The sequence below is a fragment of the Tamandua tetradactyla genome, chromosome 4, assembly GCF_023851605.1.
Source record: "Tamandua tetradactyla isolate mTamTet1 chromosome 4, mTamTet1.pri, whole genome shotgun sequence".
Taxonomy (NCBI): Eukaryota; Metazoa; Chordata; class Mammalia; order Pilosa; family Myrmecophagidae; genus Tamandua; species Tamandua tetradactyla.
In genome coordinates this window covers 158,771,547-158,915,725 of record NC_135330.1, presented here as the reverse complement: position 1 = coordinate 158,915,725, position 144,179 = coordinate 158,771,547, and the positions used below count along the sequence as shown (strand labels likewise).

Here is a 144,179-nt window from a genome sequence, read left to right as displayed (position 1 = left end):
GAGAGCTCCAGAGCTGAATGTTAGGGATTTAACACAACACTGAGATCTTGGCAGATAAATGTACCTTTACTCATAAGTGTTTCAACTCACACACAGTTTTAAATTCCCTTGTTCTATGGCATTACCATTCTGTGCTGAGTTGTATTTAAAGGGCAGCTGCATTAGTTTCCAAGGTGAGGACACATGACTAGGAAGCCAATTTAACAGAAGAAAGTAAAAGCATTTTTACCTTCCTGAGAAAATTAGCCGTTCAGGGATAAATACTCTAATTTGTTCTTTCAACCTAGCTTTATGGGTAATTCCCAGTCACTTTTGAACACCTTTTTGATTTTTCCCTTGACTATTTCTCTTTGCCATTTTATTTTTCCCATTCTTTATTCCAAATTCATCTACACAAAATAATAGTGCAGTAAATCGTTTATCATTCTAATTTTTGCACACTGCTATACACAATATTTATTTCTAATCTTACTTATGCATTTTCCGCTTTTTTTACAATGCTAACTTTAATATAAAACCAAAACATGCATTGTAAATATAAGCTTTATTCTCATGCATATGAACATTTTATTTTCAAGACTCGTTTCAAAAGTGTATGTTTTCAAGACTAGAAAATGTGTTAGAAAGCTAGAAAGTACAAATATATAGTCTTTTAATTACTTTGTCTTCCATATATGTAACATCAATATGAAAATGAATGTCACTCTAACTTGGGGAATTCATTCCTCTAAATTCTCCTTAATCAATAGCTATAGCTCCTGATGCAAACAATAAACAAAAACAAAAACACAACTGAAGGGGCTTAAGTTTATTTATTTTGTAGAATATTTTTCGATATTAGATCATTTCAGCATATTCAACACTAAGAGATGTGAATTTGCATTTTATTTTATTAACAACATTTTGTTTTCTTTCAAATTCTAGAAGTTTTTTCTGATTTTTGCTTTTGCCAAAATTGCCGTTATTATTTTTAATTAATAAGTTCCTTTTGTCACAGGAGTTTTCTTGCCTCACTGAACTTTACATAGTCTTCAAACACTATTATTTAACATCTCAGAGAATGCTTAGAAGTTCTTCAGGAACTTCTCACTTCTAAAATGAAAGTAGGAAGTAGACAGGTAAATTTACAAATTCTGGAGTTGCAGGCTAACATCAACCTTAGTATTTCTCCTTTAATCTGTTTTATACATGGGACATTGGTGCTAGTTTTCACTTGAAAAAGTGGGAAATGACTAAAGATAGTTGGGAACCACTTTTCTAAGACATCCTTTGAATTTGAATATTATTTTTCTACTTAACATAATGGAGATCTCAAATATTAATCAAAATATCTTGATTAATTTCCTCATTGTTCACAAAGTATTAAAGTATTTAAAAGTATTTCACTTTTAAAGAAAGTGCCTATACATACACAATTTTTAAAATACATATAAAATATATATATTTTATATATTTATATATAAAATTCTAATTCAGACATAAATATGTCAAACAAGTATGCAATTTGTTCATACAATTCAAGCTTGGCCATATAAATTAGCTAAGACTGCATTTATAATTTAAAATATCTACCTTTGATTTAGTTGGCTAAATTGATTCATGATTACCTAGATAGATATATTCTCCAGCTAAAAATGAGTGAGAAAAAACTTGCTACTTCCTGAATTATGAAAGAAATAAAAAATCTATGCATCTTTGCAAGAGCTGGCCTTGGAAAATCACCTTTTAGATGGATCATAACATATGGAAATGGTGCAAATGCTTTGGCTGCATCCCAAAAACATCACAAGAAAACATTGTTATGAGAACAGTGTTAACTGTGAAGCACAATTTATTGAATGAAAGGTTTCTATAATTATTAAATAGTATGACTTGACAAGCCTTGCAACATACAATTGGGTTAACAGATAGGCAAATACATTATATCACTTTTTATTACATGAATAGTTTCTTGTATATTTCCTTTGGTGTCCCCACATTCAAAAGTCCCCAGGAATCAAAACTTTCCTTTACAGAAGGTATGCCTTTTAGGTATTGTCATCCTTCCTATAATTGTTGTTTCAAAGTTTTGAGGCCTATAATCTCCATCTCAAGTAGAAAAGTTTTCAAAAAGCTGTGTCAATTTGTTTGAGTTTTAATTTGGACTGGGTTAAAGAAGAAAAAGGCATTGTTGGTGGCCAACTTTGCATTCATTTTCCCCACTCTTTCTCTTTCTTAATAGCATCTCAAGTCTGTTCTAGTTCTCACTCTCATTCAGGGAAAGCTAGCCCTATCTCAAGCCCTAAAATGCAAGTTCTGGTTATTATAAGCAAATTAGAAGGTTTTGCTCTCCTTGCTAGATATTGTTTTAACCCTGACCCTGTGTGATTTAATTCTAGCCAATAGGATAATGGGAGAAGAGATTCATGAGAAAGAGGCAATCCCATTTCTCTGTGCATCTCCAGGGACTCTTGTATGTGTCTTGTGAAAATAAGAGGATGTACCTTGAGGAAAATGCTCTTACACAGGGTTTGGTAATGTAAAGAGTAGAGAACCTTAGGTGATAGCAAATATTTTTTAGCAACCAACTATTTCAACTTAAAAGAGACTTTATATTTAGACTTGATTAAGAAAGATAATTTTACTCATTGTTATACTGTTGAGCTGGAGTTTTTGCATTATTAGGCATCTTCTAATGTAAAATATATGTGATGGGACACAGGATAAAAAGCATGAACCATACTAGCGGACCTTGAGAGTTACACTGGCCCATTCTTAAGCAGCATGCATTCATTGGGCTTGGGGAGACACATGAGATGTATAACATGACATGCATATTAGTATCATAAATGACAATCACCCTGTGGGTGACCACCTTCCTGAGGTCAAGGAGCAAGAGAATCAGTAGGAATGGATGGAGTTTATATATTTTAAATGGCTATTATTTGCGAGGTATTGCTCTAGGTATGCTTGGCGTATAATTTGCTTGACATATTGTTAGAGCTAACACAGATGACACCATAGGGGCTTGGGTGAGAGAGTATAAACAATAGACAAGTGACATGCCAAAAGGCCTGATGGGAAGTTCTTAAAGAGACCCAGGGTCAAAGCATATTATATGTTGAATTAAAGGAATTGACAGTGGAGGAAAGGGATGACAAATGTGATGTGCTTGAAAATTAATTCTGGCTTGTGCTTTGCTTTCAGTCATGTTTTATATGCAATTATGTGTTGGTAGAAATTCAGATTCTCAAGTATCAGGAAGGTTCATGTCCTGATTTGATTGTCTAAGCAGTAATAACTATATATATATAGGGTTGGATCTTTCCTTTTAGAATTATTGCTCATTTTAAGTCATTTTGAACAAACACCAAGAAAATATAAGCATATACATATAAAAACACATGCACACACATGCACATACACTCATTAAAATCCCCAGTATGCATTGCCATCAGGTCTATCTCTAATACTTGATCTCTAAAATAGAGACAGGGGACAGGAAGGCTGTACAGCATCTCTCTACATTCCTTTAAACCAGTAGATTTTTTTTCTGTTCAGGGGATGAAGCATATGACACCCATCTAAGTTGTGGCTTAATTGAACTCTATTTATTATGTTTTCATTGGAAATACTTTCATGTCTGAGAAACTGTTGACTATTAGACTTCGTTTTCAAGGATGCTATGTTTTACCTATTTCCATATTCTACAAAAAAGATAAATGTAGAACTTATTCAGATGCCATTTTAAACCCAAAACTCTAGATCTGTTTATTACTTAAATAGAGATGGTGTGAACTTAATTTTTATAGAGCAGTAAGAGTTGAGAGAGAAGGAGAAACTAAAGTTGCTGGAAAGATGATAATTGAAAAAGTGTTGTCAAAGAGGAAAGAATCAGCTTGAAAAGTAACAAGTACACTTCATATGGCAGGAATAATAAGACAGTGGATCAATGTAAAGAAAGAGATTTAAAGGAGGAAAAGGTAGCAGATTGGCTAGTTTCTGCTTGCTCACATTCTCAGAAAAATGGAAATCAAGGTATCCTGTCTTGAGAAAAAGGAAGGTGGAATATTAAGCTTGGGAAAAAGTAAAATTGCTCTGTGTGAAATAAGTTATGAGATCAACAGAAGGAAAGCACAAAGGCTACAACAGATGAATGAAAAAATAGATGAAGTTAGTCAGGAACAACCTGTCTTGGCCAGATTAAAAATGCTCATTAATCTTCTCTAGAAAATTAGAAAATAAACTGTGGGGTGATCCAGTGCTATATGCTGGGAAGATGGAAAGGTCAGGGAAGGCGATTTCAATTTGGAAAAAAAGAGTACTTTGATTATTGCTTGGAAATATCGTCAATTCTAAAAGTCAGCTTATTTTAGTACTGAGGAGACAGCAATTTGAGCACGTAGCTTTTTTGAGAGCATAATGTAAAAAGAAATAGTAGCAAATTTGAGGAGATATTATAGGGGACTTGTGACAAAAGCAACTTGTCTTCTATACTTGGAATTTTTTATCATCTTTTACAATATGTGAACCTTGTATGGTCCATGCTCTCTCATCATAATCACTGTGATACACATTATCAGAATACTACTGGTTTCATGTCTTTAGTTTCTCATGAATCCCAACCTTTAACTTTGGTCACATTTATTAATTTCAAAATTTCAGCATTTTGGTTTTCTATGATTTCTAAGTAGAAATAGCAACTACTTATACTAATTGCACAAACAACTTAATGTGATAGACTAAATGTCATTTCTTAATGAATTTTGAGATTTTAATAAAATCGGAGTGTCTAGATGAAACTTTATCTATAAGAACACTCTGGAGAGCTAACAAAAGCAAAAACCTATATTTACAATTCCAATTACAGGAAGCAAATCATTTTTATAATTCCAAACCTGTTTGGGGGAAAAAAGCAGTCTGCTCAAGATCTGATTTGCTAACAAAAATTCCTTGTATTTATATAGTTCTTTGTACGATTTTAACTGCTTAATTTGCGCAATCTTAATTGAAACTCAATAAACTCTTAGAAGTTAGGAAAAGCTGCTAATATAAATTCAGTGCAGTCATTATTTTATCCAGAAATGTTTTGACTAAAGAAAACCAAAACCAAATCTATGCATTTATTTCTTTGTATCCATTTAGTAACAATGTCTCTAACCACAACTCAGTTCCTTTTCTTCTGTGATGATTTCCACCGAATGCATCACAGTACGTTCAGGATATATTATTCTGTCATAACACATCCAATATTTCTGTTTTTTTTTAAAGAGTTATGCAGCTTGAATACTGGTTTGCAGGCTCTGAAAATTGAAAAGCAAACTGCATACAATTTTTTACCTTACATAATTCTAGCTTGCATCTCTCACCTCTTTAAGGAGAGTGCTAGGCTAGAATAAAACAAGAACCATTAATCACAGTAGCACAGTTAAGGCCTAGAACATTTTTTTCCAGAGAACTTATTTGGGTCATCCTAACTAATCTCTTCTTAGCATTAGAAGTAGTGATTTTGCTTGTGATAACTAATGGAACATTTTTCCTACACTGTATTCTAAGCAGTGTCCCAGTTCTGTACTATTCTTAGCAATTCAGACTTTTTGAAAGGCACTATGCCAACTCAAATGCAAACATTCTTGCCTGATAAACTAGACCTGCAACATTATTTGTCTCATACCGTCCCCAAAATCTTTAGATCAGTAACATTTTGCTATGAGTTTATTTTCTCTTTCAATCTAAATATACCTGTGCTTTTGATAAATACACCTAGAACTTTTCTTCCAAATGTATGACGGTAATTAAATGCAAAATTCAGAGGAGAAAACAAATTCTTCTTTACCAGTTTCTTTTAAAACTATCCAATTAATTCTATCTACAGATGTACCTGTATCATGTGACCTACTCCAATCATTGAATGAAAATCAGTGGAAGGCACTTGGCAAAGGATGGATTTTTAAACCAGACATACCTGAACCCTAATCCTGAATTAGCCACTACTTCTGGAGCTATGTGTCTTAATTCTGTGAACATCAGTTTTTTTCAATTGAAAACAAACCAAAAAGCAAAAATAGCAATTCTTATCTCTATAAGGTTGTTGTAAGGATTAAGCATGATGAATGTATTCAGCTTGCATTAGTAACATTTTTGAAATGAAAATATTAATATAACTTTCAAAATGTTACTTTAAAGATAATTGTATAAGTAATTCAGCCTTGCCTTGGTTTTCTATGCTGCACAACAAAGTACAACTCACTGGTGTGGAGCAACATTTATTATATTCCATTTTCTATAGGTTAGGCTTTTGGTGTGGCTAAACTGGGTTCTCTATTCAAGATTACAAAAGGCTGAATTCAAAGGGTAGGTTGTGCTGAGTGGTCTTATCTGTAGGACTGATCAGGGAAAAGTCTGCTTCCCAGCTCTTTCAGAGTATTGGATGAATTCATTTCCCAATGGTTATAGTATACACAGAAGCATCTTTTTCAAAAACAGTGAGGGAGAGAGAATATTTCTGCTGTGCCAAGTCTAACTGTAGGCCAGAACTAGACTTGCTTTTTAAAGGAGCATCTGATTAGTTCAGACTCACCCAGGACAATCTCTCTTTTAATTTACTCAGTCAACCTGATTAGGGAATTTAATTACATCTACAAATCCCTTCATTTTTGCTATGTTCTAATGATTAGAAGTAATCCATAGGTTCTACTCATATTCTAAGAGAGAGAATTATAGTGGACTATGTCAATGGGGTATGTGCACAGCAACACCTATTAGAAAATAAACGTGTGTATTGTAAATAGCAAAAGCAAAGATAAGCAAAAGTAAGAAAGGAGAGAAGCAGATGAAGAAATGGGAATTTTTTAAATCCCTCTCCTTTCCCTAATGCTTTATCTGCATACATATCACTGAGGGTGGGGGAAGGCTCAGAACAGTAACTCGAATTGCAGAGGCAGTGCGTAGTTAAAGCTTAAAGTACTCTCTCAAAACACATTGTGATATGTGTCCTGTCAGAGTTTTATGTGAAGTACTGTGCTATTTCTAGCAAGTTAATTCAAAGCATTTTGGAGTAATCTACCATATACAATAACCTAAGTCAAACATTCAGAGGAAGGAAAATGAAGAATTTTGCAATACTTGCATTTGAACTCAAAGTTCGGGGTACCTAACGGCCTCACTGTCATTGATGAAAAATTAAGCCTTTAAAAAACTCTTCTGAAGACTAAATTGTATGCAAAATAGCAGCACTGGAGAACTTTCTCTTAACACAGTAACAGTTTGAATGGAATTTATGTTTTCATTATAAATAAACCTGTTCATTTTAGAATATTTGATATTTTCAATAACTATTTTTCAAATTTGTTTGAAAATATTAAATATAAATATTTTTAAAATTATAAGAAGAATAAAAATCCAAGCATATTCCAATCACTCAATGATGAAAAAAGTTTTGATATTTTCACTTTTTTTTGTAGTTTTGGTGGTAAGTTTGTTTGCTTAATCTTATAAAATATAAGATTAAATTTTATAAAGGCATTCTATTTACATTGATAATATAAACATTTTAATGATGCCAAAAAGCATTTATTAAATCTTTGTTCTAGTTAAGTGTGCTGACATGTGCCAGACTGAGAAAGATTAATTGGCCATCAGAGATGACTCTTCTAGAAATACAAAATATGATTATAAACATCTAGAACATGTATAACAAACTAATAAATTAAATAACTAACACGTTTTGCCATAAATTTTGGATTTTTATGATTGTTTCCTTCCTTTAAATAACTGATAAACAAATGTTTTATCTAAATTATTTTTCATATTGAAGATTATTACGTAGGATAAATATCAAGAGGTAGAATTACTTGGTCAAATATACATTTGAATGTCTTTGCAGCTCTATTGTGTTTCCCAAATACTTCTAAAGGCTTGCTCATATAATGCTTATTTAATCAATTCCATTCATTACTAGCACTGGAGAGTCTAAAAATAAATATGCTGAATTTATATTAATAACATTTCTCTTTTTCACTCTATTCCTATCTCACAATCGGGCTCTTCCCCACTTTTAGAAGCTCCTTGTTGTCCTGAACTCCCAAGTAGGAAGTTATTTATTAAAGTTTTACCTGATAGAATCATGAGTGATAAGACAAGAGGGCAGAGACAACCTTTTACAGAAAGTAAGGTGGCAATCTTTTTAACCTTTTTTACAAATACTATGGCCTTTTGTTGGGGATCATAAAAATAAACAATATAGTAGTTAAGCCACCCCATTGTGAAGAATCTATCATACCAGCCCTGTCACATGAAAACAGGCCAACAAAATCTCCACCATGGCACAAATTATATGGGAAAAAATTCTCATTTTCCTAATAAATCCAAAAGAGGAAAAGTTCATGACATTCTATTACTTTGAGATGTGTTTTGATTGATAGGGACCAAAATAAAACCTAATATTGTTATATTGTCTTCTAAGGAAATCAACAATTTAGTATATTCAAATGAATTGTATTCAAAATGCTATTCTGTCTACTGACAGAAGAGAAAATAAATTCCACATATTAGTTTGGTTTTCTATTCCATGAATACAACGACACTGGGAATTATATGAGCTATACACCAGTTTTCTGATGCTTATGCTAAAAAAATGTTCATCTGTCATCCATCATATCGTACTGGATAACTACAAGCAAAAAAGATACAGTTTCACCCAATATCTCACTGGGCTAAAATAAATACTCTAAAAATATACAAATTTGCTTCTATGCCCAATCATAATTCTGTTTGATAGATAAAGACATTGCAACTATAAGACATGTCAAGAGCAGAGATCACGGTTCAGATGTTTCCAGGAGTCAACATAGCTAAACACAGAGACCTGCATCTAAAAACTCTTTTTTGTTGGGTTATTCCCACTACATACAGAATGCTCTAAAATGTTCTGTTAAAGAGAAGCAAACTAAAAAATTCTTCTGTGTTCTCATATTAACCACTCAGCTTTTGCTCTTTTCTCTCTTCCTCTACATATCTAAATTTCTTGAATGCCTTGACTCCATACAAAGTCTGTAACTCTTATCATGTATTCAAGCCCATTATGGTTTGGTCCCTTTTCTATCATGTCACTGAACCTGCTTGTGAAGACATTAATGACTTCCATGTCCCCAAATCCAAAGACAAAGATGATATTGCCTAACTTCTGTGGTAGAAGAAGTTGCCGTCCCTTCACTTCCTTTGCACAAACTCATGTGTTAGCTTCCATGGCACCACAGTCATATCTCCTCCCATTCCTTTAACTGATCCTCTCTGTATCCTTTGATTCTCCTTCTATAACTGAAGTCTAAATGTTGGAATATTCCATGTGTAAACCTTCTCTTTTGTCTCTACTCATTCTCGATAGATAAAATCATCAAAGATTACTCAAATTTATTTATAAATCCATTTCAAACTAGTTCTTGTAACTACAAATTTCTATAGACAGCTTTCTGATTAAATGTTGGCCAAGCTGTGTGCTAAGTCCCCACAGCTGAACGAGTGTTTCATCAATAGACACACAATCTAAGTTTTTCCAATCAGAGTGACTCCTAGGACTTTTGCAGAGAATATGAAGAGGAGATTTTCTTTACTGTGGTTAAATTTGATAGGATGTAGATTCAGAACTGTGAAATCCCAAGGCATATAAATTTTTAAATAATGCAAGTGTCAAATTGAGCAGAAAAGGAAAATTACAACATTTATTAGGGTGCAATACTTGAGTCTCTAAATAAAGTCAGACCTTAATCCAACTCTATTCCTGGATTTTTTTTTTTTTTTTTAGTTATGTAAGCTAATACATTCTTTTCCTTAATAAACCCATTTAAATTGAGTTTCTGTCAGATGCAAGAAAAGTTTTCTAATAAGGCATGGCTTTGCCTGGTTTAATGAGGCTGGTTTTGTTTTCTTTGCCATAATCAGGGCACACTGACCTTTAAAAGCCTTCAATCTGGGAGGAGGGTGGCTGAGTTCAATGACCCTGAGCCTCTAGAAGAAAGGATCTAAGATTATTGTAGACCTAGAAAATGAGTCTCCACCCTCTTGTTAGATTATGCACTTGAACCTACAGAGATATATTGATGCATTTTTGAACTTGAGAGGTTATCCTTAAATTGAAAGTCTAGGATGCTCATGCCTCACTGAACAGTCTCTTAGTACTAGGGCTGTATAATGATTACCCCTTCCCATGTGTTAACGCAGGCAAGAAAACTATTTGTAATTCAAAGCAGCAGCAGTTGGAGATGAGCAGCTGGTGGCACCTGGCAAACCTGGGATGTGAATTCAATAATAACAAGGGACAGATACAAGAAAAAAAAAATATATATATATATATATGTTGCAAGTTTTTGTTGTTTGGAAGTTTTTCATATAGTGGTTTAGGCAAGGAGTAAACTATATCCTGTTTTAAATTAGAAGCTACAAATTATCTTTCATACTAAGAAGTAGAAGCAGTGATACATTCATTTTATTTTTTGCTGAGTCATATAAGCTGGATACCAAAAAGCTAACTTGGGTCTCTGGGCATTAGTTTGCCTTCCATCTTAAGATCTGAAAGGGAATTTCAAACAAAACTTGGTCATCGGAGAGGAGAGACAAGGAGAATTTCAGGCCAACACTAGCCCTGAACATGATGCTCCATGCTCAAACTAATTAGAGAGGGGAAAAAGCAATTACTGTGGCTCTTGAGATAAGATTGTTCGTCAGTCCATTCCGATGAAGAGGAGATCACTGTTTTTGAATAATGGATACAGAAACCTTATTTTAAAGCATCTGCTTTCTGTTTTTATAAAAATTAAAAGAACATAAAATAAAAAGTAAATGAACATGAAAAGGCAATAAGTTAGTATTAAAAGGGAGGTAGATAAGACAGTACAAGATTGTACAAAAACTATCATTCTAATAAAAAATTTAAAAATGAATTTTATATAGATGAGAACAGAAATGAGAATGAAGAAAATGTACTGAGTTATGAGGTCAATCTTAAAATGTTTTCCCTCTGCAGAAGAAAATGAGAAAGGGCTTTAAAAAATATGAACTTTCATGAGATTGATATGCAACAGAGAATCTGGAAGTCTGAACTTCTACTTACTAACAACAGAAAAATTTTAAACCAAAGTGATGCATAGGGACTACCTGAAACACAAATGGAAAGTGCTTTTCTTTTAAATACATGTGAGGAAATTTTAATAAAAGAGGTGGGCTGACTGACATAGAAACACAATTATTATTGCTTTTTATTAAAATAAAGGAAAAACTCTGTAGACCAAGGCTTCTCTACAATAATACTAGAAGTAAAGAATGTCCCTATTGTTTACCGAGTATTTGGGGAAAAGCTTTGTGAGTCACTTGTATTTTCTAACAAATTTTCTTCTCAAGTTGTTCATTTCCAAAGATAACCAGAAAAAATAATCAGATATTCAAGGTTCTGAAATTATAACCAAATTCTTGTTCTTTCCGAAAAAAATTTTATAGTCGTTTTAAAGTCATCTGGTATTGATTAAAAATCAGTAATGCACAGTTGTGTCTTTATTAGCCTGACATTCTGTTTAAAAAATAGAATAGAAAAATTTTGGTATTGGACGGTAGTGATGGTAGCACGACATTAAAGACAAAGTTAACAACATTGAATTATATATACGAATGTGACTAAAATGTGAAACTTTAGGTTGTGTATGTCTTACTAGAATAATTTATTTAATTAAAATTTTAAAAAGCACGTAGGACTGTACAACACCACCAGTGAACATTAAACCATGGACTACAACTAGTAGTAGAATTATAAAAATATTCTTTTGTCAGTTGTAACAAATACACCACCTAAGCTGTTAATAAAAGGCGGTATATGGGAACTTTGTTTCTTAGATATGATTTTTTTTGAGTTCTCTAACAAAAAAAGTTAGGCTTAATGTTGAATCCTTAAAGAATGTAAATATTGTGTTAACCCTTACCGCAAGGGTTAAAATACGATTCCAGTGCAGCATCATGTATAATTTACTTTTAAAGATTTCTCTGATCGTCCACAACAGTGAGTTTTCACACCTGAATTGTACCCTCACATGATGTTTTTTCTTTATGACTTGTGACATAACTTTTTATTTCCTAGGAAATTGAAAAAACAAAATTTAATAAAAGTAAATTAAAGGTAAACTTTCTAAAATTTTAGATTTGTAATTGGAATTATTTTAGGCAAATATGCATACTTCAAATACAAATCGATGATTAATTTGACCTGCAATTGCTTAACGAAGTTGAACTTTAACATAGAAGTTGTTAGTAAATGGATAAATGCTTGCTCAAATTATATTTTTATAATTTGTCAAGGTTTAATGAAAATAGCTAGCTGATCTAGGGGTTTTGTTCTCATTGGTCGAGTTGAGATCAGTACTTTTAGATCATTAATCTATGTTAGTTTTTACTGGGTGTTATGTAGTTAATGCTGCACATTTTACTAAAATATCCACCAGGTGACCTAATTGTTATGATTTATTCTTGGATTGAAACTAAGCACTGCTAATTGCATTATATTCATTATCTTTTGACTTCAGTATTATAGGTCTAACTAGCTTATGATTATTTTTCTTCTATAATTAATGAAATGAAATAAGAGTTCAGATTAATTTGAAAAGGTTGTAAAATAATAAATACTAGAGTTATTACACTGGGCCAATCATTTAACCCCTCAGACTAACTTATTTTCCATCTATAAATTATGTTTATTAAGATAGTGGATTTTGTCTGTATATAATATTAAAGTTTTTATGAAATTGCTTTATGGAACAATATGTTGTTATTATTACAATGACATGAAATTTCTTGATTGCTATGGTAAATTTAAAAAATGAGATTGTAGATCAAAGTCTAGTTCTGTAAATTCTGAAAGATTAGATGGCATAACTCTTCTGTTATCACTGGAAGAAAAGAGATTGAGATTAGTTTTGTTGACATTCTTAATGTACAGCTTAATAATGTAGAGCAAGAGTCAACACATTTAAAATATAAAAACAAAACATTCTTAGCTTGTTTATCATATTAAATCAAGCAAAGTGGTGAAGGGTGGATATGGCCTATGGACCGTGGTTTACTGACCCCTGTAATAGAATGCAATTTTCTACATTTTAAAACTTAGTGTCTCAAATATTCTTTTGAAAATCATAATATTGATTCTTATATTTCTTTAGAAATCATTCTTCTGCATTTACTTGATTGGCATATGACAAAAATGCTACTAGTTTTACATGATGAATAAACATGAAAATAAGAGGGATTATAAATTTTGTGCACTTTGTAATCCATTAAATTTTTCATAAAGAAAGTAAGTGTTGTATCACAGGACCTGAATTTCCTTTTTTTTGGAGACATCCCCAATTTAAAAGATTATCATAGAATAGATTTTAACAAGATAGGGTTTGATTTCTGGAAGTCTTTCCAAAAGTTAAGTAAAGGAAGTAATGAATATTTAACAATATATCTGCTTATAACAGTAATATTTTACCATTCTCCAATGTGAAAAACAATTTTGCCACTGTAATTTTAATAGCCATGTATTTTTGTCAGTGAGTTATGATCCATGCAGCTATAGTAATTAAACCTATCAGATGCAATAACTGTTGCTGACATTCTTACAAGGAAACTTAGAAAGTAGTTCCCTGATAAACTAAAATGTTAAATAGAATATTTCTAAGAGAAATTTTTATCTCCCTGTGTTGAGATTTGAGTTTTATCATGACAAGCATTTTTTAAGATAGACCTAACAGTCTTGTTTGATATAAGAATATCTCCCATGCAAACATATGGCAGTTTAAAGATTTCTTGTTTTTTATTACCATATAATGGTAATATAAAGAGTCGATTGCCATTGACTCTTGGCACGTTCAGTTTCTGTTTTAGAATAAAACTCTTCACTGAGGGTACCTTATCTAGGGAAGTAATACAAGACTATTCCACATACAGGGGTGGTTCTACTAGACTGGAAATCTGATTCAAGGAGTTACTCCTATCGATTGGCCAGTAGTCCATGGAGTGACCTGAATTGAAAAAGTTTTAAGATGTTAGGGAAATAGTAGCTATCTAAGCCAATATTACCTGCTTCTAAGGCCTTGAGACTATGACATATGAAAGAGATCGGTATTCTGTAGTCCAGGCCCCACGTGAGACACCACAGATGCAAAGATTGAGTATAATTGCTAATTAACCAATTCATTAGGGAAATGGCTATCAGGTGCCTATGATGTCTTAGACACTGTTCTGGATGTGTATGAGACTTCTATGACTCCAACAACCATCTCTGCAGAGAAACTGATATTCTAGCATTGACTGGGGCTCTAAACCTCTTAGCATGGTATAAGTAATTACGGTGTTAAGTGAATTTGGCTTGCTTTCTTCCTGTCTTCAACTATTCAGTCCATTTGGGGATATGAAACTTCTTCCTATTGCTACTCTTTTCTTTGATTTTCCTTGACTGCTAATGCCTCCAACTGTATAGACATCCTAAAGTAAAATTCCTACCTCCCTATTCCTTTACTAGTTAGTGATCATAGTGTCCTGATAGTGATGAAAGATGTATGATTTCCATGACATAAAGGGAATTTTCTAAATGGTATTGCTTTAACATCTTCCATTTAAAACTGAGCGAAGGAGGGAGAACAGATGGCAAATTTGTCTTTGAATATCAAATATTATCCATCCTAAAATATCAATTAGGATAACTGATCACCGAGACATGAATACAGGGAATTAATATTTTATTACTATAAGTATGATGCCAAGAAAGGAAAATGACTGATCCAAAATAATGATGTTCCTCATTATTCATAATTCGGATTTAGGAGCAAATAAGTCAAAGAGTTTATCTCCTCCCTCCTTTATTAACAACTTTCATCTTGATGAAGCAATGAGCATGAGACACTTCTGATGAGATGAGGCACCCTAGAGGATTAATTCTCATTTATATGTTGAGAATCTGTTGGCACACATCTTGTTTATTTGGATAAAATAGGGTGAACAGTTTTTGTCCATGAAATACTGAATATTTGCACGCAAAACATTCATACTATAGTCCAAGATGGTTCATCCTTTCACACTTTTACCGTCATAAATATACCAATTGAAGAAACCTCGGTTGTGAATGTTTTTTTTTTTTTTTTTTTTTTTTTATTATGGCACTGAGTGGAGAGGAAGAGAAATAAAAAGACCTCTCTTCTTTTTCTTTAATGTGTGGGGAAAATAAGATTTTCAGAATAATGGATGGCTGGAGGCAAGGTATATTGCTCAGAAACCTCTGAGTATTAATCCTGTTTTTTCATTCTGGGTGAAAATAGGACTACTGGGTTTGGTTAAAAAAGAAACAGTATAGGCAGTATTGGTAAAAAAAAAAAAAAAAATGCTTTTAGTTCTGTAAGTTATTTGCGTTGAATAGGTGTGTGGGGCAGAATTGAAACTCTATAAATTCCAAGACTGTGGCTTGAGAATCTGCAGTTTAAGTTTTCGCTGGCTGATTTTACCACATGAAACACATGCTCTTGAAAACAAACCACCGTGTTGTGAGTAACTAAAGCATCCATATGAGAGGCCCACATTAAGGAGAACTGAGGTGAATTCCCAAGAGTTCCAGTACAGTTCCAAAGTTCCAGCTCCCTTGCTGAGGACATTTCAGTCTTCCACCCATGCTTGCATTCCAGCCATTATCAAGCAGAGCAGAAAAACTACCCTGCTTCTCACAGAATCATGAGAAAGAATAAATTGTGGTGGTTTTAAGGAGATTCATTTGAGGGCATTACTACAAAATAATTGATCATTGAACCTGAAATTAACACCTGAGTGTAAGATACTGGTATAACAAATTGTCTGTCTGTTTGTCTGTCTATCTATCTATCTATCTATCTATCTATCTATCTATCTATCTATCCAGTCTTTGGGTCATATAGCTGGTAGTTGGAGGCTCAAAGGGAGAAAACTAGAAGAAAACTAGAAAGTAGGTGAGGAAATTCTTATTGGATTAACTTGTACCCCTGTATTTCAGATAATATCTCCTCCTCTATATTTATTTACTATGAAGTGGCACATGATATTTTTCACATTTATATAAAGCATATATAAATAATATATATCAAGGTTTTCTGGTGTCAACAAACAGGATAGAGATCACTAAGTCTAATTTTTGCACATCCTCAATTAACTGATAGTGCCAAATTAGTTTCTGAAGTATTTCTAACCATTTACCCTCCCACCGAAAGTTTCTCCTTGCCTTCATCAACCATTGTATTGTTAGATTTTTATATTTTGCCCATCTCACATCTAGGAAGTTATTCTGCCAGTTTACATTTTATTTCTCATATATATATTCATTTGTAGTTACTGTATATACTGTATATAGTATACGTGTACACATACATGTATATGTGTGAGGATGAGTTTTTGTGTGCATTTTATATATAAATGCATTAGAATAATAAATACTGAATTCAAGAGAATGGCTACCTTTGCTGGAGATGGAGTGTGACTGTTTGAAAATATTATGTACCCCAGAAAAGCCATGTTTTAATCATGATCCAATCTTGCAGGAGCAGCCATTTCTTTTAATCCTGAGTCAATATTGTAGGTTGGAAACTTTTGGTTAGATTATCTCCATGGAGATGTAAGATGTCCAATTTTGGTTATGACCTTTGATTCTATGAAGATGTGATACCACCCACTCCAGGGAGGTTTTGATTCATTTACTGGGATCCTTTAAAAGAGGAAACATTTTGGAGAGAGCCAGAAATGACAGACGCCTCAGAGCTGATGGAAACTTCAGAGGCCAGAGCTGACACAGATGCAGACACATGGAGAACAGAGTCATGGATGTTGGAGATTCTTGGAGCCCACAGACATCACTGTGAGACGTTAAGCAAGCCAGAACCTGGAGAGAGCCAAGGGAAGCCAAGAGATGAAAGCCAAAGAAACAAAGTGAAAAACTCCCACAGGAACAGAGATTGAGAGTAATAGAGCCCAGGAGCAAGGGACCCACAGATGCCAGCCACTGGTGAATACCCAGCTGACAGAGGTGTTCCCGACCCATCGGCCTTCCTTGAATTATGGTATCTTTCCCTGGATGCTTTACTTTGGATGTTTTTATAGTCTTAGAACTGTAAACTTGTAACTTATTAAATTGCAATTTTAAAAAAGCTGTTCCATTTCTGTTATACTGCTCTCCAGCAGCTTTCAAGCTAACACATGGAGGGATATGAATCCTCACTTTGAGAATTCATATATATCAATAATGTTTTTATTTCATTATATTACATATAGGTCTGCATTACCATGTAATTACTAATGTAAAGTGTTCCATCAATGTTATATTTTAATAGCTTGAAATACTTAAAACTTTATTTTTATAAAAGCAGTCCACAGTAATAATGGTAGACACTCTCCCTTGGCCACCTTGCTTATCTATTACCTTGGAAATGTTCAAAACCAGACCTTAGTTTCCCAACCTCTCATGCTGACAGCTGGCATATATATGCCACATAAGCATCTTCTGATGGTATCAGTGTTAGAATTCTTCTGGAGGATTCTAAGAGGTAGTTTCTTTACTGATGGAAGGCGAGGATCATGGAGCCAGTGTTTTTGCTTTCTGGCTTCGTTTCCCCACTTTTTAGCTATGACTACTGTTGTGATGCCTAGAGATAATACAGCCTTCTTGCTATCTGAGGACAAAATCAACATTGTGAGAATTGCAGAGATGAAGTGTTTGCAGTAATATTTTTAACCTGCTGAACTACCCTAGCATCATTAGTCTTAATATTTCTTGTTATTTATAACAAACATTTGCCTAAGTAAAGCCACTGTTAGTTTGGATTTAGGTGAATGCTTTTTAATACAAACTTACAAAATTTTTGGTATAATCATGGGAGTATAAAAAAACAAGTATCAAACGTAATTGTCACCTATATATTTCCCTATGCAGCTTGTCAACGTATGTTTTTTCCTCTTAGGTTGTGTTTCAGTTGCTCTGGCCTCTCTCCTATTTCAATTTTTCTCCAAGAGTCTCCTTATGTAAACTCTGCTCTCCTACAGTGAAATCATATCACACATATTGGATGGCCTACAATGCATTAAGACAGTTACGTAAAAAGTGGCTCAGACTGAGAGAGATAGCCTAAGAGATTAACTGACAACTCTCTGCATGCAGAGAGTTAAGTTAACTTGGGATGGATTTCATCTCTGATGAGCCACTCTCCATAAGCATATGGAACTCTTTGGTGCTATTAGACTCCCTCACATTGATATGCTTGCTCTTTTCCTATATATATCCCCTTTACTCCTGCAGACACATACACCATTTAATCCCCCAATATTTCTTAATGTGAGGTTTACACAGTGAACACATTTTTAGTATCAGCCCTGATATGTAATTCCATTTGGAAATCACTCTTAAAAGTACTTCTTTTCACGTTTTTTTGCATGGTTAGGCACCAGGAATCAAACCTGGGTCTCTGGCATGGCAGGCAAGAACTCTGCCACTGAGCCACAGTGGCCCACCCCTTTCACATTTTTTGATCTACCATAATAAACATTCTAATAGCTGAATGGATACATTATATGATAACATACTATCATCACATTCATATTGAAACAATTATTATGCTGCCATTCAGTTAGTTCTACTGACATACTGGTGACCAGTTATGATCTGGATTAGCTAAAATAAATACAGCAGAACTTCCCTTATATCTGCCAATACACTGAGGCTTAATATAGATATCTACTAACAGACAGCATCAAGATGGGAGATACCATGTAGATCTCTTCCTGCTTTATTTACAGGCTTGACCACTTGGAAAAATAGATCCTTATTCATGGCAATTTCAGTTGTCAGCCAGTGGACTGATCTGAATTTAAATTCTTTTTATTCCACTTGTGCCAACTTAGATTTATTTTCAAGTTCTGCTAACTCTATGTTAAGTGCTTCAGGATTATTTATATCAATTGGCTGCTCACCTTTTTAAAAAATTAGTTTTTTATTTTTATTTTTATTTATTCTTATTTCTTATTTTGAGATATATTCAAACTTAAAGGAAAAATTTCAAAATAATTCAAAAACAATACAAAGCACCCTAAAATGGTCTCTCATCCAGATACGAAATTTTCTGACTTTTGGTATTTTGCGACATTTATTATACCATTCTATGTATGTATGTATGCATCTATCTATCTATCTATCTATCTATCTATCTATCTATCTATCTATCATCTATATATTTGAGAGCAGGTTGCACAGATAATGCTACTCTAACATTGATAATTCCAAGTGTATCCCTGAGAACAAGGACTCTTACTATGCAACTACCTTAAGTACAGCTATCAACTTTAAGAAATTTAATACTGATATAAAGCATATAGTCCAATTTTCTTCAGTTGTTCCAATAATGTCCTTTTTTGCTCTAGGTTGGGATTCTTTTTAAATTTAGCAATATACATACAGCCTAAAATTTCCCCATGTAAGCCCCTTCAGACATTTAATTCACTAGTGATAATTATATTTACAATGATGTGTTACCATGACCATCATCCATTACCAAAATTTTCCCATCATCTCCAGCAGAAATTCTGTATCAATGAAGTTTTAACTCCAAATCTTCTTGAATACTATTACCTTAGGAAACTTTATTCTATACTCAACTCCCCAATTTCATTTATTTTCTGACCTTTTACTTACTATTGCCTCTATGTTTCAGATGATATAATATAATTAATAATATTTAATAAATAATAAATTTATATTAAATTACCTAAAATAGTTAATATTATTTTGATGATGATTTTGATGGTGCTATTCCATATTAACTTAGACAAAGTGTCATATCATTTCTAGTTTTGTTGATGTCATTTCCTCAACTTGGATTAGGATTCCACTACTTTATGCCTGATGGTCATGAATTAGCACTGGCATTTCCCAATGCACATCGCAGATTCTGAACTTTCACCCTGGATTGAATTGATTTCCTTGATCACCTAGTTAGACATGATATAATATTTTTAGCTACTCATTACTTATGTTCGCATTTGCATATTTTCATTATTTCATCATTGTAAATTAGACCAAGAGAAAGAAACCACTCTCTCTGGTTTACTACAAGAATTTGTACATGTTATTATAGATTATTGGAAGGTTTGGAGGATCAGGTTCTAGGCTGGACCTCTTTGAGTAACCACTTCACAAGTAATTATAAGATAGCAACTTCCTTTGAACCTTCCACTAGAGCAAAATCAGCAGCAAGACGCTGCCTTTCATGTCCATAAGGCTTGAGAATGGATATCCAAGGCCAGAGATTAGGTAGTCATAGTAAGATTCTGGAATCACTGGAACTCTTTCTTGACACAAGGAGCTGGAGAATTGACATCGAATGCTGCCGCAGGAGATCTTCAACTCTCCAAGACCTGAAAGCAGCAACAGAGAATTGTGATTCTATCCCACTTCACCCTCCAAATCTCTCAAAACTGCATTGAATTGTGAGGACTTCATTCACATCTGGAACTCTAGCTCCAGAGGCAAATTGTAGTGTTTAATAATCACTCAGAATTGCTGGATGATAGAATCCATTTGAGCCATACAATAAAAATTATCTAATACAGTTATTTATGCTCTTAGAATGTTTTTGCTAAATAAATTATATACAGCAACTCTGAAAATGTCATTTTTCATAAAGTTATTGCTTTCAATTGTCACTTACATCTGACTTCCCTGAATTTATGTTTGTGGTTTCAGGAAGGAGTGCACAGTCTTCCAGGGCCATCAATATGCTCAAATTAGAATGAAATAAGTGTCAGTAATAACCGTGTATGTAGGATGTTGAATAAATGCTGTGGATAAAATAAAATTGAAACGATGGTGATAATTTGAACATACTAGTTAATGTTTGTTTATGTTGCCCTCCTTATCTTATTTTTCCAAAAGTGCCTGTGGAATTCATTATTTCAGGAGATATTTATTCACCCAGTGGTAGAAGGATGCATCCAAAAATTTCTGGAGATGACAATGGATAGCACTGATGTATCATTCAGTGTTCTCCAGAGAACAGAACTAATAGGATACATATATATGGGTGAGGAGGGCGATTTATTTTAAAGAATTGGTTCACATGATTGTAGGGGCTGGTAAAGGTAAATTAGAAACTTGTAGGAAAGGCAGCAGGCTGGAAACTCAGGCAGAATTTTACGTTGCAGTCTTGAGGCAGAATCTCTCCCTCTTTGGGAAATCTCAAGTCTTTATGTTTAAAACCATTAACAGTTGGATGAGACCTAACCACATTTCTGAGAGTACTCTCCTTTTACTAAAAGTTAACTTAATGTAGATGCTAAATGTATCTACAAAATCCTTTCATAGCAACGACTGATCAGTGTTTGGGTATTATAGTCTAGCCAAGTTGACATAAAACTTTTATTTTATGAAATTGAGTTTCTAAATACATTTTTATTCCTGCAGAGATAATCCATTTGAAATTCAAGATGTTTTTGTTTTGCAGGATAGTACTCATTCCATCATAACATTTTTACTTATTTCCAGGAATTTTTAAGACTTTCTCTGAAAAGAGTTGTTGAACAACTTGTTCACACAAGACCTTAGACAACTTCAAATGTAACTGCATAGTCAGTTTTTAAGTCATGAAGCAAAGAGATTGTCAATTCAATCATTGCAAAGTCATAGCTAAAGGCAAGTGATCAAAAATAATAGGATTTCATGAATGTTTTATTCATTTTTGATCAAAATTATTTTATTTCTAAATCATTACATATGTATATTATTTGTAAAATAATAAATGAGCTAATTTGGGTTTCATTGCATATTGCCTTCATATATATTACTTTATTTCTCTTCTTGCAGTATTTAGTACTTTTATATATTCATTCCTACAATTACAACTTATGCAAAAAATTAGACAATGAAAGGAAAAGATGCTGGTAACTACGGATTTGCACAAATGATTGAAGGTTTAATGACTCATAATGACTTAGCAAAGTCATGAGCAGTAATTTAATCAAAAAGTTATTGCTGACAAAACTGTTTGCTCAATTAACTTTCATAATATGCATAAAATCTGTTTGCTTATATATTCTTGAATTGTTATCTTAACCAATACATGCTTTCTTATTGAACTTTTCTGTAATAAGGGAAAAATACAACTTTACTCACTCCAATGTTCTATTTTTAAAATAAGTTCAATTACATTTATATAATGTTGAACTATATTCAATGCAATTTGCAAAACCTCAGTTCAATTAACATTGTCTTTCACACTCATAGTATATTAATTTTGGATATTTTTCACAGTTTTCAAAATATAAAGGCTGTAAACATTAATTTAATAAGGTCCTTTGCTCCAATATATGCATTTCCCTTACAAATGATGGTTAAAAATATTTGGTCTTCTTTTGTACACTTAGTAGTGGATATGTGTTATTTGTCAGCTGCTCATTCATCCATGATTTAGAGGGTGTAGGTAGAAAAGGACACTTATCTTCTTGCTCGGACATTCAGCTGTAAGTGTTCATGGTAAATAGTTCTAGATCTTCATTATTACATTTCTTGAGGACTAAGGCTCTCAACTCATAACCATGTAATACTTTTCATTAGGCATATCAAGAATGTCAGAGTTACTGGTCAAGAGGAAAATGGGCAGCAGTTATATACTGTATTACATGTTAACTGCCCTAGTCTATCTAAGACACCCTAGTATGAATTCAGAAAGCATACAACACTGCCAGACTCACATAAGATAATTAATTTATAATGAGATTATCATCAGCTTGCCTGTGTTCTTCACTGTGTTTTTTAAATTCATTTCCCCCCTTGAAGATATTCAAAAATTGATCTTTATGTTTTCTACACACAAGTAAGCCATGCTAATTATGGAAAATATAGGAAGGAGAAGTGACAGCCGGGGTGGGCCTCATGAAGATTACAGATTTATACCAGCGATGAGATGCTAAAAACATAAAATAAGGGAGTTAATATGCAAAAGGATACATGAATAATAATATCCCAGGAACACCAGATAAAAACAAAATCAAAATTATTTTCCCAAAGGGGGAAAAATCCTTCCTAAAGACAAGTTTATAAAAATTATAAGACCTAGCCATGATCAATTGTTGTAAACATCTACACACATATATAGACACAAAACACACACATTTTCATACAAACTGGAGAATGAAATAGCAATGTAAATTCATTAAGCAATAATTTGAAAGACTCTACAGGATAGATGTGCCTAAATTAAATAAACAATTAAATAAGGCATGGACACAATGAGAAAAGTTACTATACACAAAACAGGAGAAAGAAAAGAACCAAGTAAAACTTTTAAGATAAAACAGTATTTGAAATTAAAAACAAAAGGACTACTTGAAAGATTGTTCAGAAAAAAACTAAACACCATAACTGAAAGGAGTCATAAAAAATTATCCAGAATTTATCAGAAAATGATTTGGAAATAGAAAATTTGAAAGATATCCTCATGGCTAAGAAAGAGATTTCTGCTTCTGAGTAGTAGCAAGGTAGCACAACAGCCCAGATATAACAACTTAATAGAGGTGTATAAATTATAAATAATACATTTTAAGGATTCCAAAGAGCTGTAGAAGCAGAGAAGAGAAAAATTTTCATCCTTAGATTCAGACCAAGCCCAATATTTAGGGAAGGGAATCCTAACAACAAGACTGAGAAGCTGAATTCCAAGAATTAAGGTCTTTTCTGTGGATACTTGACTCTTGCCAGCTGTTTTCTTCATTGGGCCAATTCTAGGTGTGACCTCAGGATAGCTTTTGGCTTAACCAAGGGGCTATTGAGAGAGGGAAGAATCAGAGATGCTTTCGGAATTTTAAAATTACACAGAGAATTTGTTAAATTGCCTGGTTGAGCATTGTTTTTTTTAAACCTATCAGAGAACTGAAAGAGCAAAACAACCAACTTGCTTAAAATCTAAAAGACAAGGAGAGGGGAGACCTGAGAATTTGCTTACCTAGTATCAATGTAAGATCAGTTCAGCTTAACTCATAGGTGAAAAGTGAAGTCATGTGTGGGCTGATGGGCCAATAAAAAACTTTTGTGGTTTACAATATTTTGTACCTAATATTTCATATGCACTTTTGTGTGCGCACACACACAAACACACAAATGCACCCTATGGTTTATATAAATGGTCACAGGTCATCTTCACAGCTTTCTGTGAGACATTTTAATTTTTATCCTAATTGCAAATTGAAACTGTGGGAATTAAGTGAATTGTCTAGGACACAAACTGCTAAGTCAAAAGATTCAAAACCAGGTATGATTACTTAATACTATTAATATTACAGTTACCGTAATGCTGTAGTTACCGTAAAAAGTTAGTGATTGACTGCTGACAATCTGGGAAGTAGGGGAATCAAGGAAACCTATTTAAAATAGGTAGCTATGGAGGCACACTTTTTCCACTGACCCAATATTTAATTTAGTTGTGATTGACTTAACATCTATTTCATAGTCTCTTAAGGCTATTACAATCTTGCCTATGGCTTTCTTTGGGTAGTCTTTCTTATTTGTAGCATGCATTTTCATTATACTTAAAAAAAATTTAATCCTGATAGATGTTTATTTATCAAATAGAATCTGACCAGTTTTTAAAACAAGGGCAGTTTTATTATATTAGCATCCTTGGCAGGCTTTATCAGTACAGAAAACATCTCTCAAAGATTTTTAAAAATGGGGCAAGAAGGGTCAGCATTTAGTACATAAATATGATCTTCCCATACATCATAAAACTTGGATGCAATTTGTATGACTTGAAATATCTTCGTTTAAAAAATATCATGCACAAAAAGGGACTCATCAGTGAGAACAGAAAAGTGGCATTTTTTGTGTTCAGACTACAATTTAAAACACAACTGGCTTTTGATGTTACAATAAGTAAATTACACTTCAAGCTCCAGAGTATGTGGGGAATGAAACCTGATTAAAGTTTAATACAACAATCCCAGTAAGTGTTTGTTTTAATAAAAGTCTCATTGATATTCTCTGATTTGGTCTAATCATCCAAGAAAAAGTAGTTTCCGCTCTTCTTTTGTTCTACATCTTTAATTGAATTGAGTTTCTTTATTCTTGCTGAGACAAAAATTTCAAGCTGGGGCAAAAAATGTGTTCATGCCAACCAAAAGGGTTTGAGGACTGTTTGCAACAATGGTTTTAGATGGGACACCATAAAAACGATGACCTGATCTGCTAGATAGGTGGCTATGATGAAGTCACATTCCACAACAAAGGCTCTTTTTCACATGGAGTATGAAATATTTGACAACTCTAGCTGTCTGCAATTTTGCTCAAAATCCAGATGTATAGGTGGTTCATCAATTACATCAACTTAAGTAGGTTTGCCCTAACAGCTAAAGCTACTTGCTGCAGTTCACCATCAGATAATGTCTGCAACTCTTGGGTTATGCTGTTTCTAACTTGCAGAGGCTCCATTACATCAGTCACAAATTATAGGTAAGTATAAACATATCTTATCTTGTAGTAGCTGGTTAACACTTCCATTTGATTTGGGGTTGATCTTCTGTGGCTTATAACTGACATTTAGAATTGGTACTGCTCCATCAAGTTTAAGTATTCCAGCAAGCATTCTAATAACCATCTTCCTACCTGCATTATTTTCCCCCAGCATCAACATGATTTCAGAATCAGTAAAATTTCCAGCTACAATTGCTAGCAGAGACTCTCCTATCTTTTTGTTCATTCTTGGATATGTATACCTATACATTTTTTTTAACTTCTCCACTTGCTGTCTCAGCCACTTTATTTATTTAGTTAATTTTGCGGGGTTGCATGGTTCAGGAGTTGAATCCAGGTCTCTCGTGACTCAGTCACTTTAAAAACAAATGATGAAGGGCAGGCCACGGTGGCTCAGTGGCAGAGTTCTCACCTGCCATGCCAGAGACCCAGGTTTGATTCCCGGTGCCTGCCCATACAAAAAAAGAAAAAAAAAATGATACATTTCTGAATCTAAGGTATTCTGTTTGGACATAGGTATCCAGAAAATATTTATGCATTCTCTTATGCCAAAAGGTATTGTAACAGTACAATACACACTTGATACACCAAGTAAACAGCAGCTGAAATGAGAAAGATAACTTAATACACTTAGATCATGCTCCACCGCAATGATATATCCACCCGGATTTTTAGCGATCATATAGTAACAGTAGTCTTCATACATCGTGTGACGCCTGGGTAACAAGGCGGTTTATCAAAGATGAAAATAGTTTTCTGTACACAACCTCAGCACAATCAAATTTCTACAACTCTCTGAAAGATCTTCAACTTTTCGTTCTTTTAGATAAGTTAAATCCTGCTGTTGACATACAAGTGCTTGTATCTTTGCTTCATCCATTCTGTCTAAAATAGACTCTACTGTCCCCTTTGCAGCTTTGGGAATTTGGGCCATATACTGAGGTTTAGTAATGGCTTTTAGGTCACCTTCTAGAATCTTGGTAAAGCAATTTTACAAATTCAAATCCTAGGAAGTAAATAAAATTTCTTGCTAATGAGGTGGATCATCATACCTTCCAAGGTTTGATTTTTGCTTCCCTGCTAAAATTTTTAAAGAAGTTGACATTCCAATACTATTGGTTCCAACTAATCCCCAAACTTCACCTGGATGACTGAAAGGTAACCTGTGAAGTTTGAAGGCATTAGCACAATATTGATTTTTTCTCTTTTTTCCAAGTTGTTTGGTAAATTGACAGTTGATAAGATGTCACAGGGACATTTCTTAATACAAATACTGCAACCAATACAGAGTTTCAGAAATCCATGCTATCTTATTCTGGTGTATAACCTCTATGCATAGTTTTCCCAGTGGGACCACAGAGCAACTCTTGCACTCCTGCCAACATTTCTTAGGTTTATATTTATTATGATTGACAATAGCAATTCTCAATAATTTGTCTGCCAAGATTGTAGGTATATAAGAAAATCTAGGCCCTCTGGAGAAAATGATTCCCTTGTGGTGGGTAACTCAGAGGCCAAGTCAGCACTAGCCTTAATACCCCAGCCACACAGCATGTCCTGATGGCCAATGGCAAAAATGGCGCTACCCGGACACTGCTCACCATAGGGATACAATGCTCAAGACTATGATTATACTTTTGTTTTAAGTTTCCTTGATAAGGATACTTGATATTTGTTACCATTCTATTTCACTTATAAAAATTCAGGAATTTTGGTTGAATACATAATGGAGATACTCAGGAATACACACATCATCATGGTAAAATTTCAAATGATGTAAGTTAGATAATATCTTTATTCAAACATCTGACCCAATCACAGCTTTTTCCACAGAAATAATTATTGCAGAAGTTGTTTATGTCTCCTTCTAGATTTTTAAATATAGTAGTGAAATGTTCTTTTGTGTTTTTTTTTTTTAATTTTGAAAACAAACTTTTTTATTTGCAAGAATTTAAAACTTTCCCCTTGGTTCCCGTTTTTAGTTAATTCTCCCAACCTCTGGCAACCACAAATCTGCTTTCTGCCCTATGGTTTTGCCATTTCTAAAACGTCAGGAATGGAGTCATACCATTTGTAACCTTTTGGGTCTATTTCTTTCATTCAATAAAATACTTTTAAGATTCATCCACATCATTTGATGAATCAATAGTTCATTCCTTTATATCACTGAATAGTGTTCTATTGTACGGATGTATCATGATTTGCTTTTCCTTTCCCTGTTGAAGGATATCTTACTGGTTTCCAGTATTTTAGCAATTGTGAATAAAGCTGCTATAAGCATTCATGCACAGATTATGTTCTGTTCTGTTTTGCAGATTTTACTGAGATATATTCTCTTATCATATATTCCATCCAAAGTATAAAATCAATATCTCACAGCATCATCACTTCATTGTGCAATCACCCTCATATTTAGATCATTTTCATTCCTCCAAAATGAAAATTATCAGACACAAAAAAAGAAAACCAAAAACACCGCTTATCCCTTATCTCACCATATTATTGACCCCTAGTATCAGTGTGATACACTGGTTACTGTTGAAAGAATTTTAAGGTATAACTGATAACTATAGTCTGTAGCTTGCAAAAGGTATTTTTCCCCACCTACCATTCTATTATTAACATGTCATACATTTGTACTAGTTCATGCAAGAACTTATATAAATTTGTGGTATTAATCAGTGACACACTTGACTCTAAACAACTCTTTTCAACCAAATTCACCTACAGTACAGCACTATTCCTTATATTCACAATAATGAGCCACCCACATCCCATATCCATTTCCAAACACTGTAAGTTCAACCACATTATACATTCTGAACAGAGTATGCTATCACTCTCCTCTCTCTATCTTCTATTTCTAGGTATCCTTTATTCTGCATTGTCAGACTCTGCACTTACGTATTATAGCTAGTTCATATTAGTGAAATCAAACCATGTCTGTTGTTTTGTGTCTGACTTAGTTCACCCAGCATTATGTCTTCAAGATTCATCCATATTGTCACATGTTTCAGGACCTCATTTCTCCGTACCACTGCAAAATATTCCATCACATGTATATACTACATTGTATTTTGTTTTGACATAGCTTGTGATGGGTTTCAAATTTAATGCATTGTGTTAACAGAATATGATCTGCAAGCTTTTGAATTTTTGAACTTTTTGAGAATTGTGTTATTGTCCAGGTAGGGTTATATATTACCCCTGAAAGCAACTTTCTTCCCTCATTTATTGTGTTCATGTTCTATATACGCTATTACATACAATTTGGTTGATGATGTTGTTGAGATGTTCTATATCTTGCTGATTTTTATCTAGTTGCTTTATTACTTATAATAATGGATATTCTATTTCATCCTTTGTTTTTCAATGTGTGCTTTGTACATTAAAAGCACTTTATGAGAGCTATGCAAATTTATGATTTTTCTTTGTTCTTAAAAATTCACCCATTTATTATACCTAATTGTAATGTAATTATGTTAAAACACTGAATGAAGCTGCATCTGAGCTATAGTTTTTTTTTGTTTGTTTGTTTGTTTGTGTCTTTTATTATTATTATTATTATTATTTTTATTTTTTTCTCTATATTAACATTCTATATCTTTTTCTGTTGCTTTGCTAGTTCTTTTCCTAAATCGATGCAAATGTACTAAGAAATGATGATCATGCATCTTTGTGATGATGTTAAGAATTACTGATTGCATATGTAGAATGGAATGATTTCTAAATGTTGTGTTAATTTCTTTTTTTTCTTTAATTAATAAAAAAAAATTCACCCATTTATTATTATGAAATGTCTCTCCCATATCTCTTACAAGGTAATAAACTTTGTCTTGAAACATATTTTGTTTGATACTAATATAGTCACACCTAATTATTTATACTTACTGTTTTAACGGTACATTGTTTTTCCATCCTTTTACTTTGGAATATTACAATTTCATTTACCTCATTATTATTTGTTCTATATTTTCATATGTTCGTGTGCATCAGTCTGTATATAAGTATATATTTCACACATATATAGTCATCTTGCATCGTTATTATTTTTGCTTTAAACTCTAAATTGTCCAGATGTTCAAGAAACATCTAAAAACAAGTATATATAGTATTTTATTTACAAATAGATTCAACATTTACTGTGTTCGTCTATTTTTCTAAGTCTGAGCTTCTTAATAGTTGTATTTCTCTGCAGTCCCAAAAACTTTATTTAGCTATTTTATTTTGGGCACAGAGAAAAAGACAATACATTCTTGCAGTTTTCATTTATATGAAAATGTCCTTATTTTGTCTTCATTTTGAAAAGCTTATTATTGTATATAGAATTATTGGTTGAGGGTTTTTTTTTTATTTTCTTCAAGCACTTTAAAGATATTCCATTATCACTTGGCTCCCATTGTTGATAAGTCACTATAATATATATTTATGACATTTTCCCCCTTTTGCCTTCCTGATAAAATACTTTTTCATCCATATTTTGTTTTCAGCAGTTTGCACATGATGTGCTGAGAAGAATATGTATGTATTTGTGTATTATACTTGTGTGAATGTATGTATTTCTGTGTTGAATTTATCCTGCTGTACCTTTGCTAAGTATCTTTGATCAGTAACATATTTTATACCAAATTTGTGAAATGTTTGATTGAAATATTTTCACATATATTTTTTCTGTCCAATTGTCTCATTCTTTGTCTGAGACTTTAATTTCGTATATGTTAGGCCATATCTATATTTATATATAAAACTATATATATAATTATATGTTTTCTAAAGTGCTCAGTTCATTTTTTTTCAATTCTCCCTCCCACTCTGTTTTTCAGATTATATAATCTATTGAGAAGCTTCTAATTCACTGACAGTTTCTTGAAGTGTCAATCTGCTGTTATATGCTCAACCAGTGAAATTTGTAATTCAGATATCACGATTTTCAGTTTTAGAATTATAATTTTTACAATAGGTTTTCTGTCTCCATTGAGATATATTTTTTATTCTTTTTAAAAATTTTTTATTGTATAGTATAACATATATAAAAAACAAAAAATTAAAAAGCAATAGTTTTCAAAATACTCTTCAACAAGTAGTTACAAGACAGATCCAAGAGTCTGTCATGGGCTACCATATGATCCTCTCAGATTTTTCCTTCTTGCTGCTTCAGAATATAGGAGGCTAGAGGGCTTAAATATTTTTTATTGCCATCAAAATTGACTTTTCTTCCTTCATTTTTTGTGAATAACATACATACAAAAAAAGCTATAATTTAAATTTATAATTTAATATAAATTTAAAAGCACAGCACCACAATTGGTTGTACAACATATTTCAGATTTTGACATTGGTTACAATTTCACAATTTTAGGTTTTTACCTCTAGCTGGTTTAAAATACTGGAGACTAAGAGAGATATCGATTTAATGATTCAGCAATCATATTCATTTGTTAAAACCTATCTTCTCTGTATAACTCCACCATCACCTTTTGATCTTTCCATCCTTCTCTTTAGGAATGTTTGGGCTACGGTGATTTTAAATTTTTCATATTGGAAGGGTCTGTCACTAACATGAGGTAGGGATATGGAACTATCTGATGTTCTGGAGAGCTAGGCTAGGTTTCAGAGCTTATCTGGACCAGGGACCCATCTGGAGGTTGTAGTTTTCCGAAAAGTTACTCTAGTGCATGGAATGCTTGCGGAATCTTATATATTGCCCTAGGTGTTCTTTAGGATTGGCTGAAATGGTTCTAGTTGGGGGTTGGCACGTTATGATAGGTAGCAAGGTCTAACTGAAGCTTGTGTAAGAGCAACCTCCAGAGGAGCCTCTCAACTCTGTTTGAGCTCCCTCTGCCACTGATAATTTATTAGTTACACTTCTTTTCCCCCTTTGGGTCAGAATGGACTTGTTGATCCCATGGTGCCAGGTCTGGTTTCATTCCTGGGAGTCATCTCTCACGTCGCCAGGGAGACTTTCACCTCTGAATGTCATGTTGCATATAGGGCAGGAGGGCAACAATTTCACTTGCAGAGTTTGGCTTAGAGAGACTGAGGCCACATCTGAATAACAAATGAGGTACTCCAGAAGTAACTCTTAGGCCTGCCTATAGATAGTCTAAGTTCTCTGCTTTGTAAAAAATAAGCTTCACAAGAGTAAGCCTCATGATCTGGGGCATGGTCTATTATTGATGTGGGTGTCCTTGAAGTTTGACACAGTATCAGAGGATTCCCTGATGTTGAAGTTTAATAGTTACACATTCTTCTTCCCATCCCTCAGGGGACTTTGCCAATACTTTCTGATTATCTGCTCAATAAACTCTAAGATGTGTCCAAGCATTCCAATAATCTATACAGGATTAAAAGACCTCTTTCTCATTCTGTGCTCATTGTGTTTCAATTGTTCAAATGAGTTTTATATATATATATATATATATATATATATATATATATATATATATATATATATATATATATATATATATATATATATATATATATGTTGAATTAGATTATGCATTACAGAAAATTTCAGTTCCAGACCAAATAAACCTTTCTTCCATTGGTCTCAAAGAGTATGTGTGGTTCTAAAATATAGACACTGTCTTCCTTACCCCTATGTTCTGAATTACTTTAACCCTAACCTCTTCGGCTTCATTCTTATCTCTAAATATCATGTTATATATCTAAAACAGCCTCTCAAAATCCAGAAATAATCATCACTCTGGACTTAATGAGTCTGCTCTAAGAGCTTACAATCTAGACCCCTATTTTCTTATAAGCATTTTGTAAAGGTGACCATACCATTCTTGTTCTTTTGTTTCTGACTTATTTTGTCTCACCAAATGTTCCACGTGTTCATTCACATCGTTGCATGCCTCACAACTTTGTTCCTTCTTGTAGCAGCACAACCTTTGTTCATAAGTATACACCATCATTCGCCAATCTACTTCTCAGTCAGTGTATCCTTCAGCCACCTGCATTTATCAGGCATCCTGTCGAGGGCCCAAAGTCCACAGTCCATCAACATTCTCAATTTTAGATCATTTCATTGTTCCCAAGAGGAAGAAAACCAATAAACACACCCTTACCAAATAGAAAATCTAAACCTCCTCTTCACTCTTCTCCCTCCCCACATCAGTTACATCTGCTGTTGCTGTGATAGCTCATAGCTGCCACATAGTATGCAATAGCAGTTTTCCTCCTGTACCTTGGACTTAAATACTCTTTGTTCAAGAATCATATCTTTAAAGCAATTCTTGCAAGGACTAATTCATATTTCTAGTGTTAATATGGAACACATAGATCTATACAACCCCTTTCAATCCTGTTCACCTTCAATATGGTAATATTGTAGACCCATTAGAGAACCACCTTCACTCTTATTTATTCCCTTACATTGGAGTTCAATCTCATTTGCTAATGGTTCAGCAATCTCTACCTTCTATGTATCTCTAAGTCCCCTATATTTTTGTATTATAAACCTCTGATTATACCTTTATGCTGGTCATAAAAGTGGAATCGTACAGTATCTATCCTTTTGTGTCTGGTTAATTTCACTTAGCATTATGTCCTCATGTCTCATCAATTGTTCATGTGCTTCAGGACGTCATTTTGTCTTACTGTTGCATAATATTCCGTCCTATGTATATACCATATTTTGTTGATCCACTCATCTGTTGATGGGTATTTGGTTTGTTTCCATCTTTTAGCAATTGTGAATAATGTTGTTATGAACATTGGCGTGCAAATGTCTGTTTGTGTCATTGCTTTCAGCTTTTCTGGGTATATACCAAGTAATGGTATTGCTGAGCCATAGGGCAACTAGATATTCAGTTTTCTAAAGAATCACCAAACAGTCTTCCATAGTGGCTGCTCTATTATACATTCATACCAGCAGTGCATACATGTCCCAGTTGCTCCATATCCTCTCCAACGTTTATAGTTTCTTATAGTTGGCTTAATAGCAGCCATTCTTATAGGCTTCAGGTGGTATCTCATTGTAGTCTTGATCTGCATTTCCCTTATAGCTAATGAAAATAAGTATCTCTTCATGTGTTTATGAGCCATCTGTATTTGCTCTTTAGAAAAATACCTATTCATATCTTTAGCCCATTTTATAATTGGGTTGTTTGTTCTTTTGTTGTTGAGTTGTATGATTTATTTGTATATACAGGATATCAAACCTCTGTCCGGTATACGATTTCCAAATATTTTCTCCCATTGAGTTGGCTGCCTTCTTACCTTTTGGACAAAGTCTTTTGAGGTACAGAAGCATTTGATTTTGAGGAGTTCCCATTTATCTATTTTTTCTTTTGTTGCTTGCGCTTTGGGTGTAAAGTTTAGGAAGCAACTTCCTAGAACTAGGTCTTGAAGATGTTTCCCAACATATTCTTCTAGAAGCTTTATGGTGCTAATTCTTATTTTTAGGTGTTTGATTCATTTTGAGTTAATTTCTGTGTAGGGTGTGAGATGGGGTCTTTTTTCATTCCTTTGTATATTGATATACAGCTCTTCCCTGCCTAATTATTGAAAAGACTATTTTGTCCCAGTTCAGAGCATTTGGGACCCTTGTCAAAAATCAGTTGACCATAGATTTGATGGTCTATTTCTGCACTCTTGATTCAATTCCATTGGTCAATGCTTCTATCTTTGTGCCATTGCCATGCTGTTTTGACCACTGTGGCTTCATAATAGGTTTTAAACTCAGGGAGTGTTAATCCTCCCACTTCTTTTTTTTAGGATGCTTTTAGCTATTCAGGGTCTTTTTCCCTTCCAGATTAATTTGATGGTTAGCTTTTCCAAATCTTCAAAGTAGGTTGTTAGAATTTTGATTTTCTGTGTTGAATCTGCAGATCAATTTTGGGAGAATTAATATCTTTATATTTAGCCTTCCTATCAGTGAGCAGGGAATGTCTTTCCACCTATTTAGATCTCCTTGATTTCTTTTAGCAATGTTATGTAGTTTTCGGTGTACAAGTCCTTTACATCCCTGGTTAAGTTCATTCCTAAGTACTTTATTCTTTTAGTTACTCTTTTAAATGGAATATTGTTTTCCTTAACTGCTTCCTCATCTAGGGCATTGCTTGTGTATAGAAATGTTACTGATTTTTGCACATAATTTTATAACCCGCCACCTTGGTGAATTTGTTTATTAGTTCAAGTAATTTTGCTGTATATTTCTCAGGATCTTCCAAGTATAGAATTATATCATCTGCAAATAATGAGAATTTTACCTCTTCCTTTCCAATTTGGATGCCTTTCATTTCTTTGTCCTGCCTGATTGTTCTAGCTAAAAGTTCCAGCATAATGTTGACTAATAGTAGCAACAGGCATCCTTGTCTTGTTCTTATCTTGGGGGAAAGCTTTCAGTCTCTCTCCATTGAGTATGATGCTATCTATTGGTTTTTCATATACTTCCTTTATCATATTGAGGTAGTTACCTTTGATTTCTATCTTTTTGTGTGTTTTTATCAGAAAAGGATATTGAATTTTGTCGAATGCTTTTTCAACATCAGTTGAGATGATCATGTGATTTTTCCCTTTCAATTTGTTAATGTGCTGTATTACATTAATTGATTTTGTTGCGTTGAACTCATCCTTGCATTCTTGGTATAAACCCCACTTGGTCATGATGTATAATTTTCTTAATGTGTTGTTGGATTCAATTTGCTAACATGTTATTGAGAATTTTTGCATCCATGTTCATTAGGGAGACTGGCCTGTAGTTTTCCTTTCTTACAGCATCTTTATTTGGTTTTGGTATTAAAATGATATTGGGTTCATAAAATGAGTTAGATAGAGTTCCTTTTTCCTCAAGTTTTAGGAAAAGTTTGAGCAGGATTGGTGTTAGTTCTTTTTGGAGTGTTTGATAACATCCCCCTGTGAAGCCATCTGGCCCTGAGCTTTTCTTTGTAGAAAGACTTTTGATGACTGGTTGACACTCTTTGCTTGTGACTGGTTTGTTGAGATCTCTATTTCTTCTTGAGTCAGTGTAGCTGGTTTGTGTCTCTCCAAGAATTTGTCCATTTCATCTAAGTTGTCTAGTTTGTTGGTGTATAGTTGTTCATAGCAACCTCTCATGATTTATTTTATTTCTTCAGGGTCTATGGTAACGCATGCCTTCGCATTTCTGATTTTGTTTATTTGCATCCTCTCTCTTTCTTTTTTTCTTGCCAGTCTTGCTAGTGGGCCATCAATTTGGTTGATTTTTCTCAAAGAACCAACTTTTGGTTTTATTGATTCTTTCTATTGTTCTTTTGTTTTCCCATTCATTTATTTCTGTTTTACTCTTTGTTATTTCTCTTCTTCTACTTACTTTGGGGTTAGTTTGCTATTCTTCTCAAGTTCCTCCAAGTGTGCTGTTAAGTTCTCGATTTTTGCTGTTTGTTGTTTTTTTAATATAGGCATTTAGGGCAATAAATTTCCCTCTCAGCACAGCCTTTGCCACATCCCATAAATTCTGATAAGTTATATACTCATTTTCATTCATCTCCAGATAGCTACTGGTTTCTCTAGCAATTTCTTCTTTGGATGATTGGTTGTTTAAGAGTATGTTATTTAATCTCCACATATTTGTGACTGTTCTTGTTTTTTGGTGATTATTGAGGTCCAACTTCATCCCATTGTGATCAGAGAAAATGCTTTGAATAATTTCATTGTTTTTTAATTTATAAAGACCTGTTTTGTGCCCCAGCATATAACCTATCCTAGAGAATGTTTCAAGAGCACTAGAGAAGAATGTAATATCTTGTGCCTAGGAGTGCAATGACCTATATATGTCTGTTAGGTCTAATTCATTTATCAAGTTATTTAATGTTTCTATTTCCTTGTTTATCTTTTGTCTGGTTGTTCTATCTATAGAGGAGAGTGGTGTACTAAAGTCTCACACTATTGTTGTTGAAGCATCTATTATTGGTTTCCGTTTTGCCAATGTCTGTCTCATGTACTTTGGAGATCCTTGATTGGGAGCATAAACATTTATGATTGTTATATATTCTTGGTGAAATGACCTTTTAATTAGCATACAGTGTCCTTCTTTGTCTCTTATGATGTCTTTACAGTTAAAATGTATTTTGTCCGATATCTGTATAGCTACTCTTGCTTTCTTTTGGTTACAACTTGCGTGGGAAATCTTCTAACATCCTTTCACTTTCGATCTATTTCTATCCTTGTGTCTATGATGTGTCTCTTATAAGCAGCATATAGCTGGATTAAGTTTCTTAATCCGTTCTGCCAATCTGTGTTTTTGCATTGGTAAATTTAGTCCGTAAGCATTCAAAGTTATTACTGAAACGACGTTTCTTGAATTCACCATCTTATCTTTATAATTTTATTTGTCAGATCTATATATTCTTTTCCCTCTTTGTCTTTGTATTCTTTAAATTACCCTTATTGGTACTCTTCAATTTCATGCCCTCTTCCAGACTTTCCTCTCCTGTCTTTTTTTTTTTTTTTCAACAGGCAGAACTCCTTTTAGTATTTCTTATAGGGTTGGTTTCTTGTTGACAAATTCTTTCAGACTTCTTTCTCTGTGAAAACGTTAATCACTCCTTCCATTTTGAAAGACAATTTGGCTGGGTACAGAATTCTTGGCTGGAAGTCTTTCTCTTTCAGGATCTTGAACGTATACCACTGCCTTCTCCCCTCCAGGGTGCTAGTTGATTAGTCTGACTTCAGTCTTATTTGATTTCCTTTGTATGTTGTAGATTGCTTTTCTCTTGCCACTTTCAGAGTTTTCTGCTTCTCTTCAATTGACAGACTGATTAGTATGCTTCTTGGGGAAGGTTTGTTTGGATTTATTTTTTTTGAAGTTCATTGGGCTTCTTTGACTTGTATATTTATGTCTTTTATGAGGGTTGGGAACTTTTCAACCATTATATCCTGAACTGCTCTTCCTAGCCCTTTAATACTCTCTTCTCTTTCTGGGACACCAATAATTCTTTCATTTACGTGCTTTGTTTTGTCTATCATTTCCCTGAAATCCAATTAAAGTTTTTCCATCTTTTTTGCCATTTGCTGTTTTTAGTTTTCTAAGTCAGTTATCCTGTCCACTATATCACTTATTTTTCCTTCTGTCTCTTCAAATCTGGTGTTGTGTGCCTCTATTATGTTTTTTATTTAGTCAACAGAGTCTTAAATCTCTGTGATATCTGTTATTTTTCTATTTATTCTTTCAAATTCCTCTTTATACTCTTCTACTGTCTTCTTGATCTCCTTTATATCATTTGCCATCCCACTTATTTCATTAAGTAGAGTTGTAAGAGCACTTTGATTAGTTATTCCAACATCTGTGTCTCCTCTGGTGTTTTAATTTTTTTATTAGGCACGGCTATATCTGTCTGCATTGTGATATGGTTAGTGATCTTCTGCTGTCTTCATTGCATGTAAATATCTTGATTGATTTACTTTGGGAGTTAATTTATTTCAACAGTCTAAAGCCTTGCATTTGCAGGATGGTTGTACAACAGGGAGCAGGGTACTAGGTGGAGCACTCAGTGTGGTGATTTGTTTCAGGGCAGGTATGGGCACAGGTTGGGGATGTTACCTGATGCTTGTGAATGTGGGGACCCAGTGGCCAGGAAGGATATAGCTGTATAGATGCACTGGTCTGGGGGGCATAACCCTGGTATGCACCGGTCTAAGGCACAGCACACTTTGTGTGCATACATAGAGCTGTGGCAGCAGGTCGACATTATGCCTTCATGAATTGGGGGCTGATGTGACCTGGCTGCACAGGTCAGCACTTTCTTAGAGCTGGGAAATATGGCTGAGAGCTGTGCACATGCGGGGTTCTAGGGCTGCTGTAAAGTATGATTCTCATAGCTAAATGACACGATTGGGGGCTGGCACGCATATATGGACCTAGGAGTGCTGTAAACTGATGCACAGAGCTCAGGGGGTCTGGGTTGAGACTTGCAACACTATAGGCAGGAGGTCAAGGCTAGCCTGGGTATGGTGTTAGTGCCCACAGTCTTTATGCACTGGCAGTGGCCTGCAGGGAACAGGGAGGGGGAGGAAGTGCTCTCAGGGATACAGGAAAGGTGGGTTGGGCTGCCTTTGGGGTGGGGGTGTGGAGCAGGTACCTGTACTGGGAGCTGGTGGGACACCTGGAGGGTGGAGAATGAGAGTATGTGACGGGGTTTGGGTGCGTGGGGTGTGGTGTGAATCACTGATCACAGGGCTGTGCTGGTGAGGGGAGCACAACCAAGGAATGTGGCCTGGCTTACTTCTTAGTCCCTGGCTTCTGTCCGTGCACTCCCACGGGCTCTGTGCCTCCATGCCAGGCTCCAGCTTTCTGCCTCTCAGCTCTGGGCCTCTGCAACCAGGGCTGCCCCAAGTGGTGCAGAAGGCTTTCCCAGGTCAGCCGCACTCCTGAATCACCACCTCAGTTGCCCTCTTCTTCCTTCAATAGCTTTTCGATGGAGCAAGGCTAATCTTGAGCTGCTCTATTCTGACATCTTCCCAGACATCTATTTTTATTCTTAATAATCCTTTTCATTAACACTTCTAAAATCATACAAGTAGTTGCTCTGAAGTCTTTTTCTTTATATTCCATCATCTGGATCATCTCAGTATCTTTTACTTTTTAAAATATTTTCTTGATTATGGGTGTTTGTCCTGTCTAGCAATATTTTATTATTTATCCCATATTAAGGTGCATCTATTTTGTTTTTCTTTTAATTCTAAGGTGAATCTTTTAATAGGGACAAGATAATTTGTTCTATAAGATGACCTTTCTGTGTTTTCAGTGGAGTCTTTGTTTCCAGCTACTATGACAAAAATCACACAATGGGTTGGATTAACAATGGGAATTTATTGGCTTACACTTTCTTAGGCCAGATGGTTTGCTTCACCTTGAGCTCTGCAGCGTTTGGGTTACGAGAAAACTATGGGGTTCCTTGGCTTTCCCAACACATGGCAATGTTCTCTCCTTTCTCGCCTAAGTTCCATTGACTTCAAATTTCCTCTTCTCTGTGCAGCTTTTTTCTGTATAAAGTCTCCAGTAATGAGAATGGGACCCAAATTTAATCAGTTGCTCATACCACAGCTAAAAATAGCTCCTTTAAAAGTTTCTAATCACCATGGGTTTATACTTATAGAAAGATATTAAAATTAAGAACATATTTTTTTTTCTGGGGTATATATTTCAACTTACTGCAAATGGGTTTTAACATATTTCCTTTAAATTAGCTCCTCTCTATTAAATTCCAAATTTAAAATAAATTTTTAGTTCCTTTATCTTTCCAGATGTTGTTTTACACTGATTGGGCTCCTTGCAGTTTAACCTGTACTTGTAAAGTCAACCAAGGAACTGAGAAAGATTTATTAGAATATTTTAGAATCCTCTCCACTGTAAGATTTCCACTCTAATTTCCAAGGTGTGCGTCAGCTTGGATTCCAAATCTTCACTCCTCAAGGCAGTAAGTTTATGACTTGCTGCTTCACTTTAAGCTGTCACTTGTGTCAGGGACTCCAGTGAGTGTGGTTGATGCCATTCCTTCAAAAGCCAAAACTTTTACAGTAAGAAAGTACATCAGGTCACTCTCCAGTGCCTTCAAATAGTTTTTCCTTTTTTTTTTCTTGCTTGATTGGTTGGTACAATTTTGTATTTGTGGGCAGGTTAGTCTAAAGAAAAATATTTTTCCCTTATAAGAACTGATATCTCATTTGATGCCCTGGTAAATGAAACCAAGAATAAATCTTCTGAGGAGCTTCTTGAATGTTTATGCTTTTTAATAAAAAAGAGTCTATTAATGTTGGTGCTGACTTTTCCATTTTATTTTTACCTACATTTTAGACAACATTTCTAGAGTTGGGGGTGATCATTTTGCGATTACAGGACTACAGTGCATGAGGCATTTTTTTTTTTTTTTGTATGCCGTATGGTGGGGTCACATTTCATTATTTTCCGTGTGAGTATCCATCATTGCAGCATCATTTGTTGAATTTTTGTGTTTTTTGTTGTGGCTGTTGCCATTTGTTTTTTTTTTTTTGCTTGTGTGTTTGTGTTTTGGTAAGTGTAAGGACTGGGAATTGAACCCAGGTCTCCTGCATGGCAGGCGAGAATTGTACCACTGAACTACCCTTGTACCTCACAATGCATGGGTTTTAAAAGCTAGTGTGCTAAGGTTGGTAGGAAAGAATGGCAAAAGTAGCATAGGTTTTTGAGATCTTTTTGACATTCCACATTAGTCATTAAATGGTTAACCTCAAATGAACTGTTAAATGATAAAAATGTTCTAATATGTTTTATTTTTATTTATTTTTATGTGGGCAGGCACCGGGAATCAAACCCCGGTCCTCGGGAATGGCAGGCAAGCATTCTTGCCTGCTGAGCCCCCGTAGCCTGCCCTCTAACATGTTTTGAGCCGCAATTTGTTGCTTTTATGGTACTTGCAGTCAAACCATTCCTTATAGATCCAGCGATTCTCTGGCAGAGCTTCACAGGATTTAAAACCCACTGAAGGATTATAACAAAAACACTATATTTATAGTTACACATTAAATAGTATCTAATTTTCTCTTATTTTAAAAATAATGTTTCTATTTATCTCTGTTTCAATTCCACTAGCCCTATAATCGTACTTCTAGATTGCTATCATGTTGTTAAGTTATGGTTCTGAAATCAGAATCCAATTTCTCTTCTTGAGATTATATATATATATATACTAAAAAAATATACATATATATACATATATATATATATATATATATCTCCATCTGCAACATTATACCCTCTTTGCCATGTGACATAACACATTCATAAGTTCCTGCCATAAGGATATGGACATCTTTGGAGGACCAGAACTCCTTCTACAATAGACTGTTATCTATGAAGTCATCGTATTAAATGTCATCGATTAGATTGATTCTCATGGAGAAAATGACAGCAAGTGTGGGTAGAGCAAGAAATAATGTGGATAGGGCATAATGGATTAGAGTGAAAAGTGTTGGACGCTCCAAATTTCTTTAATATGCCTTGGTATTTTACATGAAAAAAATAAATGAAAGCATCATTTGAAAACCTCAGGGGCATATTCATTAATTTCCAAATAAATAGAATGCAAGCCTATGCAGCTTTATAAAGCAGTTAAACAAAAAGACGTGACACTCCCATACATAAAACTATTTCCCCAATAGCACCCAATACATGTGGCTATAACACCATTCAAAAATAATTTTTAATAAAAGTGACCCATTTTAAATGTATCTTTGGGTAAAACTCTTGAAAATATTTGTATAATGATTAAGTTTAATTTTTTTATTATGTTGGGCACTTAATTCTAAGATATTTCATGGAATTATAGATGTTTAGAACTTTAAAAAAAGGCTGTCTGTATATTTTCCTTAATCATTACTTATCTTGCTTTAATTTCCAGCTTGACATACAGCATAATTTTAAATACCAAGGCTTAGAATTGTGGGATTGTAACTTCATGTGTTTATTTTTTGGTATCAAAAATATACTTTATTTTTTTATTTTATTTTAAAGTATATTAAAAATATACTTTATTTTTAAGTGTATTTTTAATTATGTACTATATATTTTGATAAATATATAGTATATAAAATATACTATATATTTTAATGGTATCATTTAAACTCTAATTATGCATGAAATTATATTGGATTTCTTGCTAAATACAAAAGAAGAAATGTTTTCTTGATTCATTCTTTCTTTAGTAAACATGTACTGCTGATACAGTTCATCAACTAAATCTTATAAGAAATAAAATGTATAGAAGGAAAGCACTAATTAGGGAACTGTTCTTGCCCAATTACAAGTGTGAAACTCCCTTTAATTTCAGTCACAAGGAGATGTCTTTCTGCTAAATACCCCTAGGTAAGAATGCAAAAATGTCATTGCCTTTCCAGTTATAAATGCAAACTTTTTTTTTTCCTTCAAATTGTTAGCAAGCTGCATTTATGAATGATATTTTTGAAACAATTTGTTGTAAAACAATGTTTTTCTTCACAAACTGCATCATCTCTTTAGCTGGGTTTTCCATTGAATTTTAGTCGATATTGGCCAAACCTTCACATAAATGTAGCTTATTTGCTTCTTTATATGTTTTATTTCAATGATTATGTTAGAATTGAGTAGTGCAATAGAAACTACACAGGTATTCTCAGTAATTATAAACACTGCAGTGCACTAATTTACTATCTAGTTTACTAAAACTAAGGGATCTCACCATACTGTGGTAAAATGTAAAATCATTCTCAATACTGAAAAATATAACAATGCACACTATTATTCTTGCCATCAGAACAAAAATGAAAAAAGAGAATAAAAATAACTGAAAATAAACATTAACTACTTAGCAATGAATTCTTAAAATAATGTAAAAAAGAAAAATGTTTAATTATTTCAACAGAAACTAATTGTTCATAGTAAGAGAAAAAGTACTTCCAAACAGTAATATAAATTATTCTCTTTATTGAACAATGACTCCAACATATTACATGCTTAAAGATATCATTGTAAATAGTCTACCATGATATTATTCTTGGTTTATGTTGATGTTATTTACAATGTCTTCAAATTTATCTGGAAGATAGAAGGAGCTGGGGTTTAGAGTCTAGCTTTTGGAGTTAATATTCCTTATCAACTATGTTCCAAATATAAGCAATGTTTCATTTTTTTAACCTGATTTTAGTATATCATTGTGTTAACCTACTTAGTACTTAAGGGCAATAAGTTATCCCAATCCTGCCTAACTCACAAATATGTCCTTAACAAATTGGGTATTATCTTTACAAAAGATTTACCCTCCCCCCCAAAAAAAATTTAGTTGAATAAATGATTGGATGGAATTTTTGGTTTCAACTTCAACATGTAAGAGCATAGAAGCTGTCACTATTGTCTTTATAAGAAGACATCGAACAAACCAAAAAATGATTAACTTTCCTTGAACCTATCAGAGAACTGAGCTTTTAGGTTGAACGTCAGGTCAACCATCGACCAGAACTTTGGAGAGGCAGGCAAATCAGTCACTGGCTGAGAACTGCTTCTCTGCAGTAGAAGGTCCTGGAGCCACAAACTGGTAAGAACATCTGCGTGATAATTTTCATAGATTCTTGGAGGCTGAATGTGAACTAACTTGAGAGTAAGCTTTCCGTTAGAAAAACCCTAATTTAAAGGTATTTGTTTTGGAAATCTTACATTTTGGATTACTTTCTTTAATTTAGCTGATTTGTCACATGATAGCAAAGATTAAGAAAAGGTAGAACAGCTGGTTTTTTTTCACTCACGGAAGGGTGATGGCATGATCAATGGTATTAAAACTGGAAAGGGGAAGATAGGAGAGAAGAAAATATTGGGCAGCATTTGTTAACTAACTGAATATGCAGATTAGACCAAGAGACAGTGAAATGAAGGCACTGATTTTTTGTCCTTAACTGTTTCCTGCGAGACATTCTCTCTATAAAGCAATGCTAGTGGATCATAACTCAGATATTTAAATTATGGTATGCTTTGGACTTAATGAGATTAGTCCTGAGGGAAACTCAGGGGATCTTTATGTTGTGACAAAGTGTTCATTAGACATGGTAATGGCTGATTTTAAAGATCATTTTTTTCCCTGAAAAAGAAAAAATATATACAATGTGTTTAAATGGTTGTGCTGATGTTCCATTTGGACTATAATTACTACACAATTGTGAAAAGAAATTGGTCATTTAAAAACTGTAATGGCAACTCTTAATCCAGTAATAACTGCAAATGCACTCCATTACATGTGTAATTGGCAGTAATCTTTATCCAAGCTTGGTCTAGAAAGGCAACAGTTGAAGGACGAAATTCTCATTTCCTATATGTAAAATGTTCCATGAAATAAATAGCAGGATATCTCTAGTTATTGACATATATATTATTTCATAACATTAATATTTACTTATTTAGAAGGTTAACATATGGATTAAACAATCTGAAAAAATAACACAGTTGGTTTAATCAACTTCTTGTCATTTATGTTGAGGTTAAAGTAAAGCATTGTTTCGTGTCTCAGTTTAGTGCAACCATTTTTATTGCACTGTTTTTCCTTTAAGTCAGAGCAAAGTAATGAAGCCTTCATGAATATTAAATTAATTGCCTACCAAAATAGACGAGCTATTACATGTCAGTGTTGCAACCAACTTCATGGACACTTAAGACAATTTCTACAGTGATGGGAAATTACTCTGAGGATAGGAAAATCAGTGAAGAATATTTCTGGTGGCCACCGTTTAATTGTGATTAGACAGTTCCCTCCATTTCTCTAAAACTTGGCAAATTAATAAGGCTATAGAAGATCATGGCACCAATAATTTTGGTAAGAACTATTTTTGGTTTCCTGTATATTTTCAGGTGCTTAAAGGGATATATTTATATCTTCCATTCAGTTTTAAAATTCTTTACATAAATGACGGATTAGTTCCTAAGCCTGTAAATGTATTTTAGACAAGGCTAAAATTTGTTCTGAAAACCATCCCTAAAGGAAGCTCTTCTCTACTTCCGTAGAGACAATAACTGTTATCATTTTGGCACATATCTTTTAAGACCTCTTTCTGAAGTTTTAATAAACACACACACATACAAATGTGTGTATATATATATATGCACATACAAATATACACACTTTAGAAAATATATACCTTTTTTCTACTTTTTCTCTGAACATTACCTGTCATAGATCAATAAAAATACAAAATAATAACCTTAAGAGAAATATGGGCACCTAATACATAGAAAAACTAGTTACAGAGGACATATAAATGGTCAACCCATGTAATAAATGCTCAAACTCAAGACGACACACCTGTTTTCACTGTTACATTAACAAGTTATCAACATGGTTTGGATAATTTCAACTGCTAGTGAATATGATGTTTCTTATACAGAATTGCTAAGATTGCAGCCATTTTGGCAGAAAAATGAAAGTATACACTATATATATATATATATATATATATATATATACATATATACTTTTATGTATTTATTTATGTGCATATACATAAATTCATGTATGTCACATATTCTAGAAACTTCCTTAAATTATGCTCCCCAGAAATATGTGTCTATGTACAAAAAGGGCCTGCATAAGAATAACATTGTGTAAGTTGTAGTGGTCATAATATCAGAAATTAAGAAATAACCTTAATGCCTATGATTAGGAGAATGGCTGAATAAATTCAGATATATGGGTATATTATGAAATAATATGTAGTGATTAATAATAATGACTCATTTCATTAAAAATGATTTTTTTGCATCTGTGATAACATGGATAATATTCAAGTAATATTAGAAGAGGAAAGCATAATAATTTCTTCATATATGGTAATTTGTTACAGGTATGCAAATTTTATTGAGAGATACACATGCTTGGTTCGGTCAAGATTTGGGGGGCAGCTGATGACTGTAGTTGGATATGAGGCTAGATAATGAGGAGTGTGAACTAAATAATAAGGTGCTTAGAGATTTTGTTAAGAATCCTTGGACTCTCTCTCATTCTTTCTTTTTATTTTTACAATGGGTATTCCTAAGAAGTTTTAATCAAGAGAGACATATGATCAGACCGTTTTTTTTTAACGTAAATTTACTATCCATTTTAGAGATGTATCACAAGTGAGAGAGACTACGGTTATAGAAAACAGAAATTTATTGCAAAACTGTATGTGAGAGATGATGAGGATCCAGTACAACTCCTGAAACTTAGTAAATACTGAAAAGGTATGAGTTGGTCCAGTGAATGTCAAAATTACTCTACCTACAATATGCATAGCAATAATAATATAAATCAGTGTATATTTGCAAGGCAAGGCATCAGACAGATTTCAAATCAATTTTAATTACATGATAGAAACTGAACATTCCATATAATACTATGAGTATGAAATGCTAAGTACTTGACAATTTGTTAGTATCTATATCTATTTATATTATCAGGAAATTTAGCATTAGATGTCTGGATCAAGGATGATTATTATTATGACAACAATGACCTCATCAGCTCCCCTTTGCCCCCAGTTCTTTCTCCTTCTGGGATGATGTGAGGAGAGCCAGATGGACGTGTCTACATGTCCAAAGAAATGAACCCCAAAATAAGAATCTGAAAGCTTAATTATATGTTGCCTTCTTCCCTTCTGAGAAGAGATATGCTTAATCCCCCTAACGTAAATAAATTCTCCTGGGGAACAAAAGGGGAATGTCCCTAAGTTCTTATATTTTGGAGAGTAAATAGATGTCTCCAATGGAGGGATACTACAACCACCTTTAGGTTTAAAATCTCTGGAATTTTCTTCCTGGTTCTGGGGAAGATATATTTTATTATCCTTTAAAAAGAAATGGATGGCTCCATATCTAGCACTTTTAAAATGTGGTGAACAGATGGATTTGAGGGAAAGGAGGCATTTGAAGTCATACCAATTTCCTTCTCTCAGAAGCCAGGTACTTACTTCTTGACAGCAGTATTACTACTACCTTAGAAAGTAAGACTTACCCATGTTCTGCCAGTCGATAATTAGCACTGGAAACCTGGTGTCTTGCCATAAAATCCACTTCAAGGAGCTCTGGAGGTATCTTTCATTTTTATGTACTTTATTGGTAAGTCCTTCATTATATTGAAATAGCCTCTTGCAAGTTCTTGTTCTAGAGAGTTTGACCCACAGTTGGGATTCAAGAATGATAAATGATTGGCAATCATTAAAAAAAAAAACCTATGAAAATATTGATTTTATTTTTCTGCCTGTAGCTATTAACTTATGTGCTTAACTTTTATGCTTTGTTATTTAATTTAATGAAATATTAATTTACATTTAAATTTGCTTTTAAATAATTTTGGAAATTTCATTAATTTACTTTTAAAATAAATCTATTACTTCTAAGTAGAAATATCTTTAATAAATGAGAAAATTAAAGTACAATAAAAAAGAAAAGTGCCTTACAGGGCTATTTCCTTAGGATTTAATTTTGGTTTTTGGAACTCTTAGTTCCAAATCCACTATACTTGAAAGATAACAAATGTAATATTTTCACTTGCTTCTGTGTTTATCAATCATCCTATATTATAAAAGACTATAGATGACACAAATGAAAAATCTCTAATGGTGAGTTATGTTATTAGTTGGTGTATTTTCATCATACATCTCTTACAGAATTTATATTTTTATTCCAACTTTTCATAACTTGGTAAGGGTATGTTATCACTATTCACTACTGCTATTCACTAATTGACGTAAGTGAGTTCATACAGGACAGAATACACAAGAGTAAACCAGAATGTGCAGTGTTACAGGAAGCTGATGACTCCTGGAAGATCTAGCTAAACCTAACACATTTCAGTCTCTGAAGAAGCTAGACGTAAGCAGTTAAATGATGCAACACAGGTAAAATTCATGCAGATAGATAGACAGCTTTCTAGAAGTAATTTACTTAGTAGGAGGCAGGACTCCCTTTCCTTTTAGGAATAAAATATTCACAATTTGAAAAATATGATAGGGGGTTTAGTACTTGAGGGCAGGATCTATTCTCATGATAGCCAAATGATAAGGTGAAATATGAATAATCTTTGCAAAATTACCTGCATAGATGAATGGAGTTTTTGGCCTGAGTTCCTTAAATTCTTCTGCTTTAATGTTTGGACTGATCTTAAAATAAGACAACCTTTAAGTCTAGGTGATTCGTTAATGGATTCTATTATGAAGAGCTAAGAATGCGCAGTAGAATCCTAGATATAGGAAATAAGATGGCCTAATAATGAGTTTATGTGACAAGACTGTAACAATCAATGAATAATTGTAAACAATAATGTCAGGGAATTACATATATTTCTCTGCAAAATCTATCAAAAACAAATAGAATGAAACAATAGCTTGATGTTTTCAAATACATTAATTCATTAAGTTAAAATAACCCTCTAGTATATAGCCCTACAGCTGTTTTCCCTGTTCTATCCTATTTCTAATCATATAATAACTACATTTTATCCCATACTTGTAACTTCCAGGCTTATTTAACTAGCTCACTTATTAATATTTTTCTATTTATAAGTTGTTTAATGTTTGATTTCTCCAGTTACCCGAGAGAGGCATTCTTATGTCAAAGTAGATTATGAATGCTTAATACTTTTAATTTTTATGATTTCTTGCATAAAATCAATATTCTAGACCACTTTTTATAATATAAACAATTTAGTTTTTTTTAATTTAAAAATTAAATAAAATGAGGGACCGTATAACACACACAGTGCACCCTACTGTAAACAATGAACTACAGTTAATAGTACAATTATAAAAAAGTTTTTTCATGAATTGTAACAAATATACCAGATGAATGCAGGGTGGTAATAATATATGGGGACTCTGTAATTTAATACAGGATTTTTCTGTAAATCTACAACTTCTCTTATAAAAGAAAATAGTGCAGGCAGTAGTATGGTTCTAAGATCCATATATAAAAAGTAAAATTCTTAAAAATCCTCAGGGATATGAAGACATTCTGCTACTTTAAACTAAGGAAACAAAAATGAGTATGTAATAACCCAAGAAAGAGCATTGACAAAATCCATAGCTAACATGATATTTAGTGGTAAAGACTGAATGTGTTCTCTGTGAAACTTGTAATTAAAGGCAAGATTTACCACTGCTATTCAACATAAAGCTGGCGGTTGTAGACTTCATTCCTTTAGTAGTCTAGAAGCCTATCGAAGTTAGGCTTAACTTCGATAAGCCTAGTTTATCGAAAAAGCCTAGTAAACTTTGCAGATACATGCAAAGTTTCTGACAACAGTGGGCTTGCAAATTATTTGTGATAAGTATTTTAAAGATGATCTTTTTAAAATTTGGGGAATTTTAAACATAAATGTAGGAAAATGTTGTGCTACTTTTTTCTTAAAGTGTCTAAATTATATGGTTAAGTTAAATTCACTCTGTACTGCCAATAAACACTTTCCTATTGCTGCTTTCCATTATTAGTCACTAATAATTTTATTAAGTGTACTTTGTTAGATTTTTATCTATTCATAGATACAATACGTGCACTGGTAATTTTAAAAAATGAGCTATTATTGTACATAATTTTCTTTAACTTGTTTTTTTTAACATTGCAACATATTAAGCACAACTTTCCACATCAGAATATACAATTACCTGATGTTGTGTATTATGTATTTACTTATATTGTTGCTTCTTAATTGATTATAAAAAACAATTTTAGCAAAATAATTTGGGCAAATGTTATAAATATTCTTTATATAAAAATGTTGTCTTTCTCACCTTTTTTGTTTCTATTATTATTCAGAGTGGGTTTTTGCTTCTTAAAAACTGAGATATTTCTACATAATCTATGTATAGCTTCCTTCATAGATCTTTTCCAACTGTAGATGAGTTATCTTTCTTAAATTATCTCTGTATTCAATTTGCCCCTCCTCATAGTTAATGGTTAGATTATCCTAATTATTTTTAAATCATACCTGTCTTCTGACTCACTGCTATGTAAAATCTTATTATTCGATTCCTTTCCACAGCTCCTGCTATTTTGTATCTCTTGAATACTGTTAGCTGTACCTCAACTTTTATATTATCAAGACATGCCATGTTGATTTTCATGTTTATAATTGCAACTGTTTTCTTCCTTCCCTTTTTCTTGGTCATTGGTTGATTCTAAAAATTGTAAATATTTAAGCAGATTTGAGACTAGGTAATTTTTTTTTCCTTGGAACAAAATGATGTTTTGAGAATGCATTTCCTTCTCTGCTTTACCAGGATATGGCAGCACAGTGATATCCGTGCTTCTCCGTGGCGATTGTCCGTATCACTAAAGTCAGATGGCTTCACTTGGGCATCAGCTACTCAAATTGTGTCATGATGCACTTTGCTTCACATTTGAAGCATGGGCTTTTTGTAGAGATTTCTTTTCTTGGGCTTTCTGATTTTTTTTTTTCTTTTTTTTTTTCCATGTAAAAAGTGAATTGTGAATTGACATGCTATTCAAAACTATCCAGTGTTCCACTAATAGCATCAATTGCATGGTAAATACTTCTCTCCCAAGTGATATTTTCCCTAGAATTCCTTGCACTCGTGCTCCAAAATGGACCAGAGATTCTCTAGTCTTCTTTTACTGCCGTCATCCTGAGATGTGCTCTGGGATTAGAATCTCCATTTTCTAAGTCACCTGCTTTCTTTGTTCTTAGACTTCCCCCTTGTTTAACTGCAGGTTTCCTCAAATAATTTCCTCAGCAAGCTGTATGTGAGGAAAGAATCTTAGTAATAGAATGTTTGAACTGTCTTTTGTTTTCCCAGCTAAAAAAAATTTCTGAATATGCTTATTTTTATTGTGTTCAGTTCTAGATTCTAAAACATGTCCCTTCAGATATTTGAAGCACTGGTTCAACATCCTTTAGAATTTCATGATGCTAATAGGAAAGGTGCATCCTTTCTGCTTGCAGCCCCTTTATAGGGGAAAGTATTTATTTCTCCTTCCATAATTTTATGATTTTGTCTTATTTCCATGGTCTTGAAAATTCTCAAGCATGTATCTAAAGGTAGTTCTTTTGCATTTATCAGGTTTACAATTCACAGGTCTTTCAGGGTAAAAACCCATGCATTTCTTAATTTCAGTTAATCTTTCTTCTTCATTGTTTTTTTATTGTTGTTGTTTATGTTACTCCTCCTTACCACAAAATTCTAGTCTATATATCCTATCACTATTTTTTAGAAATTTTCTTAAAATAAACCTATCTTGGATTTCAAGATTCATCCACTATGCTTCTTATATCTCCCAGTTGCTGTACGCTTTTTAACTCCAAATCCAGTTCCCTATCCTACTCTCAGATGATGAACTTGCTTTGCTATTTACTGAATACATTGAAGCCATCAGAAAAAAAAAAATATCCTTCCAGGAAATTCCACCTCCCATTCTACTCATTTACCTGTAGGTATTATTGATTTCTCTTCTTGTACTATTGATGAAGACTCCAAACTGCTAGCAAGGCCATACCTTCATGCATTATCTCCTCCATCCTCTCTTACTCATGGACTGTAGTGAATGTAATTGATTATTACCTGATCCCTCCTCCAAGACTAAAGTACTACTTCCCCAGGCACAGTGGACTTGGTAGCTGACAGCTCTCAGCTGTGACGCTGTCTAGGGTACGACTTCGACTGAGGAGAGCTGCCATGCCCAAGACAAAGGCTCCTTTCCAACAAAGCCAGTATCCAAGAAATTTTCACTGAAGGTCATAAAAATCTGGCCCTGTCACTCCAGTTCAGGACAACTCTTAAAGGCCACTGCAAATCCAGAGTTCCTAATTAGAAGGATCTTGTCTCAAACCCACATCTTCTGTTCCACCACAGGCAGGAATGTCTACATAATTTGTACAAACTGGAAATGCAGATCTCTTTGTTAAACAATTAGGAATTTGAAGATGGTGACAGAAAAGCCTCAAACTAGGAGGGGCTCTTCCTAACAGGAGGCCCTATACACTTGCACAAGTCAACATCCATAAAGCCAACTTTGGGCACACGACTTAATCCTGAGAGCACTCCCCCAAAACACTTATGGTTGAAAATCCATATTTCAATGTCTGCTTCTCAGGAAAACTGGTCTGAAACAGGGATATATCTCCAGTGTTTTTCTTTTTTATTTCCTACACATCAAATATTTCTTCTTTACTGCAGTATTCTCATTAACAGACAAATACTCTTTCTCTCATCTTTAAAAGAAGCAGATGATCTTGGCTTCTAAAGTTTTGAGTGCCATAAAGCTTAATATTGGCTCTCTTGTTCTTTTTTTTATGATTTTTTAAATAATGTTTAATGATTTCTGGCTTTGATTCTACTGTTTTTTTTTTTTTTGTTTTCTTAACATGGGTAGGCACTGGAAATGAACCCGGGTCTCCTGCATGGCAGGCGAGAATTCTGCCACTGAGGCACCGTCGCATCGTACTCTCTTCTTCTTTTTTATTTACATTATTCCTTTCATGAGCATCTTATTCTAAGACTGAAGTAATTTCCGTACTCCAAAGCTCCCTAATTTAAATTTCTAGCTGAGACTTCTTGAATTCTTATTATTTCTCTAATTGATCTATAGATTCTCTTGTTTTTCACAATTAGGTGATCATAACATTTACAAATAATGATAGCTTTTCTTCTTCTCCTTTCTATATTTAAAACTATGATTATTGTTTATTTCTCATGGCACTGATTGAGTCCATAAATAAAATGTTAGGCAGTTTTTGTTATAGTTAATATTCTTGTCTTGTTCCTGATTTCAAAGAAAAGGCATGTAAACTTCCTCCATTAAGGATAATGGATTGCCTTCTATTTCATATAGGATAGTGATGACCTAAACAAAAAAATCTAAGTGAAAGAAAAATAAGCTATAGAATATTATTACCAGATAATATAAATGAAGATAAAATATTAGACAGTCTGAATGTAGTCAAAAGAAATGGTTGAGCATTGCTACAGATTTGATAGAGGATAGAGCTGATAGAATTTGCTGGTGAAACAAATATATGTTGTGGTAGTAAGAGAGGAGCCAAATACAAACTGAAAGACTTTTGCCTTGGGAAATAAAAGATGGACTTATTTACTAATGTAAGAACTGTGAGTTGACTATAATTAAGAGGGAGTTATATTAGGAGCATGGTATTAGAATTTGTATTTTTGAGATGTGAACTATTTTTCTTTGTGTAGATATTGAGCAGGTAACTGGATATATGAGTCTAGCATCTGTTCCATTTGTCCCTTTGACTGATTTTTAGTGTCTGTAGATTCAGAAGTTAGAGATAGAATCTGATGCAACTATTTTTCAAGAAGGAATTCAACCTTGGAAAAAAGGAGAAATGCAGGGAAACTAACAAAGTCAGAAGTCAAAACAAAGCCATAGGAAAGAATATATAGCATTGGTGAAAGGAAGGATAAATAACTCAAAATGTAGCATTCAGAAACAGACAGGATTACAAGCATATGGAGAGATATTCAAATTCAAGAATTAATGACATGCAAATCAGAACTTTGCACCTATTAAAGTGATAGTAACTAGAAATCCAGATAATGCTAAGAGTTGTGAGAAGTGTAACAGAGATATAAAACTTCTGCACGTTGATGCTGACCATATAAAGATATTACAGTCATTCTGAAAAATAATCTGATACAACAGTCATTATAAGTGTACATATTCATTGTTCTCCAGGAAAGCCTTGCACCCATAGTAGAGGAGACATGAGCAAGAATGTGGAAATTTGTAGGCAATGCGGTTGTCTATCATAGAGATGATGTCAGGGCACACCTCTGCCATTGTACCCTTATAATTTTGTACATCTCCGTGTGGGTGGCATTGAAAAGGCTCAATCACAGTCTGACCCAAACCTTAGCAGAATGCCCTTCGATCTTCCCTAGAACCTGAAGATAAGCTGTCTTGTAGATGCTGTTGCAAGCCCTTTTCACATCTGCTTCTTTACCTTGAAAGAAAAGTATCATTTCCTGAGCATAAAGTCACTTAGCTTTAGTCTAGACTTGGATTCCCTACAACTGACCAATTGCTTTTGTCGTCAGTCATCTGGTCCCTCCAGTTCAGTGTCATCCTTGGGAGTGAACTGGCACCATCCTGTTCATGTTTATGACATGTGTGTAAGTGACAAACTATATTAATTGAAGCAATTAAGTAAAAAATAGAAAAATAAACAACAGAATAATATTTTCTTTGATTAAATGTGTATACATAGAGATAAATAGTTGTAAATTATAAAAGGGATATCTAGCATTAATTGTGATAATTCGTACAGTTGTAGAATTTGATTAATTCTACCCTCTGAACCTGAGATCTACCTAGAAAAAAATACAAAACAAAAACAAATAAAAGATGACAAACCAACAATAATTAAACAATTGCTGTCCCTAAGATCAGGGTCCTGAACATAAAATCAATATTGTTTCTAGAAAGAAACTCTTTTGTAATGATTTACTTAAGAAAAATAAATTTCTAGTGCCAGGACATCATACCCCAAAGGGTTCAAGTTCTTAGAACTCAGATATTTTAGTTTCTGGACCCAGTTACTTTTTAGGTAAAGGGACTGGTTTAATTGACCACTTGTATATCCAGTGACCAACTGCTTTTTTGAGGGGAGGCCATTTTTTCTTTTTAAAACCTTGAAATACAATATATGATATGCTACTCTTCAAAATTTTGTGTGCTGCCTTTGCATCTGTTCTACTATGGCTAAGTCAGGTTGATGCTGAGGCAGCATGCAAAATTTTGATAAGTAACATATCAACACTGCCCATTGACCTAGGACCTAAACATCTTTTTATCCTTGAGGCATAAACTTCCCCAAAACTCAAATCCACATCTGCAGCCACTACCCACACCACTCCCACTCTTCACCCCAACCCCAAAGTTGGCCCCAAATGATAAGCTAACCTTCCTCATGGCCATGAAACTCCAGTCCCTCCCCATGTTTGCACACATTTATCTTATTAACCTGGGAAGTCTAATCTCCACCCAAGGACCACACTAAAGACACATGCCCACTAGGCCTTCCTGCACTGTTTGTGTGCTGCCCACTTGCTGGTTGGGACTCTAGAGATGATCCAGCTTCCTGGGAACTCATCATAGCACCCTCTCTCTCTGGAACCTGTGAATACCTATCTTTTCCCACACATTGTTGTCTTGGTCTCCCAATGATTTGAACATGAAATCTAGTGAGACCTAAATTTAAAATCCAACTTAACTAACTTGAAATACATCGTGTTATTTAATTTTCCTTTACCACCAGGTCACTGACCTAAAACCCTTGTTGAAGGAGCCTAGTGTTATTAACTCTTTCAAAGAAAGTTATCCTTGGTTAACTCCAGACTGAATTTATATCTTGAACTATGCTATGAATTAATCTAATTGGTACAGGAAAGGAAAAATGCAAACTTAAGCTACGTAAACAAAATCAACTGGTAGCACACACTTCTACACATTTAATGATTTAAAAGATTTGATTTATTCATGTTTGATCGAGGGAAAGTATAACATAAGAAGACTTCTAACTACTTAAGGAATGAAAGAGTTGTATTTGAGTGCAAGATTTGAGGGATTTGATTTTAAAAGACTAGATTTAAGCTCTGAAGTTGGCATTTACAAGTTGTTTGGATTGGTTTTAATTTGAGCAAGTAGATTTAACCTTCCAGAATTTTAATATCCTCACCTTTGAGAGAAGGATAGAAGGATAATAACACATGAATGGTAGGATAGTTCTGAACCACAAATAAGAAAATGTATATTGGAGGTTTCTTTTGTAAATTTGAATATTTTATACCAATTACATATATGTACATACAATACACTTCTATCTGTACACTTAGAGTAGTGCAATGCTATGAAAATAACACTTTGAAATGTAACACCTATAATTTTATTGAACAAAACTTTGTGATAGGCTAAACAAAGACATATAAACAACATTGGGCAAGTAGCATTTTGTCTTGACACATTTAGGAAATGAGCAAGGGCAAATAGGCAGGAATTACTAGTTTTATTGATTTTCTGTTGTGTTATATTCATTATTTAAATTTTCAGTAAGCCTCTCAAATTCAATTTTTCTTGTCTTCTCATGAAGTTGAGGAAGAAGTTGTAGGATAAATTAGAATGATTCTTTTCAGCCTGAAAAACAAGGCTATTACAAAAGAAGTGTCTATTCAAATTGTATTATAGCATGAAAAGTAAATTCTAGGTTGGCCATTTTGTCAATGCAACTCTGCTGGATTAAAAACTGGCAATCCCTGAAGACATTTCTTTTTTTTTTAAAAGGTCTCTATAATCTGGCTGCTAAGTATATACTTGTGTCTCTCATTCTACTCATCAGTTTATTTTTCTTTTGTATAGATTCATAGAAAACAAAAATAAAAATGTGACTGACCTGACATTTAAACAGATAAATGAAACTTATGGTATGATATGCCATACTAAGCAGTAAAAATAGGAGAAATCAAGCTTTTGTGAGGTAGGGATGTACATGTGGGCATGTACACAGGTGTGCATACTTGTGAACTTAGGCTAAGTGTTTGAGACACACGTTGTCCTCTCCAGAGATCACATGATGCACGTGCAAAACTCCTGGCCCATTCTTAAGGCTAGTAATGCTAGAAATTGGATAGAAGCAGAAATTTCTGCAAAAAAATAATGCAATTTGGTGGGCAAAGGATTAAGATCCAAATGAGAATGAATAAGTGATTAGCAAATGCAATAGAGTCATAGAGAGAGAGTTTTAAAGCACAAAAAATGAGAGGTCAACCAGCAGTTATGGAATCTCAGCTAGGAATCCTAGTACAGTTCACTCAAAACTAAAGTATATTAATTTAGCAAGAGTTTGAAGTATGATTTTTTTGTTTAGATTTTCCTTTCTTTTCATTCCTGTGGTGTGCTACCACAGCTATCAGTATTAAAAGTCTTTAGCAGTCTATAAATGACTTAAAGACTGAAATAGGAATATTTCAGTTTAGATATGCTACCCTTCAGAGGAAGAGAGGAGTGGAATGGCATCTGTCACAGTTTTCTCCTGGACTAGTTTTTAGTAGTCCAGGAATGTGGCCTGTGGAATGAGAGAGTTTAGAGGCAGAACAGTTCTTCTTGAGATACTTCCAGGTACTCTCAGCCAAAACGAATCTTCTAAGTAGGATCTGATGACAGCGCATGCCAAATCTAAGAGGAGGAACTTTCTGCCTCTCTTTGGAACCTCTATAATTCTGCTTCTCAGAACACTCAAGTGAAGGACTCTAGGTTGGCATGGACATAGGCATTCTTATAATACATTGTGACAAAAGTGAAGCTTCTTAAGGAATTGCGTTCAGCTGAAAATGTGTCAAACAAGGGACCTGTGTAGGCAGCAGCCTGGCTTGGGAGAACATGTGAGCATTCCTTGAGAACTCCAGGATTATTTTGAAGTGAAGGCACTGAAGTCCAAATGTATGGTGAGCCCAGCAGATGTGAGTTAGAAGTGTATCAGCTAGGTTTCCAGTTGCTCACCTAAAAATCAAAACAACACTTTATTTGTAATTTTATGTGCTTATAAGTGTTGCTGGTACAAATGTATTACAATAAAATAAATATTGTTTTTCTTCTAAATAAAACTTTTCTAGTATTAGTGGAATGGAATATAACAAAAGAACACAACAATTTATAACATGCTCTAAGATATAAAATTGCAAAGCCTATTCCTTTTCGCTAAACTACCAAGTTTTTAGTTTTAGCTTTTTTTTAACATGTCTTTTAGTATATGTAGAATGATTGTGCATATGGAAAATTATTTTGTCTGTGAATACTTGCTTCTTTTGTGACAAATCTCCCTAATACTCATGCTGCTACATGTTCCAGGTCCAGCTAGCTTTGCTGTAAACTCCAGACCATGCCCCCACTCCACAGCCAACATGTTGCCTACAGAATATTCTCCAGTTTTGAATTTGAGAGCTCTCTCATATCTGTCTTCCCCCACAATACTAATAGTCTATTCAATTATCTTCACCATATTACTTTCAAATCCCAGCCAGTTATATGTGTTTTCTCTTTTTATGTGTTCTATGAAAGTCATGTTAAAAATACTTCACTAATATTCACCTCAGTCTATCTACATAGTAAATTGCAATCAGAATTCAAGTAAAAATATGGCGCAGTTCTGGGCTTAATTTTTTATCTCTCTGTCACCAAATATTGGATATTCTCTAGATGGAAAGTGGCTAGGATAATGTTTGGGCTCATCCCAGGTTGGAATTTTTTTTTTTTTTTTTGTATGCTGTATGGTGGGATTCACATTTCATTCTTTCTCCATGTGAGTATTCCCTATTGCAGCACCATTTGCTGAATTTTTATTTGTTTGGTTTTTCATTTGTTTGTTTGCTTGTTTGTTTGGGAAATCCATGGGCTGGGAATGGAACCCAGGTCTCCCACATGGCAGGCAGGAATTCTACACTGAACTATCCCCACACACCCCCAGTTGAAATGTTATTTTCCCTTCACGTTTACAGTTCTAGATGTTTGAACAGTGTTGTGTATTTCTGGATCCCATGGTGGTGAACATAATAGAGATTACTTCCTGGTATCAGTAATATATTTGTTTTATATATTTAGTTTATATAAACTTATAGAAATTACTGCTCTAATCAAGCAGAACATATATTTGCCATATTATGAAGAATGTGATGACTACTCTCTCTATATTATCAAAATTACCCAAATTAACTCTTAACTCTAGCTATTCCCAAGGTGTCACCACACCTTGACCATTTCTTATTCTCCAATTCATATTTACCCCATCTTCATCCCTAATTGTGCATATGGCTTATCTTTGTAACATTCTAGAGCATGTTCTCCAGCAATCTTAGAATGGTTTGCATTGTACTTAATTGATTTCCTCTTCCAGTTAATATACTTATATTTTTAAAGGTGCTTTGAGTTAAAGAAGGAGTACTACTCCACATCATTGAACCAACCCATATATGAAATGTGTGTGGGTATATGGCCTCACACTATAGTGCCTTTATTAAAGTCTCTGTGCATGGAAAACACTGTGTATGCAAAAAAGCTAAGAAGTGAGGAGGGAGTTATGTGGAATTTATGGATGCTAAGGAAAAGTTGCTGCAGGGAAACTGGCAAATATCTGTTTCTACAATCAATAAATGGAACATATTTTAAAATGGCAAGGAATGTTACAGCTTATGGGTTTATAAAGAGGAGGGGGGAGGATTAGCTAAGCCAATATTAATTTTGCTTTGCATTGTCTCTCTTGTTTTTGATCACATTTTATTAATCATATTTACTAATAATTAAAAAATTATTAGTTTTCAAATTTTTGACTAAATGCTTGGTGTACATTAAAAAAATAAATACTGCAGAAAATAAATGCAAGGATTTAGTTCACTGACTAAGTTTAGATTTTCATCGGGTATTATAGCCTTTGCTCTTCCCAAACTCATTCTTAAAAACAGTACATATATTCTTGAATATTTTATTGCCCACATGATATGGCTATGCCTCTTAATTTTATTAGTTCTTTGGATAAGATCCAAATTTTCAGTGATAAAGATGAAGTTGGAAGTGTTTAATTTTTAATGTAAAAGTAGGTAAGCCAAATATTTATATTGGTATGGATTTCTGTTTTACAATTGCACATTTCTGATGCAATATATTTAGATTACTGATTTGATAAGTGATATTGCTTTTAATTTTTTAATTAAAGAAGTTGTGGATTTACAGAAATAATCATACAGAAAATTAAGAGTCCCCTGGTTCAGTTTCAGGCTGCTACCCAATAGACTGGCACTGACATGCAGGCACCGACTGTTGGCATAAGCATCATCCTGTTCTCTCCAGAGCAGGGCTAGGGAACCATCATGGAATTGCATCTGTCTCCACAGCTCACCAAGTGACGGGATAGGAATGGGTCCAGCAGGGGTACCACAAACTTCTATCTTTTTAAATGGTTTCCTTGATTTTAGCTTTTGTATGCTGTGTGGCAACGGTCATATTTCATGTTTTTCCATGTGAGTATGTGCCCTCTTTGCAGCACCATTTGTGGAATTTTTGTTTCCTTTGTTTTTTGTTGTTTGTTTGTCTGCTTGTTTGTTTGTTTGGGAAGCGCATGGGCTGAGTCTCCCGCATTGCAGGTGAGAACTCTACCATTGAACTGCCCTTGCATCCCTGAGATTCTTGTTTTGACATTGACACATATATTACTTTTAAAACATGAACACAAAAATACTTAGAGTTTATTCATGTTCTTGTCAGTACTGTGGCATTGAAATTATAGCATAAAAGCTATGGAGAAATTCAAGCAACAAGAAACTAAAATGTGGAATTGATTCATTTACTGTTGAAATTGGTAAGATATAATGCATCAATAATAGCTATCAAAATATTACCACCTTTTTTTTGTTTTCTTGTGACTTAACCACATTTATATCTAACTATTATTTAGAAATATATGTATTATATGGGTACATGTAAAATAAAATTACCTAAACAATATATAGAATTGCAATATTTCTGAACAAATGGTGAAAATCACTAACCCTTTACCTGTAATGAATGAGGAGAATATGATAAAAACAAGTGGAGTGCAAAGTTATTTTTCTAATGGCAGTGACCTCTGAGTGTACTAGTTCCTGTGGAGCATATGAGGCGTAGTAAGTGGGAAGAAAGAAATTTGTTTGTAACAATTTATGAGACTCATTTCTTCACACTTTGAACAATGGGAATAAATTGCACTGGCTAAATTCCAAAGAGCAGCAGATTAAAAAGGAGTGTACTAAGAAAAGGCACAAGGGCATTTTAGGTTCTTGCATCATTAATTCCAACAAATTGACATTGTATGCTCCATACTACTGGTAATGTATAACTGACTGCATTGACACTCATATTATAATATTTTTATTGACATTAAGAAATTATTGAAAATAAAAGAACAGTTAAAATGGTATATCTATTTCTGCTATTCTAATGCAACTTAGAATATTGTGAAACCCTCTACATATCAAACTGAATGATAGTGGCGAAGGAGGATGGCATCCAAGACAGTTGTTGAGGAACTGGATTACCGAATATGAATATCCTATAATTTCTGGTTAATTGAAAATATTTCCTAAACATTTACAAAGAATGTCAGTGCAATAATTACACAAGCTTCCTCTTATTTCTTAAAATTTTGAGCCACTGGGTAGTAGCTAAAGGTTAAGGTCTATACTATTCTCTACTCGAAGGATATTTCAAGTTCAAGACTTCTTGATGAAGACCCCATGCAAATGTTTTAACTTAGTGAATCCTGATGATATATCACCCTTATTTTTAAAGATCACTTTTCTAATCTTGTTTTAATTAGTACGCATTCATATTTAGAATATATTTTGTTAACTTCCACAAATTATGTTAACTTTTTTTTTTTTTTGCACAGGTACCTAATACTGTGCTCTTCTTATATTCTTTCCCCCTCTTCTTTTAAAATTAGGGTATAATTAATATACAAAAAGTTCATCATTTTTAGAGTATGCTTCTTCAAATTTTAATAAACACAGTCATGTGACCATATTCAAGATAAGAAAAATTCCATCAACCTCCAAAATTCCCCTGTGCCTGTTCATAGCCAACCTCTTTTCCCCTACCCCCAATTCCTAGAACTAGTGATTTTCTTCTGTTTCCTCTTGTTTCTCTTGTCCATAAAGTCATATAAACAGAATCATATAGTATGTAGCCTTTTGACTCTGGCTATTTTCTTTTAGTTCAATGCTTTTGAGATTTGTGGTATATAATGAACATATAATGCCCCCAAACCCCCAAACATATCTCTTCTCTAATCCCTGCAACCTGAGAATATGTTCTCTTACAAGGCAAAAGAAAATTCTGCAGAGGAATTTAAGATTACTGATCAGTTGACCTTGAAATATTGAGGTCAACTGATCTTCTGCAGTGATGATTTTGATGGCCATTCAAAATAAAAATATCATACCCTCTTGAACGAAATCACATGGGCCCTTAAACGTAGAAAAGGAAGGCAAAAGAGTCAGAGATATATGGTGACTTTTTTTTGTAGCTTCTTAGAGATTTTATATAGAGAGAATTATATCATCTTTACGTAAAGTCATTTGTTTCAATCTGTGTACCTTTTATTTCTTGTTCTTGCATTCTTGCCCCAGTCTGAGGTAGTTTCTTCAGATGCATGCACTTAATCACTCCTTGAGAAAAGACCTTCTGAAAATTTCTGAAGCCCTCTCTCTGTACAAATCTCTCCTTTCTGGTACTCTGCTCTGTGAATTGAGGTCACCTTGACCTCCTATAATCTCCAAATTTATCTGCTCAGCTTGGAGAGACCACTGGCTCTGTTTATCCCACTGCTCCTCTCCAGGCACTAAGCTGGGCATAAGCACAGGTTTCACTAACTTTGTTCTCCCTTTCTCAGGGATCACTACCCTGCACTGCCTTTTATCCAATATCAAAAAAATATTGTTTCACATATTTCCAGTTATTTAGCTATTAAGGATGGATGGCAATATGATCTGCTACTCCATCTTGGACAAAAGCAAAATGTCCTGCCTTTTATTTTTTTGATACTGAGTATGACCAAATTAATTGAAAAGGAAGAATGATTTTTAAAATGTGCCTTCAGGGTGGGCCACGGTGGCCCAGCAGGCAGAGTTCTAGCGTGCCATGTCGAAAACCCAGGTTCAGTTCCTGGTGCCTGCCCATGCCAAAAACAAAACAAAACAAACAAAAAAACATACCTTTATACCCACCACATGCCAGAAGCATCAATGAAATCTATTAGGTAGAGTATTTACAGAGAAAGGAGCATGCTTTTGCAGAAATTAACAGAAAAAACCTTGGATGACTTTATTCTACTTTCACTAAACTCAAGGTGCTTCTTGACACATGAACCTGACTGCTGGTAATTGATTTGAGAATTAATCTTACAGAATGCAGGGAAAGGTTGGAATGAGAGAGACCCAGAAAAGAGGAAAATCCAAAATGAAACCTTACGGAATGGCCATCAAAATCATTCCTGCAGAGGATCAGATATGGGGCATTAAATGACTGACTCCCTTCCCCATTTATTAAGGATTTTTGAGGATTATTACCTCTGTGTTTCATATAGTTTCAAGGGGATAACTGCTGTATTAGGGAGGGTTCTCTAGAGAAACAGCATCAGCAGGAGATATCCACAGATATAAAATTTATAAATATGTCTTACATCACCATGGGAATGCAGAGTCCAAGGTCTTTAGGGCAGGTCACAAGCTGGTAAACTCTGATGAAGTTCTTCAGTGAACTCTCAGGAGAGGTTGGCTGGGCAACCGTGAGTATGTAAGGGTCCAAGGTCTGTAGGGCTGGTTGTGAAGCTGGCAACTCTGGTGAAGGGTCTGGACAAACTTCACAGGAGGGGCTCACCTGCTGAAGCAAGAAAAGAGACTGTCTCTTCTGAATCCTACTTAAAAGCCTTCCAGTGATTAGATTAAGCATCACTCATTGCAGAAAACACACCCCTTAGTTGAATACAAATGCAATCAACTGTGGATGCTGTCAATGTAATCTGAATTAAGTCCATGAAATGAACTCATAGCAACAGACAGGCTAATGCTTCCTGACCAGAAGACCGGGCACCACTACCAGGCCAAGTTGACACATGAACCTGACCACAAAAGTCCAGCCTTACCAACTTGGCAGTTATACACATCACCTTAAACCATATTTAATCTCAAATAGAAAACAGTAACAGATGCATTTTTTCCTTACCTAACAATACTCATCTTTCCTGCTTATAACCAGAAACACATTAAATCTCCCCAGAATAGGGTGCAAGTCCTTGGATAATATTTACTGTTGAACTTGATACCTTACAAATTAAATACTATAACATGAACAAAACAACATTACAGTCCTTGTTTCCGTAACTGATCATGTGGTCGTAGTTCATAGTTATCACCATCTTCTTCTGCAACTCATTCCATGTTCCCTTTACCCTCAGCAAGCACTTCAGCTGGCCATGGTTCTTTGCCTGGTGGGGTGACCCAAACCTTCATTCCTGAAGTTTGAGAGCCATTAGTAGTCCTACCTGGATTGGATTGTTGCAGTTTTCCATAGATTTTAATCACAGGGCATGGGAGTACCAAAAAATGCCCTAGGGGATCTCCTTTATTCCAGGAAAACTCTTCTTTACCTCCATTGTGTAGTTGCAGTCCTATTTCCCCTTGATAGTCAGGGTCAGTCACCCACAGACAGTACAGTAATCCCCTTGTTGGATTGTTGATCCAGGGGCATGAGTAGCCCAAAGTGACCAGGTGGCAGTCTTAGATTCCAGTTCAATGGAATCATTATTGCTTCTCCTGATGGAAGCATTGCCCCTTCTGAAACTAAAACCTGTAGACCAGCAGAGATCAAGGTCACAGGGACAGGAAGCAAAATTTTCCTAGTGGATTGCTGCGGATAATAGTGAGTGGTGCTACTCCCATTTCCACCCCTTGGTTCCTGGTTATGGGAGAAACAGAACTAAATGTTGGACGCTGATTCAGAGTATACACAGCCTCCTGGAGAACATCACCCCAGCCCTGCAAGGTATTGCCACCTAGTTAGCACCTTAATTTAGTTTTCAAAAGGGCATCTCACCATTCAATCAATCCAGCTACCTCTAGATAATGGTAAACATGGTAAGATCAGAGAATTCCATAATCTTGTGCCCATTTTTGCACTTCTTTTGCTGTGAAGTGGGTTCCTTGATGAGAAGCAATGCTGTGTGGAATCCCACGATGATGGATAAGGCATTCTGCAAGTCCGCAGATGGTAGTTTTGGCAGACGCATTGCGTGGAAGGAAAGCAAACCCATATCCGGAGTATATGCCTATTGAGTTAGAACAAATCACTGCCCCTTTCATGATGGGAGTGGTCCAGTGTAATCAACCTGCCACTGTGGCTGGTCACCTCGGGGAATGATGCCATATCAGGGGCTGAGTGTGGGTCTCTGCTGCTGGCAGATTGGGCACTCAGCAGTGGCTGTAGCCAGGTCAGCTTTGGTGAGTGGAAGTCCATGTTGTTGAGTCCGTGCAATATCTCCATCCCTGCCACCATGACCACTTTGTTCATGAGCCCATTGGGCAATGACAGAAGTTGCTGGGGAAAGAGGCTGACTGGTATCCACAGAATGGGTCATCTTATCCACTTAATTATTAAAACCTTCGTCTGCTGAAATCACCCTCTGGTGCTCATTCACAAAATATCTTCATATTTTTAGTCCACTCAGAAAGGTCTATCCACATACCTTTTCCCCTGACTTCTTTGTCACCAATTTTCCAATTGTGCTCTTTCCAAATCAAATACAAAGCAATAAACAGAGTGCTATCTTGGAGCACAACAGCCTCAACCAACAAGGAGAGTACGGAGGAATACACACAACCTATAATTGAACAAAAAGCAATTTCCTTCCATCTTCTCTTTTGCATCAATAAATGTCAAAAGGCAGCAATGCTAGTAATAGAGAATTTTAAAGGATAAAAGTTTCTATTTAATAATTCTCGATGGCTCCAAGTTATTTTTTATGTGCTATGGTATATACAATGATGAATTTGTGCTAAAATGACACTTACAAATGAACAACACAAACAATATATATAAAAATGCCTGCTTTAATTATAAAGTAAACTTCAACATGGAAATTTAAAAGGTGTGAAATAAAAAATGATACCATAAATATGGATCTCAATTTACAGAATACATCAGAAAATTAAACTTGAAAAAGAGAAATAATGCGAAATAAAATGGCCAGTTCAAGGTAGATGACAGAAATTAATAATTAATAAAAATCTACAAAACCTCATTAATGAAAGTAAATATGTATGTATTAATGCTCAAAGGGATGATTAAATATGTCTCACACAAATTTAAAAATAATGCAGGAGTGGGAAAATTAACATACACAAGAGGAGGCCAATGGGTGAAAGTCATATGACCATACTGGATTCTTGGTTATTAACATGTTAAGTTTCAGCCTGGAAAACTGGCAGCCATGATTCCATAGTGATCAAATAATTAATTAAAAAACATGTAGAATAATAATTCTAGTAGTCAAATTATAAAAATAGAAAGGAATATAAAATGAAGTCAATCTCAATATATTGCATTTAATCAATATGCACAAATATCACCACTTCAAAATATAATCAATATTAAGCTGTTTTTTTCATATTGTATTCAAAATCTAGTCTATATTGCATACTTACCACACATTTCAATTTGTACTAGCCACTTTTCAAGTGATTATGTCAGCCAGGGTAAATCTGGACAGTGATGGAGAATGAAAATCTGTCGTTTGGCTCCAAGACTATGTCCTTTTATTTTATTATTGTATTTCTATCAAATAAGGAGCTCATGCCTTCCTTTTGAATTTTACTTGACAGGATCAGCTTTCTTGGGAACTATTCAGGAGTTTAAAAATAGGATTCAATAACCAAACGATCTAAACAGAGCTCAAGACATCTATTTGAAGTATGTGAAGCAATGAAGATAAATGTTATGATAAGCAGTCAGTATTTTCACCTTAAAAAACTTTCTCACCTAAATTTAAGAGCAAGATATATCAAATTCCTAGATGTTAGGAATCATCTCAGGACCCTGTGGTAGGCAAGAGTTTCTTTGACCTTATACCCACAGCATGAGCAACAAAAGAGAAAATAGATGAATGGGGCCATATCCAAATTAAAAAAAAGAAAACAAGGTTTATGAAAACTTTTATGCCTCAAGGGAATTTATCATGAATAAAATGACAATCTACAAAATGGAAAAAAATATTTGGAAACCACAAAGTCAATAAGGGTTTAATATCCAAAATACATAAAGAAACCCCTCAGCTTAACAGCAAAAAGACAAACAAGCCAATTGAAAAATGGGCAAAAGACTTAAATAGACATCTCTCCGAAGTAGATATATAAATGGCTATAAAGCACATGAAAAGATATTCAACCTCATTGGCTATCATGGAAATGCAAAGCAAAACCACAATGAGACACAATTTCACACCAATTATAGTAGTTACTATTAAAAAATACACAGAATATTACATGTGTTGGAGAGGTGTAGGAGAAATAGGAACACTCCTTCTTTACTGGTGACAATGTAAAATGGTGCAGCCACTGTGAAAGACAGTTCCTCAGAGAGCTAAGTATAGAATTATCATGTAACCCAAGAAGCCCACTTCTAGATATATTCCCCAAAGAATTGAAAGCAGGGACTTGAACAAATATTTTCACAACAATATTCATAACAGCAGTTTTTACAAATGCCAAAAGATGGAAGTAACCTGAATGTCCATAAAATGTGGCATATACATACAATGGAATATTATCCAGCCATAAAAGGAACGAAGTTCTGATACATGCAGCAACATGGATCAACCTTGAAGGTATCATATTGAGTTAATAAGCCAGACACAAGAGGAAAAATAATGTATAATCTCATTGATTTGAAATTATTAAAATAAGCAAACCCGTAGAGTCAGAATCCAGAACATAGGTTACCAGGGGATAGAGTGGGGGATAGAAAGTTAAGGTTTAAAATGCGCAGAGTTCCTAGGTGGAATAATGGAAAATTTTGGTAATGGATGGTGATGATGGTAGTATAGCATTGTGAATATAATTACCAGTACTGAAATATTTTTCTGAATATGGTTAAAAGCGGTAATGTTAGGTTATATATATAGTAATAAAATAAATTTTAAAAAAATCCATGAAACTGCACTACACAGTGAACCCTAAGTTAAACCATTAATTGTACCATTATAAAAATGTGCTTTCATCTGTTGTTACAAATGGACCTCAACAATGAAAAGTTTTAATAATAGACATATGGGAACCCTCTATTTTATGCATGATTGTTCTGTATACCCGTAACCTCTTTAATTAAAAAGAAAACTTTCTCAGGTGGTGCGACAGCAGCTCAGTGACAGAATTCCTGCTTGCCATGCCAGAAGTTTCTCATTTTAAGCAAAGGGGAAAATACCATTTACATAGATAATAACTTGATGTTTGTATGTGGTAGATGTTTTGTTGATATTTAACATGCATTATACATCTAGACCTCTCAAGAATCATATGTAATAGGTATAATATCATTTTCAATTTACAGATCAGGAAACTGAGGCACAAAGAGATTAATCAAGCTGCCAATTTCACAAAGCTAGCAAATGACAGTGTTGACATGTACTCCAGGTACTGTGGATTCTTGGCATATACTCATAACAAATACACTAAAACCAATACTTTTCATATAAAATAATGCTATGCAATTTAAGAAAAAATGAACTTGTCAAAATAAATTTGTGTCAGGTCCATAAATCAACCAATGCAAAGTACAAAAATAAATTTCTCTCATATTTCTGGAGGAAGTTATTGATTTTGGCATCTTACTTTGAGAAGTATGGTTGATTTTTTTCAAGATTATTTTTCATCATTAAATCTGTAATAAAATATGTTGAAATATTTCTGTTTCAAAATGTCTTGCTTAGCAGCACTTTTTTAATTCTAGTAATCAAAATATGATCTCGTAAGTCTCACCTCTTCTTCTAAGTGCCACTGATGCAATGGTGTCCAAATGTCTTCTCCTCTTTATGAACGAAGGTATATATAAATCATTAACCATCCGTGACCAATCAGAATATGTGCATGCCCAAAAGTAGTGGGTCTGAGTTAACACTCCTCCGATCTTCCTATGGAAAAATTCACTTTTATAATTTGTTCTATATAGGAGTCCTTGAAGATTCTGAATACAAGAACCATATTTTAAAAAATCAGACAGGGGGTGAATCTTTAAGTCCCATAGAAGTTTTCAAAATGGTGTCACCTCTGTCTTTGTTGGATGTTTTTCATCTAGATAAGAAAGACAAAGTCTGAAGAATTTAAACCAAAATGACTTTGTTTAAGCATATCAAAACTATAGTGCCCCATCCCTCTGGTGATTTGTAAGCTTTTGTCTTCTTGGGTAAAGATCCAGGGACAATTTGGGTAACAATTCTTCAGGTTCTGGATATTGTCTATCTCTCTAAAAGGAGGAATGGCATAAAAGATTATAACTTTTGTTTAGGTGAGACTCCCTGAAAAGTGACTTTATTCATCATCAGCAGTTAGTTAAGGATGATTATATCAATTTTATGCTGTTTTCTCCAAAAAGTCTTTCACATTTTCCTTTGGTGTAATGTGAAAAATCAAACAAGCGAAAGAGAACACAAAAACACTGCTCTCATTTTTCATAGCTAGATATATCCCCTCTCTCTATCACTTCTATACCATGGCCCCACATTTGGCCTCAGCTTGTGAATTTAGAATCTCTGGCTAATTTCATTCATGAGTCAACCTTACCCTCTACTTCTGGTCCTGTTGCTAACCTAGTCTTTAAGATAAAATTAAGCTCTGATCCAGTGTCAAGGTTGTATCTGTTCTCTCCCCTACTTCAGAAATCTTCTGTAGAAGTCGGTGTCCTGGGAAGAGCTCAAGTTGCCAGTGTCCCAGACAGTTGCTCTTTCAGCTAAAATTAATCTGTCCAAAAAAACAAAGGAATGATTGAATGCATTTAGACTGGGTTGATTGCTTCAGATGTAGCCTTCTAATAAGGAAGACCCCTTCTTTTCACCTCCCCCAAGATATGGCTGAAGAACTCTATTGTAGTTGAAGATTAAAGATTCTTTTATTTTTAATGACCTTTAGGGTCATAATTTGTCATGGAATCAGGAAAGTGCTTCTTCACATTTAGAACATTATAACGACTGCTCATTGCAACAGAGTCTGAGATCATTTTTGATGTTTGCCTTCCGATAGCTTTCAAGCTCTTCCACTCTCCCATCCCCTTCAGACCCACATCTTGGGAAGCTGATGAGAAAAAATTGGTGCTCTTTCCTTTGGTGCCAGTAGGTTCAAACTATGCAAATGTGACCCTATGTGAAGGCCCCTTGGATCTGCCCCACCCCACAATAAAACCAAAGTCTGTTCATTCCTTTATGCTCTTTAAGCCATTTCTGACCTGTTTGAGTGACTTTTCTGCCCTCAGAAGGCCTCATTATTCAAATGCTAAAACTTTTTATGCCCTCATGATGCATGTGTGGCATAATCAGGTGTCATATTTGAATGAATTTTTTTTTTTTTTCATGGGCAGGCACCGGGAATCGAACCCGGGTCCTCTGGCATGGCAGGCAAGCATTCTTGCCTGATGAGACACTGTGGTCCACCCTCTGAATGAAATTTTGAGTGGGATTCCATCCTATCTTTCCATCACAACCCTTTCCATCTATAAAGAAAAGCAGTTTGATAAAGGTTCTACTACCTACTCTGGTATGCCCCTAACTGTATTTTTTGGTTATACTGTAGAAATTGGTTCTTAGTTCACTAAATAATATGACCTCACTAAAATGTTTTCTTTCTCTTACCAGGGTACACCCTAATCATTAAGATTCCTGGTTATATTTAGATAATTCACTTCTTAAAAAAATTACATCTCAGTAAATTCAGAGAGCAGACTGTGAACATTAGTAGACAGAATGAAAGGATTTTGATGGACTTGGAGAATTTGTTTTCTATGAAATATGATTCAATGCCAATGGGTTTCTCTCTTCCCTGTCACAATTAGCTCCTGAAGGAGTAGTTCATATTCAGTTTTCACATCTTCATTTCTTAATCATTCAGTTTGAATTTTGGCAATGCCACTCCTTTATGTTACTGCTACCAAACTCCCCTGCTTGTTGTTAAAGCAAAAGAAACACATGAACATTTAGAAATGACTGACAGAAGAAAAGAGAGATACAATTTCAGGAAAAAAATCAAATACGATGTGGGATAAAAGCTTTTATTTTTGTTCACAATGATTTAGTGCTAGGAAGCCTCAATAAATATGAATCATGAAGGAAATAAGTTGTCAAAGTAAATGAGAGGAGAACAGAGACTATAATGAGTTCGGGAGACTCTGATACTGGAAACCACTTGAAAAGCCTGTTTACTATCACCAAAACTTTGGCTACTTTCCATATGACAGTCTTTCTGTCAATTGGAATAAGTTGAGCCCCAAAACCTGGCATAAGTATTATAATAAAGTTTGAGCCATTCCATTCCTCTAAAATACTTTATGTTGGCTATAACAAGGGAAGTGACAAAAAACATGAGATATTTTTCCATGAATTACATGTAAGTTCCTACTGTAAGATATGAAACAGGCTTGTTACTTCTGAATATGTCTATTAGAACATGGAAACCAAAGCATCATTACCCCCCAAATAATGGGGAAATAAATACGGATTCTTTTATTGCAAAAATCTACCTTAAGTTAACAATTCTGAAATGAACTGATTATAGGCTTCAGATACACAATGAGCAGGAGATAATTTGCACACGTTAGCATGATCTTGACAGAGGATTGCCTTGATATCTTTACACAATGTTGGGCTTTTTCTGAATCCTCTGTGTAGAGTAAATAGAGATGGTTAAGAAACCCCTTTCCTACACTTTCGTGTTCCAGTGAATGGAATCACAGAGGACCACACTGCCTTTACATATGCTGATATAGGCCCACTCACTTCCATCTCATGACTACCATGAGACTTGTGGATGCTTTTGTTGTTCACCAGTCTCTAAAGTCACAGGGTCCCTCCTTTTTTTTTTTTTCTTTAAGGTGTTCATTAATAAAAGTTATTTGTATTGTAGTGAACTGAATAAAATAATCTCTTGTCTGGGGTATTACACCTTTAACACTATATCAAACTTGTTGCCCTTAGTGTAAGACCAATTAAACTTACCCCATTCCTGTGATCAGCTCCGAGTGAAACAAGCCAATAGAGAAATAAGTTCCAACTTTTGATGTAATAACCTTGTAACAAAGAACTCAACTAATTTTCTTATACACAGGAACTGCAATATTGGGGATGGGTACTCAGGAGAATAATATAAAAGGACTAAGCCCCATCTCTTATTTATTCAGATGATACTCTAAAACAAGCACAGCAACTCACAACCATCTGTAAGAAAATAAGTTGACCATTCAACCAATCCATTCACTGGGAGCCAGAACTGCCAATTCAGATTCCTAAAGAACTTCTAACATCATTGCTAATAACATCCATCCTGAAGTGTGTGTGTGGGGGGGTGCATAGGGGAGAAAAATATTCATATTCCTTTTTGCCAGGATCAGGAATGGGAGAATAGGGGGTGGATGACTTAGCTCTCCTTAAAACTTGCCTTCTATTGTTTGGTTTGCAGTGCCTAAATAAGTAGGTAACCTTTATTTTAATGCCCAGTATGTAGGAGTTTTAATTCATTTGGACCATATGAATGGCTAGACAGGATTACAATAAGCCTACTTTTAATTTGTACAGCTTAATCCAAAACTTGTAACAAAACATATTATAAATAAATGGTTAGAAAACAATTAATTGCAATTTTGATTTTTGTTTGATTTTAATTATATCTTGGCTGCTTTATGAGTGAATATAATAACTGATGACTATTTAGCAGTTAAGAAACAGGCCCAAATTATGTAGAAAATGAAGCTTCAAAGTAAAAGAAAACATAAGATATGGTAAAAGAAAACATAAAAGTTAAAAAAAAAACCTAATAAGAGATTACCTGATGTAATTGAACGAGATAGAGTCTAGAAAAATTCTAAGAGCGTGAAAATCCAAGAAAATAAAATTATTTCAAACAAAAGAATATTAGATGTCAAGAGGAATTCAGCATGATTAATCAAGCTTATAAATTTCTAAATAACTGACTGTTTTGACTTTCTGTGGTATTGTCTTTTTCTATTTCTTTAAAGCAGATGAAATAATAAAATAATTTAGAACATTTGCTCTCTAGTATGCTTTATTTTCAAATTTGGAAGTCCTGAAGAAGGAAAAGATGGATAAAGATACATACCTTTGCAAACATATACACTTTCAAAGGCTATATCTGCTAACTTCAGTGGTAATATTTCACTTTGGACCACTGAGACAGCAAACTTCAGTTACAATTAGAGAACAGTGTATATTGATGGAAATATCATCGCATCAGTAGGAAGCTTGAAGTACATTGACTTGTTAATGAAGCAGTTGATCTCCAGCTGCCTGCATAGATAACACAGGATTTATTTAAGAAGGAAGAACTTCTGATGTATCTTGCCATTTGAGTAACTAGCATTCCTGTGACTATGAAGCTGTGCTCACAAAGAAATAAGATTACATATGTTTGTAAGCAGCCTCATTTACTGTCATTCACACATGTTTACATAATTCCTAAATAGGACCGGTCAGCACCTGGGGAGAGAAGATATAGTGTGGTGTTGAGGAAACAGAGACGACCTTTTCATTAAAAACTACTTATTCTAAGACAGATTTTGACTCCCCAAGGACAGTGTGCCTCTTCCTTAGATGATTATTCTCAAACCAAGACATAACCTTTCTCTATATGAACATCAATGCTGGTTATAAAGTGACACTGCTTAGAGAATCTCTGTATCTAATGAATGTAAACTAGATCTCCCTGGGGATAAAGGCAAGCTAGTGGAAGAACAAGTCTCCAGGAGAATGTAAGGAGATAGTCAGTTATCACAGAAAAAAATCTGCATTGGATGATGCAAACAGACAAGGAAAACTTTATTAAAAGTTATATGCACTCAAGAACAGAGAGACTAGAAGGCTATCACAATAGGGGAGCTAGATAAGGTTAAACTCTCCTGAAGAAGCCAAGGGTAGGAGAGATTTTAAGGACTTGGGATGAGCTAATGGAAGAAGTAGAGGACAAGCAACAGGCTGTGTCCATTTCACGATGTTTTCTGCTGGGTTTACTGTGGAAGCCAAGTGGAAAGTAACGTATCTGGATTCTGAAAGGGCCAGAGTAAGAGAGGCCAGGGGTGCAGCATTAGGAGGTTGAAATTAAGACCATCTTGGACACTAACAAAATGGGTAGGAATTTTCTCAGTCTACACTGTTTTCCAGGATCATAGGGTTCAGTTAAAGTTCAACATTGTCAGAGTATACCTGAATACATTTCAGTCCTCTGGACCCATGACATTGCTTCACAAAATTGTCTTTTCTCTGCACTTACATTTTTACTAGATGAATTATAAGCTATTCCTTTTCCTCATAGACACAATCTTCCTTGCTCCCCTGAATACTTCACTTCAACTTTTCTGATGGTCTTCTATGATGTCAGAAATATCAGAATTTAAAATGCCTTAACTCTGACCCTGTCTGTTTCCAATCTCAGGAAGATAAAAATCTTCAGCTCACAACTGAACTTGTAGGCAAGTACGGCAGAAATGTGGAAATTTATAAAACATCATGGGACTGAAGTAAACTGTACATGGAAATAGCTGCTATGATATATTCATACAATAGAATAACAATAAGCAGTAAAAGGGAATGAACCCCAGATAACAGCAACAAGGATGAATCTCAAAGATATTATGTTAAGTGAAATAAGCCATTTACCTGTATTATTCTATTTATATGTCATTGTAGAAAGTATAGAGACATATCATTTTAGTAGTTGCTGGGAGGTAGATATTAGAGAGGGTATTAACCAAGTAAGAATATAAGGGAATTTTCAGGGACAATGGATATATTCTATAACTTGATTGTGGCAGTGATTACACAAACATATGCATTTACATATATAACAGTACACCTGAAAATGGTTAATTTTTCGGTAAGTACATTATACTTTGATAAACCTGACTTTTACAAATCAGTTAACTGTGTAAGATAGATTATATTTCTGAACTTTCTGTTTGGTTCCATTGAATTATTTTTCTCTCCTTGTTTTTGTTTTATATTTTAATAAAAATTTTTGAATCATCATCTCGATCCCTTAAAATAAAGACTGGACTTTTGACTGAAATTGTATTGAATCAAAAAATCAATTTAGGGAGGACTGACATCTTAACACATTGCTTTTCCTATACATAAACCTTAGTTATTATTTCTTTTATTAGGTTTTCTTCCATTTATTTCTGCAGTTCTTGGTGGTGGTGTCGTTTCAGTGTAGTTTTTTTTTAGAAAGGTTAACTGTAACCCAGGTATTTAGACTGAAAAAAGCCTTAAATTGTTACTCTCTGCTGAACTTGACCAATCTAGCATCGAAGTCATGGCTTTCTCGTCCTGAGCATTTTATAAAACACTTATAGCCAAAATGACCCCATGCTTGTACTGAAGTAAGAAAAAACAAGACCTTTTCCCTCTTTATGATGCCTGAGTACAAATAAAAGCATGAGCACTTCGAACAAGCAACCAGCCAAACATTTCCTTTCCTGGTTAATATGTGTAACTATTACTTCTTTCTCAAATACAGCTTTCCCCAGTTCTTTTCCTTTTCTTTCCAGAAAAAATTAAGATACTTCATTATAGACTTGTCTCCACTTTCTGACAAGGCGGAATCCACTTGTTTACCCTTCCCAATCACTTCACATAAGCTCAAATCCTTTACTACTACTCTCTGAGACATACCATATCTTCCCAATAGTAAACCGGCTTCTTCGTTGTAAGAAGCCAGTATATCTACTTTGTTGGATTACTGGGGATTCCTGATGGTCTTTGTTTGGAGGGAATAAACAGTTCTTTTGATGATACTAGAAAATACTATTTGTATTATAGATTTCATTTTCTAGTTGCCCTTTGCTGGTATATAGAATTGACTTTGTAGCCAGTACCTTTCTAAATTTAATCATGCTTTCTAATAGTTTGTCTTGTATGTGTGTATGTGTATACGTGTATATATGTGTGTGTAGATTCCTTAGCATTTTCCATGAACACATGCATATCATCTACAAATAGAAAGTTTAACCCCTTCCCTTCCAAGCTGTATAATTTTCTTGATTTAATACGCTGACTGTGAATTCCAGTACAATAATGAATATAAGTGGTGGTAAAGGTCATCCTTGCTTTCTTCTCAACATTAAAGAAAAAGCATTCATTCTGTGACCATTAAATGTGACTGCTTTTTTTTGTTTGTTTGTTTTCAATAACTTTCTTTTGTTAGAATGCAAATGATTCAACGTGGTGACAATATTTTTAAAATTTTTATCACGAATGCTAATTGCATAGATTGTAACGGCCATACTGTCTTTCTTCTTTATTCAATTAATGTGGTGAATTACATTAATTGATTGTCAAATGTTACATTAACCTTGCATTCTCTTGACAATGATCACTTGTTTATAATGTATTTTTTTTCTTCTGGATTTATATTGCCAATATTGTGTTAAGGAGTATGCATCTATATTTGTGAAACATATTTTTCTATGCTTTTTACTTAATTTCTGATCAAATCATGACATCCCAATAGTTCTTTGCTCCCCAGCTGCAGAGACTCTTACCATGCCCATACACTTAGCATTCAGACAAAGAATTCAATCCTCTACAAATTTCTGAAACTCCTTGTCTGTACTTTACTCTCCTCTTCAGGTCTCAGCTTAAATCTAGGTGCATCAGCAAGCCAAACTATGATCTCTGTACTTTCCATCAGTGTGAACTCTGTTTGTTGCTCAGACTCTATCTCTTTATGCCGTGATTTGGAGAGTACTTAGAATACTCTGGTGAATAACGAGTTCACCTCATTTGTTTTTCTTATATGAACATTCACATCCTTGAGTTTTTCAATGCCTGAAAAATAGTGTTTCATATATTTTTCCTGTTTCATAATTATTTATGTTAGAAAACTGTCAGATACACATAAATCATGACCAGAACTTAGCATATTACCTCTAATTTAACCTTCAGAGCATATCCCTTTTTTACAGAAGCTTAAAAGCTTAGCAAAGCAGATATGTGGAAAGACTAGCGAGTGAAAAGCATCATGGTCTGTTTGATTCCAAAGCCCATATTTTTAATGACCATAACCTCTACTAATTTGGTCATTCTCTGATTTCTATTCCTCATTTGGAAATGCTTACATTGTAGCTGGATAGAGGAAGCACCAAACACAAAACACAATAAAGAACAAAACAAAAACAAAGCTGGGTGTGAATTGTTTAACCTGTGTCATATAAATACTATGAATAGAGAAGCAAAAAAATTGCCACCTAGAGCAAGAGATACAGAAAAATATACAAAACAATTTTATTTGATGATTTAAAATCCAAAAATGAATTGGGAGAGCCTTCTTTAAATAATTCATTTCACAACCTTCCTTGCCAATTCAGAAAAAAAAAAATGCTTTTTATGAAGTTGGTTTTATTTGATTTTTTTTTAATTGTAGTTATGATTTGGGAACTGTTTCTCTCTCTCTTTCTCTCTCTCTCTCTTTTTGCAAAAAGTTGCCTCTATAGATGCAATGATTGAATATGTTTGGAATCAGCATAAAAGGGGCTACTTAAAGAACAGCATATTTTTATGGTAATTATTTTCATAACCTTCATAGAAATATTTCTCTGAACCCAAAGCTAAATAGAGATGCCCCATAAACACAAGCTTGTATTATGCTTACTTGCTTATGTGTCTGGTCTTGTGGTGGGATTATCCCTTAATTACAAGTTTAGCCTTGGCAGCCGAGATGAATATGAAATCATGTTAAAACTCCAATCTGCCATTTCTGTTGTTCTTCTCCCAGTCAGAGTAGACTGAATTAGAAAATAAATTTAAAATTCCTTCATGCATATACCTTATTGGTATAATTGCTGTAAATACAAAATTTACAAAAATGATAAGTGATGCAAATAACTAAAAGAAAATTAAGCAATTCATGTTATGGTACTTCAGAATTAGAAATAAGACGATTTTTTTTTAAGCACTCATTATGTTTTGGTTCAAAACAGTTCACAGATGGCAGTGGAAATTTGAACAAATACCAATATGTTGATAATGACCAAAAGACATGTATAATATGAGTCCATTTTTGAACATAAAAAAGTTGATGATAAACACAAAAAATCTGTACTCGATAATTTTTCAAGGAAGGACTATTTTTCATTGACTCATTTCCTAGAAGAATTAGATACACTTTAGCCTGACACTGAAGATTCTATCTGTAATAGTCATTAAATGGTTTAATTTATTTTGGGGGATTTAATTTGTGCATAATGAAGTTGAAAACATTAAAATAGAGCAGTAATTTAATACTATGCATAATTCTATTGTTAAAATCATAAACTTATTTTATACAGAAACTTATTACCAAAATATTTACCTCTACAGTGACCTTCTGTGGATGCTTTTCAAAGTGGGATTACTTTTAAATTGTGACAGTTATGAAATCTGAACTGAGACTTCATCTATTTAAAAAGAAAAACAAAAAGCATTTGTGAATCATTGTGGGAAGAAGGATTAACAGACTGGCCAAAACTAGAAGGTATCGCAAAGACATTTTCCTTCTCTGCAGATAGTCCATTAGTCAAGGATAGGGAAAAAAATGTGGAAACCACATACCCAGTAAAGGTCTAATATCGAAGAAATACAAAAAAATTCTTCAATTTAACAACCAGAAGACAAATAACTCAATTGAAAAATGGGCAAAGACTTAAATAGATATCTTTAAAAAGACATCTACCAGTTGTATGGATGTTTCAGGAAGATTAAGAAAACCTGAGAGCTCTGTGTGTATGTGTGTACTTATGTTTTTATCTATATGAATGTATGAACATGAGTTTGCTACATGGATATGTTCTGTCTGGTCTAATAACACTAATAAACATTTCATATCAATATTTCAAAAATTATATTTAGAGTCAGTGTTTTTGACAATATTCACAATGCTACAGCAAGCATCCTGTGGAAAGACTTGGTAACAAAAAGGAATGCTTATGCAATAATGGAAAATAATACTGAAAAGTAGGAGAAAGAAAGCCAGATAAGCATAGAGATTTCAGCTACCTGCTAAGTAGGCAAGTAGAACTAAGAATCCTTAATTAGTTGTACCAGATATGCTCCTGATAAAAGCTTTTCTTCTTAAATTGCTCATGTCTTTCATAATGGACTTTTTGTATTGGATAAAGCATTATATAACTATACATTTACTTATCTAAGAATATTAAAGTATTTTAATTAGTTGTAAGTTGAATATCTCTAATGATCTTGTACCCAATTCCCTCAATTATTGCTTGGTTCTTATGTGTTTCTGACCATTAAAGTGGCAGGTAGAATATCACAGATGTTTCTCATTGTAAAAATGTTGAATTTGGCTAGAACTGAAAGAAACTGAATGACTTATTTTTTTTCATGGCCAAGGCTAAATAATATTTATTTTTAAAAATTGATTGTGTCTCCACTTTCTATCTGCTTAAAAATTACAAGAATAGGGAAGTTACCCCATGCAATATTGAAATCAGTTCTTATTTTCAAAACTTTTAGTGGATATTAAATTTATTTTAGCAGACAAGGGACTGAGTCCCATATTTTTATTAATATGAAATTGAGCAAAATGAAATGATGCAGTGGTCGCTTGTACAATTAGCTGTGGATCACCACTATTTCATTGTGTCCTGTACCTAGCTCACTTTGTGTTTTGCTGGTGGTCTTTCATTTGCTTTGTTTGGTTTCTTATTAAGAATAAAGTGATTCATTGCTCAGATATATCAGTATTTTATTGTCTTTATTATGTAAATTCTTAAAATGTAGACATTCATCCTTTAAAATAAAAGCCATAAATTTCAAGCACTCCATGCATTTGTTTAACAAATATTTCTTATTTAAAAATCCTATAATGTTCATCAAGGTTTCCTCCAATTTATTCAATATGATGCATCTTTTACTATTTTTAAATATCCACATATTCTTTGTGGACAAAAGTAAATCATTTATTTAAAACTTATGGGTTTCAAGTGGTGGGCTCTAGGGTAGAATGTTAATAAAAGCTTTATGTGCTTAGACCAAACTTACTGGATGCCTCATGGTCTTTGATAAAACTGTAGCCTTTTAAGAAGCTTCCAGAAAAGTAAGGTAAATGACACTGGAATCTGGACCAAAGGTGATTTTTGTTAATGGTAGAACATGAGGGGAGTCTTCTTATCCAATCAGTTGGAGATCTTAAATCAAGAACTGAGGATTTGAGAAGCCAAGAAGAAAAATGTCTCCCTTTGCTTCAGATAACCAGCTTTTCCTAGGGAATAAAGCTTCACCTTCATCATAGTATCCAGTTTGTGCCTTACAGAATTTGGATTTATTAAGCTCCACAGTCACAGGTGGCAATTCCTATAATAAATCTCTTAACGTTTATAAATATATCCTCTTGCTCATGGTTCTATGGAAAATCCTAAATAGTATAGCAGGACTAATGTTTTGCCTTCCTGTAAAGGCTTCTGCTGTCTTTTTCTAAGGGGTAGTCAGACTGCAGAGGTCTCTGGGAAGTTGACCATCAATTCACCTAACACAAAACTCAGGCAGGATTGTTCTTACTATTGGTTTACCTAGCTCTCAGCTAATGAGGGAAATGGGTTTGAATGATCTCATGGAAATCTATCTTTTATCCAGCAATTATATTATAGACAGTTGATTTATTATTACTTGCAAGTGCACCAAACCTACAGGACACACAGTGCTTCATTTAAGAAGAATTGTTACTTTGGTCTCAGAAGAGTTGGGTTTTCCAGATGTATTAGTAAGGGTGCCTCCAGAGAAAAAGAATGTATATTATATATATATATAATATTAATGATTTATTGTATGAACTTAGTTATGTGGTCTTGGAGATTAGCAAGTTTGAATTTCTTAAACGAAGCCATAAGTTAGAAACTTGATAAAGGTGATATTGAATTCCCCAGGAGAAGATGGCTATAAGAAGTAGAAATAGAAAGTCTTCTCTCTGACTGCTGAAATCATTAGTTATCCATTAAGTCTGACAACTGACTGGTTGAGGAGGCTCCTCTCATTACTGGGGACAATCTCCCTTGTTGAATGTAGATGCAATCATTCATAGATGTAAACAACTGACTAATGTTAAAGATACATGAAATAATCCCACAGCGGCAATTAATCTAGTGCTTACTTGACTAAACGACTTGGGAACATAACTTAGCCAAACTGACACATGATATTAGTCAGCACACCAGTAAAAACCCTCTAAGAAGAGCCCAATCTTCTAAGAGTATCTGATATATTCTTTAGACCAATAATGCCATTTAACACTGTACATTCTTCTTGAGGACTAAGGCCAAGATCTGACTCACATTAAGCATGTATATTCTGCACCCTTTGTCCTTGCTATCCCTTATCTACTCTGGCAGATTTTATTTTCTCAAAATGATTACAAGAAAATATCATCGATCTCATATATTCTTAAGGTTTCCTCACCTTGATTTTTATTGGGGTGGGAAGGATTGTGTTTATTGCAGAAGTGGCATTATGTGATGTGTGCAGCTATGTTAGAAAAGGTGATAGAGCTTCAGACTGGGTCTCTTGGGATGATCATTTTTGGAACACAGACTTCAAGCAGTGAGGAAGCCCAAGCTGCCTTATGACCAATTATAAATACCTTTCCGCCAATGTCTTTTAGTAAGTAGATTCAAGCACCATTTAAAATTACTGTGTAATATTACTAATCAAGACTTTACAAAACAAAGATATGTAAGGATCTAGAAATTCCTATACAGAGAAAGAGACTGAGAAGGAAAGAAATTGAAACTCTCAACAAGTGGCACTCCTTATTTATTGGATTCTTGATATTATGAGGACATAATCCAAAATTTCTGTTTTGAGGAATTAGAGTTTTCATGGACTATTTGGAGGTATAATGAATCATTGCACACTAAGAGAGCTGTTTCCAAGCTGTATTCCATGGAGTCGTAGAATTTCTATTTCTATTTCACAAAGGCATTCTTTAGGGAAATAAAGAGAGATCTAGGAAAGCAGTGACTCTAGATTTTCCCCTCAGGTATTGTCACTAAAAAATTTCCATTTAGGGCTTAATCTTGTGATTTCTTATAATAGATTGCAGAATAGTGTCCATTAATTTAAAAGTTAGACAAAATGAAACAACTGAATTTTAAATTTCTATTACATTTAATGGATATAATCGTTGAAGCCCAGGGAGGTTAAATTCTTTGCACAAACACATATAGCAAATCAGCATAAATCATCTTGAATTATGTCTCTTGACTGTTAATTTGATATGCTTTTCACACAATCATGCTACTTCATTTTCACCTACAATTCTCCGATGTATTTGTCTTTTTCATAAATGATCTCATTAATTCCCATTGATTGACTGTGTTATAAAAATTTTCAGACTGACTTTCTTATCTTTGAGGCATATTAGTTTACAAAAGTAATATGGTTGATTGATTTTTTTCTACTAAATGTATATGTTTCATTGATTTTTTTCTACTAAATTTATATGTTTCATTGAATTGAACATACTGATTTTGTTTAGAATTTAATTAAAAAAAAGTGTCCAAATTCATAATCTGACCTGGAATTTTCTGTAGTTCAAATACAATGTGGACAATTGTAAAACCTTCACTTTGCCTATATAGATTTAAAATTATGTGACAGTGACTTTGTGCTGAAATTTCAGCTATTCCAGATAAACATTATACATTATCTTGTAAATTGATATTTAAAGTTAGTTTGGTTCTTACAGAATGTATTGATTGCCAGGTTGCTTATAGCACTTTAAATTATTCTAATAATGAAATTATAAGCCAAATATGTTGGCTTAAGTAGCTTTAGTTGTATAGCACTTGAATATATATAATTCTTTTGAAATAATTATCTAAAGAAAATATAATGCTAATGGGAAAAATCTGTTGTTCTATTATAATATGTTATTGCCAAATATGTGTAGAAATACAAGGCATAATCCTTGTCTATGTAAAGCTCTCTCATATTATAAGTTAGTAACAGTACATAGATTAAGTGTTTATAATATAAGAAATGGTAAATAAATGTATCCATTTTTCCCCTTTGGTCTTCCACAGCAGTATTATTGTCTTTGTGGAGTTGATTAACCATAAAAAAATCATGTAATGGATTTCAGTTATAATAAGGTCAAAATGTTATGTACCAAATAAAATTAAATACATACATTAAAATATATGTGATTATTTCAACAAAAGAATCTTTACAGAATTTTTATGGAATACCTTATATCATTATCTAGGTATGGAAAGGGAAATACTGAGATGTAAATTTATGTGGATAAAGTTGCATAGTTATGGTTAGTGTTAAGCTTTATATTGAGATATTTTAATTTCTAATTTAATTTTCAACTATTTTGCATCTGTTTTTTCCACAACTTTTATTTGATTCACATGCAACCTTGGATTTTCAATCATATCAATATAACTGCAGACCACACTGCATTCACCAAAGAAAGTTTGGGGAATAGTAAGCAATTTCTCTCTATTCAGAGATCCGGTATTTATATGTATTCATATTAAAAGTTTAGTTTAAAAGTTTTGCTATATCATGCAGTAAAGAATTCTGCTTAAAATATCTATCCCAAAGCCCCTTGACTTGATGTGAACAGGGCTGGCTGATCATGTAATCCCAGGGAGCTTTTCTAGGCACTGGTGGCCCTTTGGAAATTTTAGATAAAACTTCTGAAGAATTCCTGACTGCTGACCTCACGTTGCAGTCTTCTGACTCATGCATTTCCTTGCCTCACACTGTTTCCTTGGCAAGCCCAGAGTTTCCAAACTCCATTACCTTTGAGTTTCCACTCTAGGCTCTGGAAGAATAAGCAGCTTCTGTTTTCAGTACAACCCAGAAACTTATTATACAAGAGGATGGTTCTTGGTTTCTCTATCTGCCCACTTCACCAAGCTGTCTCTTTTCAATATTTTTTTATAGCCTTGAGCAGGTCTGCAAACTTCCACCTTCATAATCACCCAACTATTATGATTCTCTTAGTGTTTCTTTTCCTTGGTTGGAAAAAGGGAACCTGTTACTCACATTCTTCCTCCATCCCCAGGAAAGATGAAAAGAGAGGCTGACTTCTATTAAATAGAACTCCTTTCATCCCCTTCAGAAAAAGGCATATTCTTCTTCTAGTATATGCAAGGTAGTAAAGTGGATATTCTTTGCTCTCCGGGTTCTGCTGAAATGCCACCTATCAGCAAGTAGAGGTAGATGGGTGTGCTCATCATATGGTGATGCTGCGAATTTAGAACAGAAATGTATATGCTTTTTCTCAGTCATGGGCCTTGACTATTAGTTCTAGTATTTTTAAATACACTAGAAGCAATATATGAGTTGAACTCTGAAACCTAACTCTTGCATGGGTCCTGTGCCAATTTAAAAGTATTATGTACCTTACAAAAGTCATGTTTTAATCTTGATCCAATCTCGTGGGAGCAAGCATTTTTTAAGTCCTGATTCAATATTGTATGTAGAAGCTTTTGATTAAATCATCTCCATGGAGATGTGACTTACCCAATTGTGGGTGTGACCTTTGCTTAGGTGAAGATGTGGCTCCACCTGATTGCAGGTGGGTCTTGAAAAGAGGAAACATTTGGGAGAGAGTCAGGAATGATAGAGAAAGACAACAGAAACTTCAGAGCAGAGCTGACAGAAATGACAGAAGTCTCGAAGCTAACAGAAACTTCACAGAAGAGCTGGCACAGATGTGGATACATGGAGAACAGAGACGTGGATGTTTGGAGATTTTGGAGCCCAGCAAAGTTTGCCATGAGATGTTAGACAAGCCAGAACCTGGAAAGAACCAAGGGAAGCCAAGAGATGAAAGCCATTCCTGTAAAAGTGAAGTGAGGAGCCTCCAGAGGAACAGAGGCTGAAAGCAATGGAGCCCAGGAGTAAGGGAGCAGCAGATGTCAGCCACGTGACTACCCAGCTGACAAGAGGTGTTTCTGACCCATCAGACTTTCTTGAGTGAAGGTAACCTCTTGTTGGTGCCTTAATTTAGACACTTTCATTTCCTTACAACTGTAAACTTGTAACTTTTTAAATTTCACTTTTTAAAAACTATTCCATTTCTGGTAAATCGCATTCTGTCAGCTTACAAACTAACACAGGTCCCAAGCGAAGTGTATGCATTTTCTCCCGTAAGAAACAGATAATTGATCTAAAACTGCTTTAGTCTAAAAATACAGGGAAGGAATAAGGGAATAATCAATATAATATGAAGTTTGTATCTCAATACTCCTTCCAATCAATAAATCCATACATCAATATAAAATAAAAATATGATCCAAGTTCACTTAATGCTACCAAATAAATTTCTTTTTCTTACATTCAGAATATTTGATCTTTGTTTCAAGGATATTTTGATATACAAAGGCAGATGGTTTCCTTTAAGGAAAAATACTGAAGTTTCATTTTGTTCATTGATTGTATCTCCCAATTGATGTATATCTTCCAAACTTATTCCACATTTTGAAATACAAAAAAAATTCCTTTATACATAATATTTGGAAATTATTGGAGTTTTAGAAAATTGGCATTAATCTAATTTTAAGAATTCATATTTCCATTTGGATTTCACTTCTTAAGTTTAGTGTATGGATGTGTTTAATATCTTTAAATAGGAGTATTGTGAAAGTGACAGTTATGCCTTTGTGAGAGAGACACCTAACAGGAGTACAGCCATACCCAATCATTACTTACTGTTTATGACTGCTTTCATGCTATAATTGCAGGTTTGCATAGTTGTAGGACAGAGAATGAATGGTCAGCATAGCCTAAAATATTTGCCACATACCTCTTACAGGAAAATTTTGCCAATCATTGCTCTGTGAGAATATTATAATTATCCCCATTTTACTTAAGAGATAGAACTTAGTCTCATAGAGATGAGTATGTGCTCTGTAATACAAAGCTCATAAATTGCAAAACTGTGTTTATTAACCAAGTAAATTTCACTTAGACAACTATGGATTAGCTGCAAATGAATGGAGGTGGACAGTCCAAGCAGAGAAAACATCACATTTCACAGAATGGAAAAAACACCAGTAATTGTGGAATCTTATATAGTTTATTTTTTATCTTTTTTTTTTTTAACTTATCTTTCCATACCCTGGAGCATCAGACACAAGGTTTTCACAATCACACAGTCACATTGTAAAAGCTATATAGTTATATAGTCCGCTTCAAATATCAAGGCTAACAGCTTCAGTTTCAGATACTTCCCTCTAGCCACTCCTATATACCATAAACTAAAAGGGGTTATCTATATAATGCATAAGAATAACCTCCAGGATAACCTCTCAACTCGGTTTATAGTTTATTGTAGATGATACAATTTGGAAATGCGAGAGGCTAGGATACAGGACTGGAACATAAGGTAGAAGAAGGCTTTAACAGGATCTTGATAAACTGGTGTGCTTGATTTGTTTGCTTTAAATAGGTGAAAAACATGGTCTAAACTTTGTCTTAGTGAATCAAAGTCTAATAATATTATGGGTGATGAAGTGGTGTTAGGTTACTGTAGAAGCAGTCTGATTTTTGGACGGATTTTAGCAAGAAGTAATTAGAGCATGATTTACTTTGCTAAAGCTACTGGAATGCAATATACCAGAAACGGGACAGCTTATAAAAAGGGGAATTTATTAAGTTGCAAGTTTACAGTCCTAAGACTGTGAAAATGTCCAAACGAAGGCATAAGATACCTTAACTCCAAAGAAAGGACTCACGAAGTTTGAATCCATTGTGTACCCTGGAAAGGCTAAATTCCTTAATCCTCATACAGTATTGCTGGGTAAGAGCGCTTTGATTGTTTCCATGGAGATGTGATCCACCCAATTGTGGGTGGTAACTTTTGATTAGATGATTTCCATAGAGATGCATCTCTATCCATTCAAGGTGGGATTGTTTACTGCAGCCCTTTAAGAGGAATTGTTTAGGAGAAAGCTCAAAGCCAACAGAACCAACAGAGACCACACAGCCAGACTTCACCTCTGGAGATGAAGAAGGAAAATGCCTCCGAGGGAGCTTTATGAAACAAGAAGCCAGGAGAGAAAGTTAGCAGCTCTCCCAGCTGAGAGAGAAACCCCAAACTTCAAACCACAACAGAGCACATGATAGCAGTGCAGTAAGAAAAAGTGGGAAACTGCATAACTGAACTGCAGTGACAAGAAATATAGAATGACTGCAGGTGTGTGATTTCAGTGGCCAGATTGATGGTTGTGCCTCACATTATGATGGATACTACAGTAGGAAGAGGACGCAAGAGGTGTTCTAATTTAGGGGAGAGATTTTCTTTTTGCCATGGAATGACTATTTTGGTCATGCTCAAACAATACCAGATTTTTATTTTTTTCGGGTGTGGGGGGGAAATGCTAAAAAGGTCCATTTCATCTGATAAAACTTTATTTTCATCCAAAGTAAAGCTATTTCTCCCCCTCCAAGCCCTGCCCATAGGCTGGAAGTCTGCACTATAAGAAGGTATAAATGTACTTTTGCCTGTCCTCACTTCATGGCTAGCCAGGCTGGAAGGGTAGGGCAGGTTGGTTTGGGATGGGTAAAGGTGAAAAGAAGCATAGTTGAGAAGGGCGGAACATTTTTGAATAACTGGCCCACTCTTGTGCCATAGCACACTGGAAAAGAGCAGATTTGGGGGTTCTATTCTATGTCTTGCAATGGCTACCGAGTCTGGCTACTACATCACTAAGAATCCCACATTTGTTGGTTGCTACATTCAGGCAAATGAGTCCTCTTCTGCCTTACTACTTACTTCTTCAGAAATGAAGAATCAAGTGAAATCTTTATTTTTCACTCAACTTAGATGTGTCCACTTCGTAAGATCAGTACCCCAACATCAGTGTCTTCTTATGGGTGGCCCCCTATCAGTTCACAGCAGCCAGCCAGCCCACCTTTAATTTCTCATCTTAAGGTCAAAACTCTTTTTAGGTTTGAGATGGGGGAGGATCATAAAAACACAGTAACCAATTCTCTATGTAAAATCTAAAAATTTATATCACAGTGTGGCATCTCACTTTGAAGCATTTTTTCTATTGTGCTTTGGTGTTCATTTTAATACTCTATCACAATGATGTGAAGTAACATTAGATAAATATAGAGTCTTATGAGAATATGAAAGTCAGTATTTCATAAATAAATTTGCAAGGTACTAATATAAAAATAAATTCAATACTATTGCCTAACCCTGATCCATTGCTTTTCAAAGGTTAAACCTATTTAACTAAAATAATATTTGATAAGAAAGACTGAATATGAAAATAGGAGGCTGAAAAAAATCTTGGTTTTCTTTAAAAATAGAATAAATATTCTAGAAAGCCCAATTAAGTAGCTTTTTCACATTTAAGAATGCCTAGGTTCTAATTGAAAGCCAAGTCTTTTTTATATTATTTGGCATTTAATGTGCTCAACATAACTAATATTAACTAGATAAAATACATTCAAGTTTTTGAAAACTCTTCTCACTTAATAATTTTATGCTCTGGCTGCTTTACAGAACAAAAAGAAACCTTTTCATAAGAATAAAGAAAACATTGCTAAAATTTGCAAAGAAGCTACATTCTGAGTCATCTTACACAATTGCATTGCTAAAATTTCATCAGAAGTTGTTGATTGTTCCTGTTAGGTAATGCTATATTAAATGAAAGAAGGCAGAAAGCACAGCATAACACCTAACCCTTGCAATAATTCCCAGTGCTGCTGTTAGACCTTTGTTTGTCTAGAAGCAAAAGGTATTACATAAATCCCATTGGAGGAATTTTATAGTGCATTTTGGTGTAATCAGGATAATACTATCACAATAATGTATAATTGTAATGCAAATTTCTAGTGCATTAAATTTGAACATGATTTTCTACATGACAATCATTTTTATAATTATAAAGATGGATTCTCTATGCTGAAGTTTCTCCATTGTTGTGAACTTTCACTGGCATTTTGGGTAACATAAGTCCTATATGTTACATTCAAATTAAGGATCATGCATAAATAAAAGTTTTTTTGCATAAAAAGGAAGCATACTGAAGAAGATAACTTTGAAAAACTGTGTCAGAATTTTGCAAAGGGAAAGCCATCATGGCAACAGTTATTCTACTGCAAAAAAGTGTTATTTTACTTCATTTCTTAGTCATGTACATCTGGTCTAATGCCAGCTCAAGTTTAGTTATAGTTTCAGATGGCATGGAGGGATAATTTGATTCATTTCCCATAAAGACAGCTATTCCTTGGCACAAAGTTTTCTTACACACACAAACAACAAGACAACACTGCATCAATTAGTGAATTGGCACTGCTGGAACTGTACATATATAGGTACTTTTAATGGTTTGCTATAATTTCTTCTCCTCTTCCTCTTTCAATATTCCCTTCCCCTATTTTCATCCCCCTCTGCTGCCTTTTTCATCTTTTCCATTATCACTGGAAGGGGCAAAAGACTGAAGTTTAAGTAATTATAAGCCAATGTTCAAACATTTAATTGTTAAAATACAAAGCTCAATGAAAGGACTGCCTAGATAGAGGCAATATTCGCCAAGGAGCACTTGAAAATTCTGTTATATTATGGAATTAACTAAATTCCATCCAAACTCTCCTCTCTCTCTCTGTTCTCAGAGACTCAACTTCTTTGTACCCCTGTTCAGGTCATGTCTTTGTGTATGACACTAAACCAGAACAACTTCTGAGACTGGTAAGTTCATTTCTCTCATAGCAAGCCATTTTTCTGAATACCTAAAGCTTGATTTAGTGGGCACAGAGCGGGACCATGAAGAAATATGATTTTATTTTGGATTATTCTTAACTATAATTATCTGATAAACTCTTCTGATTTTTTGTTTCTGTTGTTTGTTTTGCTCTAATTTGCTCGCTGAAGTAAAATGAGATTGTAAAAGTAAAAATTGAGACTGCAATTCTTTAAAGAGATTTTGTAATTCCTAAAAGGAAGTGATTATGAATCCTCACAGAATTCAATATAGTGACAGGTACGTAATAATATTTTTATTCTAAAATTGTTATTATCTTAATTATTTTTGCAATGATTTTCTGGAAGATACTAAAATAACATTTTAGGCTTATAATCACATTTGAGTATTATAATCATATTTATAGAACTGCATTTGTATGTATGTATGCGTGGTAAAAACCTGCACAAGACCATAAAATATTGTGGAACTTAACTTACATAGCCATTATACAGATAGGGATTGGGTAGGTGAAAACACGTTATAATGCTTTGAACCCTACTCTGACATCCTGTATCATGACCAAGGGTTGGTCCCCAATATTTATCACTGTATTTGTTTTATTATTTAATATTAAAGACATTATATGATATAATAGGCTTTTCATTTTCATAAATATTAAGTACAAATAAAACTGTTTTTCTCAAGTTTTCCCATGTAATATCCTAATCACCCTGATTTAGAAGAAACTGTTTTGTCCTGAGCAACTTGCTTCAAAACTCTCATAGTCAGCATTTTAAAACAATAGAAAAAAATGAATGCCATGCCTTGCCAATTCTATTACGGTGAAATTCTGCTTACTGTGTTGCCATACCAGGAGCTCAAAATTTTTGATTAATGACAAAAACATATTTCCTATTTTGACTTTGTGTTATATTCGTTAGGTTTTAATTTTCTGTTTTTCAAGACAATGCCTCAAGCTTTAATACATTATTCAGCTTTACAATTTCAAATATGAAATGTTGCTACCACCATTTGACTAAATGTGTAGTTAACTCTCAAACATTCACTCAAATATAAAGAGCAGTGAGGCGTGCAATGCGATTTTGTAGATAACATTAAAAGCTCGACTCTGGAAAATTTTCCATTTCCATTTAAATATGTATATTTGTCTGTTTCTGCACATTCACTCAAAACTAATATAAAAACAAAAATTTGACAAATAATCTACACTGTGAAGAATTTGCTCGATTCTGCTCTGTTCATTACCATTCTAAACTCAGCTCCTATCTCAATCCTATTTTACATCTTCTCTCAGTTTTCTCTGATGGCTGTGATGGTTGCACAGCATTATGAAAATGATAATACCACTGGATTGAACACTTAGAAATGGTTGAAATGCCAAATTTTATATTAAATATATAATTAATTACAATAAAAATTTTAAATGTTCCCTAGAGTTAGTCATAAAGAGTTTTTAAGTGCAAGAAGTAAACAGAGATAAATCAAGATACCACAATATGTTACCAGCTTTTAGTGAATACCACAGTATTAATAAATTCAACATTTTGTTAGAATTTCTTCATCATACTTGAAAATGGACCCTGAGTCTCATTTTCCTAAGTATATAAAATCTGCACAGAAGGTTAATTGCATAATTCAGGATTCTTTGAATAGACAAACCACAGAGAATGTTCTATATAGCTACAAAAACATGGTACACATTACATTAAAAGCTGATGAGATCTGATTATAAATTTAGATTATTTAGGAGGCAAAGAACAATCAGATAGGTTACTCTTTACTGTTATTTCTCTTGATAGTTTATTTCAATTGTGAATCCATTTGCTGCATCTGTAAAAGTCTGCCAGCAGGGCTCTCTCTTGCATTATAACTTAGAAACAAATGATCTTGATTTATTTTTCATTCTTGGAAGAAAATGTTCACTCTGAGACCCCACTCAAAAATGAATATGTTGAATCTCCGAAGTAAGTGATTAATGCTTACCACCTTACACTTGCTTATGGCATTTCTAGATGATCAATTCATTATTAATCTATTAGTTTTATAAATACTTGAGCTATTTAAGTTGGAACTATCATTTTCAATCATTTTGAAAACAACAAAAAATCCCCAAACATTAAAATATGCAACATGAAAGCTTATAATATTAATTAAAAGATATTGAAGAGAATCCTCTCATTTATTTCTAGCTATTGATCTTTAGGGCAATTCTTATTTTCAACACAAAACTTAAAACTTTGTTCTAAATTATTTGTTTCTTTTCGGAACCAATCTATGCTCCTTTCAGGGGCCCCTGGCCCTGCTTTGATTGGGAAATACTGATTTAGAAAGTTGTCTTCAGTTTAACCCTCCTCCCAGAATTTGCCCTCCAGTCAAAACAACTATAGACAAGGAAAGTAATGCTTAAAAAAAATAGAGAGAGGCAAATAAAAAGCAAATAGAACAGATTAACATTCCAAGAGAAAGAACAGGGGAAAGGAAGCTTTCTTCTGGGGGAGAAATAATTGCACAAGAAGTGCAGTATCAATAATTGTACTTTATATCCAGAGGAAGAATCAGATGAATATGAGATGAAAAAATCTGATCAGCTAAACAGCAGTTATTCTAAAGGTCAATAACAAGTTGAACTAATTGGCAGAGGAAATGCCTTAGCAAAAAGCCAATCTACAGGAAAACCATAGGCAAAAGAGAGAGAAACTGATCTTCAGAGTAAACTCATCAAGATAATCAAATGCCCAGATACCCGCAAAAAAATTATAAGCCATACTTGTAATCTTCCAAACAGGAAGATATGGCCCAGTCAATGGAAGGAATAAACTAAAACTTAGAGGAGACACAGGATTTGAAACAGTTAACCAAAGATGTTCAAACAAATCTCATAAATCAATTCAAGGAGATGAAGGAAAATATGGCCAAAGAGTTAAAGGATATTAAGAAGACACTGTGTGAGCACAAAGAAATATACACAAACAAATTTTATACAAAAAAGAAGCATATTGAAGAAGATTCTCTCCTTTTCCCTCCTCCCTATAATTTACCATTAACGTCATTTTTGTTAGAAAACAATCTTGTGTCCTTTATAGTTTTGTTACAAATGTTTATAACTCTGAAAAATATATTCACAAATTTTTCTTCACTTTAAAATTTACATAGATGGAGTGTTGACATATTTTTCTGTGTTTTTTTGTTCCATATACCATTTTTAAAATTCATTCATTTTTAGACATTCATTTTCCACCCTGTGCACTATTGCATGATATGAATACACTATAATTAATTTATTTTCCTGTCCAATGATAAAAGTTATTTGTATGCAGGTTTTATTTTAGTACTCTTTTGTCATTATGTCCAGTGTTGTTATAAACAGCCTTGTGTGTCTCTGCTACAGTCCATGAGTCAGGCTGTCATTGTGGTTAACTTATAGAAGTGAACTTTCTGTGTCCAAGAGTATTCAGAGAGTTGCATTTTCCAAGGGTATATTACTAGACATGGAACTTCTAGTATTTAGATGTTTAAAATCATTGGATAATGGTAAAATGTTTGCCAAAATGTTACATAAGTTTATATTCCTTTAAGGAGTGGAAAATAATTTAAGTTACTTTGCATTTGTGTCAACACTTAGTATTCTCAGAATTGTAAACTTCTGCCAAGTTGGTGATAAGGAAATTATAGCTCATTATACTATTTCCTCTTTTTAAAATTTTTATTGTATAATATAACATATATACAAAGCAAAGAAATAAAAAAACAATAATTTTCAAAGCACCCTTCAAAAAGTGGTTACAGGATAGATTGCATAGTTTGTCATGGGCTACCATACAATCCTCGCATACTTTTCCTTCTCATTGCTCCAGAATATAGGAGGCTAGAGAACTTAAATACTTTTTTATCATCACAATCATCAGTTTTTTTTCCTTTTATAGAGCCCAGAAATGTCTCTGATTGGAATTATAGCTTAGCCAAACAGGATACTTTTAAATAACTTCCCTAAGTAGGTAAAAATCTTCAAAGAAAAATATTCATCTAACACTTTACCTATATTTAAATCTCACCAATATTTTCTTCCTTACTAATATTTCCCATAAGATGACATTTGTTCTTTAGATCTATGATAGTATTGGCAGAAAAGTGGATTTGCTTTGTGTATTTACTTTGGGTTCTCTCTGATAGTAGCCATTGAGTGAAAGCAAACTGCTATAAAGAAAATGTTAAAAAAAATCCTAATTTAGGTTTATACTTTAAATAAAGATAGAAAAATGATTCAGAGTTTCCTATATAATGTAAAATAATGCTGGTTATTTGACCAAGCAATGTTATCTCATTGGAGTCTATGGTAGATTGAATTATGTGCCCCAACAAAGACATGCTCTTAATCAGATCTGTGGTTTGGTGTGTGAGCACCCATCTATAAATAAGACCTTTTGAAGATGAACTATCATTTATAGTGGGACTTATTTGTGAATAAGACTTTTATGATCCTTTGTAGGTGTGATCCAACTGAATGAAGATGGGCCTTATTACATGTAACTGGAGGTTTTAGCAAGAGAAAAATTTTATATGCAGCCCGAAGATTCAGAAGCTGGAAGTCAGAGGAAACCATAAGGACAGGTAGGCATGGGGAGAGATCACTGTGTGAAGGGAGGCAAAGACACACGCTAAGGAAACCCAAGGTTTACAGCAAGCCCGAATCAGAAAGCTACATATTTGGGGGAGGAAATATGACCTTAACAATGCCTTGATTTAGGAATTCTCGCCTCCTAAACTGTGAGACAGTAAATTCTCATTGTTTGAGCCAACCCATTTTGTGGTATTTGTAATAGCAACTCTGGCAAACTAAGACAGAGTCAATATTTTTGTACAATACTTAATCACTTCACACTGGTCCTTGTTTCTTCCTGTAGCTCTAGAGTGGTTCACTTGTTAGGTAGAGTAGCTTCATTATTTCTTAAAATGCAACATAAGTATGTATTAAAACTCATATGGATTCGTTCCTATGTTTCTAAAAAATTAATGAATCATAAATTGATTTAAGAAGGGCCTTAGTTTAATAAACCAATAAGGCTAGATGTTGTCATGAACAAACCGATACACTACTTAAAATTCATGTGGGTGCTTGAAGTTTTGAGGGGTCCAAGCATATTACAATAAAGGCTCTTAAGAAATTAAGGACCTATGCCCAGACATTTTTATGGTATCAATCTATTCTGGTTAATGAAAGATGCTATCCACACCAGCGTATCTGTGAAAACAAGTAGCCGTGTTTCAGGGCAGACTGAAAGTGTTTTTCAAGTTATATATGATTAAGAATGGCTGTGGTTCAGAGGAATTTATGTGATAGAAATTTTAGCTATAGTGCACATGAACAATGTGTAGTGCAAATAAACATGTCTTTGTTTCCATCTGTGTTGTCTCAGGCCCATTTATCAATTCTGACACCAAGAACGTAATCTAGGAAAATGAGCCTGTAGTAAAAAAATGTCTCCTCTTATGTTGATAACATTCCTTTGCAGTCACAGATTAGATGTGGTGCTGGGAATCAGCTTTATTGTAAAAAATAACCCAATGTCAAATATGTCAAATTTGAAACAATTATAGTTATATACACTTTTATTAAAGTAGAAGAATAGTAAGTTTAAAGAAATGTACAGAAATTATAGAAAATAAATTGACAACAAATAATACATTTAAGTAAATTTATTCAATAATGCATCGACCTTTTATGAAGATTAAATTTTTTTAACTTTGGCTGAGCAAAATGTAATAATTTGAAGCTGTCTACTTGTAACTTACTTTGCAGTATTTGGAATAGTTATTCACAGAGCAGTCCTGTATTTGGGTAGACTTTGTAATACTTTTTTCTTGTACATAGCATGAACCCAGGTACAAAAGGATAGGATGAAAGACAAAGTTCCAATGTGCTTTGTAGTGGATATCATGACCACCTGCCATGTGCCACTGGAATCATTTTAATTTCTGCACAGCAACAGTGAGATATAGCCCTGTCACAATTATCCAAGCACTGAAGTTCTTCTGCTTAATTTTTTAAAATAATTTGCTTAATGACTATTAGAAGATAAATGAACAGATTATAAAAGTGGTAGCATTACAAACAAGTTTCCCTTATGAGGAAACATAATGTTTTTTAATCATATAAGTTGCACTGTCCATATGATAGTCAATAGACACAGGTTGCTTTTTAAGCTATGTAAATTACTTAAATAAAATCCATTAAAATCAAAAGCTCAGTCCCTTTGTCATTCTAGCCACTTTTCAAGAACATAGTAGTTACATGCAGTTTGGGGTTACCATATTGAACGGTACTGATACGGAAAAATCAGTCTATTTGAGGGCCTTTTATATATTTAGAGACTGTTATCAGCCTTTCTTTTCCAGATTGAGCTTCCTGATATATAAAGGATAATGCAATTTGCATAAACAACAACCAACTTGAATGGCTCATAGACAATTCAAATTTATATGTCTGCAATTGTAGAATGCTTCTAGTCTGTGATCTCAGTCAATGGAAACACCATTCCTACAATCGCTGTAACAACAATCCTCAGTATGGCTCTTGGTTGTTCATTTTCCCTCATGATGTGAAGTCCTAACTTTTCTAGTTGCAAAATACATTTCATAGATTCTTTCTCTTCTCTACATCCCCAAGGACTCCAGCTTGATCCATCATCTCTACATCTGACTGAATCAAACAGCTTATCTTTTACTGCCCTGATTCTACTCTTGTCCCTTTCCAAACCATGTTTCACATTTTAGCTAATCTAATCACTCTTGTTTCCTATTTGAGCCAATGTTTACAACCTTTGAAGAATAGTACATTCTTTCTCTAATAAATGGTATACAATCTACCGACTAAAGGAAGCATACCATCATGGCTAAGAAAGCAGAATACATGTGAGCCTGTGTAGTTTATAATCCTGCCTCAGAAACTTACTAGATAGTTTTGCACCATGATCAACTGTCTCCATCTCACATTGTAAAATACAGAAAATAATAGTGCCTTACTTAAACTGCTATTGTGAGGGTAAAATGAGTTATTTCATACAAAGTACTTAGAATATACCTGTCACACAGTAATTGCTCAGTCAATAGCCATACAGCGTGATCTTGACTCCAACTCTTCTGCTTCCTCTTATTCTCCTGCTCACTCACTGCATTCCTGACTTAAGGCCTGGCTTCCATTAAATAGTTTTAAACTTCCAAATTCTTTCCTAGCTCAGAGTTTTACTGAGACCCTGAAATGCTCTCCCTTGTTTTTCCCATGCTCCTTTATTCTCAGTCTTGTTTAGTTCATTGTCATCTCCTCAGTACCTTTTCCCCCAAACCCCTAAGTAGTGCCTCATCTGTCAGCCCCATAATTTTATCTCAGCTGATCACTTCCTAATCATTACCAGCACCCTTAATTATTTATCTCTTTTCTTGTTTATTGCCTGTGTAGTCTCTCTTTTTCATATCTAGTCTTCCATGCCTATTTGCTCACAGATCTCAATAACAATGCATTGACCTGCTCAACACAAGCATGAAATAATGACTGCAATTATTAGTCTAACACATTAGATGTGTTGTGACTATAATACAAGAGTGGTACTAGAAAAAAACATTATATCTATTATTTTTTGTGATGGCATATAAGATAAATTTTTTTAGTATTATGAACTCTTAATGAGTTCATATAAGCAAAACCTCTAAGTCTTTTTCACCCATGTGCATCCATATTTTGGATATGAGGGTCAGTGCCCTCTTTATACGAAGCACTGCTAAAGACCCATCTAATTAGACTTAAGCCATTTATGTAATGCATAAACCTAGTGATCCTATTCAAAATATTTGACATACCTCCCAGATCTTTGTACAACACACTAATTGTTAAGTGAGTGTTGAGGTATTAATTCAATAGGCAGCAGGAAATACCATATCAGCACTCTAAATGTAAGAGTATCTGGCACCAACCTGGAAGTGTTCAGGACCTCATTCTCCCACCCAGAATTGCAGGTATCTGGGTTCACCAGGTAGTGTCAACCTCTCCTACCCACTATCTGCAGGGAGAAAACTGCAATTGAGAGAGTGAATCATATGCTTGCAGAAATAGTTTCATATGGAGGCTGTGTGACTGCTTGCCACATAGAGATTGAAGAATAAGTTACACCTGTCTTGGCTCAGCCAGGCTGAAAGAGGGGGAATCATCACAATTAATGAATTAGTGGTCTTTTCTACCTTAACCCCCACTGCTGGTAAAATATTCCCACTGAATTATCTAGGTTTGTGAGTTCTCTTATTTGGAGGGTAGAGTTAGAGCATATATACTTATGCTCATCTTGTTCTTTTCAGAGAATTAAGCAAAAGTCCCCTTTTCCTTGGATATATGACGAAAGAGAATTAAAGATTCCCTTCTTATATTGTTTAAAGTCATTCTTAAAAAAGCTTCTCTAATTCAAAAAAAAAAAAATTGTCCTCTCTCCCACTGCAGTTTCCTGTCACTTTCTCCATGAAATAAATTAATTCAGATATCCATAAGAGAATAAAATGTGTTTATTACAGATCATTTTTAAGAAGGGAGGGTTTATGTAGAAGGAGAGAACAGCTGAAGATAATAAGGCCATAGGAAAAATTGACAGCCCTTGAATTGGACAGTGAAAACGTTACTCAACAGAGAGAGATGTTAAGGAGATTGATGGTTGTGGTCTCAGCCTGCAGTTGATTAAGCTTGTTGGTATAAAAGAGACCACAGAAAGGAAATAATCTGCATGGCCAAGCTACTTTTGACTGACCTATTTTTGTTCTTATTTAAAAAGAAAAAATAATAATCAGCAATAACATTATTTGATCCTCCATTTCACGTTTTTCACTCGGGAACATCGAGGTACCCCTTGAACCTTTTTGTCTAACAGTTGATTTTGTCATTCCACGAAATAATAAATTTTAGATGAAATGATCTGTTTTTCCAATTTTTCCCTATGAAATAGGTATTTACCAAACAATTCTCTGTATCATGGTTATGGATTGATCATGCTCCCCACAAAAATATGTCCAAGAACTAATCCCAGGTGCTGTGGATGTGTACTCACTTGTAAATAGGATAATTGAAGATACTATTAAGATGAGCCTGAACTTAATCAGGGTGGGCCTGAATCCAACGCGACTGAAGCCTTTACAAAAAATTTGGACACAAGGATAAAATTCAGTAAGAGATAGAAGTAGGATAGTCATTAAACAGAGGCAGAGACTGAGTTATTATGAGAAAGCCACCTAATCTCCAAAACTGTGAGACATAAATTCTTGTCATTTAAGCCAAACTGTCTGTGATATTTATTATAGCAGCCCTGACAAATGAAGGTAATCATATACAGTGTAAGTTGAAAAAAGAACAAAGAAAAATTTTAACGAGGAAAAATTAGCACATCAAAATAAGTAATTTCATTCATGATCAATATGAAAAGTTAAAATGGACGGTGGAAGTGAACTTAATCATTTTGGATGCCAAGGTTTGATAATGTCTTCAAATATATGCTATATTTATTTAATATATGTTATATTAATTTAAATTGTCTACTAGATTCCACTGCCTTACAGATTATACCTAAACTTTTACAAAATTTTGGTTGTAGTTCCCATAAGGCCATTTCATTTTTAAGACATCATCTAAGTATAAAACTGAGTAATGTCATTGATGTGAAGAGAACTAAACTTAGAGAAAATTTAATATAAGAATAAAACAAATTTCATCATGCCAAAGATTTCAAATGGTGTTTAAACTATTACGATGTACTTTCTAAATGCTTATATTTTGTTTATAATTTATTTTCTTTGATAAAATCAATATTGCTACATTGTAGAATATCATTTTGTAATTCAGGAGAAGCAATGTTTTATGTTTTTAAGATGAAATAAACTATTAAATTTATTTATTTACTTATGGAAGTGAACTCGGGTCTCTGGCATGGCAGGTGAGAATTCTGCCACAGAGCCACCATCGCACCACCCTATTAAATTCATTTATTTAATTTTTTTAGGTGCATGGTCCGGGAATTGAACTCGGGTCTCCCACATGGAAGGCGAGCATTCTACCACTGAACCACCCATGCACCCCTTATTAAATTTATCTTTAAAGAAATATTTATTGGAAAGAATTTATATATCAGTATAGTATAAACAAGCCCCAAATTCAGTGAACTAAATCTAATAGGAACAGAGAACGAATGCCATTTTATTGCTCTCTGCATTTTCATTTAATGTTAAATGTGAGACATTTATTATTATTCTAATCACTTTATGAGACCATTTAATCTTGGATAAAGTAATCGATTTGCTCAAAATCCTAGTTGGAATGAAACTATGGCCACAGAATTTGAATTCTGATCTGCTTCGCTCAGAGTCACATGATTTGCATAAAGTTATATGGGTTTCCATGAAGGCAAAATCCATATATCTGCAATGCAAAAGCAAAAGACATATAAACAGGAGGTGCAAGGATAGTTCAGTGGTAGAATTCTCGCCTGCCATGTGGGAGACTGGGGCTCGATTCCCAGCTCATGCACTTCCCCAAAACAAACAAACAAGCAAAAAAACAAATAAAAATTCAACAAATGGTGCTGCAATAACAGGATACTCACGTGGAAAAAGAATGAAATGTGACCCTGACATACAGCATGCAAAAAATAAACAAACAAAAACCCAGATATTAAAGAGAAATGAAAAGACAAGGTGCAAGGAAAAAGTTACCTGACCTCAGATAAAGCTCAGAGAACTTGGAGTCATGATGACTGAGGAAGGCTTAGAGAACAGCTGATTGACAATGTGAGCAATGAAGGATATTTGGAATTTTATTAGGTAAAACTGGCAAGAAAGACATTTCAGGGGTTGGGAGAAGTGCTTATGCAAGGAAACATGCCTTTCATATATATATATATATTCTAGATATTTCCTATGATGAAAGTGTTGATAAGTTACCTGTGAGATGGTACCTTTATGCATATATGAAAGTAATACAACCTCTCTACGTAGGGAACCATCTGAGTAATAAATAAACAATACATAACCAGTGGCTGAATTTTGTAGAACTTGTATTTTGTATAACTACTGAACAGAAAGAGAACACCAGCCTGGCAGACTTACCTTACAATATTTATGTTACTCCAGATTTCTTCAATACTGAGAGAAGTAGATAATCTAGTTTTCAGGCTTTGGATTTCAGTTTCTGTAAGAATGCAAAAATATGGTTAAATCTATAATAGGACATTAGTAAACCTGAGATAAAAGAGCAGTTTTATATTAAACAAATTTCCCAGACTTCAAATTCCAAGTAACTTTACAATTTCCTTTTCTCATTTGATAAAAGTACAATGGTCACTTTATTAAGCTTATTGATAAAGAGCTAATTCATTTTTAGAGAACTTAGAAATATATACCCTCATATATATACAGCCAACTGATTTTTGGCAAGACTGCGAACTCCACACAATTGGGAAAGAACAGTTTCTTCAAAAAGTGGTGCTTGAAGAACTGGATATCTTTATGCAAAAGAAAGAAGGAGGACCCCCTTCTAAAAACATTTGCAAAGGTTGACTCAAAATGTATCAAAGACCTAAATATAGGAACCAGAATTACAAAACATTAGAAGAAAATATGGGGAAGCATCTTCAGGAACTGTAAGGAAATGATTTCTTAGAATGAATACCCAAAGCAGAAGCAACAAAAGAAAAAATAGATAAATGGGAATTCCTCAAAATTAAAAACTTTTGCGCATCAAAAGACTTTGTTATGAAAATAAAAGAGAACTGGTTCAATGGGAGAAAATGTTTGAAACCACATATCCAATAAGAGTTTAATATCCAGAATATATAAAGAAATACTACAACTCAACACTAAAAAACAAACAATGCAATTTAAAAATGAACAAAAGACTTGAATATAAATTTCTCCAATGAGGATATACAAATTGCTAAAAAAAAAAAAACTGCAAAAAAGTGCTCAGTATCATTAGTTCTCAGGGAAATGCAAATCAAAACCATAATGAGTTACCATTTCACATCCACTAACATGGCTACTATTAGAGAGGTTGTGGGAATACAGAGACACACATTCATTACTGGAGGAAATGCATAATGGTGCATTCATTGTGGAAGACAGAATTACCATATGACTGGATAACCTTACCACTATTACTCAAAAGTAATGAAAGAAGGGACATGAACCATCTGCACACTGATAATCATGGTGGTATTATTCACAATTGCCAAAAGACAGAAGCAACCCAAGTTCCAGCAACTGCTGAATGGATAAACAGAAAGGGGTATATATATATATAACGGAATATTATTAAACATTTAAAAGGAATGATGTTCTGAATCATGAAACCACAAGTTGAATGAAATAAGCCAAAAACAAAAGGACAAATGCTGTGTTATTTCACTGATATGAAATAGAGTAAACTCAGAATCAGATCCCAAATATAGGTTACCAAGTGCTGGGCTGGGGGTAAGGAGTGATGAATTAATGTTTAAATTGTACAGAATTTCTATTGGGATTGATTGCAAAGCTTTGGTAATGAATGGTGGTGATGGTAGCACAACATTGCGAATGTAATTAATAGCACTGAATTATATATGTCTATGTGTTAAAAGGGGGAAATTTTAGTTTGTGTATGTTAGTACAATAAATTTTTTAAATTAATCTATTAAGTATGTATTTATGTACACAATAGCATAAAGACTTATTTGTACTTTCCTCCAGCTGAAGAGATGGTTTTGCCTGGACTCCATATTACAAAGATCATCTTTTATTCCGAGAATGAAGTATCCCTTTTGACTTTTATTCATACCATACATTTAGTTTCTGTAACTGCTTAGATCTAACACTGTGTGTCCTGTTTCATTTCATATTATTGCACTAGTACAAACTGCTTTAGCAGCAAAAGCATTGTAATAAATGTTAAATGCTTGTGAATCAAGTACACCTTTACAGTTATTCTGCTACGATTTTCTAAGCTAATAAGACATTTTATTTTACTATGCTGTATTCATTTTTAAGGCATTTTATCCAGTTCAAAAAATACTTAATAAAAAGTGTTAGTTATTTTGAAAATTTTTAATGAAATTGTTTTCGTCTAGTAGCCTGACATATCTCTCCTAACTTTCAGTATCTTTTACATCTTTAAATAAGAGTATAAAGTTTTCTTCATAAACGTTTCATCCTTGAAGTAATTAAATAGTTTGCTGTTTTAAAAAACAGAAATTGTGAATCAATTTTCCGTTTAAAATTTGAAGACAGAAACTCTAGAAGTTGTTAGTATAGGGAAAAGCTACTAATTATTGATTTTGAATACAAGCACTTTTCAGGTATTTTTGTTCACTTGTAGGTTTTAAGTATTTCATATAAAGATAATTTCTTTCTTTTTCAATATTTATTCTGTCTATACTTTCCTAACTTGTTACATTAATCACAAGAAAATAAGTAATATTTAAAAATGGTAGTGATAGATACCACTCTTACTTACATTTTTAAAATAGAAATGCTTAGAATGTCACAGTTTTTGTCTAATATTTCTATTCTTGTTTTGCTTAAAAATTATATTAGTTTACTCCCAAATTTTATCAACTATTTTGCTACCTATTAATAACATTGTTTGTTCATATTGTGAATTATGTTATTAGATTGCATTATTCTTCATTCCTGGGGAGAGAAAAGGAAATAATTTTTCATGGAACATTTTTTTGATTCTCCACTGGAATCAATTGTTAGGTTATACATAAGAGTTGCACAAATTTTTGTAAGTGAATTTTATTTATACTTTTTAAATCAATTTAGATTAGCATATTCTTGAATTAAGTATTTCTAGTCTTATGCAATGCAGGGAAAAGTTTAATTTCTTTATGAATTATCAAGAATTTTGTAAATGAAATGAAATTATTTGCTATCCAAAGGTGACAAATATTTTATCTTAAAATCTTGGAACTCTTAAAATAGTAAATATATTAATATACTTTTGTTTCTCTGTAGGAGATAGGATTAACATAAGACCTGCGGAACTACTTGGGAGTAGATGGCATTAGGGTGGTGGCAGCAGTAAACTGCTTTATGTTATCTGATTTATGTAAGACAGTTTCGAAGGAAGAGAATGTTTGTTTACCCCAAATGGTTATTTTAAGCACGAAGGAAGAACACTGAAAGATAAGAACTTTGTTCCCTCAGGAAATGCATGCATGCCTATTGTCATCTTGTGGTATATAACCAGGATCTGGTTAAGAATAAAATTGTCTGAAGTCTGTCTGAAGTAAACTCAAGCTTCAGACCCCCTGAGCCCGTCTGTGTTTCTCTTTCTCTCCTTCTTCCTTTCTTTCTTTCTCATCATTTCTTAATATCCTTCGAGCTCTGTTCAAACAGGAAGCAACATTTCTCTTCTATGATTATTGCCAATTCATGTCATAAATTTTCATAAGTACATTTGAATATATATTATATATATTTAGAATAGAATGTTATTGCTTGCTGTAAGATTTTAGATGGACTGATTTGCACATCATTTGCTTTTAAATTTGTTTTAATATCACTTTGATTTCTTTTCTGTTACTATCTTTTTTCCAAATCTTATTTGTTTACATTTTTATGTTTTACCTCTTTTCATATATTTCATCTGTATTATTGATCTTTACCAAGAATCAACCTCAGTTTTACTTTACTACTGTTTGTTTTCAATTCCATTAATTTTAGATTCTACAATTATTAATTTCAACATTCTCATGATTAATTTTGTCCATTTTAAAGCATTTGCTATTCTATGAAGTTCCTTACTTTCCATTAACTTTTGAAAAGTTGCAATGTTGATTTTTATTTTTGCTTTGATTTAGCAATTGCTTGGATTTTCCTTTAACTTTTCAAGTAATTAATTTTCTCCTTTTAATAATCTATATCTTTTGAATTATATTCCTTTCAAACAGGCATATGCCTTATCTTTGTAATTGTTCCATCAACCTGAGGAAAACATTTATATACTTTCTTATAAATATTTCTTATTTGGTTCTCTCTTTTTTAAATATATAGAGTATAAAAGCAAGTTTCATATTTTTTATATTCATATACTTTTTATTTCAACTGTTAAATTCCAAATGAAATAAAAACTCCCTCTACTACTGTGGTTTCATTAAATTCAGTTTATGCTTCCAGAAGTTTTTGCTTTTCTTTTTGTTTTTGAATCCATGTTACACTATTGATTGGCATATGGCATTTTATGACTTCTTTCCTATTCTGTGTATGGTGGTTTTATTCATTATGTAATGCCTTCTTTTTTTCTGTTTATTGATCCTGGCCCTGAATTATGCTTTGGCAGATATTAATGTTGCCACTCATGCATTTTGACTGGTTTATTTTTGCTCTTATTTATTTAACCCTTCTATGCCTGTCTTGTCATTTTCCTTCTGCTCAAAATACATAGTAACAGAAAAATGTTTGCATTCATTTTCATAAGTAACAATGAAAATATTAAACTGATATCGACATAACCAGACTTTAATGACCAGTTTAGACTTTAAATTAATCGATAACACAATACTAGGGAGTGAGGGTGAATCTACAATCATGCCACATCATATTCACACCTAGTTCTCAAAGCTAGACTCTGTCACCCATGCAGTAATAAGAAATAAGAGAATTCTGTGCAAACTGTGGATTGGAATCAGAATCTTTGCTGAATCCAAGGGCTATGGTGAGAATCTCCCAGGTATAAAAGGAGGTCAAAATAAACTGCTGCAGATTAAGACCTGAGGCTCCCACGTATAATGTTTTGCAGGTCTTGGGAAGGAGTCCCTAGATATTACTAGGTGTTCAGAAACTGAGTCAAGCTACTTTTGGCTTACATCTGTGAGAGCTCCAAAACTGCAACACTGTCACAGCTCCAAATCATTCATATAGTTCTGGATTTGGAGTTCTGAAGAGTCAGTGGAGGCAACTTCAAAGATGCTGGATCTTGAAGTAGGAACATAATGGGAAAGCAAATTAAACAACAACAGCAAACAACGATAAAGCAAAAACAAGCCAAAACAGCAACAGCAACAAAGCTTCCACTCAAAATGAAATAAGAAACACCAATTTCAAAGCACAGCATTGGAACATTAAACTAATAAATATGGAATTATATACAAATGCCTTTTTAAGAGATAGCATAATAATCGTATTTAGGCTTAAGGAGATCAATTCATAAAAAACATTTGATAAAAAATAATTTTAAAAAAACAAGCTGAATACACACAGCCTTAAAAAACAAGAAATCTTGTAAATGAAAAATTGAAGATTGATATAAAAAGTAAATGGATGTAACAGTACTTCTTATTACTTATCATGTGCTTACATGTGCAAAGCATCTTTTCTAAGTTTTTTTATTTGTTTGTTTGGTTTGTTGTTTTGCATGGACAGGCACCAGGAATCGAAGGAATCGAACCTAGGTCTCCAGCAAGGCAGGCAAGAGTTCTGCCACTGAGCCACCATCACACACTCCAGTTTTTTGTGTGAATTAACTTATTTACTTGTCTCAAAAACACCATGTATTGTAACATAACTCAGTCTGTCACATACCTTGATTATATGATATAAATATAGATATAAATTGAAAAACATTAGAATGTACATTCACCAATTAATTTTGGAACCTAGATTAAATAGACAATTTTCTAGAAAAATTGAAATAATCAAAACTTATTGAGGAGAAATTGACTATTTGATATGAAAAATAAGCTTCAAAATGGAGATTTGAGTTAGGAATGGTATCTCTAAAATGATCAAATTTTATAGTAGGTTGTTCCAAACTTCAAAATATAGATAATCTTATTTAATATAAAAGCTTCTGAGGCTAATGTAGCCTTAATATTGGAACATTCTTAATAAGTGCTGATTCACTTTTAAAGATGCATAGAACGTGTGGTATATTAAATGCGTTCATCTTTTAGAAATAATCATGTTCCCGTCTCAGACTTGGACACATTTCATTAAACTTCATAGTAATGATAATTATTAATCTGATATCACAATAAAATGTATTTAGTGAAAATATTTGTTTAAAATCTGTATATTGAGCACGTGAACATAATGTCCTTTTTTTTTTTGCCACCTGGTGCAATGAGGCATTGTACAATGCTATCCCTTTCACCACAAGTTCACATACACTTTTATCCTTCTGTTTCTATCAAAAGACCAGAAATTTATTATTTGGAGAAATTTAAATGTTGATGTAAATGGTTGTTTTGATACATGATGCCATTATCCAATTTATAAGAATTTTGGAAGGGAGCAACAGACAAAACAAAGAGGGAAAAAGTGTAAATGAAATATTTTATGAAAAATATCCAGAACTGAAGATGCAGTCTGCAGAATGAAATGTACCCTTGAATGCTTAGCACAGTGAAAGAAAAACAACTTGCAGAAGAGCCACCATCTTAAAGTGTCAGAAAATCTGGGATACAGATCCTAAAAGTTCTCTGAAAGGGCACACAGATCAAAAGCAAAAAGTAAAGCAATCAAAATGACACCTCATTTCTGCATGTCAGTGCTGAATGCTAGAAAATAATAAATGCCTTCAGTTCTCCAAGAAAAAGTATTCTTTAATCTTGAGTTCTACATCTAGACAAATTACAGTCATACAAACAAGTAGAAACAAAATATTTTCATGCATGCAAGGTCTCACAACATACTTTCTCCTTCTACCTCTTTTAGGGAGTTAATGAAAGACGACTTCTACTGAACTGAACGAGTGAACCAAGAAAGAGAAAAACATTAAATACTACAAAAATAGGAATTCCAGCATACCATAGTGACCAAGGATAATACTAGAAGTACATCTTTGAACCAGCACCTGAAATCAGTTACTTGGGTTTATAATAAGAGCATGGAGAAACGCAGGCATTTGTAAGACTAAAAAAAAAAAAAAAAAAAAAAAAGACATATAGATCATTGTATGTGTTCTAGAATTAGGAAAAAATTATAAAATGTTTATACAACTATACAACTTTTGGAACATCTGAAAAATATTAATACATATACACAGGAAACTATGAAAAACAAAATCTAAAAGTCACTTCAGAAGAATATTGGCTTAGCAGTTGAAAATATTGTGATTACTGTGCAGTAGCTATAGATTTAAAGAAAATAGATAGTAATAGCTAACTTACAAAGCTATCTTTGCAATTTTAGTCAGTTGGCAGAAGCCAGACTCCAACACTGATATGCTGACTCTCAAAGAGGGGTAGGCGATGAATATTATACCCGTTGGCCAATCCAACCACCACATCTTTTTGTAAATGCAATTTATAGGCAGAGCTATAGTTCCAACAGAGCTTGTTTGGTCATCAGAGTCTAAATTATGGACTATCTGACCCTTTATGGAAAAAGTTTGCAGAACATGGTTCTAAATCCCACATTTTAAATACTCAATCCACTATGTATATTGGAAAGGGAAGATGAAGTGGTGATTTAAGAGAGCAAATTCTTTAACCACCATAATGAGTGAATAGATAATGACTAACATTTTGAAAAGAAAGAGATTGATTAGTATATTATTGAGAAACATGAACATTAAGTGCCAGAGTGAAAATGTGTATTTCTGAGGTACATGATTGTGGGAATAGAGAGGAGTGTTGCAAAGGACTGCTGTTTGTTTTATTTTATTTTATTATTATTATTATTATTTTTAAACATTTTTTTTTTGGAGGGGGGTTGTGCATTGAGCCCAGGTCTCCTGAATGAAAGACCTGGCATTCTAACTACTGAATTACCCATGCACTCTGTTTTATTTTTTTGTGTGTGTTTTTGTTTATGTTTTATAAGCTCTTTAATGCTATTTGATCAAAGATGTATCAGTTTGAATTAAATTTCAATTATATTAAATAACAAAACCTGACTATCACCAATGTTAAAGCCCACCTACCATTGAATACACCTTATACAAACAAAATTAGAAATATTAGCTTGCTGCACCCACAAAGGAGAAAGCACAAAAGAGGAAGCATGGGACATTTTCTACTGGGGAAGATAGAGAAGGGCCTCTTCTATAATTGGGCACTTGAGCTGGATGATTCTAAGGAGAGAACAGGAAACCATGGTTCTCTTTGATTCCATACTCTCAGGAAGTAAGAATTCAGCATTTGGGTCCCTAGGTCAACTTTGTTTAAGAGACAGTAGGAATCAAGCAGACTGGGAATGTCTTAGGAAAGAAAGCAGTAACCATTCAGATTAAAGATCAACAGTCATTTTGCAGCTGCAATATGTTCTGTTATAAATGTGGCCGATGTGCTTTGGGGACCATCACAGTCTAACAACCAGCAGGGTTATTTTCTTTCTTACCACATAATAATCTAGAGCCTGATATGAAAATGTCTACAAGTTTCACTTTTACTTACATGATACTATGAACAAACAAACAAAACAAGGCAAAATTCTCAAGAAACCTCATAGATAGGAGATTCCTAAATGTAATTTTCATTTTTCCCTCCATGGCCTTGGTAGAATCATTATTTATGCCCACTTCTGAAATTTCTCTTTCCTGAGGATCCTATCTTTTCTTCTTTCCCCTTTTCCTTAAAGCATCTGTGATGGTGAGGTTCTGGTGTCAATATGGCCAAATGATTTTGCCCAGTTATCTGGTCAGGCAAGTATTGGCCTGACCATTGCTGCAAGGATATTTAGTGGCTGGTTGATAACCTGGAAGATTGTTGTATTAAAAATCATCAGTCAGTTGATTGGCTGATTACATCTGCAATCAACTAAGGCATGTCCCCCACAAAGAGATAATCCAATTAGTTGACAGATTTTACGGAAGAAGAGAGACTCTTTCACTGCTTCTTCAGCCAATGCACCTCTCCTGTGGAGTTTGTTCAGACCTTTCATCAGAGAGGACAACTTCACAGCCACAAAACCCTATGAATTTTGGACTCTTCGATTCCCACAGTTGCAGAAGACACCTTTATAAATCTCATATATACAGATCTCTCCTGTTAGTTCTCTTTCTGTAGAGAACCCTCACTAGCACAGCTTGGTATCAGGAGTAGTTCTTGAGAAACAGGATCTTGAAAATGGCTTTTTACAATTGATTGTCTACTCTGACTAGACTGAAGCAGTAATGACTCTGTTTCCAATAATCAAGACGGCCCTGACAGTCCATGGGGTGAGTTGCCAAAAGAGATTCAAAATATCACCATTAGATTCTACTAATTGAATGCTTATATGAGGCAAGGCTCTGGGTGATAATGTTTTTGACGCCTTTATGAGGTCTTGTGGAATTAACAGGTATAATGATGTTTGCTGATTGTTGTTAGGTATGCTGGATACAGTGATGAGGGAAAGGGACGAGCTGAAAGTTTCAAATTTGAAACCTCAGCGCCATATGCATGATGTAAAAGTTTCCATGTGTGCAAAAAGTAAGAAAATCTTACTTCCTGTGATTACAACCTTGAGATCTCTGAAAACCAGACACAAGGCCTCATTGTGTAAGTAGCTGATTTAAAACATAAAAATCTCAACCTTTCAGGGTATCTGCTGTTAAAGTAAGGGCTTTGATTAAAAAATAATGGCATCCTGAAATGTGGGGTAGTTATATATGGCTTGACAATAATGGTGATGGGGAGATGGGAACCTTGAAATCTGCTGAGCCTTTGGTAGACAAACTCCTAATGGACTGTCCTGAGGAAATAGGTTCCCAGCCTCCAGTCTCCTCAGAGTAGGCTGCCATCCAACTCCACCTGATGAAATTAACCACCTCCCCTGAGGAAACAGCCTCATTCCTCTGAATGGAGCAATTAATCCTGTTTCACCAGATGAAATACAAAGGAATGCCCTGAGATAATTGTCTTGGAGACCCAAAACATCATTCTGGTCCACCAGTCAGAGTAGGGGCTTATGGAAGTCAGATGATCAATGAAGCTTAGCTCAGATTCATCTTATGCTGGGTCAAATGGGCCCCTGGACTCATTCTTTGGTCATTTCCCCAGTTCTAGAATGAATAATTGGAACAAACATACTCGGCAACTGGAAGAATTCCCACATTGATTCTCTGACTCATGAAGTGAGGGAATTATAGTAGAAAAAGGCCAAGTGGAAGCACTAGAACTGCCCCTACCTTGCAAAATAATGTATCAGAAGCAATACCATGCTGCTGGAGGGATTGCAGAGAAATAGTGCCACTCTCAGGAACTTAAAGGATGCAGAGGTGGTGATTCCAATCACAGCTCATTCAACTCTCCTGTTTAGCCTTTGTAAGAAGGATGGCAAGTGAATTATTGTAAACTTAACCAGGTGGTAACTCCAATTGCAGCTCTGCCAGCCCTATGTCATAATCTTGTCTACAGGGACCTTTATTGTGTCTCCTCCCACCAGAAATCAAACTGATCCAATCTATAATATCATGCTGATTAAACCTAGTGAGCAAGAAATAACTACTACTCTAGACAAATGCCTATTGGTAAGGCATTTGAAGGTCAACAGATGGGAGATAAATCCAACAAAAATACGGGGCCTTCCATGTCAGAGAAATTTCTAGATATTCAATGGTGTGGGGCATGTTGATATACCCCTTCTAAGGTAAAGGATAAGCTGTTGCATCTGTCCCTTCTCACAATCAAAAAGGAAGAACGACACCTAGGTGGCTTCTTTGGATTTGGGAGATACCAAATTTACCAAGTGACCAGAAGAGCTGCTAGTATTGAGTGGGGACCAGAAGAAGAAAAAGCTCTGTGACAAGTCCAGGCTGTTGTGGAAACAGCTCTGCCACTTGGTCCATATGATCCAGCAGATCCAGTGGTGCTGGAAGTAACAGTAGCAAATAGGAGACTGTCCAGGAATCAAGGGGTGGAAATGGGAGTGGCACCACTCACTCTCACCCCTGGTTATTCACTAGGATAACTTTTGCTTCCTGTCCCTGAAGCCTCATGCTCTGCTTATCTACAGGTCTTAGCTCCAAAAAGAGGAGTGCTCTTTCCAGGAGACATGACAATGATTTCACTGAACTAGAAATGAAGACTTCCACCTGTCCACCTTGGGCTTCTCACACCACTGAATCAACAGGCATGAAATGGCATCACTGTTCTCTTTGGGGTAATTGATCCTGACTCTCAAGGGGAAACAGGACTGCAACTACACAACGGATGTAAAGAAGAGTTTTCCTAGAATACAGGAGATCCCCTAAGGCATCTCTCAGTAATACCATACCCTGTGATTAAAGTTAATGGATAACTGTAGCAATTCAATCCATACAGGACTACCAATCACCAAGAAACTTCAGGAATGAAGGTCTGGGTCACCCCACCTGGTAAAGAACCACAGCCAGCTGAAGTGCTTGCTGAGGGTAAAGGGAACATGGAATGGGTAGTAGAAGAAGGTAGTGATAAATATGAACTGCAACCACATGACCAGTTACAGAAATGAGGACTGTGATTGCATGAATGTTTCTTTCCTATGTTGTTATGAGTACTGCTGCATTTCAACATAAGAAGATATCTTGTTTTACTCTTGTCATATGGCATAAGTTGTATTGTTCATGTTATAGTATTTTAGTCATAGGATATGAGGTTTAAGAGGGAATGTTACCTAAGGACTTGCATCTTATTCTGGAGAGATGCAGTGTGTTTCCAGTCTCATGCAGGACAGTTGCGTATTGCTGGGTGAACATATGTGTATTATTGTATTCTATCTGGAAGTTAAGCATGTTTCAAGGTGATGTGTATAGGTGCCAAGTTGACAAGGGGTGGACTGTGATGGTGAGGTTCTGGTGAAAACTTGACCAAATGATGCTATCCAGTTGTTCTCGTCAGGCAAGCCTTAGCCTGACCATGGCTGCAAGGATATTTCATGGCTGGTTGATAACCAGAAAGCAAGTGTATTAAATCATCAGTCAGTTGATTGCATCTGTGCTGATTACATTTGTGGTCAGCATCTACTACATTTAATCCAATCAGTTGAGGGATTTTAAGGAAGAAGAGATACTCTTTCACTGCTTCTTCAGCCAGTGAGCCTCTCCTGTGGAGTTCATCCAGACTCTTCATCGGAGTAGCCAGCTTCACAGCCTGCCCTATGGATTTTGTACTCTTCCAGTCCCACGGTATGTGAGACACCTTTATAAATCTCATATTTAGAGATCTCTTTTGTTGGTTATGTTCTCCAGAGAACCCTGACTAACACACCATCTCACTTATCCTCCATTTATTAGTAAGATACATTTCCCTCAAATAAATTCTAATAATACTATTTCCAGCAATGAAATGGCATTATAAGTCCCCATCACCTCCAATAGTTACCTGCCTTGACATTTGATAGCCTTCATAACTCTGCCCCAAGCTATGGACCTCCAGGTTTAGTTTTCTCTGTGCATTTATGTCCCTCTCTACTCAGTCTAATGGCCCTACTGATGTTTGCTTATTGGGGTCTATATTTTCCTGCCTCTGTGCTCTTGATTCCACTTTTCCTTTTGAAAATCATATTTTATTTTTCAATTTTTTTTTAATTTCAAAACACTTGCGTGTGGAAAGGCAGTATCTCTTTCATTTCCCTAAGAAAGAGTAAAAATTGAAATATCACGTGAATGTCACTGAAATCACTATCTTTGGTAGTTAGATTCAGGTGTCAACTTGGCTAGGTGAGGGTGCCTAGTTCTATTGCTGTGGATATGAGCCAATGTGAACCTCATCTGTTGTTGATTACAACTGCAGTTGATTAGGAGGCATGCCTGCTGCAGTGAATGATGTTTGATTTAATATGGCTGATGCTTAAATGAGAGAGCTCAATGTAGTACAGCCCAAGCAGCTCAGCACACCTCATCTCAGCACTGGCAACTCAGTCCAGGTCTTTGGAGATGCAGAAAGCAATCACCCCGGGGAAAGTTGTTGGAACCCAGAGGCTTGGAGAGAAAGGTCAGAAGAAAGAGCCTTGTGCCCTTCCATGTAAGCAAGAACCTCAGTTGAAAGTTAGCTGCCTTTCCTCTGAAGAACTATACGCCAACTAAGTAAATCCCCTTTTATTGAAAGCCGGTCCATCTCTGGTATGTTGCATTCCAGCAGCTAACAAACTAGAAATATAATGCACACTATCCAAGATGTGCATGAAAAATATTATATTTTCTGTTGTTCATCTTATCCATTCTTAAGTGTATAAACTTAATTCATATCGTTATATTTTGTTCCACAATTATGAAGAATGACTCTAAGTTGTTTCTTCTCCATTAATAATCACTTATGTCCTATCCAACTTCCATAATCACAGCGACTTTCGTACAACAAACTTTCAGTAGTTCTCCATTGCTTACTGAGCTAAATCAAGCTTCCCTGTTCTATAATTAAGACTTGACATAATCTGCCCCTCAGCTTTCCCTTTTAACATTATTTGTCACTATTTCTTCATATAAATTCTATATTTCAGTTAATCTTGGCTGATATTTATTCCACAAATATGCATTATAATTGTCTGGCTTTTTAGATTTTTTTTCTGTTTGGAAAGAATCAAAGTTATAGTTCAATGGTGCTAAAAATTCAGGGAACACAAAAATATGGCTATAAAGATGTATTTGAAGTTTATCTCCTATTCCCGGTAAAAATTATATCTGAAAATACTATTATAATTTGCAAATTAAAGTGATTTCCATATATCTTAAGGAACTATGAAAAATAAAAAAATATATAGAAACATAATAAGTAGGGGATAATTTCATTTTTAACTAGAGTCAAAAACGTATTTAAAAAATGTAGCCCAGTTACATTGTATAAAATAGGATGCAGTAGAGGAGTGACAGATGTGTCATATCTCAGAGTTCAATATCAATTAATTGAAGTTTCTAAATACTAAAAATATACATAAGCAATATTGATGGCAACACAGTGTGAAGAGGGAAATTATGTGGAATTATTTTTGTCAGTAATTTTGAGTTCTTTTTTGTACATTGTATTCTCACATCAAATAATTAGATGAACATTTTTTTCTTTCACAACTAATGTGAACTCCAATTTCTCCATTTCTTTAAGAAATGGAATATGTTTGTCTAGTGAAATGTCCTTCATTTTTATTCTTTTAGCATTCACACAACTCTGAGGCATTTCACATTGGCAGCACTTATATCCTTTCGTATGCCAGATTCAGACTTTCACACAACAACTAGTGAAAGAAACTTTTGAATTCTTACGTTATACTGCTTCCTGCTGGCTAACAATTCTGTTTTGGCAATGTCACCAAATTTGGGCATCAGTATTTATGTAATTTGAAGTGAGTTTATTTTCATTCTCTTTATCTAACTCATAAAATGAGTATATAATGAAAATGTAAAATTTTATACAACTTTTAAAAGCGTAATCCCTTCATGTTTGACAAAAGTAAAACAAAATTGAAAATAATTAGGTATATTCGAAATTGTTAGCCTCAACTGTATGTTTGCTCTTTTGTTTTTTTTTAACTTTAGTCAACTGTTAATTCAAGTGGGAAGAAAAATAGCAAAATTAAAGAAACTGTATGGAGTTTTATGAAGATACTGCTGAAAATAATTTCCATGGCAGTTGATGTTACAATGAAATTTATTGTTTGTTGGCATATTGTGAACTCTGAAAATGGAACACTGCTTAGGCTAGCACTTTAAAATCTTAACTTTGTTCAGATTTTTCTGGAATTCATGATATAACAAAATAGGGAACTGTGAAACTCTTGCAGTTGTGATTGAATTATTTTCTTTCATCAGCCATGTAGCTTTAGCATCAATCCCTTTCTTATGCCAAGATTGATGAGGATTGTACGCAGTGTTCACTGGGTTTACTACAGATCAGAAGAATGTTTGTGTCTATAGCACACAAACTTCTGGATAACTATTCTTCAACTTAAATATAACAGTGGAAATTACAAAGAGCATTATTTTCTAACAATAACAGCAAAAATAAATACTACTACATCTAAGAGTTTGTATTAAAAGTATTTATCACTTTTGCTTTTTATGGTCTATTAAACATAGGGAAATATATACTAAAAACTTGCAATTAAAATATGTGATATGCATAAAAATAAACAAAATAAATGAAAACATATTATTGAAGGGACTAAATATTTTCTTTTTGTTTTTTTTTGTTTGTTTGTTTTTTTTACATGAGCAGGCACTGGGAAACGAACCCGGGTCCTCTGGCATGGCAGGCAAGCATTCTTGCCTGCTGATCCACCGTGGCCCACCCAAGGACTAAATATTTTCAATAGGATTTCACTCAGAATCACATCGACAACTTTTCCTAGCATAAAAGATATCTTCTTTTTTCTTGCAAGTCTGACCACAGGAAAGCTAATCTTCCATTGATTCTGGGTAAATATTTTTAGATTTATTTAAGTTTGGACTTCTTTCAACTATTCTAAAAGCTTAAATTCTCCTATCAGTTTTAAAAGTTTGTTGAAGAAAAATAATGTAGAGTTATGATGGATTATTTGTAAAATATATTATTTCAGACATTAAGATGCCAGGTAAGATTCTGAATTTCTGATTACTTACATTGATCTGTTCAGTGCTGTCTCTCCACTATACGCTATCCTAGTCCACAAGTTTACTTTAATATAAAACTTGTTTTAAAATATTTTGAAACTTGAATACATTGATTCCTTTAAAAAATTTAAGCACATTTGTTCGGAGGAGTCTAAAAGCAATTTCATTACTAAATACTTCTAAATATAATATAGCATTCTTCTTACATTTATTTTTACCTTTGAATTTAGGGAAATCTAATTTATTTGTCTTTTTACTGGGTACTTTCTAATTGTTTAAACACCAATATAACCAAAGTTGGAATCATACATCCTTTATACTTTCAAGACTTTTCTTATAACCTAGCCAGTCATCTGGACCTTCTGCTAATATGTAGTCAATGGCATTTTAATATTGCTCAGCCTTCATAACCATATATTTGCAAATGCTAAAAGTTCCTTATGACCTTTGTGAAAATTATAGAAATGATTATAAATGTCTGAGCAGCTAGACAAAACAAACAGAGCTGGGTATTCTAGGAAAGGGATGTATAAGCCAAGAAACATCTGTGCTATGACTGGGTAAATCTACAAGAAATCTGCCTTCCTAGATACAGCAAGCATCTCGTAAGACCAAACACATAATGGTAGTTCATGTGAAACATGTTGGGTCTAATGCAAAGAAATTCTTTCTAAACATAATAGTAATCATGACAAATCTATAAAGCCCAGATCTGTGTACCACGGAGTTCTGTTATATTTTGCCATGTAAAGGTCTCGGTGTTGAGGTAATTATATTAAAAATGAACACAAATTGATCAGATAACTTTTCAGAGATTTTTTAGTTTGTCTCAAATAATGAATATTCTTTCTACCTTATATTGAACAACCATAAAGGTATAGAACTTTGACTGACACTTGAAATACTCACTATTGTAGTTCTTCATATCCTGCAGCTTGCAAATCACCTGTTTGTTTCAGTATGTATATAAATTAAGGAGTAAACTCTTAGAAATTTAGAAATTTTTCTACGCTCCTCCTTTTTACATAACTTTCTTACATCTTAAATATTTAAATATTAAATGACTCACAAACATGACACTGGACCTTAAAATTAGGAAATAATTTTACGTAGAAACAATATTGTTAACGAGGAGTAATGATTTTACAGCTCAAAAATCAATATTTTTCAATGGTCCATGTAAAAATGTGCTAGATTTTCCCAAAGGTGCGTGCTTATTTCTGTTGGAAAAGTGAGAATATGTAAATTGACATTAATAATAATCTTTTGTAATAACTATTAGTTATAAATATTCATAGAAGAATTGAAGAAAAAGCTCAATATTAATAATAACCATAGCTAGGAATGCACATTGTGGTTAAAAATGCCCAAATATACTGTCCTCTATTTTCATGAAAGTTTAAGCTAATATTAATTGATATATGCTACACTCTGTGTTAATCATTAATACCATAACAGACCTCTAAGAAATTATTATTATCTCCTTTTCATACATTCCAAAGCTAATTCTTACAGCAAAAAGTAAATGACTTGAGCTCACACAGCCAGAATATGATTTTGCTGAGGTTTGAACCCAGGTCATCTGACTGCAGAAATTATGCTCTTAACCAATCATTCTTCACTGAACATTAGGTACTAATAACACTTATTTTCAGGGATTGCATTTCCCTTCTCCTTTCAACATATTTTCATACATAGAAAATACTATAGCATTGTTCTCTGATTTTGAATTGAAACACAAATAACATGGGAGGAAATTTTCACACGATATCCAATTGTACTTCTCACATGGAGACTGACAGAAGGAAGCCATTTTATCACATTATGATCAGTCACACTTGCAAATGCCATGTGAAGTGTCAAAGTGTAAAAGTGTGCTCTGTCTGCTAGTTTCTTGGATGACTTATTGCAGTCATTTAATTTTAAAAAGCAAATATATTGACTTATGCAGGCATTTCTGTTTGTATATATATGTGTAATAGAAGTATCGTGAAGAGACATTTTTTCTCATATGATTTAAATCATAATATCCTCAATTAAGATTTCAAAAGCTGCCAAATTGCACTGAAATTGTATAACTGAACCCATAATTTATTAATTTAAATGCAGTTCTCTCTTAGAACTACGTGAATGAAATAAAACTAAGACCTGGAGTTTGGGGAGCAGGAATGGATTTAAAAACACCACCACCACCTTAACTCTATTTCTACTTAATTTCCTGGCAATGATATTTTGGCATTTTTTCACTACAGAACGGAATTAAAAATGTGTGTCCTCTAAATATTATGACTATTTCAATCAAATATAACACTGAGCTTTTTGATGGAAAGAAAAAGATTTTAACTTACTACCAGTTCATTGTCTTTAAAAACCTCATGAAATCCCTGTTTAAGGTTTAGGAGCAAAGAGTCAACAGTCGCAACTATATATCAAGTTTGACAAATTCTAACTTGCGCATGTGTCTCTTTATGCATGTGCATTTATATTTTGATATATAAGTTTCTTTACTGAAACTATATATAAGTTTTTTTACTGAACTGTATTCCACAATATTTTTCCAAGTGAGGTGTAAATTCATTTGAATTCCAATTGATGGATGGAAATGTTATTCCAATTCAAGAAGTTGCATTTGCGTAGATGCCTTGTTTACCCTTTTAAAGAAAAGGGAAAAATAGTAGTTAATGCAGTATTAGTTTATTGTGTTGGTAAATGAAATTACTTTCAATAATGTTTTACTTACTACTAAGAAGATATTCTTTTTTTTTTTATTCTCTATAATCATTGCTTCAGTGGAATTCAGTTTAGCAAATCTATAGAGCAATTCTTACGTGCAAACAGAGTACTTGATTATAGCCTGGGTTTCTCTTACAAAAACAATGTACTCTGAGAAATGTATCTAATTGTCACTTTTGCTTTAAATGCAATGCAAACTAGGCATTATTTGGAATATAATTCATATTTGTACTGGCTTACAATTCTATGCTATTTTCCAGAACTAATGCTCATTTTCTCCAGCATTTCAACTGCACTAAATTGGATCTCTTGACACATTATATTGATGCATACTTAGAGAAGAAAACACAAATTGAATATTGAACTAAATTGATTTTCCCCATTTAAGGGAATCTAATTCCTATTTCAGATGTATTTTATTTCCTAATAATGTATACTTTAGACATAGGTCAAATAGACAACCAATGATGTCCTATGATTTAAGAGGTAACTTGGAAAAACCTCACCTTTTAATGCACTTTCAAATGACCATATATAGACCTTCCTAAATATTTTTTATTTAGACACAAAGAAAAGTCTTCATTTGATATCATTTTCTTTGGATTAAGACCTTCAAAACAGTTGTTGGAATTCGAATTACACTTATGAGCAGCAAAGCATAGAAATAATATATTTCATTTAAATGTAGAAAGGAAACTAAGGTAATTTGTTAGAAACTAGCTAGCCCTTAGCGGGAAAAGTTTTCCATAATAACTGTCTAAATAGTGAGACTTACCTAGGGAAGTCACTCAGGCCTCTGCAAGTGGGCCAAGTATTTAGGGGAAGAAGGAGTTAGTGAAAAGGTGAATGATAACACAACAGAAAAAGTACATTTGGTGGAGGAATGGAGCCACTGGGCAGAAAATATGTAGTTATTAGATCTAACCCTCGTTTTCAATAGCTATCACTCTGGGCATATCACAGAGTTCCTCTAAGAATACTAAGCTGAATTGTTTATGTGTATGAATTTTAATATCTCCTTTAGCCTAGTTCTTCTTAACATTTTATTTTCTAAAAATATCCCTACACCCATACCATTCTAAGAGATAAAAAATGGTACTGGCTTAGATAGCAAAGAAGAAAAAAAAGGGAGGAAATTATCCATCATTGATCCTCATTACTCTCAACTACCAACATTGGATTTTAATAATAAAGAATAAAGAAATCACAACGTGCACTGTGGCAGAAATAAAGGAGAAAAGTTAAAAAAAAAGTTCCCCAATACTCCACCATAAACTTATTGCTTTATCTTAAGGTACCAAATAGCATCTTCCTTTCAAATGTCATGGGGAGATTCTCATAGGCTTCTACTTTTCCACACAGCTGGGGATCGTAGAGAGAAGATTTACTTGGACAAAATTAATTTGATGCATGTAATACCACCTGCTGTCTGCACTGTATATTTCTTTGCTGCTCTGAAAGGACTCTGATGTTATCATGATATCTTCAGGTATAGAAGGAAATAAACCACTCCCCCCCCACCCCATCCCATCACCACTCTTCTGCATTTCCTCTCCTCTTTGGAAAACACAGGACCATAAAAAGATGATTTGCAGAACTAGAACGAAAGATCAGAATGTTATTTTTAAATTTTGATGTTAACAACATGTCTGCAAATCTCCCACTGCCTGCCCCTATCATTTTTTGCTGTGCGGTGCCCAGGGCTGAACAATTGGTGTTCAGATTTTCTCACTCGCACCAGTCTAATTATTCATTACTGCCTCCCACCTCCTTCCTCAAACCCATAAGGCATATCATTATCAGATTATTAAGATGCTCACATTTAAATATTACAGGTATACTGCTGCTTGATGCAGATACGTTGAAAATGGGTAGTCTGCTTTCCAAGAGGGCATAGGACATTATCAGCCAGGAGCATCAGCTCTACTGCACTCAATGTAGCATTGTATGCTCTGTCCTCAGAGTTCATTGAGAAGTGCTTAGAAGTTTACTTGCTGTCAGTCTCAGAATTGACACTAGCTACTGCTGGAGTAGCATACTTTTTTATTTGTCTTAATCCTGTGGTTTAAAGGTATGAAGGGATCACACTGAGAAAACACAGAACGGGTAACCTGATGAATAATCCAGAATTCTTTCTACAGTAGTTATGACAGGGGGCAGAAGGGGTACTTCAAACCAGAGCAGGCAGGATACTCTTGACCTCTGCTTTTCTCAAGATGACCAGATGCTCTGATGCTCTTCCAAACAGCTGGCACACACACTAGATTATTTACCACCTGTTGCCAAAACTGGAGCCGAGCCCCAACAAGCACCTGGCTCTGCCCGTTTGAGGGCGGCTTCTCCTTCATCCATTTCTCTGTCTGCATGGCGATTTTCCCAGACTAATCTCCTAGTTGATGCCCTGATATTTAACTTTGCCCTTTGCTTTATGTTTTCTAAAGATACTAGTGATGTATTATCTCTCCTGGGGGAAGCCATGAAAACCCACCCAGATCTTCTGGTGGGGGGAGCATTGACTGACAGCGCAACCCAGAGCTTGATTCAACCCAACCTGGGGACCCAACACCACACTCCTGCTGAAGTTGAGCTATTTCTAGGCTGCATCCAGCCAACGGAAGCCAGGTGTCAGGTCCTAACAGCAAAAATATTATAGAAAGTTCCTGCATATCCCACACCCAGTTACTACAGTTGCTAATGTTACTGTAGTACTTTTGTCACCATTGATGGATCTATATTGATACATTATTATTAACTATAGCCCATACCTTACTAAACTTTCATCAGTTTTTCCCTAATGTCCATTTTCAGGATCCCATCCAGTATATCACATAATATTTAATGGTCATGTCTCCTTCTGTTCTTCTTTATTGTAAAACTTTCTCAAACTTTGTTTTTGATGAGCTTGACAGTTTTAGAGATTATTAGTTAGGGATTTTGTAGGTTATCTTTCAATTGGGATTTCTCATATTTTTCTCAGACTTAGACTGAGGTTGTGGATTTTGGGGAGGAAGTACATAACCATAAAATGTCTTTCTCACCTCATTGTAGCAAGGCTACATGTTAGCAGCATGCCATTGTTGATGTTGACCTTGATTACCTCACTGAAATAATGTTTGTCAAGTTTCTCTACTGTAAAGTTGTTCATTTTTCCCCTTTCCCAAACTGTGCTCTTTGGAGGGAAGTCATTGTGAGCAGCCAACACTTGGAAGAATTATTCCTTCTCCATGAAGTATAATTTTGTAAAGTATACCTGTCTGTTCTGCCTCCATTTATTCACTTATAACTGTATCAGTGAAGATTCATGGATATTTATTTTATATACTGGATTATGATAAAATAACATGTTATTTATTTTGTTGCTCAAATTGTTCCACCTTTAGTCACTGGGAACTTTTGCAGGTTGACTCCTGTGTCCTTCTTTCATGTCCCATTGTTTTGTTTCTTGGGCACTTCCTTCCTTACTCTCTTGACTGCAAGATGCTTCATTCTTACCTTGTATATTTCCTGTCCCACCCCTAAAAACAGCTAATTTTTCCACAAAACCTTGGTTCCTTTTATTGCTAAATGGTATTAGAAACTAAAGTCTTGGTGCTGAGTATGCTCATTAAATCATTTTGAATGAAAAGTTCAAAAAGAGAGCATACAGATAAATACAGATATGCAATAAAACATTAAAAGTCAGATATATACATATACATGTCTAATAAACAAGATATTATTGAGGTAGCATGTAACTGCTGTTGCCTAATCCTTAAAAATAAGAGTGCTCACTACTTAATATAGTAATTCTGGGTCTACATTCTGATTATTCTGTTTTCACTGTTATCTCTTCCATTGTTTACTTATACTTTCACTCCTAATTTTTGTCTAATCAACCTCTGTTATGGGTTGAATAATGCCCCCAGAACCTGTGAAGGTGAACTTATTGGGAAATAGGTTCTTTGCAGATGTAATCAAGTTAAGATGATGTTATATACAACTAGGGTGGGACTTAATCCAATATGATTGTTGTCTATATAGAAGAAGAGAGAGATGGCACAGAGAGAAGAATGTCACCTGAAGATGGAGACACACAAGGAGAAGATAACCATGTGAAGACAGAGGCAGAGTTTGGTGTCAGGCTGCCACAAGCCATTGAATGCCTTGAGCCACTAGAAGTTGAAAGAGGCAACAAAGAATTCCTACCTTAGAAACTTCAGAGAGAACCTGTCCCTGCTGACATTTTGATTTTGGATTTCTACTTCCAGAATTGTGAGACAATACATTTCTGTTGCTTTAAACCATCCTGCAGTAATTTTTTCTGCAGCCTTAACAGACTAATGCAACCTCAAATCAACAACCTTTGTTTCCCTCTTAGATTGCAGCAGCTAATCGGTATTAGGTTAATGAACAATTGTTTAAGAAAAACTAGCCCTACATGAGAATGTTTTGTAGGGTTAAGTATGCAGAATGTTACTTAGCCTAGGGGACGGACATTTTTATTATCCATTATCCTCTTTCAATTTCTTTCATTTCCTTTTCCTCTTTTTTCTTTGCTTTTGTGCATTGGTTTCTGTGGCCTTATTTTGATTTCAATTTACATTGTAACTCATAGCTGCATCATGGGACCATGGGCAGCTTCCATCTTTAAACAGCTAAGCCATAATGCTTTAAATATCTGGAGTTAACATGGAGAAAAGTAAATTTCTTCTCCCTCTGCACCACAAAGTTGACATACTACCTTCCTGTATATGCTGTCAAATAAGGATGAATCTCCACTTAAATAAAGAAAGGATTTACTCAGAAAAAATATATTGAAATAGGGAGAACATTCTAATCTCAGAAATTTGCAAGTGTCTGCAAAGCAAAAAGAAAAGGCTTTTCTTTTACGGGGAGGAGTAAGCAAACCTTAGCACAAATGGGATGCCGGCCAAGTGGGGGGGCATGCTCAGCAGGGACTGACAGGAAATGTGTCCCACATGTGGTCATGTGGTCTCTGTTCTCCAGTGGGATGTACCTAGAAAGTACATCTTCTAGGCAAGTTTGATGTTTGTATGCCATTAATACGGATATAAAATTTAGCTAACAGGGTTTGTTCTTTTTAAATATTCAATTATCACAATACATACTAACAACTCCAAACGTAGGGTCCTTCTATTCTACTTGTGGTTCCTGTGAATAATAGCACTCAGAAAAAAAGTATTTAGCTTTTAAGCATCAAGAAGTCAATACATTGACTTTTCATTTTTTCCATATCCTTGAAGGAAACCTTTATGGATACTCACAGGATTTTAGAAATCCTCCTATTCAGTTAAACAGTTTAATACTTATATGACAAAATGGCTTTGCTGTAAATCTGTGGCTTTGCCAACTATTTTATTTTCTATTAATAAACATCTTTTCCTACATTTATTCAGTCTGTTATTTATTTTTTGACCAACTATGTCATGATCGGGTTTTTTGTTTGTTTTTTTTCCCTTCATTTCACATATTCTGCATAAGTACTTCCTCTGCAGCTTATTTCCTGCTACTTAACTTAAAAATTTTTAACTTTGATAAGCCTCCACAATTTCACAGTTGCATAAGAACTCTCCATTGATACCTTTAACTGTTATTTGTATGCCACTTATATTTTTCATGCCTCAGTTGTCAAAAGATGATTTTGAATTCTCCTGTAGTAGTTCTGTTGTCTAGCTACTTAGAATGGGGTAAAAGGTCTCTGCTGAGATACAGAATTTAAGGAAGAGGAGCCTTGACAAGAAGCTCTCCAAAAACCCCACCAAAGCTGGCTTCAAATTTTCTTTGCCTTTTTCGGTCATTGAGCTTCTAGAGCTCTGAAAGTCATGAATCCCATCACTAGGTATCTGGAGTTGCCTGATTCGAACAGGTTATCTTCCCATCCTCTTCCTCCTTGATGGTGGATAAACAGAAATTCAAGGAGCCTCTCCTTGAAGTTCTGGGCATGTACTGACCAAGTGTTCACAGTGTCCCATTTCTTACTCTGCTTTGTCTTGAACCCTGGCTAGTCACTTTCTCTCCTCTACAGGCCCCTAAATTCTGCTTGTCTGCAGCTTGAGTAAGCATTAAAGTGCTGAATATGCTTCCTTTTCACCTTATCCTGAGAAGAAGATGACCACAGAGGGACACATTTCCTGTCAGTCCCTGCTGAGCATGCCCCCCCACTTGGCCGGCATCCCATTTGTGCTAAGGTTTGCTTACTCCTCCCCGTAAAAGAAAACCCTTTTCTTTTTGCTTTGCAGACACTTGCAAATTTCTGAGATTAGAATGTTCTCCCTATTTCAATATATTTTTTCTGAGTAAATCCTTTCTTTGTTTAAGTGGAGATTCATCCTTATTTGACAGCATATACAGGAAGGTAGTATGTCAACTTTGTGGTGCAGAGGGAGAAGAAATTTACTTTTCTCCATGTTAACTCCAGATATTTAAAGCATTATGGCCTAGCTGTTTAAAGATGGAAGCTTCCCATGGTCCCATGATATAGGAATTTGTATAAATGTCAGAGATTTTCTCTACTTCCTGCTGAATTTGCTTAAGACAGGAAGAGTTAGCAGGGATGTTTAGATTCGTTTATTGACTTCCTGAACAGAGATACCCATCTACTATGCAATTCTACTTTTATATTTTTACATATTTGGCTTTCAAATATATATATATATTCAGGAGCACTGCACTTTCATCGCAAATGAGGGACAGTATGCAACTAATTGAGTTTATGTGTTTGCACATTAGTCAGGATCAGTATTCGTTAAATGTGCTTGCCAGTGAAGAATGGTAGCAACTTATCTATCATTTTCATTGGTATCTTCCTACTCAAACTTTCTCCTGTACTTTAATCAAACTAATTTATCATCTAACTTTCCTTAGATATTCCTTGACATGCATATCCCTATGTGAGCATTACTGCTTTTCTGATTGATTTGTCTCCTATGTTCAGTATAGGTATTATAACGTTTATTTGTTCCAGCCCAGTTAAATTCCATATCTTAGATTGAATTTTCAGTTATTTCTAGGAGAATTGAGATATCACAGTCATCATGCAAGTAAAATCAACAAAGTAAAGGAAGTTTCTAAAGAATTATGATTTGATATATTCTGATTTTGATGAATACTGAAAACAGTATTACATTTTATTTTATTATTATGAAACATAGACCAACTTGCACATTTAATGAAGGTTAGCCATAATTCAGGATACATCAATTATATATGGCAGTTATCCAACAAACAGATAAGATCAATGGCATCTGAAGACTACTGTAGAGACAACCTGCTTAAAAGAGTAGAAAACATGCTAAGAAAACCATATAGATTTCAGGTAGCAGAATAGGTTATGTTTGGGGAGCAGTGTACAGCATAGAGGATCCAACATTATTAGTCATAATTTATGCAAAAGTTCAACATTATGGAATCTGAAACATATTAATGATATCCCATCAGACAAGTAGAGCATAAAGAGATGCACTTATAAATGCAGAAATTGGTTATTTGCCATTTAGTTTGTCTTTCTATAGATAATAACAAGTTATTGTTTGGAGATGGACTTGATTTCCAGTGAATTAGCTGACAAAGGCAAAGTAAGAAACCAGTCCTTGGTAAAAGACTGGGGAACAGAACAGGTTACTAGAATTACAATTGAGAATAGGACCCCACTATGAAGTACTGCATGTGGAGAACTGTTCATTGTAATCTGGGTGCAAGTGCTTGGTAATTATAACGCAAGAAATAGGTTGATAGGTAAACCCGTGGTCAGAATTGGCCTACCTCATGCTGGGTCAAGCTACAGAACCCAGATGAACAGGGAACATTGCTTAATCTAAATCTCCATCTCCAGCACTGAAGTTCATTGGTCATTGTGAATTGATTGCACAATTGCTTTCTATTCTGTTAGATAATACTGATGAAGACGGGTCCTTTGACTTCCAAAGCGGAAGAAAAGAGCAGCCTGTGATCTGTTGGGTTGAAATTGAGATTTATTCTGCTATAACGAAAGCACATTTAAAAACATTTCCAATTAGCAATGGACAAAATACTAGGGGAGAAGTGGAGTAGCAGTTTATTAACTATAAATGGTATGTATAATTTGCCGAAATGTTGCAAAAGTACTTGCAGGTAATGCATATGATTTTCTGGCTCAGAAAAATATATTCCTAGTATAAAATGGAAATTTCTACATAAACAACAAAGTACCCACTCTTAGGTATATTTGACTCATTTGATGGATTATAGCGGCACCTTCCATGCTTCCACTTTCTATCCAGATTTTTCTGTTAATCAATCATGTCTATGTATGTTGTATCTACATGATTTGGTATTGTTTAAAAAATGTTCCTGAAGAAAATAGTTTCCCCATGTCATACTTTTTGCACTCTCACTTGCCTTTCAAAAAATTATAAGAGAGGGAGAAAAAAAGTTTAAGTTACATGCTGAAGGCCTTGTGATACACATATATATACATTTTTTTGGGGGGGGTGCATGGTCGAGGAATTGAACCCGTGTCTCCTGCATGAAAGGTGAGTACTCTACCATTAAACCACCTGTGCACCCCTTGGAGATATTTTATAGAAGAAAAAGTTTGAAATTTGCACATTTTAACTCTGTGAAGCACCTAGTATTCTCACTTATGCTGTCTTTGATTTCCTACATTTTGTGAGCAACATTACAATTCAAAACTTTTAGAAAATTTTTGGAGTGTCTAACAGCAGAAGTAAATGTTACTTTCAGAGTTAGATTTCAATAATTCATAAACAAAGAAACTATTTGGAACTATATCAATAGAGATGAGGAAAATTGTCCTCCTAGTTTCTTTATCATTTGAAAGGCTAGAATATTGCACTTGCATTAAATTAAATGTTGGTTCATTTTTTTCTTATGTTTAAAATAATTTGAAATATTTTCCCATACATTGAATGTGAGCTACAGGGATCAGTTCACAAGACCATCTTCCTTGGACAGGAGTCCTCAAGACCACCCTCGGTTTGACAATTCACTAAAAGGATCCTCAGACCTTACTGAAAACTGTTACAGTCATGGTTACTGTGTATTATAGGGAACAGATACAGTTGAAGATCAGCTAAGGGAAGAGATGCATAGGACAGAGTCAGATGGGTTCCAAACCTGAAGCTTCCGGTTGTCCTTTCCCCATGTAGTCAGGCACAGCATTGCCTTCTTGCCATGATGTGTGAAAATACTAAGGGAGTACTGTCAACTTGCTAGACTCACCTGAGCCTTGGTGCCCCGAGACTTCACTGCGGGTCCTTCACATAGACATGGTCAACTGCTCACATGGTTAGCCCCAGTTTCCAGCCTGTCTAGAGATCCAGCGGATACTGAGCGATTCAAAGACTCCTAAAATAATTCACTTCACTAGACTATCTAGCATGGTGCAAAGTCTCCAGGTAAACAAAAGACCCTTTTATCAGGCTGTGCAATCCAAGGCTTTAGAGATGATCTCATAAGAGAGGCCTAAAATCTTTTTGGGCAAAGCTAAATTCTTTAACATTTTTTAAGTTTTATCTTATATGAATTATCACTTATAACATTATTTCCAAAATAGGGGCAACATATAAGCCTAGAAATGCTCAAATAAAAATGTGATCAGAGATAAACACACTAGGTACCAAAGTGAATTTGAGGTTTTAATTGCTTAACTTAACACAGGCATTTTTCTGCCCTCTTGTAATGATATAACAGCTAACCAAGGATCATCATATAAAGAAAAGAATGAATAACATTAAAGGAATGTAAAAAAAACCGGAAAACAAACAAATAAATAAAACCCTAAAACTAAGCTTTTGATGAATCAAAATATGTATGTAGACCACAGACAAAAAAAAATGGATTCTTAGTCTAAATAGTTGAGAAGTTTAGGAAATAAGGTGCCCCTAAAAATAAAAAATAAAGAAATAATAAGATATAATTTAAACAAAACACAATTCTTAAGTATATGGTTGATAAAATTTACACATATACACATATCATTAAAACAAAAAGGCAGGCATTCAGAAGGCAAACAGTTGAATTTACTTGTTGAACTCAATTATATTTTGAGGGGGGAGAAGAGAAGAAAATAAACAATATTCAGAGGAGTGTTGGCTTGCTCAGAACCTCCTTTCATGAGATATCCACAATATCAGCCTATCCATAACTTCTCTAAACATACTCAATGGAAGAACTACTTTCCTCCTGTTTTCCTTTCCCTAATTTATTTTTATTTTCTGTACATAATTTTTCAACTTTTGTCATAATATATGCTTATTTACTTGCTTGTTTGTTAAATGGATAAAATACATACACTTCATTTATTTCTTAAGATATGTAGAATGATTTTATCCTTGTAGCCTACCATGACTTCTCATAAAGGCAGGGCCCAGAAAGAACCAAGTCTTACGTAGCTGATCACAAATATACTCAAAGTCCAGCGCAGCAGTTCCCAAGTCAGGGTGATTTTGGAGTCACAACCCAGAGGACATTTGTCAATAGCTGGAGCCATTTTTGCTGTCATAACCTGACAGAGGGCCACTGGCATCTAGTGGGAACAGAGGCATTTTGATGTGCATCCTACTGCTACAGAAGCCCCTCTCATTCCATAATAAACAATTATCCAGTTCAAATGTCAATAGTCCCCATGTGGAAAACATCTAGAGAATAGTGCAAACTTTTTTTTTTTTTTCCCCAATAACGATTCCTTTCTGGTAACTTTTCAGACAGTGCTGAATCTATCAAATTTGGATTCCCTGGAGATCTTTTATTTTTCCCTTGCATTGTCTCCTTCCTTTTCTAACTCTTTTCCAGAAATGTTCTACATCTGGCTCAATTCTGTTCCTTGTGTTCAAATCATTGCTCATTAATTTCCTGGAGCTGCAGTAACAAATTACCAGGAACTGGATGGCTTAGAACAACCAAAATTTATTATCTCAGTTCTGGAATCTAGAAGTCAGACAACCCTGTGATATTCCATGCAAGGTTGCATTGCATTTTCATCTGATGATCTTTTCCAGAGGGATGAGAGGATCCCATTTATTTAATCAGAGTCTCAAAGATCAATGGTCCCGAAATTTAGGAAATACTAAACTAAATGGAGAATATGGAGCCGGTAAGAGGATAATCTTGGAGAAATTATGACTTATATATGTATCACCTTTTTAAACTTTCTTTCCATCCCTCAAGAGAGCAAGCTCCTTGCTTCCTCATATCCTTCTGCTTGCTCTACCCACTTCCTAGAAACTAGCCTCAATTTCATACATTATTTAACAGAGCTAATTCTTTTCAAGTTAAAAATAAAATTGCTTCAAGGTAGCCAAACTTGATCTTCAAATGGAAGTCAGGCAATTTTATTATAAAATACACACAGACACACACAAAAACACACACTGTCTGCAAATATATATAAATGAAATTTGCATGTAAGTTAAACATTTATATTATATATAGAGAGAGTGAGGAAATGTATAAATAATATGTGTATATGTATGTGTGGATATCACCTCTCATTTAATATTGCACTTTAGTTTCTTGAACCTTTTTGCATTTGGCAGTTGAATAATTTTTTTAATTGGTATATATTTTTTCAGGGACAATTTTATAAAAGTCACAGGGACAGAAATATGTTTATCTTGATCATTTTATCCCTGACAAATAGCATAGTGGCTGGCCCAAGATAGACATAATAGGAATTGAATATTATTTGTTAACATTATCATTTGTGGAAATAATAAATATATAACATAGATTAAAGTGTTGGTAGGAAAATGGTATATATATATAGAACCCAGCAGTAAAATACCCAAGTATATGTTAGAAAATCAAGAATCAAATATCAGAGAGGAAAATTATTAATTCTTTCAGGAAGTTCACTTATCACATGGGAAAAACATCAGATAAAACATCATTTGATGTAGGCATTATGATGATATAATTGATCTCTAAAAATACTATAATTTAAATTATAAATATACTATTATAGAGATATAAGCACTAAAACCAAACTGCAATAAGTTTAAGCTATTGTCTTTCAGCAAAACCTCCACCTTCCCCACTGGCTTTGTGATGTGGGAGCTGATAGCCTCTGAATAATACCACGTTGGGATTTGTCAAAAGGGGACTGTGTGGCTAGAAAATGAAGAAGGTACTTACGCTTTCCTGTCTGCTTACTCAGGCCTTCTCCTCTGTTTTCAATTCTTGTGAAGCCCATTCACATTTGCATCATTTACTCCTGTATGTAACAGCAGCTGAATCCAGTTACCAGTTTGCCAAATTGTACCATGCCAGCTTTATTGCAACATGCCAAAAACATCCAATCAACCAGAGCCCTCTCCCATGGAACCCTTTTATAATCTCAGATACATTAATACTAGTGGACCAGCCACAGCCTCCTCAGAGGACTTAGTTTAATCTCTACAGAGACCCTCTCAATTTTTTTTTTTTTTTTTAACATGAGTAAGCACTGCGAAATGACCTGGGTCTCCAGTATGGCAGGCGAGAACTCTGCCACTGAGCCACTGTTGCCTGCCCTGAAGTTTTTAACTTGTACTAACTCCAACCTCTTCCCTTAAATGCAAGAGTAATAGTTGCTTCCTATAGCTGCTACCTCCATGTGACATGAGAGTTTCCTATTTACAATTTCAGTAACAACTTTGTATCTAAATTTTTTTATATCAAATTCTTTGTCTCAATAACTGCATGGATCCTGTTGCCTTACTAGACTCTAAACGATGCATGCATTAAGGAAACAGGTAGAGATTTAATGTAACTTTATAGAAGGAACTTGGTAATGATAAAAGGAAAGAGACAGGGATGGATTTGAAAAAATGGTGAAAGGCATAGGAGAGATCTAAGTATGTTTTTGGACAGACAAAAAAATGCTAGCGGAATGAGAAAGCCTGAAAACTGATGACATGGAGAGAAAAAATGAGGATAAAAGCCCCAGAGGCAGTAAAAAATCATTTTAGAGGAGATGTAATGGGTCTGAAACTTCCCTAGAAGCAGAGAAAAAGGAATAGGTAAAACAGTTTAATGATATAAGAAGGTTTTCAAGAAACAAAAACACAGGGATGAAATAGAGAGAGATTGAGAAATCCACTTCTCATTAAAGGAGAAGGCTGTGAACACCTGCCAGAATTAATAAATGCAAGGGTTTGAAAGAGTGGTTTAGAATACTTACTATGTAGATTTGGATTGTAGCCATCAATGGATAAATTTATAATATTTAGTTTGAATTATATTAGCTGGGGCACCTTTGCTTCAAGTGACAGAGGCCCAAATTGAACAGAAACAATGATAAAATTAATTTAATGGATAAATATCAAGGTAGCTTATAAACTTAAAAGGAGGACAATCAGGTCTTGGGAACTTATGATCCAGGAAATATTAGAAGTTAACAAGCTTAGACCAATAACATAGATGCTGTGTTAGATTCAGTTGTCAACTTGGCAAGGTGAGCATACCCAGTCTGGTTGCTGCGGACATAAGCCAATGGTATGTGAACCTCATTTGTTGCTAATTACATCTGCAGTCGGCTAGGAGGTGTGTCTGCTGCAATGAGTGACGTTTGACTTAATTGGCTGGTGCTTAAATGAGAGAATGCAAGGTAGCACAGCCTAGCAGCTCGGCATGCCTCATCTCAGCACTAGCAGCTCAGCCCAGGTCTTTGGAGATGCAGAAAGAAGTCACCCCGGGGAAAGTTGTTGGAACCCAGGGGCCTGGAGAGAAGACCAGCAGAGACCATCTTGTGCCTTCCACATAAGAAAGAACCTCAGTGGAAAGTTAGCTGCCTTTCCTCTGAAGAACCAACAAAATAAATCCCCTTTTATTAAAAGCCAATCCGTCTCTGGTGTGTTGCATTCCGGCAGCTAGCAAACTAGAACAGATGCCATAAACCTTCGTACTCTGTTGTGTACGTATACTTCTCTCTGGCTATCGGCTCCATTTACTCATTCTCTACATTGAGTAGGAAATATGGCTGCAGAAAGTGTCAGAGTCATATGCTCTCTGCAAAAGAGACATCTACTTCACACAAGAAACCCAAATAAAAGATGTGGTAGCTTGATAGAGGCATTTGCCCTTTACCTATTATTACTATGTCTTGGGAGTGAGGTTTAGTTATTGCCCCATGTGGGTCAGTGGCTCCCCCATGTGGAAATGTAGGAAAACAGTAATACCCATTCAAAACACACATTCATGGTATGTTAGTTTCCCATTGCTTATAACAAATAACCACAAACTTAGTGTGTAAAACAACACAGATTCATTATCTCACAGTCTCCGTAGGTCAGAAGTACAGACCAGGCATAGCTAGTTTCTCTGATCAGGGTCTCACAATAGTGAAATCAAAGGATCAGAGTAGCAACCAAAATCACATTCTCATCTGATGCTTGCAGTCCTCTTCCAATTTTTTTCTGTTACTTTTTGCAGAATCTAGTTCTCTCTGATGATAAGAAAGAGGTTACCATTTCCTTGCTCATTGTTAGCTTAGGGTTGTTCTCAGCTCCTAGAGACTGCCCCCGGGTCCTAGCCATGCAACTTATCCATAGGCAGTTCACAATATGGTTGTTCTGCTTTATTCCTGACCACAAGAGCATTTCAGTAACACATCACCTTCTTTTAAAGAGTTTGCTTAATTAGGTCAACCCCACCCAGACTAATCTCCCTTTGATGAACTTAAATTCAACTTACTAGGGAACTTAACATCTGAAAATCACTTTCACCATGTCATATTCTATAACGTAACCATAGAAGATTGCCCAAGTGGATTTCATAATGTACATGGACCAGTGAGTCCTTCCATTTAATTACCAGTTTATTGTCTCCCTTTTACTCTTTCCGACTACCTTCCATTTTGTTGTTTTTGATCCAGCATCTACACTTTTTGTTGGCCATGCCTATTCTGAAGGGGAGGTCATACAGGACATGTACACAAAACAGTGGGAATCATGGGAACCTAATCTAAGAACTTTGCCTACTAACGCAGTCTACTTTCTGACCTCCAGTGATTCACGTCCCTCCCACAAGCAAAGTACCACTTCTCAAGGCTGTCAAGAGTCTCATCCCATATTGCATCAGCTCAAAGTCTAAATTCTCATCATCTAAATCATCAGTAATTGGTGTGGATGAAAATTCTGTGTGTAATCCATTAAATACAGCTGCTGGGTACAAGTCCACTCTATTTGTGGAACTAAGAAACTAAAGAGACATGTTACCTGCCCCTCAAATTCCCAATATACAATCAAGGGAACATAATAGCAGTTATAGACATCATAGTTCAAAAAAGAGGAAGATGAAAGGTAAGAAGGAATCATTGATTCAAGTTTGTTCCAAAACACAAAAAAAGTTTGTCTGCAGTCAAGCAAACTCCAGCAGAGTTTCACGAGTAAATTTCAAGGCCTGAGAGTAATCTGTCATAGCAAGTGGCTTATTTCTCTCAAATGTTTACTCTACCTTCTGAATTCTCTTTCCTTTTGCATGAAAAGTAGTATGTATTTGTATTTGAAGAGTTTTATTAGCTTCTTTTCTGTCGTTAGAAATTTGAGGGTCCAACGGTTTCCTTTGGAAACCTCTATCATCCTGGTTTCTTTCAGCCTAGGTTGGCATTATTTCTGCTGAAACAATTTTCTCAAGAACTTTGTGGGTCTTGAGCAAATTTCCCTGGGTTTTATATCATTAGTCAAATACATATTTATAAGATTATTTTTTAGATAATTCTTTCTCTCTCTTCAGCTTTATCTGAGATGACTGAGAGACAACACCCTTAAATTCCCTAGAGGCCCACGGGTTAGATTGAGTGTCTCTGTGAGGCACACTCTTAGTGTCTTGAGAAGATTTGTGGGTTACTTAGTGCTTTGACCCTTTGATCTGTCTGAGGTTTTAGCAAAATATTGTGCAGCCACTCACTTCCCCTTTTATGCATTTGGCAGCTATTTCTGAATTTTAAAATCCTTTGCCATCGAAAAGGACTGAGAGATTTCAGCATCATACATTCCTGACTCTTTCTTTGCTTCACAAATCTTCCTTCAATTTATTTCTCTTCTCTAATATTTTACTCTAAGTAGTAAGAAGATACTAGTAGCACCTCTAACAATTGATCATAAATCATCTTACCTGAGTTCATCATATATTAGGCTTTCAACATAAGTGCAGGACACAGTTGTACTAAGTTTTTTGCCACTACAACAACAAGGATCTCCCATCATCTAATTTCCAATAACATGCTTCTGACATCATTTTGAGCACTTACACGCAGTATCCTTAGAGTTCTGACCTCTCTAGCAGTTTGTTTAAGGCAATTTAGAATCTCTCTATCCAAGACCCTAAAATTTTACCAGCCTCTACCCACTACCTGATTGAAAAACTGCTACGACTATTAAGTGTTTGTAACACCAGCACCCTACTTCCAAGTACATAAATCTATGCTTTATCCTACAGACACCCTATCAAATTATCACAAATTTAGCAGCTTACAGAAATACAAAATTATTATATCATATTTTCAGGCACAGCATAATTGGATTGTCTGCTGAGAAACTCATGAAACTGAAATCAGTATGCCAACTGGGGTTCCTTTCTCATTTGAAGCTTGGGGTCTTCATCCAATTTCATTAAGACTATTGGCAGATTTCTGTTCCTTGAGGATGTAGGGCTGAGACACTCATTTTCTTGCAGGCTGTTGGCTGGGGGTCAGTCTCAGAGACTCCTAGAGAGGCTTGCCTGAAGTCCTAGCCATTTGGTTTCTTTTGTAGGCAGTTTACCACATAGATGTTCGCTTTTTTTTTTTCAGGCCAGTGGTATAACATCTCTATGATACTTCACCTTTTTTTTTAATTGTGGTAAAATATATGTAATGTCATGTCTTCCATTTCAGCCATTTTTAAATGTATAATCAAGTGGCATTTAGTTACATTTACAATGTTGCACAATCTATTTCTAGAACTTGTTTTATCAAACAAGAACTCTGTACTTATTAAGGAGCAACTCCCTAATCGTCATCATGTCGGACACCAGTAACATCTACTTTACTCTCTTTCTTTACGTATTTGCCTACTCTAGGCAGTTCATATAAGTTGGATCACAATACCTTTCTTTTTGTACATGGCTTATTTCACCTAATATAATGTTTATGCAGTCCATATGTGTTACAGTTTATATCAGAACTTCATTTGCATGGCTGAAAACATTCCTTTCTCTCTATATACCACACATTTCATTCATTCATCTGTTGAAAGGCACTTGGGTTGTTTCCATTTTTTGCCTATTGTGAATATGGCTGCTATAAGGATTCACATGCAAGTAACAATTTGAGTCCCTGCTTTTGATCCTTTCAGATAAATACTTACAGATGGAATTCAGGTCGTATGGTAATTCTATGTTTAACTTTCTGAGGAACTGCCAACTTGTAAGAGCTACACAGATTACATTTCCACCAGAAATGTATGTGGGTTGCAGCTTCTCCATATCCTCTCCAATACTTGCTATTTTGCCATTTTGTTATACATGTCCTAGTACTTGTGAAGTGGCTTTGATCTGCATGTACCCAATGACTAATGATGTTAAACATCATTTCATGTATTTATCGGCTATTTTAGGAGAAATGTCTATGTAAGTCCTTTGCACATTGTTAAATTGGAATGTTCGTATTTCTGTTGTCCAGATATGTGTTATTCATATATTCTGAATATGAATCCTTATCTATCACCGTTGACCCACAAATTCCAAAACTGAATTCACCTACTTCCTAAAATTTATTTGTAACCACAAAATCAACACTGAGGCTGAATAAGATGAGCTCTGCCTGTTTTCAACCCTCAATCTGTGAACAAGCGCCCTTTTATGGTAAATGTATCACTGGGCTTTTGCATTTTTTCTGCTTTTTGTTGGAGATTTAACTGTTTAAAATGGCTCCCAAGTTGAGTGCTGAAATGCTGTGTAATGTTCCTAAGCACAAAAAAACCTGTGATATGCCCTATGGAGAAAACACATGTGATAGATAAACTTTGCTGGAACATGAGTTACAGTGTTGGTGCATGAGCTTATTGTTAACCAGCAAACAATATATACTAAGGTGTCATTAAGCAGAACTGCACATAAAAACAAGGTAATGTGTTGATAAGTGGATGCCAATATTGTGCCCAGAGTTTTAAAGGAATCTCAACCAATATTCCCCTCAAGAGCAATGGCTTAGAATAGAACATAACTATGACTAATTATGAGATTCAACTGTATACGATTTACAAACATTTTCTCCTCTTCTATGGATTTTCTTTTCATTCTCTTGTTGCACTAATTTTATTTAAATTCAGTTTATCTATTCTTTTTTTCTTTCTCTTTTGTTACTTGTGCTTTTGATCCCATTTTTACAAAACCATTATGAAATTTCAAAGTCATGAAGATTTGTATCTCTCTTTTAGTCTAAGACTTTTATAGTTTTAGCACTTAAATTTAAATCTTTGATTCATTTTGAGTTAACTTTCACATATTACATGAAGGAAGGGCCTCACATTATTTTTGTGCATGCAAACGTCCAATTTTCGCAGCACCATTTGTTGAAAAGATTGTTTTTTCCCCATTGAGTGTCTTAGAACCTCTGCAGATATGAAGGTTTTCTGAGTTCCCAATTCTATTTCTCTGGTCAATATGTCAATATGGATGCCAATACCACAATATGTAGATTATTGATGATTTCTATTAAGTTTTAAAAACGAGTGTTGGGTTATTGCTATTTCCATTAGTTTCCTATGAACTTTAGGATAGCATTTTCCTTTTTCTTTCATAAAAACACCATTGGGAGATTTTGTCTACTTATACTATTCATTATCGAAGGGGTATATTTAAGACTCCAGATATTATTGTAGAACTATCTGTATCTCTTTTCAATTCTGTCAACTTTCACTTCACACATTTTAGGGATCTAGTAAATGTGTATATGTTTATAATTGTTAAATCTTGTTGAAGTATTGAATTTTTTCAATATATAGTGTTCTTCTTTGCTCTTATAACTATTTACTTAAAATTTATTTTGTCTGAGAATAATATATCACCTCAGCTGTCTTTTGGCTACTATTAACATGTAACACAGTTTCCATCCTTTTACGTTTAACCTAGTTGTATATATGAATGCAAAGAGAGTCTTTTGAAGAGGTATACAGATGGATTATATTTTAGTCCCTTCTGCTAATCTGCATCATTTAATTGGACAGTTTATTCCATTTATATTTAAAGTAATTTCTAATGAAGGACTTACTTTCCTTTTTTTTCCTATTTGTTTGCTCAATGTCTTAAATGTTTTCATTTTACTTTACACATTTATTTGGTTATTTACATGATACATATATATCAATGGAATGGCTGAATCAAAGGTATACAAATAGGTATATATTAATTACTTTTCCTCCAAGCAAGCTGCAGCAATCTACATTCCCATCAGTAGCATTTTAGTAACTATTTCCCCAAACCATCACCAGCCCAGAATTCTGTCAAATTATTTTCATTGCCATTGTAATAGATGAAAAAATGATACTTCAGGATAGTTTTATTATTTTTTATTATTATAGATAGTTGAAGGACAAATTTAAAATATTTTCTTAAATTTTTATTCTAGTAACATATTCACCCTAGAATGTCCCCTTTTAGCCACATATACATATATGATTCAGTGTAGTTAATTACATCCACTCTATTATGCAACCATCATCACCATCCATTACCAAAACTTTGCAATCAACCCAGGCAGAAACTCTACATAAGTATTGACTCCGTAACTTCAACCCACACATTAGTGAACTGTATTTTAGATAATGACTCTATGAGTTTGTTTATTCTAATTATTTCATATCAGTGAGAACATGAAATATTTGTCCTTTTGTTTCTGGCTTATGTTTCTCAATTCATTCATTGTTGCTTTTCTTTGTATTTAGTTGATCTTTTCTATGGTGTACCATTTTATTTCCTCCTTTCCTTTCCTTTCTTTCCTATATATTTTAAAGTTTTTCCTTAGTAATTGCCTTGGAGATTACAGTTAACATCTTAAACTTAAAACAGCCTAGATTGAATAATTCAAAATTAGTTTCAGTTGTATGCAAACACTCTGTATATATATATCTAAGTCTCTGTCTTCTACATTCTTATTGTCATAGATCACAGCATTATATGTTGTGTGTACATCAACATTGATTTGTAATTATAGTTTTATTCACTTGCCTTTCAAATTATACAGGATAAAAATGAGGAACAGCAAACTAAAAATGCAATAGTACTAGCATTTATACTTTCCTGCATAGTTACCTTTCTACTGTGTTGTCATTTCAATCCTGAGGGATTCCCTTTATTATTTATTTTAAGACATCTATACTAGAGACAAACTTCCTTACATTTTGTTTATCTGGGAATGTCTTAATTTCTCCTTCATTATTGAAGGATAATTTGGAAATTATGGAATTCTTGTTTGAAATTTTTTAAGCATTTTATATTTATATACATATAGTATCCCACTGTCTTCTGGCTGCCACATTATGTGATGAGAGATCATGCTCTTCTTGTCAGCAAAAACTTTACAAATTTTTCTGCTTTCAAGAATTTTTGTTTTGTTTTATTTTGGTCTTTCAACAATTGAACTATAACATACCACCATATGGATCTCTTTGAATTAATCATTCTTAGAGTTCCTCTTATTTCTTGAGTGTGTAAATTCATAACTTTCATCAAATTCAGGGAGTTTTCATCCACTTTTTTCTTCAAGAGTACTTTCTTCACTTTCCTCTCTTTTTCATTCTTCTAGCTTGTTTTATGGTGTCTCAGAAATCCTGAACTTCTGACCAGTTTTCTTCATTCTATTTTATTTCTTTTCCACAGACAGGAAAATTTCAATCACCCTATTGTTAAGGTCATTGATTCTTTCTTTTGCCCTCTCAAATACAGTATATCTCTAATTAGTTTTTCATTTTGGTCATTGTACTCATCAGCTTCAGAATATTTATTTGATTTTTTGTAATTTCTATCTCTTCTTTGAAATTCTCATTTTGTTTTTATATCACTTTCCTAGTTTTCTTTATTTTTTTGGCTAAAGTTTCTTTAGCTCTTTCAGCATATTTTTAAAAGTGAACATAAAGTTTTATCTAATCAGTCAAATATCTGGGCTCTGTTTGAGATGGTTTCTGTCTATTAATATTTTTTCTTTAAATGGGTCTTATTTTTGTTTCTTTGTATGCTTTGTGATTTTTTTGTTGTCATTGAAAACTAGACATTTGAATTTTATAATGTGATAACTCTGGGAATACAATTATCTTTCTTCTCTGGGTATGCTATTATTGTCTTTGAAGGTTGTAGTTGTCCACTTAAATATGTCCAAACTATTTTTTTTTTTCAAAAACTGTACTCCTTATTGTATGTGGTCATAAAGTGGTGGTGGTCTTAATTGCATTTAGCTAGTATTGTGGCAATGCTTTCCTTAACACCAGGTATTAAACAGCAAACAAACAAGCAGAAAAAAAAAAAACAAGAACAAATCCACAAAAAACAAAATGTCTTCCAGTCTTCGTGGTATGGCTCTACACTGTGGCATTTTTTTTAACACTTCACCTTCCCTGTTACAACTTTGTGTCAACTTGAACTTGATGCTTTTTCTGAGTCTACAGATCAGGCAGTGCTGAAACCTTATGGTATTCTCAGGTCTTTCCTGAAGAGATGTTTTGTCCTGAGCATGTATGTGGCTTTCTAAATCCTCAATATACATGGACAGTTGAATGACCTAATTTCAAAAGAAACTCTCCCAGTTCTTCCTTCAAGGTTTTAGGTAGTCTATGGCATGTCTCAATTTTAATCTTTTGCCCAAGGTGGTTGCAAATTTTCTGTTCACCTTACAATGCATTGCACATTGGTCACCACCTTTCTGTTACAAGTGGGTTCTAAGTTAATCAATGTACAGTAAAGCATCTCACATCAGTCATTTTGAAAGCTCCCAGATAGGTGTGAAGACACAAGTGCAATAATTTGAGAATAAGGTCTACTCTTCTCCCTCTGGAATGAGGGACCAGGATTTCAGAATGTGAAAACAGCAGCCATCTTCTAGACTGCTATTGCACCAAAGGGAGACTGTGATAAGGACAAATAAAATTCCCACAAAGCTTTCCTATCATTTTTAAGTTGCTTTTTTTTTATCTTGAATCAGTATTTCCTTGATTACTGTAAACCTTTGATTGTCTCTCAGAGTTCTGATAGTTATTTCTGACAGTTTCTTGTTTTTTTTTTTTTCTTTCTGTTTTTCCTGTAGAGGGATGGGAGTTTAAAGCTGCCTCCTACACCATTTGCTTCCATCACTTCTTCAACTTCTTTTAAAGTGTTTACTCAAGGCCACCCTCAAAGTCAAATAATTAAGAACCTAGTCATGGAAGTTCTATCCTATCCTATTTACTGGTCTTCCCTATAGTGAAGGAAGGATACCATATGGGCACACCATAGATAGGAATTTAGGGACCATCTTAAAATTCTCCCCCAGAGGTGAAGACATATGAAGTCTCAAGAGCAATTATTCATACCTTCCCTTCTATGGGCATTACTGTTTCTTTAATATAATTTTCCTTTAAAGTTAAAATTATATTTATTTATATAATAAATATAAATATCATTTTCCAAAGTCATTTTCAAATAAAAAAGTCATTCTTAATTTTTACTTTTTCTTTATATCTACCATATAATCAATAACAGGCTCAGGCTTCATCTCCTAATCCAACCAGCATAATCTTTTCTGAAACCTGCAGTGGCAGGTAAAATCTTTAGCTTCTATTTATCATGGTTCACAAGCGCCTATATAGTCTGACTTTTGCCTACATCATCTCCAATATTGTCTACTATCACTCTTTACTCATCTCATTCACCCATTTCCAGTCACATTTTTACTTTTGCTTTAAGATGATTATACTTTCTTTTTATTTGTATATAAGACTCAGCACTTGATATTGTCATGTTTATTAATAATTCAAGTATCTGTCCCATTGTATTTACCGACCACTCTACCTAAATTATAGTCTCTTACTAGTATTTTTTTGTCTCCCACATTATATTATTTATAGTTCCTGACTTCAATTCTCTACTCTGATTGTTATCGCTCTTTACACAGAAGGGCTGAGGTCACTACTGAGGCATGATTTCTCACCTCACCTCATGAAGAAAGTGTATTGTTCCTTTGTGATTCTAGAGATATCAATCTACACTCCAGCTGACCCCTAGCATGCGTTATTCTATCCAGTCCCCTTTGAAGGGAAAGGAAAAATGATGGAATTAATGCTGTGATAATTTTAAGATAAGCTTTAGGAGAAATCAGATAATGAATATTAATGCGCCATTTCTTTTAAGATGCAGAATAAACCTCAGATATATTTGTATGAGGATTGTTTAATTCTGTTATTAATATGAAATGTGGCCCCGTATAAATTGTATTTATAGCTTATTATTGGTTTTCAAACTTCATTTAATGCTGGGTCTTATTGTATGTTATATATATATAAATATACATATTTTATTTACATTGCTAAAATTATGTTTCATTTGAGAATTTAACTTTAAGTAAAAATGTTTATTAATTTTCTCGGGCAAAAATGTTAAATGTATTAAAATGAATTATGCACAGTAATTTACATTTATTTAAATATTTATTGCAAGATAAATTTTTATTGAAATGGAGTAAAACTGTAATAAAATAGTTGATCCACATTCCATAAGGCTATAAGTTACTTATTTGGAGATTCTTAAAATGCATTTATGGGAATGATGTAGGAATGAGTTTGTATGTGTGGGAATATATGTTCATAAATGTATAAATATAATTGATAGTGGTTTAACACAAATCTGATTTAAAGCTCTATTATTATATACTAATCTCCGAGTTTACCAGCGGCGTGAATTTTTAAGTTTCTTTGCTGTAAAATCAGAATAATAATACTTAAAATATATAAATTTTTGAAGATTAAATTTATGTAGAAGCCCCTTGCCATCACTGGTCACGTAATAAACCCATAGAAAGCATACTATCAGGCACAGAGTTATAGCAGATTAATAATTTGGATGTTGCATTTATTTTCTCTTGATGCCATAACAAATAAACATAAATACAGCAGTTTAAAACAACAAAAACTAACTTATAATTCTGTAGTCTAGAAGTCTGATATGCATCTCATTTGGCTAAAACTGAGGTGTCTATAAGGCTGAATTCCTTTTAGCAAGTTCTAGAAATGAATATATATATATGAGTTAAATGTAAATATTTAACGTATTTGTTATTGGAAGAATTCAATTTCTTGTAGATGGAGAGCTGGGCTTTCCCTGAAGGCTAGCCCTCTTCCTTCAGTTTTAAAGATACACATAATAACTCTCTCTCATTTTGAATTTTTCCTGTTTCTTCTTCAACCAGATCTTGCTGACCCACACTTTTCCCTTCGTCTTTCAGTTGAAAAGTCTCAAGTAACTGTATTGGGCCCACTCAGATAATCCAGGATAATCTGACTCTTTTAAAGTCTATAACCTGAATTCCATCTGAAAGGTCCCCTTGCCATGCAAGGTAACATTCAGAGGTGTAGACATCATAAGGGAAGAGGAACACCGTTCTGCTTATCACAGACAACATTCTGAAAGAGCTGCCACATAACTTTTCATGTAGAATCTGATTTAAAATACCATGTCTAAATATTTTCTAATAATGTGTGTTCCTTAACTTCATACTCAAATTCATAGAATAAAGTATATAGAAGCACTGCTTGTGAATGAATTCAATGACTAGAACATGAAAAATATATAGTTAGGTGTGAGAATATGCACAGACACATACACACCCAAACACTTACACATTTACATTTGCATCCACCCATCCATGCTTAACAGAGATATGCAGATTCAACTACACTGTGATTCTTCTATTAACTCTGCCTCATGTGTGAATTCATGTTTCTCTTCTTGCTGATATGACCAAGGGATACTTTAGAGTTGCATTTGAATCTGATGTCTATGTTTCTCTTTTGTTTTTTGGTTCTAAATTGTGAAGCAATTACCTGTGTCAAATGAAAATCTTTATCTGAAATCACTTCCTTTTAAAGACTAATTTTTTTTTTTTTTGCCAAGACTTTTCAAATTATTTGCTTATCTTTATAAGAATTGCAGATGTTAAGTTGGGATTCTTTCTCATCTTATATTCTTGAGTTCTGGTTATAGGTAATTTTTTCTTACAATCTGTTGGACAATATTATCCCATCTAGAAATTTAAAGGGAGAGATTTCTTCTCCAATTATGATACAAACAACAACAACAAAAAAAAACTATGCCTGCTTGTTACAACAAAGGAACAATTTCATTTTTGTGCTCCTGATCCAGGAAAGGAATTATAAAGATGGACCCAAATTTTTGTGAAAAGAAAAACACCTGGTTTGAACCATACCTAGAAGGTATTTCCCAAGATGGAGGAAACATTTATT

General features: G+C 34.2%; 1 pseudogene; it reads right to left on the bottom strand.

Annotated features, from left to right (window-relative positions):
• Positions 1–25,040: 25,040 nt before the first annotated feature.
• LOC143680541 (ATP-binding cassette sub-family E member 1 pseudogene) lies at positions 25,041–134,918 on the bottom strand (annotated as a pseudogene).
• Positions 134,919–144,179: the final 9,261 nt, after the last annotated feature.